Here is a 144,179-nt window from a genome sequence, read left to right as displayed (position 1 = left end):
AAATCCTCAATGTATTTCACTGGAGGCCTCAGAATTTAGACGTTCTGCCAAATGAGGACATGGGCCTCTTTTCTGCATTTGTTGGAGACTTAGAAAATATGGCAAAATGTGCTCTGACCTCACAATCTGAATTGACTTATGGAATAGACGTGTGTCTTGGGCCCTTATTCAGAATGACTGTTAGTGTCTTCAGATTTGATCTCTTGGCACAAAGCAACTAGTTCTTGGATGGTCCAAAGGGGAGAAATAAACTAGAGTTTCTCCATCCAATATAGCAGCTGGCAGCCACACATGGGTATGAGCATTTGAACAGGGGTAGTTCCAGTTGTCATGTGCTATGAGTATAAAATACACACTGATTTTTAAAATTTACTATAAAAATAGTTAAATATCTCAACACTTTTTATAATATTGGTCACTTGTTGAGATGGCATTTTAAACACAGTGGACTAAATAAAACATATTATCAAAGTTAATTTCACATGTTATTTGTTTTAATGTGGCTATTAGTCAATTTAAAATTATATATATGTAAGTATATATCACGGTATATTTCTGTTGGACAGCACTACTCTAGATAATTGAGGTTCCTCAACATTCATGTTGCAAGTGAAACTTTCAACGTCTAGGTAATTTTTATTTTATGTAAATTTATTGCTTTGAGTAGAAGGGTTTAAGATGGCGGTATAGGAAGACCCTGAACTCAACTCCTCCCATGGACACAACAAACGTACAGCTACATATGGATAATTTTCCTCTGAAAAGGACCTGAGAACTAGATAAACAGTGCCTTGACAACAAAAGATAAAAAAGATGCATTGAGACAGAGAAACAGAGTCACGGTCTCACCCAGGTCCCCACCCCAGAAGCAGTGACCCACAGCTGGGAGGGATCCCAAAGATATAGAATTTTCCCTCAAGGAGTGAAGGGATTGAGCCCCATGTGAGGCACCCTGACCTTTGGGTCCAGCACTGAAAAGAGGAGCCCCACAAATCAGTGGGGATTGAGTCCATGAGAACCATAAAACTATAGGGAACAGAGAACCCACTCTTAAAGGGCTTACATGCAGACCCATTTGCAGTGAGATCCAGGGCAAAAGCAGCAGAAAGGGCAAAAATGGCAAAGAGCACCTAGACCATAAGTGAGGGAGACCCACTTACTGATTTTACAGTGGCTGCCAGAGAGGTAGGAACCTGCTGGGACTTCCTTGGGGATGGAAGTGCTGGTGGGCACATTTTTTACAATCTCATCCTAACTTGCTGGTGAAGAGCTGGTGAATGCCATTTTTGGCACCCTCCTTCTAGCCTGATAGCACCAGAGGGCATGCTCTACCCACTCCACAATACAACCCAGCTGGTTGAGGGCCTTGCCCACCCTGCGCAGCAGCTGCACCACAACCAGGCTGGGCGAATGCACTGTGTCCTGCCTTCCCCATGCAGTGGCCATGCTGCAACCAAGTCAGGTGAGCACCCCAGGCCCCTGCCTTTTCCACACAGCAGCTGAGACCCCAACACAGCTGGTGTGTGCATGCAGCCCACACAAGGGCCTCCCCTTGAGCATCTGGCTCTGGTGTTCAGGGAAGACTGTGCTTCTGGGCCCCAAGGGTCATCTCCTACACAAGAACACTCCTTCAAGACCGTGAGAAGTAGGTGTTTTGCCTGATACATATAGACAAACATAGGTAGTCAGACAAAATGAGGAGACAGAGGAATATGTTCCAAACCAAAGAACAAGACAAATCCCCAGCAAAAGACATTAATGAAATGAAGATTAGCAACCTACCTGATAAATAGTTCAAAGTAATGATCATAAAAATGCCCACCAAACTTGGAACAATAATGAATGAACACAGCAAGAACTTCAACAAAGCAATAGAAAATATAAGAAAGTACCAAACAGAAGTTATAACTGAACTGAAAACTATACTTGAGGGGTTCAACAGTAGACCAGATGAAGTAGAGGATGAATCAATGAGCTGGAAGACAAAGCAATGAAAATCACCCAGACAGAGCAGCAAAATGAAAAAGAATTTTAGAAAGTGAAGATACTTAAGTAACATCTGGTCCAGCATCAGGTGGAATAACACTTGCGTTAGAGTGACCTCAGAAAGAGCAGACAGAGAGTAAGGGCCAGAAAAATAATTTGAAGAAATAATGGTTGAAAACTTCCCTAATCTGGGGAAGGGAGTAGATAGCCAGGTCCAGGAAGCCCAGGGAGTTCCAAGTAAGATGAGCCCAAAGAGAGCCACACCAAGACACATTATAGTTAAAATGGTAAAAATTAAAGATAAAGAGAGAATCTTAAAGGCAGCAAGAGAAAAACAACTTATAATGTATAAGGAAAACCCCATAAAGCTGTTAGTAGAATTTTCAACAGAAATTTTACGGGCCAGAAGGGAGTGGCATGATGTAATCAAGGTGCTGAAAAGAAAAAATTTCCAGCCAAGAATTCTCAACCTGACAAGGTTATCATTCAGAATTGAAGAAGAGATTAAGAGTTTTCCAGATAAGCAAATGCTAAAGGTGTTCATCACCACTAAACTGGCCCTACAAGAAATGTTAAAGGAAATTCTCTAAGCTGGAAAGAAAAGGCACTGATTAATAATATGAAAACATGCAAAAGTAAAAGTCTCACTAGAAAGGTAAATATACACGAAAGGTAGTAGACCAACCACTTATAAAACAGGTATGAAGGTTGAAAGACAAAAGTAGTAAAATTAACTAAAATTATAATAGTTAAGGGAAGCATAAAATAAAAAGATGTAAAAGATATCATTAAAAAAACATGGAGGGGGGAGTAAAAATATAAAGCTTTGGAATGTGTTCAAAATTAACTTGCTATCAACTTACATCGCTGTATACATAGGATGTTGTATATGAACCTCACAGTAACCACAAGGAAAAAACTTAAACACACAAAAGAAAATGAGAAAGGAATCTAAACATAACACTGAAGAAAGCCAAAAGACCACAAGGAAGGAGAGAAAGAGAAGAAAGGAACAGAGAAGAAGAAGAACAACAAAAAAGCCAGAGAACGATTAACCAAAAGGCAATAAGTACATACCTATTAGTAATTGCTTTAAGTGTAAATGGACTAAACTCACCAATCAAAAGACATAGAGTGGCTGAATGGATGAAAAAACGGGACCCATCTATATGCTACCTACAAGAGACTCACTTTAGAAGTAAGGACTGAATGTGAAGGGGTGGAAAAAGATAGTCCATGCAAATGGAAACAAAAAGGAAGCTTGTGTAGCTATACTCATCAGACAAAAGAGACTTTAAAACAAAATCTGTAATAAAAGACAAAGAAGGGCATGGAATAATAATAAAAGAGTCAATCCAGCAAGAAGGTGTAACATTTATAAATGTATGCACCCAACATATGAGCACCAAAGTATATAAAGCCAATATTAACATACCTAAAGAGAGCAATTGAAAGCAATACAATAATAGTAGGAGATTTTAACACTCCACTTACAGCAATGGGTAGATCATCCAGACGGAAAATCAATAAGGAAACATCAGCCTTAAATGACACATTAGATCAGATGGCCTTAATAGATGCCTACAGAACACTCCATCCAAAAGCAGTAGAATGCACATTCTTCTCCATGGAACATTCTACAGGATGGATCATATATTAGGCCACAATATAAGTCTCAATAAAATCAAGAAGAATGAAATCATATCAAGCATTTTTTCTGACCACAATGACCACTATGAAACTAGAAATCAATTACAAGAAGAAAACTGGAAAAAACACAAAAATGTAGAGATTAAACAACCAGTGAGTCATTGAAAAAATCAAAGGAGAAATTGAAAAATACCTGGAGATGAATGAAAACAGAGATACAATGTACAAAATCTATGGAATGCTGCAAAAGCAGTTTGAAGAGAGAAGTACATAGCATTACAGACCTACCTCAAGAAACAAACAAACAAACCAAAAAACCTCTCAAATAAACAATCTAACTTCACAACTAAAGGAACTGGAAAAGGAAGAACAAATGAAGGCCAAAGTTAGTAGAAGGAAGGAGCAGATCAGAGCAGAAATAAATGAAATAAATACTAAAGAGAAAAGAAAAGAGATCAGTGAACTTAAGATCTGGTTCTTTGAGAAGATTAAAAAAAATAGAGAATAGAAGATAAAAGATATTGAAAAGCCTTTTGTTAAACTAACCAAGAAAAAAGAGAAAGGGCTCAAATAAATAAAACCAGAAATGAAAGAGGAGAAATTACAGTTGCTACTGCAGAAATACAAAGGATCATAAGAGAATACTATGAACAATTATACACCAAAATATTGGACAGCATAGAAAAAAAGGGACCAATTCCTAGAAACATGCAATCTACCAAGATTGAATCATGAAGAAATATAAAACCTGAAGACTGATTACAGTAGTCAAAAACCTCCCAACAAACAAAATTCCAGGACCAGACAGCTTCACTGGTGAAATTTTCCAAACATTCAAAGAAGATTTAATACCTATCCTTCTCAAACTCTTCCAAAAAAAAAAGATCAAAGAGGAGGGAATGCTTCCACACTCACTTTATAAGGCCAGCATTACCTTGATACAAAAACTAGTAAGGACATCACACACACACAAAAAAATTACAGGCCAATATCCTTGTTAAGTATAGATGGAAAAATCCTCAACAAAATATTAAGAAACCAAATTCAATAATACATTAAAAGGATCATACACCCCATGATCAAATGGGATTTCTTCCAGAGATACAAGGATGATTAACATCTGCAAATCAATCAACATGATACACCACATTAATAAGATGAAAGATAAAAATTATATGATCATCTCAATAGATGCAGAAAAAAGTATTTGATAAAATAAAAAAATGATAAATGATAAATGATGAAAACTCTCAACAAAATGTGTATGGAGGGAACGCACCTCAACAAAAAAAAGCCATATATGACAAACACAGAGATAACATCATATTCAATGATGAAAAAGCTGAAAGCTTTTCCTCTAAGATCAGGAACAAGACAAGGATGTCCACTCTACCAATTTTATTCAACATAGTGTTGGAAGTCCTAGCCACAGCAATTAGTCAAGAAGAATAAATAAAAGTCATCCAAATCAGAAAGGAAGAAACAAAACTATCACTATTTGCAGATGATATGATGCTATACGTAGAAAACCCTAAAGATTCTACCAAAAAACTCTTTGAACTAATAAATGAATTCAGCTAAGTTTTAGGATACAAAATCAATATATAGAAATCTGTGGCATTTCTATCAGAAAGATAATTTAAGAAAACCCCATTTAAAATTGTAGCAATAAGGATAAAATACCTAGGGAAAAATTTAACCAAGGAGGTGAAATACCTGTACACTGAAAACTATGAGACACTGATGAAACAAATTTAAGAAGACACAAATGAATGGAAAGATACACTGTGCTCATGGATTGGAAGAATTAATATTGTTAAAATGTCCATACTACCCAGAGCAATCTATAGATTCAATGCAATCCTTATCAAAATTCCAATGGCATATTTCACAAAACTAGAACAAATAATTCTAAAGTTTGTGCAGAAACAGAAAAGATCCTGAATGGCCAAAACAATCTTGAGAAAGAAGAACAAAGCTGGAGGTATTATGCTCCCTGATTTTGAGCTATACTACAAAGCTATAGAAATCAAAACAGTATGATACTAGCACAAAAACAGACACATTGATGAGTGGAACAGAATTGATAGCCCAGAAATAAACCCACACATATAAGAACAATTAATTTATGACAGAGTCACAAAGAACATACAATGGAGAAAAAGGACAGTCTCTTTGATAAGTGGTGTTAAGAAAACTGGATTGCCACATGTAAAAGAATGAAACTAGACTACTATTTCACACCAAACACAAAAATCAACTCAAATTGAATTAAAGACTTAAATGTAAGGTCTGAAACAGTAAAATTCCTAGTAGGAAACATAGGCAGTAACCTCATTGTCATCCGTCTTAACAATGTTTTTGTGGACCTGACTCCAAAGGCAAGAGAAACAACAGTAAAAATAAACAAATGGGACTACATCAAACTAAAAAACTTCTGCACAGTAAAGGAAACAATCATCAAAACAAAAAGACAACCTACTAAATGGGAGAAAATATTTGCAAGTCATGTATCTGATAAGGGGCTAATATCCAAAATGTATAAAGAACTCATAAAACTCAACAACAACAAAACAACCCAATTAAAAAATGGGCAGAGACACTGAATAGACACATTTCCAAAGAAGACATACAGATGGCCAATAAGCACATGAAAAGATGTTCATCAGTACAAATTATAATGGAGATGCAAATCAAAACCACAATGAGATGTTGCCTCACACCAGTTAGAATGGTTAGTATCAAAAAGACAAGAAATAGCAAGTGTTGGAGAGGATGTGTTGATGGGAATGTAAATTGGTGCAGCCACGATGGAAAACATTATAGAGATTCTTCAAAAAATGAAGAAAACTACCATACAATCCAGCAATTCCACTTTGGGGATTTATTCAAAGAAAATGAAAACAATAATTCAAAAACATATACGCACTCCTATGTTCATTGCAGCATTATTAACAATAGTCAAGATATGAAAGCAACGTAAGTGTCCATCCATGGATGAATGGTTAAAGAAAATGTGGTATGTGTACCCAATGGACTACTACTCAGCCATGAAAAGGAATGAAATCTTGCCATTTGTGACAACATGGATGGACCTGGAGAGTATTATGCTAAGTGAAATAAGTCAGAAGGGAAAAGACAAATACCATATGATTTCACTCATCTGTGGTATGCAAAACAAAGCAAAACAAAACAAACGAACAAACTCAGAGATACAGAGAACAGATCAGTGGTTACCAGAGGGGAAGGGGGTTAGGGGGTGGGCAAAAGTGGTCAATTTTATGGTGACGGATGTGATCACTTTGTAGTGTATACAGATTTCGAATTATGATGCTGTACACCTGACACTAGATAATTAAAAAATGTATTGCTTTGAAATTACCTTTTCTAAAAAGATAATAATTGGGTCAAAAGGTTTTTTCCCTCAATGGCTGGATGATAGGTTAAGTTTCAGATTTTAGCTTTGCAGTACAATTTCACAGGAATTCAGTTATTTCATGCCCACCCCCACTTTTTCCTTACTATACAAGAATATGGATGCCCCAAAGCAACAGTAACTAAGAATACAGAATAGACAACTCTCTACATGTGCCTATGAGATATGAACTCATTAAAAATACCAGACCCACAAAACAGTGAAAACAAATTTTTTATGGGAACACCCACGGCAGTAAATGAAAAACTTATGTTAATGCTGTTCTAAGAATGAAACTTGTAGCTTATAAACTTCTTTTAAAAAAAAAAGAAGAAGAAGAAGAAGAAGAAGAAGATAGTGGGATAAGGACTTGGAAATATGAAAGTTAAGTTCCCATGGAAACAACCATTTATCCACCATGCAAATATTCCATGTGTATGAGAGTAGATACGTGTGGAAACGAGGGCTGACCCATATTAAGTTGGAGCGTTGGAGTGTTGTTGTAAGTGCTTTATGTGTAAACCCTACCACAGTGAAGTGAAGTAGGGACTGTTCTTTCTTGGGGCACAGAGAGAGAATCAGAAGATCAGGAAGCTAGCTAGCAGTGGAGCCAGAATCAGAACCCTGGCCCTCACCCTAACCTCTACAATGTACGCCCTTCTGAGCAAGTGCAACATAATTATAGCCAGAGAGAATCACGTGTGGACCAGAGAGCAGGACAGGATTTTTAACATTTCTAGTTTTGCTTCATCTTAGCATTCTGATGTTTTTCACATTTGTAACCTTAATGCAGTTAAAAGCAGGAGATGGTAATCAACCAATTCTAATGAAGGAAGGAAGGACTTAAAATAAGTACTTTGAAAGCCGAAAGGGAGTTCACTTCCACTGTGTGATAACGGGATGCAGTTACTGGATCACTCAGCAGTGACACAGGAACACAAAACTGCGCCATAACGTTATTTATTTTTGAAATTTTATCACAAATAATTTGTAAACTTAAACATAGGAAGAGGCTTTCCCAAAGGAAATTTGGAAAAATAGTAACACTTAATAACTTACCCAATTTGGAACTTCTTCATCCTCAACATAATATAGATATTATATTAAATCTTTAAAAAAGAATGTGCTTTGTTGAAACTTTAAAAATTGTGTGGGTTTTTAAAAGTTTTATCTTTTTCTGTTTTGCTAAAATTGAGCCTGGCATTTTTAACTTCAAAGGAAATTTGTTTTTCCGAGAGGTCTAAGTGAGGGGAGATAGCTCTACAGTACAAGTCTGGTGATGGATGGTTTTCTGTGAGTGCTGACTCTGCATGTATTGTATCAGTAATAATGCCGTGCATTGACTTCTTTTTTTTTAAATTAATTAATCAAGTAATTATTTTTTTATTTTTGGCCGCGTTGGGTCTTCACTGCTGCACGCGGGCTTTCTCTAGTTGCAGCGAGCGGGGGCTACTCTTCGTTGCGGTGCGCAGGCTTCTCATTGTGGTATCTTCCCTCGTTGTGGAGCACAGGCTCTAGGCGCATGGGCTTCAGTAGTTGTGGTACACAGGCTCAGCAGTTGTGGCTCGCGAGCTCTAGAGTGCAGGCTCAGTAGTTGTGGCGCACAGGCTTAGTTGCTTTGCGGCATGTGGGATCTTCCCAGACCAGGGCTCGAACCCATGTCCCCTGCCTTGGCAGGCAGATTCTTAACCACTGTGCCACCAGGGAAGCCCTGTGCATTGACTTCTTTACTGATGTTATCAGCAGGGTAGGAACCCTCAGCCCACGAAAATTCCAGCCGCCACATCCGGCAGGCTTATCCTACTGTGGATATCATACGGTGTCTTTTCACTCAAAGCCACCCACACACAGGGCTGGAGTAGAATCTCGACCACCATGGGCGGCTTTGTCTGTGTGCTCAGCAAACACTTCTATCCGCAGGAACCTTACAAAGGTGCCTTTGTCTGCCTGCCTGCGTCTCTGCATGGTCCCGGTTCAGGGCAAAGTTGTGAGCCGTTCTCCCTTCTGTATGGATTGGTGCTCCTTCTTCAAGTCTTGGTTTGAGGCAAGCCTTCCCTGACCTTCCTGACCAGATGAAATCCCCTGCCATGCCCTCTCATAGCCATTTTAGAGCGCCAGCCCCTCTCCTTGGTGGTATGTGTCCATTGCAGGGCTACACTTGGCAGCTCTGTGATTAACAAAGACCTCCACCAGTAAGTTCCATGAGAGAATGGGCTTGCCTGTTTTTGTCACTATCATTCACTAATGTTTCTCCAGTGCCTGGCATGTTGTAGGCACTTGGCAAGTATTTGTTGAATGAATGAAATAAATGGTTGGCTGCCTCTAAAATTCAGTATCTAACCACAGCTGAGCCCCCATGGGTGAGCATCAATCATTCTCTTTGTGTATATGCACCTCCTGCAGCGATGATTTCCAATCTTTCTTACTTGACTCAATGCCCAAACTTGGCCCACTCACTCTTTGTTCCTGTTCTCAGCCCCTACATTTTAGACAAAATCAAGTGTTATCAAAGCAAGCTTTGTCCCCTTCCCCTTCCTCTGGACCTTCACCCATTTTCCTCTTCCTTTCTGACCCAGAGCAGAAATTGTCCCCATCCCTTGGCAAAGCCATCTTTCCCCGTACTCTGATCCTGCCCGTCCATCCTCCCCCAGGCCACTGCTCCATCTTGCATCCCCCATCTTGACTCTTCTCTCTTTTTTCCAACTCCTTCCTCTCACCTTACAGCCATGCTCAGGTGACGCCCATCTTCCAAATACGTTGGCCCTTGGTGGTTTAGCTCTCGAGCATCGCTGTCCAACAGAACTTTCTGCAATGGGGGACGTACTCTGTATCTCTGCTGTCACATATGGAGGCTACTACCACATGTGGCTGTTGAGTACTTGAAATATGGCTAGTGTGACTGAGACATGAAACTTTAATTTTATTTAGTTTTAATTAAATTTAACATTGAAGTACACACATGTGGCCAGCGGCCTCCATATTGGATCCCACAGCTCTAAAGTGTAAGTTCCAAAGTCATATTGTTTAGGTTAAAATAAATTACACTTGTACCACCTCCTAACCATATGGCCTTGGGAAAGCTACTTACGTACTAAACTTTTTCATCTAAAATTATGATAATGGTACTATAGTATAGAGTTGTTATGAATAAGATAATTCATGGTATTACATTTAGTGCAAAGTGTGTATACTCAAAATGTATTTGTTGTCATAACCATCATCTTCACTGTTACCCAATCCTATTGAGACTGCTTTTTCAAGCTTCAGGTCAGATGCTTTAATGACCAACAAAGTCAGTTTAGTGGGTCTTGACTAGCATTTTTTTTAGAGAAATAGACCAGACTAGGATACGAAATATGAGTGCTTCTCATGCAGTAGAAATAGGTATTAACTCATGAAACATTTGTTTCTATATACAAGTGCCTTGTGTACCAGGCAATGAAGTAAAACATATTTCTCACCATGAGTTGCATAAAAAGAGTTGTGTTTCTCTAGAAGTGCTGCTTCCGAGTTGAGAAGGTCAAGACTGATATACCAGAGGCCAGATCCACTGGCCTCTTCTCAACCTTATCTTGATTTCTCAGTCCTATTTGGCACTGAGGTCCACCTTCTGTTTGAGTTTCTTTCCTCTGTTGACCTTTACTCTTTCCCATCCAGTATTTCTTTGAGGGCTACTTGCATCAAAATAACTCCAGGAGGGTAGGGACATATGAGAGTCAGGATCCAAGCTGCCCCTCCACCCTGATTTTGTCTCCCGTCACTTCTGTGAACTCTCCTCTCACAGTAAATTGGACTCATCTATGTAACCAATAGGATTTTGCAGAAATGACAAATGTGACTTCTGAGCCTGGGTCATGAAAGATACTGTGGTCTCTGCCTTGCTCTCTTGGATCACCTGCGCTAGGGGAAGCTGGCTGCCACTTGATGAGGACACTCATCTTGGAATCAGAGCTTCAGGCCCAGATAAGTCTTCAGATATCTGGCTTACAACTTGATGGCAGCCGTGCGAAAGGCCTCGAGCCACCCAGCTGAGCTGCTCACAGATTTTTGATTTCCGGAAACCATGAGATCAAAAATGTTGCTGTGTTAAGATGTGAAATTCTGGGGTTATCTCTCATGCATCAGTAGATAATGAAGGGAGTGTTCTCTTTAGATTGTATGTTCCTGCTGAATCTGGTTTTCTGGGGAGGGGTCTAGGAATCTGCATGAATGTCTCTGGGTGATTCTTTGACCCTCTAGAGTTTGAGAACCACTGCTCTTTTTTTCACTGACTGCTCTCCCTCTTCCTTCCCTCTCTCCATTCCTTCCTTCCCCTACAGTACAGTTCCCAAAAGCTCTGACCAGGGCCTCTTCTCTTTTCATTGTGCACTCCCCAAGCAAGTACATCTATTCTGTGGCTTTAACAGACAGACTTGGAGCAACCCGTGGACCTACTTCTTCCACACTGAGCCCTCTTCAAAGCTCCTAAGCCCTATTTTCCAACTGCCTGCCTGATATCTGTGTGTGTATTTCCCTCCAGCAAGTCAAACTCAGTATGTCCAACTTTGAATTCATAACCATTCTCATGAAAGCTTTTCATTTGTGTTCCCTATTTTTGACAGTAATTTATAGCTTAGTCTCCTAGGCTTGATATCAAGCCTTGATATCATCCTTGCATCCTCTTTTTCCTTACCCTCAACACATCTGAAGATCTGACAGTCCTCCTCTTCAGTCCTCCATTCTCCCATGGCCACTGCCACCACTCTGGTTCACACGTCATTACCCCTTACCTGGCCTGTTGTGATGACTGCTCCATTGTTTTCTCACTCTTCTCTTTCCCCACAACCTCTTCCATTCCAACCTTCAATCCACAACCTCTCCACTGTCTTTTGAATAAAGTTTAAACTCCTTGGTATGGCATGTAAGGTCCCTAACAGTGAGGCCCTAACAGGTTGTTCTACGTTTATTATTAATAGCCATCTCCTAACTCACCCCTAAACACACATACTCTCTCGGCACAAGACGTTATCCATAATTTCCCAAACATGCCTTGAAGGGGTCTATATCTTTTTTCATACTATTATGGCCCCTAGAGAATTAAAATTCTCCTTTGAGAATAAAAAAAAATCATACTGTAAAGCCCATTGCAAAATTTATTTGTGACGCAGTTGCAATGGTAGATGTAGTTCATGTCCACACCCTCTCATCCCAGTCCCCAAACCAGGTCAGGAGAAGGCAGGGGGAGAGCGTGGGTGCAAACCCCGTTGAGCTTGCAGCTACTTTGTTGCCTTCGGACATGAAAAAGGCATTTTCAGCTTCCTGTGGGTCTCCACCTGCTTTAGCTACACAGGTTGTACTTTTGTGAAAAGACGCACTCATTATTCATTTATTGAGCTGATAAGCATTTATTAACCCTGTCCTAGCATCATGGTGGATATCAAAGTTAAGACCTAGTTCCTGCTTTTTGTCAACTCTGGTAGAGAGTAGCAATTGCCAGAAGATACTAAAATATCAGGGGACTTCACAGGTAAAGGAAATCACCTCTAGGTTGGAAGGGTGGGGAGTGGGGATAAGTAATTGCCTACCTTCCTTTCCTTGAATGTAAGCTCCAGAAGGGCAGGCCTCTTTGTTTGGTTCAAGTCTGTATTTCCAGTAGCTAGATCAGCAACCTACACAGAGTAGGACCCAAGGTATATCTGTTGAATGAACGGGTGACTGAATAAAAACTTTTATGTAGAAGAAGTGTAGGTTCGGGTTCATAACTGTGAGCTTCTTAAAGGCTGAGATGATAGCCATTTGCATTTTTATGGATTTGCATTGTGTTCAGCATACCTTAGGCACTCAATAAGTGCTGGATGAATGTCGAGTGATTCCATAGTGAGGTTTGTTTTCTCCCACCCCTTCCCTGGTGTCATTAAGTGTTAGCCTTCCTGAAGAAAATATTTATGCTAAATTGACGGTGGTTTTAAAGGTAAGAGTCTTGGGGCTTCCCTGGTGGCGCAGTGGTTGAGAGTCCGCCTGCCGATGAAGGGGACGCGGGTTCCTGCCCCGGTCTGGGAGGATCCCACACGCCGCGGAGCGGCTGGGCCTGTGAGCCATGGCCGCTGAGCCTGCGCGTCCGGAGCCTGTGCTCCGCAATGCGAGAGGCCACAGCGGTGAGAGGCCCAAATGGTAAGAGTCTTTAAGAAACCAAGAAAAAAGGGCAAGGTGAAAGAAGATGAGACAAGATAAAAAGGTCAGGAAAATAACATTTTTAATGTAATTAACTACTGAAAGTGTTCCTGAAAGCACTGGTTTACCTTTACCCAAGAGTCAACCGAAATGGAAAATCTGACTATATGTGACATTGTTAAACTATCTCATTAGCAACACTTGTTTGATTTAATCCAAGAACCAAATATTACTATATAGAGGTCAAAGCTTAAAGTTATTGAAGACTTACCCAATTCAGAATTAAATAAAAAGGCCAAAGGCCCAGAGAATATTTATGCTGCTGTTCTTTTTTCCCCCCCGTGATCTAAATTTAACTAACTGAAATTATATTCTAAGTATCAGATATTTATGCCAGGCTCTGAAGTGGCAGCTAATTTGCATACTGAAATTACTCGAGACTTGTTTTAGTGAGAAGCCCATTGGGTGCAGAAATAATTGCCGGGGAAGAATCAAAAGCGGGAGAACATGATGGTCTTTGCCCTGAAGCAGCTCACCATGTAAGCAGGTGAAACAGATATTAAGAAAGCAGGGGCTGGGGGCTGGGGGGGGTGGGGGGGTGGGGGGGAAGAAGTAAAGAAATATTTGAGTTCAGATTCATTTACAGCCTTTTGGCACAGCCTGCTAGTTGGCCATTGAAATCAGAGCTTTCCTTCTTCAGAAACGGTTGTCCCTGGGACTACATTTCCCAGCGCCCTTTGCATCTATGTGAGACTATGTGACTAGTTGGCCATGTGACCTCATTCTGGCCAATGGAATGTGGACAGAAAAGATGTGGACCACTTTTAGGCCTGGACCCTATGCCTTACCCTCCTTCTTCTATGGGCTGATATAACTTTTTTTTTTTTTTTTTTAATTGTACTGTCTTGTCCCAGTTTTGAAGCCCTGAATAGAGGCTGGTCAGTCAGTTTCCCTTCTTAAACAGCCTATTAAGTCCACATCCCAAACCACTTCACTTGCTGGGCCCTAACACTCTGGGGCCAGGAAACATATACCCTAATTGCCCCAGAGTCAGGTACCGGACAACTAGGGGTAACCCCTATGCCCAGAGCCCCACCCCCAAATTATTCAACTTAGCCAATCCACAGGAAGACCATGAAACCTAGCTAACCCCACCCCACTTGCCATAAATCAGCTGCCCCCTAGACCCCCAGCCTGCTGTTACTCTGTTCCTGGGTACAATCCCCTGTGTGGCCCTGCCTAGCAATCTTCTCTTGTTCAGAGCTCTAAGAATCAGAGAATTTTGCCTTTCATTTATCCACGTGTCATTGTGTTGGGTCTCACCATCTTTAAATCTTGTAAAACAGCTGAAATGGCAGTGATCACAGATTCTTGGAAACTATGTTGATGATGACAAAGTTGCCTTCTGTCTGCTCCTGAATGTCTTCCTCTAATTCTCCCATCCCTGCCCCACCGTCAGTGCCCTGCACGGTCCTATGAAGAGAAAGGAGCTTCTATTATGTTGTTACTTGTTTTGGCTTATCGGTTATGTCAGTCTAGCCTACTATAATTATTATAGGAAAACAACCAACCCATTGCTAGGGATATAGTATGAAATGAGGAAGGCTCCAGAGAGAGACAAGGGAAGCCAGTATCTCAATAATCTCTATGAGGAGGGGAGCTCAGGGTTTACAAAATGGCAAACTAGTTTTGCAGTTAGTCCTTACTGGCTATCCCTCCACTCCTGTCCAAGGAAATGCTTCAGTCAAAAGATGCCTTATGCAGATAGATCTCCATTATCTCTAGTTTCAAAAAATATACCATCAGTGCATGGTATTCTCAAAGTTAACTTCATGTCCTTAGGCCCCAGGTTCATTCTGACCTTCTCCTCTTCTATGTTTATCTTTTTCCCCTCCTATCTTTTCCTTTGCATTGCAAATTAACTTCTAACTATCTAAGCATTACATAATAGTATTCTCAACAAAATTATATACAAATAAATAAATTAAATAATGAAAGTAAAATATAAATTATAGAAATAAAACTATTCTTTGATTAATCCTCCCCAACAATTCCATCTGCTCTCACCAACCCAGATGCAACCCCACTGTCTTCTGTGCATGGTTTCAGACATTTTTCCTTTTTATTCACATTAGTTGATAGAAAATCTATGGTACTGTTTTTCCGTAAATCATGTCTTACTGTCCATTTTGTCCCACAATTTGCTTCTTTCACCCAACAATGTTTTGGAGAGTTCTCCATGGTCCTACATGGAGATCTAGTTTATACCTAATGACTACATACTGTTCCTTAGTGTGACTGTACCACAATTCCTTTAGTCATTCCATGATTCAGGGTGTCTCCAATTTTCCACCATTACATAAATAGCTGCAGTGAACATCCTGGGACATGCTTGCCTGAGTACTTGGTCCTGGGTGCTCATCAGGTGCTTTCTAGGGGATCCCATCTAAGCCTCTCAGCAGCTGTATGAAGTAAGTACTGACATCATCTTTGCTTAGTGGGTGAAGTGTTTGAGGTGAACTTGCCAGGGCTTCTTTAGGGGTAATAATGAGTGGTGCGTTTGCAGGGCAGTTTACCCTCCTCTAAGCGTAGCATGTTTTAAGGACACCAAAGGCTTTGTTTTAATCAGGTACAGTAAGACATGTAGACATGGAAATGACTGTCAGGAAAGAGGTGTTTTTCTTTATACTCACAATTCCCCAGAAGCAGGAGGCATGGCAAATCATGCAGGGCCACTTGGGGAAGCACCAGGACTGGCCAGGAGGCAGAGGGAGTGAGGGGTGCAGTGGGGAATGTGTGGTTTTCATGGAAAGGAATGGTGAGGTGGGTAAACAAGTTTATAATAGGCTAGTTTGAATAATTTCAGTGGGCTCTGAGGCATAGGGGCTGTCCCTAGTTGTCTGGTACCTGGCCCTGTGGTGATTATGTCAGGGGGATAGTAACTCTAAGTGTGAGAGACCATAAAGGAGGTACTGGAGTGTGTGGGCTCTAGTTTACTATCTCTAGGAATTGCTTAGCCCTGGGAAGGGCAGTCTCTCCAGGGTCAGCAAGGCCCCAGGTGTCAAAGCATCAGAATACAGAAAATAAAAGACCCGGTTAATACATAGCAATTTACACTCGTACCAGCAGAATATGGGAATTCCCTTTTCCCTGCATCATCACCAAACACTTGATGTTATTAGACTTATATTTGTAGTCCATCTGATAGGGGAAAATAGTGCCTGTTGTTTTAATTGGCATGTTCTCGTTAATTAGTGATGTTGAGTACCTTTCACGTATCTTTGGTCCAATGGTGAATAGTCCATTCCTGGCTCCTGGCTCCAATTTATTTCCACTCCTCCACAGTCTTCTCTCTTTTTCTTCAGACACAAACCAAACTTCCCTCCATGACTTTCCAAGCCTTTCTCCGTATGGCACAGGTGCTTTCTGGAAGTTTTACTTCTTGGCATTTCCCAACTTGTCTTCTAAATTCTACACTTGGTCTCTTTCCCCACCCCCTCCTTCCTGGTCTTTACACAAGCTGTTTCCTCTGCCTGGAAACTCACTGCACCTTCTCTTCCTTTTCTTCCCTTTACACACACACACACACACACACACACTTCTATTCATACAACGTATGAAGTCACTCCCAGGATCCTTTTCCAGCACACTCCATCCTATCTGCTTTACGATCTTAGCACTTAGCCCGTGACCCTGTAATTGCAGATTTACTTTTCTACTCTCTCCATAGGTTATAAACTGGTTGAAGACAAAGATTGTGTCTTTTATGTTTTTGCATCCTCCACACCTAGTACAATGACTGAAACATGTCAAGTACCCGAGAATACATCTTGAATGGAGGAAGAATGGGTGAGACGTGACTGAATGAGCACTTCTTAAAATTTAAGTATAGTTGATTTACAATGTTTCAGGTGTACAGCAAAGTGATTCAGTTATACATATACACATATATATGTTCTTTTTCAGATTATTTCCCATTATAGATTATTACAAGATATGGACTATAGTTCCCTGTGCTATACAGTAGGTCCTTGTTGTTCATCTGCTTTACATATAGTAGTGTGTATCTGATAATTCCAAATTCCTATTTTGTCCCTCCCTCCTTTGGTAATCATAAGTTTGTTTTCTACGTCTGTGAGCCTATTTCTCTTTTGTAAATAAGTTCATTTGTATCATTTTTTTAGATTCCACATATAAGAGATATCATATATTTGTCTTTGTCTTCTCTGACTGACTTCACTTAATATGATAATCTCTAGATGGACCTATGGCAGGGGGACAGTGCTGGCATGGTACCAGCATGTTGCTGCAAATGGCATTATTTCACTCTTTTTTATGGCTGTGTAATATTCCATTATATGTATGTATGTATATATATAAAACACTTCTTTATCCATTCATTTGTGGATCAACATTTAGGTTGCTTCCATGTCTTGCCTATTGTAAATAGTGCTGCTATGAACGTTGGGGTACATTGTATCCTTTTTGAATTAGAGTTTTTGTCTTTTCCAGATATATGCCCAGGAGTGGGATTGCTGGATCATATAGTAACTCTATTTCCAAATGAGCACTTTTATCCTGTTCCACACTCCAGCCTTGGAAGGGTGTCTCCTCACTGAGTGTGTTATCCATCCAGGACAGAGGTGGTGGGTGGGTCATATGCTTTGACAATTTTAGATCTGTACTCAAAACCAGCATCTAGTGCAATGCTACGCTATGTTCTAGAATGTCCTGAGCTCATTAAATGGGTTGTGTTTGATTCTGTGTTTTCCTGGATGGGCAGGATTGAGGAAACTCAGAGAGAATATCAACTGACTTCAGTCTGGTTTTCAATGCCAGGGCAAGATTGGTGGGGAAAGTCTCCTTTCCTTCTGCTGTTAATCAGTTAATTCAGAAAATAATTCTTGATTGCTCTACTGTGTTCCAGGCTCTGTGTTTAGCAATAGGTGGACCAAGTAGAGAAAAACTTGCTCCCAGAGAACTCACAGTCTACTCAGGCACGGTACCAGTCTGCTAAGTGCAAGCACATTGGGATGAATGAAAAGGTGTGGGCTGTGGGAGGTGCTTCGTGGAGATAATGTTTAGACACTGAGGGTTGATAGGACTGTGAAGCAGTGTGTCTTCAAAGCTGGCATTCTGGGGTTCAGGGGCGCAGGAGCTGAGAGGTGCTCAGGAGGGAGGATGGAAGGGCCACAGAGCAGAGTGGTAGAGTGTGGTTGATGCCATGCTGGACATAAATCCTTTCAGACACTTCCTGTTCAAGTGCCATCGTGTCCTTTCTCCGCTCACAAACCTCCAATGGCTTCTCTTCTCACTCTGAGTAAAACCCAGATCCCTGCCAGTGCCTCTAAGGTTCACCTCAGTAGGAGACCTCTCCGACCTCAGCCCCCCTAGTTGTCTGCATCACTCACTCACTCCAGCCTCATTGACATCCTTCCTGTTTCCTGTCCACAACAGGCATGCTCCTGCCTCAGGGACATTGCATCTGCTCTCCCCTTGCCTGGAAATGCTTTTCTCTCAGAAAACTGCATAGCTCACTCCTTCAGGTTTTTACTTAAATGCTACCTTCCCAGTAAGGGCTTCCCTGCCTACTTTATGAAAAATTTAAGCCTCGATCTTTGCACACCACATGTGATAGACTGCCAGTTTCCCGTGACCCCTTCAGTCCACTCTCTTCTTGCTTCTGGTCATCTGTTTGCCCCATAAAGACTACATTTCCCAGCTTCCCTTGTAGCTAGATATGATCATGTGACTAGGTTCTCACTAATGATAGGTGAGAGAGTTAATTTTTGTGTAACTCCTGCCTCCCTTGCCTGAAAGGAAATTGTTTGCCTTAGATTCCCTTTTCTTATCACTCTCCCTCAGACTGGACCCCAGACAGATCAGTGACCCAGCTTCAGTCCCACACATGAGGACAGTATCTTAGAGGATGGCAGAATAATGAGGTAGAAGGAATCTGGGTCCCTGAATGACCCTATGGAGCAGAGATGCCCCATCCACCTAGAAGAGTAAGACATTCACATAAGGGAGAGAAACTTCTATTTAAGTTACTGAATATTTGGATCACTTTGTTGTAACGACTCTGCCTATGCTCTAACCTACACATCTCCTGTATAAATTCCCTGATTTTATTATTCTGCCTAGTACTTCACACCATCTAACACTCCCAATATTGTCTTCTTTTGTTTATCGTGTGTTCCTTAAGTAGACTGTGAGTTCTTCCAGGGCAGGGGGTTTAGCATCTTTGTTCACTACTGCATCTCCAGCACCTAGTACAGTGCCCAGTTCATAGTAGGTGCTCAATGAATATATTTGGAATGAAATGTTATTGTCCACTGAAAATGAAATCAAAGGCTATGCCGTGAATACAGAGCTTCAGTAAGTTTTGAAAAAAAATCCTAGGGCAAGGTGGGGGGCAGTAAGAGGATGGGAGAGGGGAGGGGAAAATGAGTGAAAACAGTAAGGAACGTCATTCATGGAGGATTGAGAGAAGCGTGGCGTCCGAGGAGGGGTGGAGTTTTTAATCAGGTCAGAAAAGCCCCTCTCTCTCTCTGTGTTTGGGAGGGAGGCTCTGGGGGCTTTGCTTCAGCATGTCTCCCCACTGGTATTGGTTTTGGCACTGACTTTTATATGAAAGAGGAAGAAAGATTAAGTTTTTCCCCATTTAGCAGGAAGGAAGTCATGCTCTCTCCTGCATTCCATCTACGTTTATTCTCATCCTCTTGAGAAAAATCTATATCCTAATATTCAGGATAACTTGCCTAGAATCCTTGAGGTGGAAGGTATTCACAGCAATAGCTGTGACGTATTGGGAAAACCATTAGGATGGAACTGAACTGCTTTAGATTTAACCTGACGCCTTCCTAGGCTGGGTGGTCGTGAGTAAATGGATTGAACTCCTTTGTCTTTAGCATCCTCGCCTGTAAAATGAGTGTAACACTGGACACTGAATAGTGTCCCCCCAACCTCCTGTACCTCAGAATGTGACTGTATTTCAAGACAGGGCCTTTAAAGAGGGAATAAAGTTAAAATGGGGTTGTTAGAGTGGTCTCTAATCCGATATAACTGGTGTCCTTATAAAAAAGATTAGGACACACACACACACGCACACAGAGGGAGACACCAGACACTTGCACACACAGAGGGGTGACCATGTGAGCACACGGCAAGATGGTGGCCATCTGCAAGCCAAGGAGAGCAGCTTCAGAAGAAACCAAACCTGCTGACACCTTAATCTCAGACTTTTGGCCTCCAGAACTGTGAGAAAATAAATTTTTGTTGTTTTATGACACCTAGTGTGTGATATTTTGTTATGACAGTCCTAGAAACTAATACATGAGATAATGTGGAAAGCTAACAAAAGGGTGTGCTGTACCCGCACTCAAATACTTGTCTTCTAAAGTTGCATTAATAGAAGCAAATATTTAAAATACAGGATGTGCCAGTCCTGTCGTATGCTGGTCAGAACCCATAGAGTGAATGTGGAATCCCCTTCTGGAAACAAACTCTGATTGCTTGGGGGTGGGTGGCCATTGTGAAACTGGGTCCCATCCAGAGAAAGGCTACAAGGCTGACGAGGAGTCTAGGCACTGTTACACTGTGCGAAGTAGCTAAGTTTAACCCAGAGAAAGGAAGAGTTAAGGGGACATAAAGCCATCTCCAAATGGGTAAAGCACTGTCTTAAGGAAGAGGAATTCCATCTAGCTGTGTGGGCCCAGATGGGAGAGCCGGAACCAGTGTGTAAAAGTTTCAGGGAGGTAGGTTTCAGTTCAGTACAAAGAGGGCTTTTCTAAGAGAGCTGTGGGCAAACATTACAGGCTTCCTCAAGTATTCCATGAGGCTGCATGACCACTTAGCAGAAATGTCAGAGGGGGGACTCAGGCACAGGTCCTGTGTTTGCACCAGATAAACTTGGATGTTTATTTCAATCCTGATATTCTCTGTACGACTGGATTGTACTTATCAGCTGGAGAACAGGTCTCAATAGTGCTTAGACATATCTCTTATGATTATAAAGACATACACATGGTCAACAAATGTTTCTGAGTTTGTTGATTTGACGGCTTATTAGAAAGCTTTAGAAAATTTACTGAGAAAAACAATTACATAAGTATTCAAACTCTAGAGATCAGTCATAGGACCCTGGAAGCATGGGTACCCAACTAAGATTCTGGAGCCCCAAAGCACAAGCTTCAGCAGAAACGAACTTGTGCAAGTGAAAAATCTTAAACTTATTCTATACAAAGCTGCCATCTCAGTTTTACAAAGCAAAAATAAATAAATAGAAAAAATGCTGAATTAGATTTATTTACTAAAAGTTAATCTATCCTGAAAGAATTTGTTAAAATTACTCCCAGTAAGAGTCGACAGAGTAAAAGCTGTAATTTCCTGACTACCATCAGTATGTGAGATTTGGGGAAAGCCGACGGAAGCAGAGGATGATTTGGTGGCGGTATCGGAAACATGGTTTTCATATCCACAAATTGCTACAGAATAATGGGGTGCCGCTGGTTCTAAAGTGCTGCCTACCTGCACCACCTCATCAGCTCACACCCCTTAACTACCGTGGCTGGGACGGAGGCCCTCGGAGCCAGGCAGGCCGAGGAAGACCAGTTTTGCGCAGGGCCAGCGGGCGGCCAGAACCAGTGGGGAGTGAGTTGCACCCTTCTGCGGGCTGGGCTCGGGCACCAAAAGCCGCAGAGAGACAACACCGACAAGGCGAACTCTCTCCAGATAAACTTGGATGGTTCCGAGGCAAACACCTTCGAACCCCTTGGGTTCCGATCCACAGCCCCAGAAGCACCCCCCCCCCCCGCCGCCCCCTCCTCCGTACTCCACCTTCTGCAGCGGCACCGAGGACCCTCCCTCTCCTCGCAAGGAGAGCGCGCGCCGGGCGGAGGTTCGGAGGGGCCAGCGCATCTCCCAGACAGGCTCAGAGTCCTCCTGCACAAGCCTGCCGCTCGCAAAAGGGCAAATATCAAGGGAGCGGGGGAGGGGGAAGAGTGTCATTCGGGCTCTGAGCGGACACGCAGAGCCTTGGTGGGACCTGGTGAGGTGCGGAGAGCTAAACGCAGGAAAGGAAGAGACTTTGGCAATTGGCCGTCCCCCGCCCCGCCCACGTGAACCCCGTCGGTGGTGAGGGTCTCGGGGTGGGGACCGGCCGGGCTGTGCACTCTTGTCCCACGGGTTGGAGCCACCACCGCGGCAGCAGCCTAAAGCGGAGCCCTCTCCCGCGCCGTGCCGCGCTCTGGGGGCACGGGAGGACGCGCGGAGGCCGCGGCGGCCACCCGGGCTCGCGCGCAGCCCAGGCGGAGACCGCCGTTCTGCGCCAGTAAAGGGGCGACCCGGCCCTAGGCCTGTGCCGACAGGTGCAGGCGCGCGGGCTTCCGATTGGTTGCGGCGGCGGCGGGTCCCTTCCCCCTCCCCGCGCTGGCGGGGCCCCTTCCCCAGCCGCGGCGCCGGCTGGGTCTGCGGAGGCGCGTGCCCGCCGCGTGCGTGTCCGGGCTGCGCGCCTCCGCCCCGCCCCCGCCCCGTCCCTCTCTCCGCGCCGCCGCCGCGCGCTCGGGAGCTCAGGTAGCGGGCGCGCGGGTGACTCCTCGGGGGCGCGCGGCCGGACTACCGTCCTCCCCCGCGCAACTCCCGCACCCGTCCGCTCCCGGAGCCTGGGGAGGGAGAGCGCGGGCGGGGGGAGCTGGAGCCGGGCGCCGCCGCCGCCGCCGCCGCCGCCGCCGCCGCCGCCGCCGCCGCCGCCGCCGCCGCCGCCGCCGCCGCCGCCGCGGCTTCCGTCTCGCTCTCTCGCGCAGCGGCGGCAGCAGAGGTCGCGCACAGATGCGGGTTAGACTGGCGGGGGGAGGAGGCGGAGGAGGGAAGGAAGCTGCATGCATGAGACCCACAGGTAAGACCGAGAGCCCCGGAAGGGGCTTTCCATCCCGGGGAGGCGCTCGCAGGCCGAGGAGGGGGAGTTGGTGCCTGGTTCTGCTCCCCGAGGGAGGAATTTTTTGACAGCGCGGAGAAATCTCACTGGGGACTGGGCAGTAGGACCCATCCCGATCCTGGGGAAAACCAGAGAAGTAGCTGGGGGGATCCGGTGCCACCTCGTGAGATTGCTAGGAGTGAAATGTGTAGGCCCGGGGAAAAGTGTTTTTTCAGCCCCGAGAGGCTGGAAGGCTTTAGACTTTCCTGTCGTGGTCACAGCCGCTGAATCCGGGGGACCGGCACGGAGCCAATGTGCGCTAACCCCTGCCCTCCCACCCCTCCTCCATCCCTCCCGCACGCGCAGCATCCCGCGGCGGCAGTTACTCAGTGTACCCCGCTCTGGGGAGAACAGGGGGGAGCTCGCAGTGGGAAAGGGGGCGGGGGCCGCGCGGGTGAGGAATGGGAAAGGAGCAGGGGAAGCCGAGGGTCCCGGTCCCAGGGCGGAGGAGGGGGAGCGTGGCCCCCGGCGCCCTGGCAGCCTGGGGTATCGTCGTGTTCGCTCTTGGTTGCAGACTCTTGCAAGCCGGATGCCCTCTGTGGATGAAAGATGTATCATGGAATGAACCCGAGCAATGGAGATGGATTTCTAGAGCAGCAGCAGCCTCAGTCCCCCCAGAGACTCTTGGCCGTGATCCTGTGGTTTCAGCTGGCGCTGTGCTTCGGCCCTGCACAGCTCACGGGCGGTGAGTGACCCCGCCGTGGTGCGGAGGGCCTGGGACGGCAGGGAAGGGGAGCCTGGCTGGCAGGATAGCCTTGCCACTACGCCCCTCCTACACCCCACACTTCTGGGGTACCCGAGAATCCGAGGAGCCCCTGTGTCCCAGCCTGAGACCACCCTTCTTCAAAACCCCTGGAGTTCCCAGAAAATTCCTCTGTGGAGCCTGCATAGATTCACACACCCACATTCTGTCTGGAGCTTCCCACCAGCCGCCCATCCTGGCTTCTCTGAAGGAAAGACAATAAGCCTGGCCCATTATTCTCACTTTGGCCAAGAGAGAGAGAGAGAAAGAAAGTGGTGTATTTGTGGCGAACGTGTGTTTGTGGACCTTTGACCCTGGTCTGTGCCCTCAGCAGGGAGAGGTCAGTTTTCAGCTTCTGGATTTAGGCCAGAGTTGCAAGAACCACCTTTGTGAATGTAAAGGGTCTGGAAATGTGACCAGACTGGCTGCAGGACAGCTTTATTTGAAAGTTAACTTTCTCTTTGCCTTGGGAGGTGGTGTGTTCAGGCATGCCCGTGCATGTTTACGGTGGGGAGGGGATGCACAGTTGTTCCTTCAGATGTGTTTCTGGAGAACTGCTTGGCTTATCCAGGTCTGAGTTACAGGGGGAATAAAGTCGAGTGCTTTTCTATGAAGTGGAAGTTAGCTGAAATGAAATTCAGAGCCTCAGTCCTCAGAGGCGGCTGATATCTGACACATTCGGTTCTGGCGGGGAGGGCTGTCTTTTGGTTGTGGTAGAGGAAGATGGATGGCATTCCTGTCTGAATTTCAGAGCCTAAGGGTCTTTCTGCCACCACTGCTCTTTGCCATCCGTTCCAGATTTCCTGTGAGAGCTTGCTGATGTGGGCATATTAAAAGGACAGAATCATGTTTCTGGAGCTGAAAAACTGTTAATCTACAAAGAAATTATAATTGGTGGAAAAGCAGGTATTGATTGATAACAAGTAAACCATTTTAGTGTTTTAAAATATTGCCGTTTTAGAGAATTCAAAGGTGAAGATGGAAATAATGAGTGAAAAATTAGTAGAAGTGGGGGAGGGCACTACCAAGTTGGGCTTTAACACAGAGGAATCAATAACACAGGCGTTGCACTTAGAGGTCTGAAAGATGCCAGGAGTCTAAAGGAGCTTCCTGTGATGTGCATGTTTATCGGAATCAGTGAGAAAACACTCACTTTGGCTGGGGGACCCGGTTTTGGTTTTTCAACAAGGGGTAACTTTTTTGGTGCTCCCTTTTTTTTATAAAAATGTCTCTGAGGCAGGTGTCCTCTTCATAGAGACCAAGGTCAAGTGGGATGGCAGGCCAGCACCTGTGTGGCCTGCCAGGGCTCTGGTCACAGCCTCTGTCCGCCCGTGAGCTTTAGCTCCACTTGGAGGGTGACTGAGACCAGGTGGGCAAGACAGCCTCGAGCAGGGCCTGGTCATCACCTCCCCTCTTCCCTTTTCTTTCTTCCAGTTCTAGCTGTCATTTCCTTAAACCAGGTGCACGTGATTCTCCATCCTCTCTGTTCCTTTCTCCAGTGTAGGTGACAGGTTAGTCAGGGTTCATCTGTGTGTGTCTTGACTGTTGTTATTGGAAGTGTGAGGTGTGAGCACAGCCTGGACTTGGCTGGCTCTTGGTTCTGCCATTTGTGTTTACAGAGCGTCCCCCCACTGAAGGATCTCAGAGCTCAGTACACAGCACAGCCCCCTCAGTCTCACATTAGTCACCCGTGCGGTTGTACAACACGTCTTTTACTCCCCTCTTCCGAGAGGCAAAGATATCAACAGAAAGATCCAGGGCCTTAAAGAAGGCGGGACGAGGGTTGCCTGTTACCTATCCCTTCTTTTTTTTTTTTTTTTTTTTTTTTTGCGGTACGCAGGCCTCGCACTGTTGTGGCCTCTCCCGTTGCAGAGCACAGGCTCCGGACACGCAGGCTCAGCGGCCATGGCTCACGGGCCCAGCCGCTCTGCAGCATGTGGGATCTTCCCGGACCGGGGCACAAACCCGTGTCTCCTGCATCTGCAGGTGGACTCTCAACCACTGCGCCACCAGGGAAGCCCTACTTCTCCCTTCTTAGTTCCCACACGCTGTAGAAAGGCTGGCCATCAGCTTTGTGTCATCTGGAACTCCCTCAGGCTGAGTGTGATTTCTGGAAGCTGATTTATCATTTCAAAATTCTTCCATGAATAAACAGTTTGGGTGGAAAAGCGTGGTGGAGGATGTTCTATGGAGTTTACTGTACAGAGATTTCTTTCTTAGGAAAGAAGTCCACGTGGAGGCTACAGGGTGGTTTCATTAAAGCAAATTCATTTTAATTCTAGACCAGTGCTTCTAAAATTTTAATGTACTTATGAATCACTTGGGATCTTGCAAAACAGCAGATTCTGGTTCAGCTGGTCTGGGGTGAGCCTGAGAGTCTCCGTTCCCAACAAGCTCACAAGTGATGCAGTCGCTGCTGGTCTCAGGACCACACTTTGATTAGCAATGCTTTTGACAAAGAATTCCTTAAAACAAATTGGTTCTGGCTTGAGACTTTCTGCCGTCTCTCTCAAATACCCAAATACAAATGGCCTGTGAAGAGGCAAAAGTCTCACCCAAGCGTCTAATCTTTAGGTGATACACAGAACTGAAAGTCAGCCCTCAGAGAGTGCTGTCTTTTTTTTTTTTCCAACCATGAAAAGGTGCCTATTTAATAGACACCGTTCTGAAATGTGGATTTTCATTTTTGATTGCTTTCAATGGAAAAGGAACATGACAATAGCAAGATATAATAGTCTCAGCTAGGAGGGGGAAAAAAAAGAGCATATGCCCAATACAGGAGTTACAGAAAAAGCCTGAACTAGAAAGGGAAAAATTGAGCAAGTGATCAGATGAAGAAAAGGAGGGAAGAGAACTCTGTCAAAAATGAAGTGCTTTCTCCTAGAAAGCCAGAGGTTCAGTTCAGTTCTCAGAGCCCTAAGGGAGCTTTAATGAGCCTGAGTTGGCCTGAGGTGACTTTTGGACGGCTCTTTCCAGGTTGCCGTTTATATATTAGGAAAGAGGACCCACATTTGGGGCCACTAAAACCATATACTGTGAGAGGAGTAACATCAGGTTTATAGGGAGACACAGGGCCTCGCTGTTCCCAGAATCTGGACGCAGCACAGCTTCGGCTGCTTCTCTCTTCTTCCCTCGCAGTATGTTTTCCCTGAGATGGTTTTTGGGTATTTGAGGTCTGCCCGGAGTGGTCCACCCAGGCTTAGAGGAAGAGAGCTAAGAGTTTGCTTTATGTTTAGGTCCTTGAAGGCGAACTCATTAGTACAGCCTTATAGTATCAGGAACACTGGCCACGCTCTGCTACTTGATAGCTTTGGGGTTTTGGGCATTGGAAGCCTCAGTTTTCTCATCCATAAAATGAGGATGATGCTGCCTAACTTTCGGGGTTGCTGTGAGGGATGGGAGTCATGAACACACTCAGTAAATGTAGACAGTAGTGAGCAGGGGGCTAACCAATCTGGAACCTTCCCGGCCTTTGTTTTATTCATTCGGTAAAACCTGTGACAAGCACTGCTGTATATAATGTTCTTTTCCCCTAGAAGAACCCTTCCTTCCTCTCTATTTTTTGCCCAGTGAACACATTTCTCTTTAAGACCCAACTTATAATGCCATCATCTCTTTCATTTCCCCCCCTGCACTAGGTATAACCCTTTGTCCTAGTATCATCTCATCCACTAGAGCATAAGCCCATTGAAGGCAAGAACCTTGACTTTATTTATTTTCATGTCCCAGGCACCCAGCACAGCATCTGACACACAGAAGATGCTCAGCTAATGCTGACTGACAGCAAGAAAAGACATTCCCAAATTGCTGACACACCGTTTAGAAAATAATTACCATGGGCAGTTACAAAAGTACTACAAGAGTGTCATGGCGATTGAGGCCACTTCCACTTGGAGGAGGCCTGGGAGGTTGGAGGAGAACTCAGGAAAGGTTCTAGAGAAGAGGTGGCACTTAGGATGAGATCTGAGGGAGGCAGTGGTTGGAGCATCTCAGGGGAGAGACACCTTGTGCAGAGGTGTGGAGGTGGTGACGTCATTGAACTGTTCAGGGAGACAGAACAGTCTGGATCATCTAGAACATGGTAGACCTGCAGGGAACCAGTAGGTAAGGAGGAGGAATAAATAGTTTGGGACCCAATCATAAGCCCCCGTGAGGATTCCGAGTGTCGCACGGCAGGCAGTGGGAACCACTGAAGGGTTTAGAGCAGGAACGTAATATCATCTGAGCTATGCTCCGTTTCCTTTCTCTGCTTCCGAGTCTCTGACCCAGGGCACTCCCCATTGGGCTGCCCTGTCTGCACATCAGAGTTGTGGCACTAGTACCGCTGGCTTAAGCTCCTGGAGGTCTTGTTTGGGCCATGTGGCCGTAGCATTGAGCTGTGTGCCAGCAGGCAGGAACAAATGCTGTCTGCCCAGCTCACTGAGTTGGAGGTGCCAGTCTCTTGGAGTTTGAGAAAGATTTCTTACGTGGTAGAGCGTAAGCTTCTCCTGCAATGTTATGTCTAAAAGCCTCAGTTTCAACCTGTACTTAATTCAGTCTATAAACAAAAGTCCCAGCGCCTCAAATTATAAAGCATGTTTCTTCAACAAAAGGCCACTCTAATATAAGCAGCATGGAAACGCTTTTGATTTATCCCCGAGGTGAAATCGGAAAGCTCTGGGAGACAGGAGAAGGATTTCATACCACAAATAGCGAATCTCTCATCTCAGAGGCCTGAAGTGGCAAGTTGGAGAGAGTCAGTGGTTCTTTAATTCCTGAGAGTAACAAAGAGTGTAGGTGAAGATTGCTCTCCAGTAAATATTGATTAAATACGGGAAGAAAAGCACCCATGTGGCGCTCTTCCTGGTGTCAGAGGCATATTTCAAAAGCTTCCAAAAGGCCACGGAGACTTGCCCTTAGCTGGGAAGCTCTGGTACAGCTTGAGAGCCCAGTGTTCTTTACAGGGGTGATAGATCAAGTTCAGTCTCTGCTGTTAAATAGCCACGTGGCTTTGGGCAAGTTGTGTAACTTCTCCTGAGCTCAATTCCTTCCATATCACGAACATTCTTTAATTCTGTGATTATAGGAATTTGATGGGTTCTGAACACTGTGGGTAAAAGCCAGCTCTGTTTTCTCCCGTCTATTCATCTATCTTTTGTGAGTGTCTGTTGCATGCCCTGGGGATACGAAGATAAGGGAATTGAACGTAGTCCTTGATCCTTAGGAAAGCAACAAGTAAGGGCTGGTTTCTTCTAGAAAGTTTGAATGCAGAAGGTTGCCTCAAACTGTTTTCTTCACGTACATTTTTAATTCACTGGAAAATTTAGTGTTATTTATTGATACTGAAGAGGAAGGTGATTTTTCCAGACTTCTTTTATCCTTGTCTTATTTTGCAAGCTCATTTGGTGTTTGATAATTGAAATAACCACACTTAGTAACAATATGTCTAAAGAGGTCACTGGGATCATCGTCTCTGAATTGAGGGAAAGAAAGGGGCAGAAAAATAGGTTTTCTGATTTGTTTAGAAGCACAGTTGCATTTCGCCAAAACCAACCGCAGCACTTAGGACAGATGCCTCAGACGTAGATTCTCATGGATCAGATGCAACATTTTGTTGATTTATTGGTCCATTCTCACAAGAACAAACTGTCAACCGTTGCTAACCATGGAAGATTGGAAAAAGAGGGGACAAGTTTTATTTATTTTATTTTATTTTTGGGGGGGACAGGTTTTAAATTGGCCAACACCTGAGTGATGGATAAAAATTTGTCAATTGTTGTAATAATACTAATGGCAAACCTTTAGACAGTGCTTACTCTGTGCCAATGCTGTTCTCCTCATTTACATATATTAACTCATTTAATCCTCATGCCAGCTCTACGAAGTAGGAACTATTATTGCTCAGGGTCACCCCGATAGTAAGGCATGGTGACCCATATTATCCTTTTAATTGTAAACTTTCTCCGTAGGCATGGAAATGCTAATCTCTAAATGCATTTTTTTGCTTTTTGTGTTTCAACCCAAGTATTTCTCTTTAAGCCACAGTTATCAGATATTTTGGAACCGTGGCCTGCCCCACCTTGGAGTAAGAGAACTCTTTTTTCAATTAAAGTATAGTTGATATACAATGTTACATTAGTTTCAGGTGTATAACATAGTGATTTGATAGTTTTTAAGATTATACTTCATTTAAATTTATTATAAAATATTGGCTATATTCCCTGTGCTGTACATTACATCCTTGTATCTTATTTATTTTATTTTTAAATTATTTATTTATTTTATTATTTATTTTTGGCTACATCAGGTCTTAGTTGCAGCACGCGGGATCTTTGTTGAGGCATGCGGGATCTTTCCTTGCGGCGCGCGGGCTTCTCTCTAGTTGCGGCACACAGGCTCCAGGGCACGTGGGTTCTGTAGTTTGCAGCACGCAGGCTCTCTAGTTGAGACACGTGAGCTCAGTAGTTTTGGTGCAAGGGTCTAGTTGCCCCGAGGCGTGTGGGATCTTAGTTCCCTGACCAGGGATCAAACCTGTGTCCCCTGCCGTGTAAGGGGGATTCTTTACCACTGGACAAAGGAAGTCCGTCTTATTTATTTTATACATAGTAGTTTGTACCTCTTAATCCCCTTCCCCTATTGTGCCCCTCCCCTCACTGGTAACCACTTGTTTGTTCTCTGTATCTGTTTCTGTTTTGTTATACTCATTTGTTTTATTTTTAAAATTCCACATGTAAGTGAAAACATGCAGTGTTTGTCTCTCTCCGTCTGACTTACTTCACTAAGCACAATATCCTCTAGGCTTATCCATGTTGTTCCAAATGGCAAAATTTCATTCTTTTTTATGGCTGAGCAATAGTCCATTGTATATGTATACCACATCTTCTTTATCCATTCATCTGTTGATGGACATTAAGGTTGCTTCCATATCTTGGCTGTTGTAAATAATGCTGCTATGAACATGGGGCCGCATATATCTTTTCAAATTAGTGTTTTCATTTTCTTTGGATATATGCCCAGGAATGGAATAGCTGGATCATATGGTAATTCTATTTTTAATTTTTTGAGGAACCTCTGTGCTGTTTCCCATGGTGGCTACACCAGTTTACATTCCCACCAACAGTGTGCAAGGGTTCCCTTTTCTCTACATCTTCACCAATGCTTATTATTTGTTGTCCTTTTTTAAAAAATTGTTTATTGGATTATAGTTGAATAAAAATGTTGTATTAGTTTCTGCTGTACAGCAAAGTGAATCAGTTATACATATACACATAGCCACTCTTTATTAGATTCTTTTCCCATGTGGGTCATTACAGAGTATAGAGAAGAGTTCTCTGTGCTATACTATTAATATATTAATATTGATATCTTTTTGACGATAGCCATTCTGACAGGTGTAAGGTGGTTTTTCATTGTGGTTTTGATTTGCATTTCAGGGGCGCTCTTTTGTGTTGTGACTCAAAAGCAGAAAATATATAAGCAAATCAACAACAGCAACTGCATCTCTCAACTCGAGAAAAAGTGAGAGCCACAGTGCCTAAATCTTGAGCTCCGAATGGAGAGAGGGAAGGGGCTAGAAACTCGTGAACTTATCAGGATGTGTTTTATTTCAATTCCAGTCTCTTTGTGACTGTCTGAGGAAGGGGGTCAGAATGAATGAGATATGCTCTGAGTCTCACCTGCCCTGAGGAGGAAAGGGTGTGAAAACAAATGGCTGGTCTCTGGGGCCTTCCCTTAGTAACTGTCAGACCATCACCGTCCCCTCCTGTTTATTGTCCCCAATGAGATAGCCTTAGTGACTGTCAGACAATCACCATCCCCTCCTGTTTATTGTCCCCAATGAGATGGCCTTAGTGACTGTCAGGCCATCACCATCCCCTCCTATTTATCGTTCCCAATGGGGTAGCCTTCCTTGGAGGGGTCCTTTTCCATGCCATGTTGTCAAGCACTAATAATAACTTTAGCTAGTATGTGCTTAGAATGTTATGGTTTGCAAGGTGTTTTTACATGTATCACCACCTTTAATTTTCTTAACAACCCAGTGAAATGAAGAGATTTTGATTTTTTTCTCTCTCTCTCTCTTTTTTTTTTTTCTTTTTAATTTGAAGAGACATTCTCTGGGAGGTTGATCTCCTAAGGTCCCACAAATAGACAAAGACGGATAAGCGGCCAGGCCTATTGGTCGAGACTTATCTCTTCGGGGCCAGCCTTTAAACCTGTCTTTTCATTTATACGATGTAGATGATAATCTAATTAGTACATATCAAAAGATAAAAAGAAAAATTATAGCTGAGGATCATGGGCACCACGAAAAGTTCCTTCAACAGCTTTGAATTAAGAATAAGGTTTGATATTTGATGAGATCTGAGCGCTGTTTACTCTACTGTCCAGGAAGATGTTTGTGTTTGATGGTATGAGCTGAAGACACTAAGTTTTAAGGAAGCATTTGGCCCAGTATTTCTTCTTTAAGAAAAAGATTGCTCTACTATTCTAAGACAGAAGAAATTATCCACCCAGGAAGAAAAACAAATAGAAATAAGTAACTTGCTCACAAACTGGAATTGAAAGTGCATTGGAATATAGCTTCTTCATTGAGAGTATTGTAATTGCTTCATTCATCTGAAACAGGGTGAACTGGGAACATCAGAGAAGTAAAACAAAATAATTCTTGACATTGTCTGGCAATGCCAGTAAACTTGGGAGCACTATGGTGGGGTGAGAGGACTTGCAGAGCCCAGTAGGTTTGGTTAATAATCATTTCATCACTATCCCAATAAACTGACCTTTTCAAGGGAGAGGATGAGTAAGGTTTTCTGGAAATGACAGTTCGACCTGGTTATCTCACGTTTCTGTTTGCAATTGGTGACTTTTATGGCCTGGAATTACCAGTGAGGGAGCAGAGCCGAGCAAGGAGGGTCACTCGTGTTCGAGATGCCTTTTTTCTCCGAGTCACAAAATACAAAAAGCCCTTATTTCTTTGGTTTGATTGCATTTATAAAAGGGATATGTGATTGAATTGGGTGAACCAGCGAGAGGTTCTTCTAAGAAAGAAAGAAAATCCATTCATACAGTGGATTCTTTAAAATCTGGTTGTTGTACAACATTGCGGCTCATCTAGCTGGTTTCCAAATTCAGAGCCTCAGTAGGTAGAAGAATCCTTTAACACTTAAAGTCAGAAGATTCCGATTCTCTCCAGGCAGAAATAACAGGATCTGCTTGTTTTGTAGAAACTTGATAGGTTTAGAGGCTTAATCCTGGGAGAGGCTCGCAATTGTTCTATTACACTGCCTCTGTTAACTAACTCTGAGTCTCCCTGTCAGAATCTAACCCAAGGATGCATTTTCAGTTTCTTCTGGGAGTCGCATCTGCAGCTTTAAGTGGTAGTATGACAGCATGTACTCGATGGCTCATTGGGGCCACTCTATGTTGAGATTTTTCTATGCCCAGATTTTTTCTCTTGGATTGTAAATGGTGGACCGGGTTTTTTCATCACACCAAACTGTTTCCACCATTGTTTTACGGATGGGAGGTGCTTTTTTGCTGGTAATAATGACTTGGTGGTTATGTCTTCATTTCTTGAGGCAAAGAGCTGGAGAGGTATAGGGCCCAGTAGAAAGTACATGGAGTCCGTTTTCCTTGCTATTGTCACCATCTGGCTAAGTGATGGTAACCTGTTTGCTGCCTCAGTTTCATTATTGGTGACATACTTGGACCATCTGGCTCCCATGATTGTTGTGAGAATCAAATGCATGACTGGGGGAAGTATCATAACTGTCTGAGGTGTCAGCGTCATCACTAACAAACTGATGATGAATAACGAATGTTTGCTACATTCACCGTGCTGGGATTAGCCTACCAAGAGCTTCGTTTGTTTTGAAGGAATATAGCGTAACAAATACATAATAACACCCGATGGCACAGACTGAGACAGGTGTGTGGTACTGAAATCGCTAGGAGGTCACCGGGCCTTGGCCCCGGTATAGAACTCACTGTCCTAATTCCTATAGCAGGTCCCATAGTGGAGATGTATCTTGGAGACTCTGGGGAAGAAGGAGGGGTGGGGGGAGGCTTACCAAAGAAGAGGACACTTGAGCTAAGTCTTGAACAATAAAATAATTTTCCAGGCAGAGAAGGTGTTGGTTGAGAGATGCTTTTTTTTTTTTTTTCCCCCTCCAGGAGAGAGGATACAGATACTAAGATTGAAAAGAATATGTACCAAAGACAAGGACTAGCCCAGGGCAGCCTTAGTAAAGGGCAGATAGATTGAGAAGACACAAGGGAGGGGGCTGGACAGGCAGGTTGGAGCTACATGCCCAGCTCATTACGACGTGTAGGAATTTGAACACTGGGGTCAATTGGTGACCTACAGAATATGTCTTTGGGGACTTGACGTGATTGGATCTTTGCTTCAGGGAAGAATTTTTTAGCAATGTGAAGGTGGAGGAGAGATAGAGAGACCTTTGCTCATGAAGGGTTTCCTGTGACTTGGTGGAGGATCCAGTGGGGAGCAAAACAGCTCTGACCTCGGGGAACTTGTATTCCAGCGGGGGCCGGTTAGAAGAATCTTGAACTGGCCCCGGAGGGACATGATTAGGGCTTTAACTACAGAGAAATGAATGCATGTAACGTAGGTGAAGAAGGAGGGGGAACTGGGGCCGGACAGCTGGCTGGATGTGGGGCCAGAGGAAGGGCCGTTCGCAGAGCCCCAGCAGCGGTCATTTGGAGGGAAGCTAATGAGTTCAGTTTGGACTAGGAGATTTGCATTGCCTGCAGGACACCCATTTGGGCACCATCCGTCCATCAGGCAGTTGAAAACTCGCTTAGGTGCTCAGGAGAGAGGTTAGAGCCGGAGACGCAGATTTATGCATCAGAATCCCCTGGCGGTCCTGTGGTTAGGACTCCCCGCTTCCATTGCAGGGCCACGGGTTGGATCCCTGGTCGGAGAACTAAGATCCCACATGCTGCGTGGTGTGGCCAAAAGAAAAGTGGCAGGAGCTGCAGGAGGGGCATGACTTTCCCGGGAGGAGAGTGTAGAAGAGGGTTTGAGGGGGAAGCCCGGGAAGCACCCACATTCAAATGTCAAGAGGAGAAGCCAGTAAGGGGGGTGAAGAGTTGTGCTGCTAAGCAGTATTGGTAGTAATAATAACAGAACAGTGACAACGACCACAGAACTTGATTCTGACTGTTGATGGCCCGTTCTGTTTGGGGACAGGAGGTTTAATCTCATGTTATTATCAGGAGGATGTTTAAGTACTTTGAATTCTGGGTGCCTACACCCACTGGACAGAAAGGAACGCAGGGCAGGAGGGAGGGAGGAAGGCTCTGTTTGGGAGGATGGAGGATGTGCACAGAGATGTTTGACGCCTGACTGCAGAAGCGTCACAGTCTCTTCCCACCTTCACGGGGAGGACGGAGCTAACCCGAGAACTAGAGCTGGACGTGGTCACTAGGTGGTGTTTGTGTGTTCCCCTTCCTGGGGATTCTGAGCAGAGGGGATGATGTGCGTGAGTGCGGTGAGGGTGCCCGGGGGACCTCCTCCCCGCAGTTGCCCCTTCCTCCGAACTCCTGGGGGGCTGGGATGTTTTATGAGCTCCGTGCTTCAGCTGCACGTCCTTCTTACACAAATCCTTTGGCAGCCCTGTGCTCCGGTCCTTCAAAGATTCAGTCTTCTCAGGCTGTCAGTGAATCTTCAAAGGTGCGGGTTGTCAGAGAGAGAACCCTCTGTCACCCCCACCCCCTGTGACCAGCTCTGTCACCTCTGAAGCAAGTCACTTAACCTCTCCATGCTTTGGTTTCTTCATCTGTAAATCAGGGGCAACAAGGCTCGGTCCTTTACACTCCGCAGGGGGCCGGATGTGCAGGTATGGAAGAGGCAGGGTCAGAAGACAAGGGGTTTTATAAATACAAGACAGAGTTAGGATTGCCGGTCTGGAAGGAGACTTCTCCACTGCCCCTAGGGCCATTTTTGCCTTTTGCTTTCCTAAATCCAAAAGGAAGACGCTTTGCACAGCACGGAAACACCTCCCCACGTGCGGGTCCTGACCCCCTGAAAGCTCATTTTATGCAAACACGATGTCAAGGCAGCTGGAGGAGCTCTTTTGCTGCAAAGGGGAATGTGCCAATCTGTGCTCCAGCCCTGCCGCCGGCGCCTTCAGTGAATGGTCGCGTCTGGAGATTGAGAAGGTCCTTGTACCGCGGAGAGGAACCTCTCAATAGCTGTTGGCCCAAGCCCAGTCAGCCCCTTTTGTGTGCTCACAGATGCCCCAGGAAAAAGCAATTCAACATGTGAGGCAGGCAGGGGATGGATTAAAGGTGCTTCAGAGGTCCAGGAGCGAGGTGGGGGCTCTGCGTGTCCCTCTCCGCCTCCGCCTCCTCCTGCGTGGTATTTCTCAGCCGGAAGCATCCCGGCACAGCAGCTGGGCCAGCAGCTCCGGGCTCAGGTAGGACGGTAGCATGAATTGGGAGCCGCGTCTGGATCCAGAGACTCACTAAGTGCTTGATCTCCGTCGAACTCTAGCTGCATACTGGCTCTAATCCTCCAGACGACTCTCTTTATAGCTTTGCGGATGGGATGCTGCTTTTGGGTGTCTGTGGGCTGGAGATCTTGGGACTCCTAGTCCTCAGAGGGAATGCCTGGAAATCCCATTTGCGATCCATCCTCAGAGCCCTTCGGGAAAAAGCCTGTTAGCCGCCAGGGGCGCCTTGCTCCAACCGCCTCTCGGGTCCCCAGCTGTCCTCAACCCTGGAATGCCGGGTCTCATTTGGGGAAGCAGCCCTTTAAAGGACAGCCCGGTCAACGGGCTTTGAATTAATAGGAGAGGGTCCTGCATGGTTGAATGAGGTAGCAGGGCATTTAACGCCTGAGAGCGGCTTTGCGGAAAATCTGCCTTGTAGTTTTCATTTACATGGTAATGAGCCCAGAGCTTTTGCCCTTTGTCACCTCCAGATGAAGGAAGACCCAGTTCTTTGGGGGCTCCCCAAACACAGAGGATCTAAAACTGGGAGTGAACCTGCCCTGTCTCTGTGTGGATCGCCTTTGCGCCCTGGGCAGAGGACCGCAGCCATACTCAAGGGCGGATTCCTGAGAGTCTGTTGTTGCTGCTACTGTTAACATTGTTCTCTCTCGGTTTCCTCCAGCCGTGTGGCTACCAGAGGCTCTAATCAAAAGCAAAGCCGGGGACTGGTCTCTACCTCCACTTTGTGGCATCTCACCTCCCATGGGCCTTGGTCTTCTAATACTTGGCCTTTTCCCTAGTCCCTGCTGTGTCGATGTTGCTAAACTGGGTCATGTTCTCAGTGATGGAGCATCAGCTAACTTCCACGGAAATGCAAGAGGCTGCAGCAGGCCCGTTTCTCCTGGACCTTCCATTTACATGCAAACTCTATTTCTTCAGTATCGTTCCTGGATGAAGGTACACATGTAAAGTTGCTCTCACCAAGTTGAAGAGCCAGATGACCACATATTCGTTAAAAGTTCCAGAAGAAAGATGATGCACTAAAGATGGCCCATGGACCTGGAGAAACAAGGGTGGGACAAAATTCAAATTGGATCTGCTGAACCTGTTCATTTGCTCTGCCCTAAGTGAGGGTTAGGGTTAGGGTTCATCGCCCTCCAGCTGGCCTTTACCCGGGCCTGGAACATTACCCCATCCTCTTTCTACCTTCACCGAGCCTTCCCGTGTCCGAGGAGACAGCTTACATCTCCCTTCCACACCTTCTGAGACTCTTGGATGATCTCTGGCTTCCTTAGCTCTGCAAATCTTCTCTGTTGTCAGAAGTCTCACAGCACTGGAATCGTAGACTGTTGAGCTGGGGAGGACCATGGAGATGGTTGGTCCAGGGGGTTTGCGCAGAGCCCCTTGGCTTCCCCTACAGGGTTTGCCTGGACAGAGTGGGCACTGGGTGGGGACCTGGCTGAGCAAGCCACCCCAGGGCCCCCACCTGCTTCCACCTGGGTGTGTACCTGCTTTACATGGCTGTGCCTCCTCTTATTCTGTCTTCACCCTATGAAAACACTGCACACTGTCCAGCCCCGTCATTCTAAGGAGGCGGGAAAAGAAGGTCTCTGTCACCTATGTGGCACTTTTAGTCACTAAGGACAAGGGGTCTGGAGACAGATCCCTGGGATTGAATCCCAGCTCTACTCCTTGGTTGCTTTATATGTGAGGCAAACTACTTAATCTGTCTCTGCCTCAGTCTCCTCATCTGTGAAATGGGGATAATAAAACCCACGTCATAGAACTGTTGTGAGGAATAGATAGGTTAATATATGGAATGCATGGAAACCAGTGCCTGGCTCATAATGAGATTTCATTAAGTGTTGACTGCTACTCTTCTCATTATCCTCATCATTATTATTTGTTTTGTTTTTACTTATAAAAGCTCCTGAAAGCTAGGGTCCATAGCTGATTAATCTGTTTTTACCTGACCATGTTCTGCGGGTTCTAGATACTCAGTAAACACGAGTCTACTGACTAATGAAGGTACCAAGGACCCAGAGAATATTTCCTAACTCAGACCTCACAACTAGATTACAGGTTCTTTCAGGGCAGGCAACAGGCTTTCTCCTTGGTGATCTCACAAAGCACCGCCGACATAGCTAATGGTCCCTTACTGGTGGCTTGGTCAACGGGTTAAAGGACTCTGCAGCCAGGACCTGCTCCCATATGAATAAAAGATGTTGTTGAATTGAGCATTTTATTATTTCTAAACTGTCTCTTCCCTCTTGCATTTGACATCTGGGCAGGTGGCCCAAACAGCTGCAAGTAACTGGCAGGAAGGACACTGAGAGGGTTGACGTCTGGCTTTGCCTTGAGCTGAATTATGCCCCCAAATTCATATCATGGACCCTTAAACCCCAACATGATTATATTTGGACATAGGGCCTATAAGGAGGTTAAATTAAACCTATTAAGGTTAAATGAAGTCAGAAGGATGGGGCCCTAATCCAATAGGACTGGTGTCCTTATAAGAGACACCAGAGTGCTCGCTCTCCTTCCCCTCTCTGTGTCCATGCACACAAACCAAGGAAGGGCCATGTGAGGACACACCTAGAAGGCAGCCACCTTGCCTCTCCCTCAGTGAGTGACAGCACCTGGAGGGTCTGAGTTTTTTACCTACTCTGACCTGAGGGGGTTTAAACATAGCTCTGAGATTCTAAGGGTGAGAAAGGGAGGAGGTCTTTACAGCCTCTTACCTCCATCCACTCTTATATTTACTCAACAGGAATTTGTTAATCACTTACTGTGTGCAAGGACCACGTTAGGTACTAAGACTAGAAACAGGACGATGATAGTCTCAGCCCTCAAGGAGCTCGTGTGTCTGCATTGGTACTGTTGTCAGTCTGCTTGAGCTGCCATAACAAAATACCACAGACTGGGTGGCTTAAACAACAGAAATTTATATTCTCACGGTTCTGGAGGCTGGAAGTCCAAGGTCAAGGTGCCAGCAGGGTTGGTTTCCGGTGAGGGCTCTCTTCCTGGCTTGCAGATGGCCGCCTTCTAGCTGTGTCCTCACATGGCCCTTCCTTGGTTTGTGTGCATGGACAGAGAGGGGGAAAGAAAGGGAGCACTCTGGTGTCTCTTCTTATAAGGACACCAGTCCTATTAGATTAGGGCCCCACCCTTCTGACTTTATTTAACCTTACTAGGTTTAATTTAACCTCCTTATAGGCCCTGTGTCCAAATATAGTCATGTTGGGGTTTAGGACTTCAAGATATGAATTTGGAGGGGGGGCACAATTCAGTCCTTAGCAGATATCAAAGGAAGACAAATGTTAATTCTAATAGAAAGATACTATGAGGATCCAGAGCTCTTATCCCAGCCAGGGGAGATCAGGGAAGGCTTCCAGGAGGAGATGATAGCAGAGATGAGTGCTGAAGGAATAGTGGCAGTTAGGTGCACAAGGGGAGGAAGAAGCCATATGAGCCAAGGCTACAGCCATGTGAACCTACGTGTGTGTGTGTGTTTGTGTGTGTATGTGTGTGTGTATGTATGTATTTAAGGGGGCTGGCTTACAAGCCATTCACTTACTTATGCATGCATCTCGTGAAGTCATTCTCCAAACATTTCTTAAGATTTGCTGTACACAGACAAACCACATACAGAGTCTGACAGTGGGGTCCAGAGATGATCTGGAAGCTCAGATTTGCAGAGCTTCCCAAATTAAAGGGCCATCATATTCGCTCTAACCGAATCGATCTACGGCTAGACACTCCCATTATTCCATTACGGCGGCAAGTGTAAATGGTCACTAAAAAATCTATTGCAGATGGCTCCCCAGGCCACCCGGTGGGCCCACCCCTGGTTCAGGTCGGGTAAATATTATGATGTGGAGTTAGCCTGCGGGGAAGTGACGGGTTAACATGCACAGTAACAGGAAGTTATCTTTTTTTTTTTTTTTTTTTTGCACTATGCAGGCCTCTCACTGTTGTGGCCTCTCCCGTTGCGGAGCACAGGCTCCGGCCGCGCAGGCCCAGCGGCCGTGGCTCACGGGGCCAGCCGCTCCGCGGCATGTGGGATCTTCCTAGACCGGGGCACAAACCCGTGTCCCCTGCATCGGCAGGCGGGCTCTCAACCACTGCGCCACCAGGGAAGCCCAAGAAGTTATCTTTGATTGTGTTTTTGAGTCATTTCGAAAGTATCTTTTTTTTTTCTTTTTTTTTTTGCGGTATGTGGGCCTCTCACTGTTGTGGCCCCTCCCGCTGCGGAGCACAGGCCCTGGACACGCAGGCTCAGCGGCCATGGCTCACGGGCCCAGTCGCTCTGCGGCATGTGGGATTCTCCCGGACCGGGGCACGAACTCGCATCCCCTGCATCGGCAGGCGGGCTCTCAACCACTGCGCCACCAGGGAAGCCCTGAAAGTATCTTTTATAGAGCAATTTTTTCTCTCCTAGTCAAAACGTTTCCTTTGTTCTTTTCTTTTTCCCTTCTTCTTCTGATATTTTAAGTTGAAACAAACAGAAGAGCTGAATGATTTGTCAGTTCAGACGGGGTTGTGGTGCTGCTTTGAGGGGCCTGCGTTAAGAGACCCTAATCTCTTTTCGTTAAAGAAGAGGTGTCGCCCAGACCCACCGAGAAGGCAGTGCCAGGTCAACTGAGGCCTAGCTCCCCCTCCCCTCTCTGATCCCCACAGCCTAGGAGTTGCAGCCTTGTGCCTGTGGACCTGTGAACCGGCTTATGGAGGTCTGGGAACCGTCCCTCCCCAGGCCGTGCATGTGTTTGAAGACTTGTGTGTGCGTTTCTCTGAAGAGGGTGTGTTGCTGTTCACAGATCCTCAGATGGGTTCATGACCCGAAAGGGTTTAAAAAAATCACAGGCTCAGAACAGAGTGCTGGGGAGTGAGTCTCTAGCAAGCTCCGGATGGAAGTGGTGCAGAGAAGGAAGCCGTTTTCAAGGGCTTGGCAAATTATTTTTCCTCCTTATGAGTGCCTTTCTCTGGAAGTTTTGGTCTTAAACCCCTATGGGCTGAGGTTCAAGGCGTGCTAGGGAAACAGGGTGTAAAGAGGAACAGCAGACAGGGAGGCTGACAACTTCATCTGGACTGGCTGAGCTGCCCCTTTAACTTAACCCTTCCTCCTCCCTGGCAGTGCCAAACAAACGCTGTGCGGTTTAGAAGAACTCTCCGCTATAAAGTGGTTTCTCTATAAATATCAAAAGAATAAATAGAGAAGAGGTGGGGTGATCCTTTACTCAACTAGCATCTATGGCGCCTTTATTATGTGCGAGGCCCTGGGCCAGGCAGGGTGGGAGAGGCAGAGGTGAATGACAGGCGGGACACAGAAGCCTGTGGGGTCATAGGACATGATGTGTGAGAAATATTCATCTTTATTTTTTCTCCCTGAAAATGTGGGCAGGAACGAGAACTATTCCAATAAACAGGCAAAAGCAATGCTTTTGTCTCGCTTATCTCTAAGTCAGCACGGCGTTGTGACAGACTGAAGCGTCAAGTGCGCCGCTGCTACTGCTTCCAGTGTTATACGCAGATGGTTTAGTTGCTCATGAAAAAAGTTGTTTGGGTTATGTTTCTGCCATAAGGAATATTCGGAGCGTGATCGCCGTTCCTGTTGTTCAGGTGTGTGGTCCCCCCAGGCGGGGCTTTGGGTTAGCAGCGGTAGAACTGGAGAGCCCTACGGGTTTTCTAAATTGCTGGTGTGGAGGTGAAGGCCCAGGGTGAGGGTGTGTTGTGGGTTTCACAGCTGGTTATTGGCACAGCCAGGCCTAGGGCCCAGTCTCTTCTCTGCTGGGGATTTTCTGTGACATCACTTACCGTCCTTCAGACACTTGAGGGATTATAACAACAGGGCCCATCTTTGGGGGTTATTTGGATTAAATGAGAAAAGCATTTAACGGGAAAGCACTTGTAACTAGTTCTGGCCAGGAACAGAAGCTCAGTGAATGCTAGCCACGATTGCTTCTGCCATTCCTTCCTTCCCTCCCTCGCCTGGACCTTGTTCTCCATGAATTCCCTTAAAACCCTTCTTCCACAGGTTCTCTGTCCCCTGTGTCTTGGGTAATGTATTTCATATGCTTATGAACTGCTAAGTACTTCTTTTTAATTTCCCTCCAATACATTTAGAGTTATAGGGGACACTCAGATCAGCCTGGCACGTTTTTTTGTGGAATTTAAATATGCTATTGTTCTTCACACTTCACCTCCCTGGGAAGATGAGTGAGTCTGTTTGCCCCCCTCTGTCTCCTCTGTCCGTGTGCCTGAGTCTCCTGGGCTGGGGCCCGGGGATCCAGTCCCCTTGAGGCCTGACCGCAGGGCCGTGGTGCTCAGCTGCCCAGGCATGTGGGCTGGCCCAAGGCTGGTGGGACAGGTTCCTTTCTGATGATGGCTCTGTTTTGGTTTCCAGCAGCACACGAGGTGATATTTTCTCCAGGGAACAGAGACCCAAACTCTCAGGCCCTTTTGTGCCGTCCACTGATGGCCGGCAGCCCATTGTTTCATGAATGCTGTATAGTGTGAATTGTTTTCTCTGAGCCTGATTCGCTCACACAAAGACTCAGGAGCAGTGTAACGGGAAACGCTTCCCTTCATGCTGAGATCTTCAGGCTCCTGAGCAGGAACTGTGAGGTGTGACTGTGTTTTAGTCCAGGGAAACTATCAAAGCCAGCACAGAAGCAAAACTATGAGGAAGCAATTGATGATTTATGTAAGAATATTAATTCAGCACTTAACATACTAAAAAAAATAGTGGAGAAATGGTATGCTTACGACTTTAAGAACTGAAAGTTTGAACACTTTTCTGTTACAAATATATATTAGCAAGGATATCCAGCTCAGTGCAGTGAAGTTTGAGTATAGTCAGTCTTCCATATCCGAGGGTTCTGCATCTGCAGATTCGACTCACCACAGATCGAAAATATTTGGGAAAAAAAACTTCCACAAAGTTCCCCAAAGCAAAACTTGAATTAGCTGGGCACTGACAATTACTTATATAACATTTACATTGTATTTATAACTATTAACATAGCATTTACTTAGGTACTATAAGTAATCTAGAGATGATTTAAAGTGTACAGGAGGATGTACATAAATTATATATATATATTATGTATATATTATATGCAAATACTATGCCTTTTTTTGCGGTACACGGGCCTCTCACTGTTGTGGCCTCTCACGTCACGGAGCACAGGCTCCGGATGCGCAGGCCCAGCGGCCATGGCTCACGGGCCCAGCCGCTCCGCCGCATGTGGGATCTTCCCAGACCGGGGCACAAACCCGTGTCCCCTGCATCGGCAGGCGGACTCTCAACCACTGCACCACCAGGGAAGCCCTACTATGCCATTTTATATAAGGGACTTGAGCATCTGTGGATTTTGGTATCCCTGGGGGTGCTAGAATGAATCCTCCAAGGGTACCAGGGGGCAACTGTATTTGTATGCCTTATAATGCTTCTCTCAGACAAGAAATCATAGTATTATAAAATAGTATCTTAGATTAATTATTTCCTTTATGCATTCAAGTTAGAATTACTAACTATGTGAAAGACAATATTCCAGGTTCTGTAGAGTGACCCCTAAGATAGGGGTTGAGATGTATTTAGTTGGAATAATTCTATCCCCTATACTTGTAACAGAAGAAAGTATGTGTTGAGTACATAATCATAGCGTCGTGAGGTCCAGGAACGGGAAAGATGGTTTTTGGCTTGTTCGAAGAGGGAAGGATTTGTAACAGAGATGACATTCGAGGTAGGCCTTGAAAGGCATGTACAATTTCTGTAGGAGGACATGGAAACCAGAGGATTTGAGAAGAAGGAGCATGAACATAGGCATTCGCCATGGGCAAGCATAAGGTGTGTTCACTGCCGTGTAAGGACTCACTGTGGCCTGAACTGAGAGCATGTTTTGGAAACATACAGTCAATAAGGCTGGGAATGTAGTAGCCGTATTATTAACAATGGTAATAGTGATGGCTAATGTTTGTCAATTACTTGCTTCATGCCCGGCACTTTTCAAGTGCTTTATTCATATTGACTCATGCAACCTTATGAATTAGGTACTGTTTTCATCCCCGTTTTCAGACAAGCACACCACAGCAGAGAGAGACGAAAGGACAGGCCCAAGGTCCTAGAATTAAGAAGGGGTGGGTCTGGGGTCCAGTCCACGCTATCTGGCCCTGGAGCCCTGCGTGTCTACCCCTCCTTGCCTCACTGTCTCCAGGCAGGGGTACCCTCAGCCGTGAAGCCTCAGCTGTCAGACCAAAGATGTATCTGTCAGCTGCCCTCTCTGCTTTGCCTCTTTACCCCTCTTCCCCAGTACACCTTGAACCCCAGCCCAAAGGTGGTGGAGCCCAAAAATCTCCAGAGAAAGGAGATCATAAGTAGGAAACATAATTCCCTAATCTCTTGAAGACTGTTTCCTTCCTGAGAACTAGTTGGGAGGACATTGGCGAGCCACTGAGAGTTTCTGAAAAGAGCAGCATGTTTGAGTCATGCTTTAGGGCCATGGTTCTCAACGGGGGCGATTTTTCCCCTCCAGGGGACATTTACAAATGTCTGGAGACATTTGGGGGTCATGACTGGAATGGGTGGAAGGTGGAGGCCAGGAATGCTGCCGAACATCTTACAACACACAGGATACCCGCCGGCCGCAAAGAGTACACAGCCCACGGTGTCCATGGGGCCAAGGTTGAGAAGCCCTGCTCTGGGGTGATGAGTCTGGCTGTGGTTGGGACAGGGTAGGCTGGAGGGGTCATGGAAGCAGGTAACCAGGAGGAGGTATTCCAGGGGAGGGGTGCTAAAGGCCCAGAGGAGGCCCACTGGTAGCAGGGCTGAGAGGGGAGAGAAAGGCGGGAAGACCTTTCAGAGGATGGATTCAAGAGAATGGAAGGGAAGACATTGTAGCCAGAGGTTTCTAATGTGGGTGTCAGAGAGAAGAGTGGAATCATTAACTGTAATGCAGATGTCAGGGAGAAAAGCTTACTTTGGAAAGATGATGAGTTTGGTCTTAAGATAGTTAAATTTTGACACGCAGGTGGGATTGCCCAGCAGGCATTGGAGAATGAGGATGGAAAAGAGAAGTTGGGGGTATAAATGCGGATGTAGGAGTATTCTTACGGGAAGCAGTTCAGTGGTCTAGAGAGGAGACGGAGGGGCCCGGGGGCCTGGGGGTGACTCCCCTGAGGGCTGGTGGAGAGAGAGAGAGAGTTCGGAGGCCTGCATTTGAGTTCCAGCCCATGTCTTAATATGCCCATGATCTGGAACATGTCCTGGAACCTCTCTGTGCCTCAGTTTCCCCACAGGAGACCAAGGGAAGGTTCAGAGAGACAGATAGGGGACCAGGATAGGGCAGTGTTACCAAACTCTGGGATAACATGGTTTAGGGAGGGGGTGGTCGGCAGCGTGAAACTCTGCAGAGGGGGAGGGGATGCATGAGAACAAGTAGCAGCCCCCGTGTTGGGAGCTCATTTGTGGCTTTGGGGCGGCATTTCTGTGACTGGTTTGTGAGCACCCTTCAATATAGGTTAGCCTCACTGGTATTAGTATTATTACTATTTTACAGTGGGTGACAGAAGTTGTGCATATGTGGACTTAATAGTGAATTACTGGCATTATCTTTTCCCCCCTTAAAGTAAGAGAGAGAAGCTGTAGGGGAAGAGAGAGAAAGAGGAGGCCCAGATGAGCTAGGAATGGGAGGGAAGAGAAAACAGAGGGGACTTTGGGAGTACTTCTGCAGAATCTGTTTTTCTTCTCACCCCCAAACTCCAAGGCTTGAACGTAAGAAATAGTGCTAAATGTTCTAACTCAGGAAAGCGGTCCAGATGGACACGAGCGAGCAAGCTGCCGGCCTTCCCCGAGTGCATGGCAAACAGACTTCTCCTGGATGGACCACAAGACAGGCCTGCTTGGTTTGAGAGCTCAGCGGAAGGGGAGTGTGCGCCGGCCGCAAATGGGAAAGGTCCATCCCCATTAAGCGGGGCCGTGGGGTCTGGGGACCATGGAGCGTGACTGGGAGTTTATCTGGGCTTGAAGTCTGCATCTTGCTGGGACTGAAACATGCCCAGCCCACACCGATAAGGAGAGCGGACTTTGTCCGTGGCGGCCCTTCAAGGGGAGGTTTTTTCTCAGGGATGGACAATTCTTGAGCAGTTCCACCAGTGTATGAAGTGCAGGCTGGCTCCATCCTTACCTACAAATAAGCAGGCCAATTTCACTCTCAAGAAAGGAAGCCCCAGGAAAGTGCCGTGTCAGCACAGGCTTACTGTGTCAAGAGCGCCAGACCAGTGGGGGTACTTGAACTCTCATGAAATGTGTCTTTTCGTTGTATGAGACCCTCACCTGAGAAGCTGGGTCCCCTTTCCACCCCTCCCCTGACCTTTGGCAGCAACGCTTTTCCTTCCCGGGGTCTTGCTTGTGGCAGACATCATGCATGCCCGTAACATACAAAACACGCCCACCTCTTTGCGCTAGTGTAAGCATGATCTTTGCTGTTCAGTATTAAAACTTGCAGTTGCCCCTTTGTCCATTTCATTAGGTGGTCAGTCTGTCCACATATATTCATTGAGTAGACGTAGTTCTCAAGGCTAAGCACAGATTTCGCGTTTTAACTGTTCTTGGGAGTTGGGCTGTTTAGTTTTCTTAAAGTGCGGTATGCTCTTCCGTTTAGTTTTTATTTTCTGAAGACGAGTAATCTGGGGCTTGAAGGGGGCTAAACAGAGTCCTGTACGGTGCCTTGGAGCTAGGCTCTTTCTTTCTGTTGGTGGAAATGAAGGTAGAGAGGTGGTGGAGGGTCGGGGGAAACTTGTGGGAAGGGACACCCACTGGGCTCCTGTAGGAATCACTGGACTCTGGGGGTTGGAGAGGAAAACCATAGCTCGTTTCAATCTTTCCCTCTTATTAAAAAAGCTATATATGTATGTGTGCGTGTGTATTCACTGTTGAAACATTAAACAAAAATTTGGATAAGCAAAATTAAGAAAACAGACATCACACCAACCTCCTGTTAAAAATGTGATGTATGTCTATTTTCTGTATGTACACGTTTTCCCCCCAAATGGTACCGTATACGTGATTTTATAACCTGCTTTTTTTCTTAACAATATATCATGATATCTTTTATACTCTTAAAATTAATCTTCTATAACACTTTAACTCACTGTGTAGAATTCCATTTTATGTGTATCATGTAATTTATTTAACCGTTGTGCTGCACATAAAATGATCAGCAAAAGACAGGCAGTTTATCCAGAGCGGGAGAAAACAGTCTGATAATTACAAAAATAAATGTATAATTACCAGCTGTAAAAAGTGCCAGGAGGAAAACTACTTGGTGTTGAAAGACTTGGAAGGGAGGAGAGAGGGGAATCTCATTTAGTCTGGGTTGGGGGAGTGTTTAAAGAGGGCTTTCCTGGGGAAATTAGCTTTGCCCAGAGAGTTGAGGGATTTAACTAGGTGAAGATGGAGGGAGAGGGTTCCTGGTGGAGGGAAGAGCTTGTGCAAAGACCCCGTGGCAGGAGGTGGCACAGAATGTTCCAGAACCTGAAAGAAGGCCAGTGTGGCTGGAGTGAAGAAGGCCTCATATCTTTAAAGGCCATTTGTATTTATTGGTTTGAGTTGTTGGTTCATGTACTTTGTCAATTTTTCTATTGATGTTTTTATCTTCTTCTTATTCATTTGTAAAATCTTTTCAGATATTCACCCTTTCACGTGTACTACAGTGATTGTCCCTGAAGTTTCTGTTTGCCTTTAATTGCATTTATTATAAATGTATCAACCTTTTTTCTCTACAGTTTCTGCTATCTGGTGTCATGCTTAGAAATTTCTTTGCCAACACAAGCTTATTTAGATATCCACTTATATTTCCTATATTTTATTTGTTACATTTAAACTTTTAGTCAATCTGGAAATTCATTTGTGTGTATTCAGAGAAGTGGGGATATAGTTTATTTTCATCCAAGTGGTTAGCCAGTTGTACCGACACTGTTGATTGAATAGTCCGTCCGTTTCCCACTGTTTTGAAATACTAGCTTCATAATATACTAACATTGTTTAGATATTTGGGTCTGTTTCTCGACCTTCTGTTATATTCCATTGATTTGATGTCTCTTCCTATGCCGTTACCACACTGTTTTACTACTTGTGCCTTTTAAAATCTGATAGAGCAAATCCCCACTCACTACTTTTCTTTTTCAAAATGTTCTCAGCTAGTACCATGAAATTATTCTTCCAGATATATTTTAGAATCATTTTGTTAATTTCGTAGATTAATTTGGGGACAAGTGACATCTATTCAATACTAGTATTCTCAGAAAAAGGGCAAGTCTCTCCATTATTGTAAATCTCCGTTTGGGCTATTGGGTAGAACATGTCTAAAGACAACAGCAGCCCTGAAGATATTGCCTTTTCATCTAGAAAATAGCATCTAGAAAATATGACTGAAATGAAAACTCGACCAATAGCAGGACACCAAGGACCTGCCGGTGGTTTTCCCTGCCCTGTATGCCCCAGGCCGCCACCTGTCCTCCTGACCATGGTTCCACTGTGACTGTGGTCCCCCAGGGCAGACCTCAGTCACTGCTATGAAGAAAGTGTGGATTTATCACGGCTCATTTACGCTGCCCATCCTTCTCACCGCCTTGTATGTTGCCTCATTTACTCTTTCTTTTTTTTTTTTTTAAATTAAGACTTCAGTTTTAATATGAGTATTTCACGAGCAATAACAAGAAAAAGTTTAACTTTTCAGGACATTTCAAATAAAGGCAAACATTTCAATAAAGCCTCATTTACCCTTAACATGACCAGAAAATTAGTGATCATGGACTCTGTTTTACACCAGAGTCTGAGACCCTAAGAAGGGACAGAATTTGTCCTAAACAGGGACGAGTAGTGATGGGCGACCAGGAAGCTGGTGGTGTCTGCTGGCAGATGGTTGGAACGGGTTTGGAAGCCAGGCCTCTCTGAAGACGAAATCCCACCTCCTTTCGCTAGACCGAGATGTTTGCTTCCCTCCCTCAGGCTGAGAGCAGACCCTCGCTGGTCATTAACTGGGGAGGGGGAGTCGGGGGCGCCCCTATGGGTGTGGCCGCACACGCAGTTGTGTGGTGCTCTGGACTTTGGGAAACAGTGTTGGATGTGTCCCTCGGTGCCTTGTGTATTTCAAATGAGACCTGGACCTGTGAATCCTCGGGCGCCCGCCCCATGGCGGGACCGGGGACCACCGGCGCTTCTGCGTTGGGCGTTGTTCCTGGGAAGCTTGATGGGAGCCGCCCCTTCCGCTTCCCACGCCGTCACAGCTGGAAGGCGGACACTCCGCAGGCTCTGCCGGTGGCAGCTGACCTTCCTCGCGTGGAGCCTGGGGTGGCGAGATGCAGCTGCAGCTCCGCTATTTTTAAGCTGTCCGCTATGCTCCGGTGGAGGCTGCCCGCGTCTGATGCTGAATCATGATCCAGCTTGCTAATTGCAGCTGCGCCTGTAGCCTGCCAAGTACCCAGACAGGCATCTGGCCCTGCATTTTGGGTTCTGGTGATCTAGTGGAGGACAGGTAGGGTGACAAACGACCCCCTTGACAGGGGTGACCGGCAGGCCCAGTACTGCCATGGCTCTTGTAAATACCTTTGGATTTTATAAATTTACAGCAAGAACCACCTTTCTCCAAAGAACAGCAGTTCATGACCATATCTCCTTCAGGCTGAGGACTTTGCACGTCAAACATGTGTATTTTAGCCATCAAAGCTACTTTTATTCCCTCCCTAGAACAGATAGCACCTACATGCACACCAGATTAAAAGACCACGTGTAACACACAGGAGGTTAGCTCTATGAGGTCACGTATGTCTTTTTCGGGAAGACAGTTTTGGCTAGGTGATGATTATGTTTCTGAAACAATGGACTTTGAAGAAATGCTCCTACAGAGAGTCCGGCAGCCTTTGACGTCCTCTCTCCCGCCACAGGCCTGATTGCATGGGTTCTCTCTCTCCCTAACTGCCTTGCTAGTTCACAGGACTGAGACGGACCACATTTCACCTCCTGTGGGAAGAGGTCACTCTCTGATCTTTGGCTAGAACCTCTCTGACCCAGCCAGCGTCCTAGAGGTCAAAGCAGGTTGAATCCCGTGGCCTCTGGACTGAAGCCGCTTTGGATTAGCGAAGATATAAAGGACTAAGTGTTGACAGCCCTTCCTCACCCTTACTCTCAAAGCCTTCTCTGGAAGGCTGGATGCCCTTCCTGCCTCTTCGCTGACACGAAGCTGACTGCGTTCTTCCTTCATGGCTTGCAGCACTGCGTGCTCGCCCAGCTCCATACCCCAGGTGAGGCCTCACAGGGTCAGGCCATTCCTGTGTGTCTGCCGAGGTGCCCAGCTCCTCCCATTGCCCCCTCGGAAGGACTGACAAGCCTGCGGTTCTTCTAAACTTCCAGAGCCTGAATTCTTGACCGTTCCGGGGGATAGGACCAATTTCCCGAGAGCCGAGCTGAGTCTTGGAGTGATGGGCACATGTGTTGCTCCCCTGGTTCCCAGACGAATAGGGTGTCTCACGTCTGGGCAGTGTTCATTCTTTCTTAGGGTCGTGGGCCTGACACTCAAGCTCGTGTCCCAGCCAGAACGTTCTTCCAGGATTGGGCTGTATGTATTCATCCTCAGGGAATGTGATTCAAGCAAGAGGATCGCGGGGCTCTATTACCTGCGGTTCTTCCCAGCCCTGTTGGGTAAAGAAGGACAATTTCAAGGATAAAGGATTTCTGTCATCGCTCTGTCAGGGGAGGGCCGGCGCATGAGCTCCCAGTCCCTTCAGCTTTGCAGATTAGCCTCGGTTTCTCTCAAGACTGTTGGAAACTGCCCTGAACTGTGTGAGGACAGGAGCTGTGGGTAGGCCTCATGACCAGCCAGTCCTGGGTGAGGGGCGGACCAGGCCCTGCTTCCTGTGGACCCTTAAGTGTACGATTCACAAGTCTTGTTAGTTAAGTTAGTGGTGCCCCAGCGCATCAGAAACCACTGGGGAATTTCTACCAAGACAGAGTTCTTGACCTCGCCTCCAGAGACTCTGAGAAGGCAGATCTGGGAGCTTCGGGATTTATATGTTTAACCACGAGATTCTGATGCGTAGCTAGCTAGGTTTGGTAACCCTTCTCTAGTGACCCCCTCAGTCCCACACCAGATCTGAGAGGACTTGACGTCCCTGAGGGAAGGTGGCCAGAGCTGCACTGCATCCCAAGACAAACTGGACAGCGGGAGATGCCACCTTCTGAGCTATGGTAGGCAGGATGGGGGCCAGCGAGGTGGGGAGTATGGGGTCCCTTTGTTCCATCCCACCACTGCCCCTCCTGACTCCTTCTTAGTCGACAAAGAGACCTAATAGCTCCCCTTTCAAATGGAGACCCTTCCTCGATCCTGGCCCTGCCCTAGTGTTCTCTTTCTGCAGCCGACCTCCTTGAAAATAGTCCATATTTAGTCTCTCTGCTCACTTCCATCTCACTCTTCAACGCACAACAATATGGTTTCCACCCGCACCGCCCCACTGAAATTCCCCTGGTAAATGTCACCACCAGGAGACACGGACCACTAAGTCCATGCCCACCATGGGGTCTTGTCTGTTCTCCTCTTTCTTGAAATCCTCTCCTCCTGTGACGGTGAGGACATCACTTTATCACTGGAGTTTCTCGGCCCTCTTCTCCTCTCGCGACACACAGTCTGTCCCGTGCAAGCTTACCTCCCCTTGTGGCTTGAATTACCACCTAGAACTGCACGTATTTCCCCACTCAGAATTTTTTCCTGGACCTGATGGGGATGTGCAGCTGCCTACCGGACATTTCTACTGAGGTGTCCCCCGCATCAGACCTCATCTTGTCTAAAACTGAATTATAGTCTTCTCTCAAAGTGCTTCTGTCTCCAACTTCCCCGTCTCGGTGACTGGCGTTCTCATCTGTCCGGGCCTCTGATCCAGATGGGAGGCCTGGACCCGCCGAGTCTCCGTATCCAGCCCGCCCTGGCAGTTCTGCACCATAGGCGCCTTGAGTACTGCCCCTCGTCCCCAGCCCCACTGCCCCCATTCCCGCTCTCTTCCTGTTGCTCCTGGGCCATTGGAGAAGCCCAGCTGGTGGGTTCTGTGCCTCCAGTCTGTCAGCCCTGCTGCTAACAGAGCTGTTGTTCCAAAACACATCTTTGCTTGTATCATTTTCCTGCGCGGGTCCTTCACTGGTCCCCCCTTGCAGGTGGAGTGTAACCAAAGCGCCAGACACAGAGCGCTCTGCAGGCTGTACCTGCCTCTCTCCCCTGCCTCAGTCTGGCCACCTCCCCTCTTTTTTCGGCTGTACTAAATGCCTCCAGGGTTCCTGGATACTCTCTGCAGCTCTGATCGGTCTGATTACAAAGCCGAGGGCCCAGATATGTCTCTGAGAACAGTGGCTCCCAGGCTTCACCCCTCTGGATCCCTTTTATTATTTCAACCCACTGACTTTGTGTCCTAAAAGAGAGGGACTACCTTTATTCAGCAATAGTTGGTTCATTTCTCTCCTTTTTGATTAAAGAGGTATGTGGATGTGAATATCAGCTTTTTCACCACCTTGTATTCCCAATCAAACAAAGAAACCTGGAATTTTATGTTGGTCTATGTGGATTTGTCCTGAATAAATGTACTATTTCCATTCATCTTTCTAAAGAAATGAAAAAGTGTTCAAGCATCCCCTCAGAGTCCGGGGACCTTGGGTGGAACGGTTCTAGTCCTGCTTGAGAAGGAAGCTCTGCGCAGAGGGCTGGGTGGCCTCGGCCGGGCAGGCTGTCTGAGAGGCTCCTGGGATCTTTCTTCAGGGATTTGGTGTGCTTTGGCCCCATTTTTTCACTCTAAGCCTCCTTTGTTTTCTCCTCTGTTGATGCCAAAAACAATAGCCCTGCCTCTTGAGCACAAAAGCAACCCTGAGTGATGACTCTGTAAACAGATCATGTAGCAGGTAACCACACAGCAGACACAGGCGAGGGAGGGGACGTGCGACCTGCCACTTGTGTACACAGCTCACAGCCGCGAGCATGTGGTGCTGGGCTTTCGGACTGCAGTGTCCTAATTGCCGTCTTCTGAGCAGATGGCTGACTCCGGTGGTGTGCAGGTTGCAGAAGAGCTCCTGCGATTCACACCCGGTTGTAGCGAGAGCTCCCATTTCCTCCCACCCCGGTCATCAGGAACTCATTATTGGATCCTTCTATATGTCCCTCACACCTGATGCTAAAATTAGCCATTTAAGGTCTCATCCACTCGTCACAGTCCGTGGGGAGGCTCTAGGAAGTGTCATTCATGCATTCACACATTCAACTGATACTTGAACGCTGAGGGTGCTGTGCAGATAGACACAGCCTTCCCTCATGGAGTGCGCAGTCGAGATGAAGATGGACAGGAAAACATTAACAATAAAGTGTGAAGGGTGCAGAGAATATGGCAGGAGCATGACTGGAGGAGCGAGACCAATTTGGGGGCCAGTGGCAGTAGCCTGTCCTACCTTCTCTGTGACTCCCTCACCAGGTTTCAGGCTCTCCGGGGTGTTTCTGGGCCATGCGAGGTGGGCTGGAGTCACGAGCTGGGGGCGCAATAAATCACACCTTCACCAAATACTCTTTGAACACCTCCTATGAGCCAGGTACTGTGCTAGGTGCTGGTGAATTAGCACTGAATTTAGAGTCAGAAGAGCTGGGGTCCCAGCCCGCCTAGAATATTAGCTGTGTGGATTTTGTTAAGTCCTTACGGAAAAATATGTGTATAGCTGTAAAAAGAGGATAATGCGATAACACAAGTGAAAGTATTGAGCAAAATGTTATGCAAGTATAAATATGGTAGTAGTGGCTGTTATCATTATTATGTTAATTTCCAACCTGGCCCATCAGACAGTGTTCTTCTGGGTGAGATAGTCATAGCTGAACCCCAATAAGAATTAAGGCCAGCTCATTTTTTTTTTTTTTAATAGAACCACTTTGGCAGTATCATTTCTGTTCAGGCACCACTGTGCTTTTCCTGATGATTCTAATCGAATGCTAATGCTTTGAGCAGATTTCAACTTTTCCTTTCTTGGAAACAGGTTTGCATTTAGTAGTTGAAAGTATCTTTCTTACAAAACAGTTTCTAACAGAACATTTTACTAAGTCAGACTAAAGCTCTCCGTTACAATCACCAAGAAGCTATTGCATAAGCGATGCAGACTCATACAAGTCCATAGAGCCATTGACTGAAATTCTCACCTGCTAGGTAATAGCCAAGGGTTTTAGGAAGCACAGAAACTGTGACCTCTGGGTAGAGGTTTAACCCGGGAGAGAGCGGTGCCCTGCGTCACCCCTCCCTGGCCTGAGTTCTGCCCCTCTGAGGCAGCCACTGTCAACACTTGTCACTGTTCACGAGGCTACCTTCACTTTTCTAAATCATTTGCTTACACTGATACCTCTTGATTTCTAAAACTTAAAGGTGTTAAAATTTTTAGATATTACCTATTGACTTCATATGGGAAGTTCCCTCCCCCAGTTCCCATTCTTTCTGTTCTCAAGACAGTTGTCTCCTAATTTTTGTTTAAATCCAGTCATTGTTTACATTCCATTGACTAGGTGAGTATTGTTCACTATACTAAGCACAAAAGTATACTCAGATAACATTTCCTTTTTTTTTTTTGCCAATAACATTTTATTTTTCCAGGAGTTAACCATCACTCTGTTGGTATTTTGTTTTGTTCTGAAGTGTTTTCTGTGTCCCTGTAATTAATTCTTCCCTAAATCTCCAAAAGAACTCTAAATCTTTCTTAATACTATTTTCTGTATGGTTAAATGCAATCAGTAATCTATCGATTGCATTTTTCCCTGGAGATATCCTTCCTGGAGTCCTCCCCCCACCATCCCAATTTGGACTGCCTGTTCTCCAGGTCTGCTGCCCAGTTATCTGGAGGGTCTGTCTGCCCTCCAGCGTTGGATTCCCTGTTTTCCAAATCTGTGTCTTCCCGTTTCTTGGATTACCCCCTGATTTTGATGGGGCAGATCCTTTAGTAGCTTCCTGAGTAAGGGGTTTGAGAGGTAAATATTTTGAGATTTGACTGTTTGAAAATGTCTTTTTTTCCTACTCTCACATTTGACTGATAACTTGTTGTGAAGCATAGAATTTTGAAGGAATCAATTCGTAGTCTTCTGGCTTCTGATATTTCTGATGAGAAGTGTGATGTCATTCTGATTCTCAGTCTTTTATACATGACCTGTCCTCCCTACACCAGAAGCTTAGGATCTCTTTCTATCTCTTAGTTTCCTGAAATGCCCAATAATGTACACAGTATGGGGTCTGTTCCTTTATTGTGGTCTTGTCCATTTGGAGACTTGTGCCTTTCATTTCCGGGAATTTTTCTTATATTACTGCTTTATTTTCTCCTCTTCGTTTTCTTTCTTCTTTCCGGCTTTCCTATAACTCCTAGATTGGTCCTTAAATGTTATCTTTTATTTTCAATTTTCCATCTCTTTGCCCTTTTGTTCTCTTTTCTGAAAGATTTCCATGACTTCTCTTCCAGATTTTTGTCACATTTTTTTCAGCTGCATATTTAAATTACCAAGAACTCTTTCTCTAGTTGATTCTTTTTTAAACAGCATTCTGTTCATGTATCTTGGATACCTATCTTCTGTTATTTATTTGAGGATATTAACTGCAGTATTTTTCTTTCTGCATTGTTTCCTATTTCTTCATAGATTTCCTTTTAAATTGGAAGCTTCCTTGACCATTCGTAATTAATACCAAGACACATAGGGACGCTCTGTGTGCACAGGTGGGGTTTGTCAGTTCCTGGGCGGCACTGAAAATCGATTGGGCTGGAATTTCAGCCATTTCCCTGAGGGTGGGGGGAGGTGGCCCCCAGCTACCCACATCTGTACCATCCATAAGTGTTTTCTCTGCGGCTGTTCATTTCTCCGGAGGAGAATCCTCTTGATTTCTCGCCTGGGGTAGGGATGAGGAGATTTCACCTGGATACCACCTTTCCTGGAGAGGGTAGAAGGGCAGTGAGGAGGGGTGTTTGGTCTAGGTTTACACTTTTACTGAAGCCCCTGTTTTGTGTATGGTGGCTTTTCCCTGATCTCTGCTGTGCCTGATATCCCCGAGTCTCCGAGTCTGGGGCTGCCATAAAATGAACCTCTCGTCTCCTGCTGTGGTAGGGGAAGGGTGATAACCTGGGGGCCCAGCCAGGAGAGGGGACCTGGGTCTCACTGTTCCTTAATACGTTTCAGCCCCACTTGCTGCAGATCAGTGCTGCCGGTCTCCCAGCCCTTCTGAGGTTTCATGGCTCAGAAAGGGTGCCCCTGACTTTACTCTTCACAGCTCTGCTAACTTCTCTCTCCACTTTCCAGTTCCGTAAAAAATTAGAGACGTTTTTTGCATTGTTGCTTCTCCTGTTCTCTGTGTCATTGGGGGTTTACACCTCTTCATAATCCTTTATTTTCATTTCAGTAAAGTTTGGGGAAGGAGAAAAATTTTCCATGTGTTAAGTGTGCCAAGGTCAGCAGGAAGCTCTGACTTCATTTCAACGTCTTTCAGAATTTTTTTTTTTTTTAACTGAGTGCATACTAGTACCAGACGCTGTTCTAAGTGGTTGTGCGTATCATCTCACTGAATCCTCCTGCTTGCTCTATAAGGAGGTACTGATATCCCCGGGCTACAGCTGTGGACACTGAGGCAGAGAGAGGTTTAGGAATTGCCCTGGTAGTGAGTGGTAGCGTCTGGTTTGAAGCACCAGTGGGGTCTAAGCTTTGACCGCTGCATCTTAGGAAGGGGAGTGTGTGCCCGAGTGTCCCAGGACAGTGATCTAGGCGAGGTGGACAGTTGGGGCAGTGTCCACCCAGAGTGCTAGGAGCACGAGGCCAGGGGCAGTCATTGGAGTGGGAACGTGGCAGAAGATGGGCAGATGAGGCACCGCTAGAATGGTCACCATCCTCCCCAGTGCCCCATTAGCCAGAGGGATCTATAAAGGACAAGGGCAGGAGGGGGAGGGGTCCAGCTTCGGCCCACCAAGCCGCGGGAGGAAGTTTTAACCCCTGGTTCTGTTTCCCTGTGGCCTGAAGGAGAGGCTTGTCTGTGGAGACTCCCATCTTCCCACAATTACTTTCAGTCACTGAGAATTGCAGAATAACTCACTCCAGTGAGGTCAGGCCATGTTTCAGTGCCCAGGATGCTTATTTTAAAGTCTTGAATCCAAATGACAGCCTTTAAAAATAACAAACGACCTCTAGTTGAAATGGGCAGATCCTAAGAAACTTTATATATCTCAGTGCAATGAACTAGGAAGGTTGGTGTGAAGTAATGCAGAGTGCCTGAAAATTGTTATAGATACCAGCAGCAGTAAGTATCCAATTTTTGCAGAACTCACCGAAGTAATTTAATCCCTTTGATACTCAGTGGAGTTCACGTACCATGTCTGAATATAGATATGCCATTTATACACATACTATAGTATTTTCTGGAGATATGTGTGTATATGGTCACGTAGAAAACAAGTTGCTTTGAGGTAGCCTAGCCATGCTTCCTAATAACACCCTCCGAATATTTTATGAACGGCATCTTATGTATTTTACGGCTGCCTAGAGCATCCCTGACATACCGCCCTGACCGCTGCTGCGCTTGGTACTTGGCCTTTGACCGAGAAGACTGGAACTCAGAAGCTAGAGAATAGGGGGGCTCGTACCGGTGCCACACGGGTCCTCTGTCCCCGTGACTCAGCCCTCTCTTTGGGGGTTCCAGGTAGCAGTCTAGAGCCGCCAAGCTGGGATTTTATGAAGCTGAGTGTAGGTGGGAGGTCAGCAAGGTGGGGGCATGGGAAACTGGAATTCCCAAGTGTCCCTTTAGGCTTTATGAAGGACCCACTTGCTGCCTCATCCACTAGGAGCTGTGTCTTCTTCTCACTTTTACTCTTGTTTTCAGTACAACGTGGACATTTCGTCATTGCCCTTCGGGGGTTTGGGGGTGGTTTTATGGCAAGGACGGGGAGAGCCCACATCCTCTCTCGCCTCTGTGGGGCGCCAGCTCCTGCCCGCAGCGGCAGATGGCTTGGACGGATTCTTTTCAGCCCGGTGGAAAAAAGCCCACAAAGTCCTGCAAATCGAGACCTTGCACAGTGTGTGAGTTAGTCAGGGAGGTTGCTGTTGAAAAGTCTCAGGCCCCAAGAGTACCAGTTCTGCCTCATATAGCCTGTATCAAAGGCTTGGAAATAAACCCAGGGCCTTCCTAGAAGCAGTGTGAGACGACTATGGTTTCCAGGCCAGACTTGCATTTGCTTTTCCGAGGCCCTTTCAGTGGTGCTCAACCTGGACCACGTGGGGACACGGGTTCAGCTGTGGTTTTGCTGGAAATGACAGCACTTTGTTGGCACACGAGATTTCCCAGCTGGCTTGGAACGAGAAGAATAAATGTTCAGAAAAAGCTTGCATGTGGGACTCGGTAGCTCAGAGCGTTGGTTCCGTGCTAAGGAATGGGTCTGTCTTGGATGCTGGAATTGGAACTCTAAAGGGCCACCCAGTCTAAGCCACTGTCATTATTACTCTTGATTATGGGCAGTGGTCGCCACTCCGAGCAGTTATAATTGCCAGCGCCATCAGGGAATATAGTACGAAGCTGATGTCGAAGTGCAGGTATAGAAATGTAAGGGGTGACATTGAGTGGATCCATTAAAGGGCTGGTTGGGCCTTTCACTGCCTCGCAGCAGGACAGCCACACGGGTGGCGATCCTCCAGCAGTGATCTGACAGTGCGGGGGAGGGAGACTCAGCACACCTAGCATGTGGGTTCAGGCATTTTTATTGGAACAAAGATCCCAAATCACCGTTTGGCAGCCCTCCTCCTTCTGTTCCCCTCTCTCTGCCATCCTTATATCTTTTATGTCCAGTGGGTAAATACTTCTGTGAGGAGGAGACCCTAGCTGGCTACATGGGGCTCTTCTCCCATAGGAGTCCCCTGTTTTTGCATGAAACCCACCAGCTCCGGTGGCTAGCACCATGAGACTAAATGCTGCAATCAATTGTGTCTACAATCTGTTTACTTGAATTTGTCTCTACTGTACTTGAACTTTGCGGCTCCTGTTGCCTGGGGTGCTAACTGTATATGCATGAGGCTGGAGACACGCAGTTTTATTTCTCTTCACGCCAGGAGAGAGAGAAAGTTAAAAGCAGTAACTAAGACAAATGGCGTTGCTATTGGCAGATATTCCTTTGGCTGTCAACTAACCTGTTTTATTTTTCTTAGTGTGGACTTTGTTTTCTCCTTTGTTGTTTTCTGACTCTCCTTGCTTAAAACTTAAAATTTGATGAAAATAGGCAATGAGAGTCTTAGGAAAGAATAAAGATATTTCAAGAGAACTGGGAAGGCTGTTAAGCAGGTGAGAGAAGGAAGGCCTGGGGAATTTTCCAAACAGAAAACTTTTACTTCTTAAATATGAAGTGAGAACAGTGATATGTGGGTTGTGGTTTAGTCAGATATCTAGCCCTTTAAGTTCTGGACCTTTTATGGCTTTCCCTTGCTACAGCTTGCCGGTGTACTTTTAATTTAGTGGTGGCAGCAGAGAAACTGCAAAACCTCCCCAAACTGAGAACGTGCCTAGGAATCAAATGAGTGTGATAATGAGGATGAATGTGAGTTGCTTTTCCAAAGAAATACGAAAAGAGAGTAAGTTGTAGTGGTATACCCAAAAGAAGAGTCTCCCGTCTCTCCTCCTCCCTGCTACCCATCTGTCATCCATCCATCTATCTACCCATCTGTCCATCCACCCATCTATCCATTGAATCCGTCCCATCCATCCATCCATCTGTCCATCCACCCATCTATCCATTGAATCCGTCCCATCCATCCATCCATCCATCCATCACCCCTTGGTCCATTCACTAAACCAACTTTTTCTGAGCTCCACCCATGTGAAAGGCCGGCATTAAGAACCTTAGGGATGCAAAATTGAATCAGGAGTGTGTGCCTTCCAGGAGCTTAGAGTAAGAGGTGAGCACAGAACAGTATAAATATAAATGACTATAAAATAGCGAAAGCCGAAAAGGAACGTGTGGATGAAGTGCTGGGGAAGGTTAGAGGAGGGCAAGCTACAACCTTGGGAAAAAGGACTTGACTTGGAGTGTGAACGCATGGGAAAAGCAGGGCAATTTCAGGCAAAGGTGTTTTCAAGTTTTTTGGAAGAAGATTATAAGTTATTGTCAGAACAGACAACCCACAGTCATTTTCGTTCATGTATTGATCAAGAATAGGATAATTTGGGGAAATAAATGCCATCAATAATCCTTATGTTTTGTTTGCATGTGTTTAAGTCTTCTTCCTGATTATAAATAGAAAACTGGACTTAAAAACCCCTGTTTCTCACTCTTCTCTATACCTGTTCTTAAGGCTGCTGAACTGAAGTAAAAATCACCCCTGGGGAGTTCAGTGATCTGAAGAAGAAGAGGTGTTAGCAGAGGAAGGCACACAAGTGGTAGGACAGGATCCTCAACTTCAGGCAACTGAAAGTCAGGCCTAAGCACAGCAGCTGGTTTTTGCTCTCTTGGCACGAGCCAGTGACAGATGGGTTTGGAAGCCTAGTGGGTAGAGCATGGCGCTAATAATGGTTGTCAACTCTAGGCCAAAATAAAAGTTTGTGGAGTGGTGGTAGGGACAGGACTCACCTCCATCGGGAGCCATATTTGACCCTGAATGGCAGAATCCCTTACGGATTCTGAGCAGCCAACTGGTCCACCAGCCGAGGTGGCAGGGACTGCCCCTGAGGCCTGGCTGCTGACACAAGGGCCTGATGGTACTGGCTAAGTAAGGCTTATACCCAGCAAGCCTTGCAGATGTTCCTGATGTCAGGGCATGGGGAAGCAATGAGACTTGGGACACGGTTGATGAACAGCAAAGGCAGCAGCATCCTTGGTCTCCCTTTCCCTGGATAGGTGCACTGACTCTGAATGGTGTGGGCAGTCAGGTGGAAAAAGCAAACACAGAGATACTTTTTGACCAGAGAGGGTTTCCTGATAGGTTTCACCAGAGGAATCAGGAACTTTTGAAGAACAGAAAGGTGGATTCTCTATTCAAGGCAATTCAGACAACCCTGCCTGAGTATCGGATAGAGTAGGAAGGGGGCTGGTGTAGGTTTTAGTCCTGGCTCTGCCGCTTACGCTAAGACCGTAAGCAAGTCACTTAACGTCTCAGAGTCCCGTTTCTTCATCCCTGAAATAAAGGATGTAAGGGCCCGGTAGGAAGGACTAATAAGTGGGAGTTCTTAGAAAACATGAGAAGTCAAATAAATGTGAGATATTTCAATAATAATCATACTTGCACATTTGGACACCGTGATCATCATTTCCATAGCAGAGATGAAAAATGCCAATTTTCTTAAAAAAATTTTTTTACACAGCACTAATGATTTTACTCATGACAGATGACATTACCCCTGTAGTGTTCTGTCTCTGTCCAACCTTGGGTGCAGAGGAAAAGATTGCCTTTGTGGATAAAGAGATTGGAGGCTGCTGTTGAGAACTCTCTGCTCTCTGCTGCACGCTTCCCTCTGAACCAGAGCCAAAAAAGAAACTACCCCTCAAAAAAAAAAAAGAAAGAAAAGAAAAGAAACTACCCCTTAGAAGATAGATTTTCAGCAAAATGGTGCTTTCTAAATGACTACAGATTTTTTAAAATTGAAGTATAGTTGATTTACAATGTTGTGTTAGTTTCTGGTGTACAGCAAAGTGATTCAGTTATATGTGTGTATATATATTCTTTTTCAGATTTTTTTCCGTTATAGGTTGTTACAAGATATCGAATATAGTTCCCTGTGCTATACAGTAGGATCTTGTTTACCCATTTTATATATAGTAGTTTGTATCTGCTAATCCTAAACTCCTAATTTACCACTCCTCCCCTCCCCTTTGGTAACTGTAAGTCTGTTTTCTATGTCTGTGAGTCTTTCTGTTTTGTAAATAAGTTCATTTGTATCATATTTTAGATATGATATTTGTCTTTCTCTTTCTGACTTCACTTAGTATGATAATCTCTAGGTCCATCCATGTTGCTGCAAATGGCATTATTGCATTCTTTTTCATGGCTGAGTAGTATTCCACTGTATATATATATATATATATATATATATATATATATATATATATATATACCACATCTTCTTTATCCCTAAATGATTACAGATTTGACCAAGGAGACTTTTTGTGTAAATGCCATGTCTTATTGAATGTGCCCACCTGTGATTATACAGGTGGCCCCCAGTTTTACTCACCCTGGCTGGGCTCTGGCCTGCAATTTTCATATCTGCCTTTTTCTAAGTGCACAGAGGATCCCTGTTGGCGAGTAGTGGCTCTGTGCCCCTCTCTGAGTTAGAGTAACAGGGAGGAAGTAGGGTCTGGGAGCCGCTCTCCAGGAGCTCAGCAGCTCGTGGCCCCAAGCACGGTGGGGTCACAGTCACGTTTTAATCATATAATAGAAAAGCCTCTTTCTCTTACTCTGTCTGGCAAATGGGTGAATTCATAGGATGAGTTACACGTGTTCACAGGAGACTGTGCACATTGTCGAAGCTTGGTGTGAATTACGAATGATCTCTCCTTCGAATTCTGTAGAACTTCCATACCTTCCAAAGTTAATCTCCCCTGCCACTCTCAATATATTTCTGTTAGAGTCATGTTCTTTTCTGAATTTTTTCTTATGGCTAGATTCAATCAAATGATGGTATTAGTTGGGAATTCTTTTCTTTTTTAATTTGCTTGTTGATTTTTTTAAAAAATAAAGATCTCAGCGTAGAGGAGGGATACTGATGCCAAACCATGTAATGAGAGCTGGCTTTAATTCCAGTCCTGGTTAGGGGTGACCAAAGCACGTCATTCAGATTACCAGGTGCCTTGGTTGCTTTCCCCCCTTGGCGAAATGAAGGCCGGGGACCCCTGGGCCTGTCTCAACTGCGTTGTGGCAGTGGGTGTCACAGAGACACACAAGAGAGAACTCCAGCCTGGAGTGGCAGTACATTGATCTTGGGGTGGGGTGGAGAGAGTACGTGTTTACAGATAAAAGCCCTTCTGCCGAGAAAAGCAGATGCAATTACAGTAAACCATGTAGACGGCTCTTCCACGAGTGTCCATCACCTCCCTGTCACTCGTTCCTACAGAGATGGGCTCAGTCCTTGCCCTCCTAAGGGCTGACATGGCCTCTCGGTGCAGGGGCAGCCGGGATGTCCTCATGGCACTGGGAAGGGGCAGGCTGGCCTTGAGCTCTCCTCCTCTGAGTCCTCGCCCTGGGCACCTGCTGGCATCCAGGACGGAGTCCACAGCTGGCGTAACCTCTGGGGCTGAGGTCCCTCGGCGTGGCCATCTGCTTGACTGCTCTGCGCGCTGAGTCTCCCCTTGTTCTCCATCCTGTCCCCGGCCTGTGTGGTTCACCTTGCAGTTTAGGTATGAAGCCCCCTCCCTTCTCCCTGCAGCAGCCTCATGGCACACCTGCTGCCTCTCAAGTTTCAGCTACCTTCCAGGTCCCCACTGGGTCCCTTCATGCCACCTGGAAGCCCAGGGGCCCCTGTGGGTGCTCTCCTGGCCCCTGCCTTTCAGGACCCTGTACACACCACTGCGTTTCCTTTCTGCTACGGTTGTCTTCTGTCGATGCCAAGGCACCTGCAAGGTGGTCCTTACCCAGCGTCTTGAAAGGATGCAGGAAATAAGTGCCCTCAGCTTTTATCTTCTTCTCTTAACCTCGCTCCCTCCTCCTTCCCTCCTCCCTCCCTTTTCCCCTTTGCCCTCCCCGTGTTGAGAGTCAGCCCCAAGGGGAGGAGGTGCTGCCCTTACCCCTCCCTAGTCTCTTCTTCCAGCCCCGCCCAAAGGTAGCAGGGCTGTCTGTCTACCAGGGCTGTCTGTCCACCATCTCCGTCTGTCGGGTGGCAGGTGGCAGCCTTTCTCTCCATGCCTGCCTCCTTCCCTCCCTGGCCTTCCTTGCTGCTCTGCTCCCCTCCTTTGGGGAAAAGACTTAGCTGTAATTGTGTGAGGGCTGCAGGGAACATGATTATAAGGGAATGAAAAATACATCTGTTTAACATTTTCAATATACCATTCCTGTTGCACAAACATAAATAAAGCATGGTCTGTGTCCGTGAAAAGCTCACTTTAGTCAAGGAGATGATAGATTGATAACTTACAATTTCAAAATAATTTGATAGATGCACGACTGTCATCCAGTCCTCTACTGCGCGCGCGCGCACACATACACACACACACACACACACACACACACACACACACACACACCCACCAGAGGCCCCCTACCCTTCTAATCACTTACGTTATGGCTTTTTTCAGCTTTTATCTTGTGTCACAGTTACTTGCATACAGATTCTAGCTTCTAGAGGGCAGGAGCCTCAGCATCTGTTTGTAGCACTTGGCACAATGTCCTAAGTTTATTAAGTTTAAAAAACAATGTGTTAAGTCCTTCCTGCATACCAAGCTCTGTATTTGAGGCTGAGGTTACAAAGATAAACAGAACAAAGAGCTCTTAGAGACTCACAGCCCAGATCAAGGTTCTCAGTAGAATTCAAAGGGTCTATGAGTTTAGGTTAGAAAAAAAATCGCCTTTTGATTTTCACTAATCTCTAACTGAAGTGTAGCGTTTCCTTTACTTATAAAGGCAGGGGATTGACCAGGGGGATTGACCAGAGTGCTGTCAGTAATCCCTGTGACTTCATCACCAATAGAATTGACAGATATTTCATATTACTTATGGTTGTTGTAAATATCTCAAAATATCATTTATGTTCATCACTCCTTTAAAATCAGGGTAATTATGAGACCCAGCAGTACATCTTGTTATTCAAAGTGTTAATAAAGAGAAACATAGATTACCATATCACAGATCTGTTTTTGAGAAATATTTTGATAACTGTATTTCAGTATGATTGGTTTCCTTTAGAATCCTATGCATTTTATTTTATGCATTTAAAACATTGCATTGAGAAGAGGTCCCTGGCCTTCACCGGGTTGTCAGAGGAACAAATACGTGATCTAGTTGGATCGAAAAACACATGGCTAAATAATTATAGCAACATAGTAAGTGCTGGGCTGGTGATGTGAGCACGACATTGGGGAGATACAGAGCAAGAAACACACGTACTGCCGGGAGAAGTCAAACATCTTCCCAGAAGAGATGAAGACCACTCAATAATGATGATAATAATAGTCAACATGTATCGATTGCTTACCGGGCACCAGGCAGAGCTCTGAGTGCTTTAGATATCATATCTCCTTTAGACCTCCTCACTGCCCTAAGAGGTAAGGACTTCACTGTCCCCATTTCACAGATGAGGTAACTGAGACCCAGAGAGGTTGATTGATTTGTCCCAAGTTACACAGCTAGAGATGGGCTGATTCCGGGTTGAAGGCAGGTTGTCAGATGCTAGCGTCTGTGTTTTTCTCTGCGTGTGTGCTGCCTCCTGACGTGTTGCAGGAAGGAACACTCGGGGCCAGAGCCTCAGCCTGGAGCAGGCACTGTGCTCCTTCCTGAGTTGGCAGGTCGGCCAGCATCTTACTGACGTTGCTCTGGCATCACCATCCGTCTCAGCACAAGGGCCCCGTCTCCTTTCTCACTGGCTGGCTGTGTGCTGTCAGTGCTTCCGTCAGAGGCAGGGCGAGTCCAGTGCACCTGGGCAGTGGCCTGATCAGAGGGGCAGGGCTGCTGATGGAGAGGTGTCTGCAAGGACCCGGACTCACGTCTGGAAAGGTGCATCGGGAGAGCCGTCCGGATAGAAATCCGAAACATTGTAAACCGTGTGGCTTCATAGACTGTCAGAGTCAGGGGCAACCTTCCAAACTTGGAGGAAGTCAGCTTAGGAAAACCTTGAAGGAAATGCCGTCTCCCACAGAAGCCGGGGCACCGTCAAAATGGTTCCAAGGAGAATTAGGGCAGGTTTGTGAACGGCAGGGCTGTCAGTGAGGCGGGATCCAGTGACACGGGGGCACAGTCCTGTGGAGGTGAGACCCTGTCCCAGGACAGCAGTTCCTGAGCCCAGGGCCATCGAGGGAGGAAAGAGACTTTTATAGTAGCAGACTTGTCACCACTCTCGGGGGCTGTGGGGACTCGCAGAGGGCGTTTGATAGTGTGGCCTGGCTGGGGAGGGGCGCCACGCGCCCTGAGACCCTCAGACTGAACCAGCTGTTTGCCTCTCCCTGGGCAAGTGGCCGGGTGCCAAAGGCTAGAGTCAGCCACTTCCCGCTTTTAAGGACTCCGCCCCATTGGGGACTCTGTCCCCCCCAAAGGAAATGTGGATGTCAGCGGGCAAACCCATTGTCCATGGGGGCTTCCTTGTGCGGCACCCCAGGAAGCAGAGGGACAGGCCATCCTGGGCCCCGCCTGGGTGGGGAAAAGCGGCAGCCCCAGCCCCTGGGGGCTCCCGGCCTCCTGATCTCGTTCCGAGAGCTGAGCCCACCTCAGCTCACTGGCACCGCACGTGGGTGGTGGAGCCCTGTTCTCCTTTCCGCCTTCCTTAATCCCTTGACCAGAGTTCTTAAGGATGGTCCCATTCCCAGCCACCCTCCCCCGTGTCAACGACATTAAAAGCGAAGCAGGGCGGAGACCACGCGGGGCACTGCCTTGCGCTAGGCGCACGGTTTCTTGATGTGGCAGGGACACAGAAAGAGGAGATGAAGGTAACTGTTCCTACTTTCACTTACATTTTTTTTTTTGGTGGTGCGCGGGCCTCTCACTGCTGTGGCCTCTCCTGTTGCGGAGCACAGGCACCGGACGTGCAGGCTCAGCGGCCATGGCTCACGGGCCGGCATGTGGGATCTTCCCGGACCGGGGCACGAACCCGTGTCCCCCGCATCAGCAGGCGGACTCTCAACCACTGCGCCACCAGGGAAGCCCTCACTTACATTTTTAAAGGCCAAATTATCAAACGCGTAGAAGAAACCGTTAAAGAAAAAAAACAAACAAACCTCTCCCAGATGAGGAAGGGCGGAAGGAAGCTTACTGAGGGCGTCAGGCCCTTACTCGGCATGACGCCTCATTGACTCCTCACCATGACTCAGCCTGTGTTAAACTGGTTTTGCTGATGAGAAGATGGAGTGACAGAGGGAAAAGCAGCCCGTCCAGCCAAGACCTCCCGGCTGACCAGTAGCAGAGCTGGACCCGAACCCATTTCTCTCCACTTCAAGCTCTGGCCTTCCCCGCCGTCCGGCCCATTCCCCAGCACTTCTCCCTAGCAAGGAAAGGGGTGCCTCTGAGCACACTTACACCTTTATTTTCTTTGCTGATTGGAAATGTCAGGAGGGAGCTTTTGACTTTATTGAAAAACATAAAGAACTGTGGATTAAGATTCAGCAAGAAGAAGCTGCCCTTAGAAAAGAAGTCGGTGCTGCTGTAAGCGCAGCTTTGCTCCTCCTGCCCGTGAAGACCAGACCATCTGGTGCTCTCCGTCGCAGCTTGCGATTTTCAGTGTGTGTTTCGGGTGCAGGTGCCTGACCTGGCAGTGGAGTCGGAAGGTGTCTTCGTGGGGAGGTTGTTAGGTCAGCCTCGTGAGGGGCAGAGGTTGCTGGGCTCGTTAATCCCGCATTCAGAAGGCGAGTTAAAGAGCTTCCGCTCCGGTGCAGTCAGGGCCGCAGCGAAGCGGACCTGGAACAGATGGGCTTCCTGGCCTCATGAGAAACAGGGATTTGAGGTTTTGAAAAATAAACAGATGATGTCCTTCTGGGAGTAGGAGGAATATGAACTCTTGGCAAAGACCACGTACCCAAATTGCTTGAGGGCTAAGACTCAGAGGAATTTCAAAGCAAAGTTTTTGCAGAACCAGGTTGAGATCTGAGCGATTCACTACCCTGATGCTTCACGTGAAGGCCTTCCCCCGCCAGCCCACTCCCTTGTTTGTGGCCGCCCCCCATGAGATCCGGCTCCCAGGCCTTCTGACCTCCACAGGGGCACACCTCCCCCCCCCGCCCCCCCACCACCGGCTCAGAGGCCCTCCCTTGCCTTCTTAGACTCACCGGCCCCTACAGTTCACGGCCTCTCCAGGTGGGGTCGTGTCGGGAGAGAGAGTGGGCTAGACAGTCCTGGATTCAGATCCTGGCCCTGGGACCCACTAACTTGATGACCTTGGGCAAGTTGCTCAACCTCCTGGAGCCTCAGTTTCCTCAATTGTAAAAGGAGAGTGTGGCGGGGACCCCCGCCCCGCCTAACTTCTGCGCTCCACTGAGCCCGGTACTTGACCTAGCAGAAGTCTGTTTGAATGAGGGATGGATGAGGGAAAGAAAAAGGCAGATAACCAGTGGCAGTTATCAGGGCGAGGAGAGAGCCCAGTACTGCCTGGTGTCTCCCTCATCCCCCTTCCTGCAGGGTTCCTTCTGGCTGAGGGTATGGAAGATGTGGAAGAGGATAGAGAGAGAGGTCTAAGACTGAAGGAGCTGTTTTCAGTGAGAATTCTGTAAGCCACTGGGTGCAAGGCAGTACTATTTCGGCCTCCCCATCAGACTGATGTAAAAAAGGAGAGACAGTCTCCCTCATTTCTCCCCAGAAGCACTTGACCTCATGCCTGGTTACTGGATGCTGGGTAAATACACAAATAGTCACTGTCCGTCCCAACCCCCTACCAGTTTTTGGTCCTTAAGATTTTTGTAAGTCGTTTGAGGTTCTGTCCACCATACTTTCCTGTCACTCCCCTTGCAAGCCCACGCCACAGCTTTACATGCGTCCGTGGTTACCTTGGTGCCCTTCGTCCAGCCTTTGTATGCAGGTCTTAACATTTTTTTTTTTTTTTTTTTTTTTTTTTTTGGCCGTGCCGCACCATGCTGCGCTGCGTGGCTTGCAGGATCTCAGTTCCCTGACCAGGGACTGAACCCGGGCCCCAGCAGTGAAAGCCCAGAATCCTAACCCCTAGGCCACCAGAGAGCTCCCCAGATCTTAACATCTGAAGCCACTTTCCTTGAGGCTGAAGAAAGAAGAGCGTCTCAACACTTTTGAGTCACCTTTTCTTCTAGAGTCTTGCTACGAAATCAGCCCTGTTTTTTCTTTGATTTTTTTGAAAACTTGATATTGTAAGTACAGGCTTTTAAGACAGGCTGTGTCAATCTAGCATCCCCTTCCTTGCAATCGGAACTTCTAATCAGCAGTCTCTCCCTCCCAAAGGTTGGTCACTTTAATTTTGTTGTCTGAGTCTAGAAACTCAGGATAAGGTACTGGGGAGGAGCCATCCTAGCAATCAGAGTTATTCTCTAAAACAAACTCTTTTTTAAAATAGTGGCAGAAACGTTTTTCAGATGATTTTTTTTTTTACCTGTAGCCCTCATATAGGAAACATGAAAAGTGGGGGGGGGGGGCGACCCAGAGCCCCAATCCCTCAGCTTCTCCTTTTCCTTCAAGGCTGAACCTGGAACAGCCCCTGTTCTAGGAGAGAGCGTTCTCAGTGGGGATCACTTGTCAGACACTCTGCTCAAAGGAGGAGGTTTTCAGAGCATTTCTGGATCATCTTTCTACTCTCAAAACCTATCTGCCCCACTCATTTCCTGCCCCTGACCTGCAGGCCATGGCAACATCGTGCCCCCAGCCTCCCACCCTGAGGCTCAGGACCTGACTGAGTTGCTGTTTCACCCGCCTCTGGGCTTTACCCCACGGCTCTGCTCAGATCAAACCTCCACTCCTGGAATGTTCAGGACTTGGTGTGACATTTCGTTCAGTCCTTGTAACTCCACGTGGCAGGTATTATCTCCACCATTTTACCAACCAGTCAGCACACTAAGCCTGGGGGAAATTAACAGGTTTAGTAACCTGAATAAAGTCACAAAGCTAAGTTGACGATAAAGCGAGAATCCAGCCCCGGGTTTGCTGACTGAAATCCAGATCAACGTCACGCATCCCATCTTTCACTGCCTTCCTGCCACCTTGGACCCTAAAGGCCTGCAGTGCAATCCGGACACCAACTACCGGACTCAGCACAGACCCCGTAAGTTAAGGGTAGGGTCCCCAGTAAGACTGCCCCCACTTCAGACAAAAGCCACAAGCTCTGGGGGTTCCCAGGCCACCTACTGGCTGCAAATTTGGGGGTTTCTGCTCCCTCAGGTTTGATAATTCACTAGAGTGACTCACAGAACTGAGGAAAGTGCTATACTTATGATTATAGTTGTATTATAAAGGAATCAAATGAGGACCAGTCAAAAAAATAGATGCGGGTTGAGGTCTGGGAGGGTCCCCAAACAAAGTGCCCTTGTCCTCAGGACACATCACTCTCCTATGTCAATGTAAATCACCAGCCAGGGATGCTCACCTGAGCTCTGGTGTCTGTACTGGGGTTTCATTACCATAGGCGTGAGTGATTCAATCATTGGCCACATGGCTGAACTCAATCTCCGACACCCCACTCCTCCCCAGAGGTCGGAAAGTCGAGCTTGACATCACCTTCCCCAGCTCCACTGGGTCCACATGGTCTACAGACTTCTATCAGCAGGCTACCGTGACTTGTCACCAGGTAGCATCACCCTGTTTCTAAGTCGGAAATGACCTAGGAAACCTACTGACTTTCATCCTCCCTTTCTCCAACTGCCTCACTGGCCAAGGGGGTAACAACCATGAACAGAGAAAGAGAAACATGTAGGGATTTTCCTTGAGTCTCTGAATAAGGGAAGCCAGCCTCTGGGCTGCACCTCCATGATTCAGGTCAAATCTGCCACCCTTGGGCTTCAGGTTACCCATCAGGTCATTTCCAAATCGCATTCGAATAGCCTTCCAGAGTTTTCAAAGCACTCAGGGATCCTTACCTCTCCAGGTGCCCCGCAGCTCTGAGATGTGGACAGGGTCATTCCAAGACCCTCTTTTTTAGATAAGGGAAGGAAGGTCTGGAATCTTCTGTAATTTGCTGAAGGTCATGGGTCACTGCAGTGACGGAGCCAGCCTAGCAGCTGTGATTTACCGGCTCCTCTCCCCATCAGAGTGAGCGAGTGCTCTGCATCCCTTTTTTTCTCTCGTGCAGAGTTGAGGCCAGAGCAGCTTTAGTTCCCAGCCTATCCTATTTGCCAGCTAATGAGACAAATTGTAGGCACCATAAAAATTAAATAGCAGCTGGTTCATTTTCTTCCTGTCCCAACTTTGAAATTATGACAATCTCATCTACATGGTTGCTCAAGGTATGTGTGTCTGGGTCTGCACAATCCAAGAATCCTTAAATGCACCCAGAATCAGATTTTTGTGTTTTTTTCAGATTGGCTGGTATAAAAGATTTTGAGCACCACCTCTCATGAACCAAATGGAGTACATGATTCCTGCTCACCCTTGTTAGCTACTAATTAATAATACCTCACAGGTGGAGGCAATACCTGCGGCTTCTCGCTGAAATAATAGTGAAGAGATGAAATTAGAAAATGAATTGCGCGTAGAGAAAATTAGCAAACAGACAAATCCTAGAGCACAAAGTTCTCTGCTGTTCTTCCAGCCATAAGAAGCAGCAGAGATAGCGAGCAAGCCTCAGCTTTCCCTAAGTGCAGATTTTTCTATTTTGTTTTGTTTTTTGGCCAATAATGATGGTATAGGCTGCATGTGGACACTCAAGAAAGGACGATTTACTTGCTTCTATGTTATAGAAGTTTGGGATTTTATAAATTTTGCAAGAAAAATAAATAATCACAAAAAACCCAAACCTATTGCTAAATAAAAAAGTTATCTAATTGCATTTTTCTTTGCATTCATGTTATGCATTTATTCCTCTATTCAACTGCTCACAGACACCCTCTACCTCCTTCACAACTGTAAGACTGTAACATGACATTTAAAACCATAAATTAGGGTAGAAGTCTGCAGATAAAAAAGGGCCAACGTTTCGATACCCTTTAGTAACTATGATTTTTTTTCGAAGCAAAGCTGCTCGTCAGTAGCCCCAGGCTGCCTGGAGAATGTCTTACGTCATTGGTAGCGTTTCCCTCTATCCTCCAGGTAGCGTGTAGGCTAAGATCAGAGGGAAGGATATTTGTTTGGGGAGCCCGTGGTATTTTGTCAAACCATTTCTGATTCACCTCCTTTCCTCACAAACCCACTAGCTCCATTGACAGCATATTTATAATACAGTGTTTCAGAAATTAAGTAATTTCAGACAGGATGTAGCGGTTCATTTTCAGTCCTGACCAGACGGCTGTGTTATCCTGTTATATCCTCGGCATCCATCTGTTCTGCCTCTCTCCTAGTCTCCTGGTGCCTGCCCAGGGTGAGCACCATTTATTTTCAGGGTGCAGGCACCCCTCTTGGGGAGCAGAGCTATAAACCACGCCAGCACAATTCTAGATGTTAACAGCCCTTAGACGTTCACCGCAGACCTTCAGAGCCTTGGGCACTCAGAGTTAATGCCGCTCCTTGGGCAGGGAGATGATTTAGGGGGACCACTAAAGGGACATTCTGTTATTTGCAGGAGCCTCTGTGGAATTCATACCCACCAAGGCAGAGCTAGTCGTCAGTACCGCGTTCCTCTAGAATGTCACAGCTTTGTTCTGTCTTGAATCTTTGAGACTGTGTGTGTCTGTGGAGAGCCCCATGGGCCAGCTCTCACCCACCTCAAATTTAACCCACCCTTGCCATTAGTGTTCACTTTTAAAAAATAACATTTGTTTCTTGATGATAAATATTCATTGCAGAGAATTTGGAAAGTAGAGAAATGTATAAAAAAGAATATAAAGATCACCCATCAGCCTTCAATCCCAAGTAACAGTTAATATTTTGGAACATTTCATTTTTTTTTTTCTGCGCAAATGCATCCTTTTTGTATAGTTAAAAAAAATGTTCGTGCAGTATACACTTTTTGGTGTTTTGTTTTTTTTCATTAACTACATGTGGGGAATTGTCCCATAATCATTAACATTGAATGATCAGCACGTCCTCACAATGTAATTTTAATGGGTTCAGAGTGTTTTGTCGTATGAACAGATACTAGCAATTATTATGGTCCAGGTGCCGAATGTACAGGTGCTCCTGAGAAAATGCTATATGACCAACATGTTTGCAAACTGGGATGCTGTGAATTTTATACAAGGGTCCCCAGTCGAAGAATACAGGGAGTGCACATTCTTGCTGCAGCCCAAGGCCATAGCACCACTGCTGTGCTCAAGAAAACATCGTGGCATTAGGCATCACGACAGAGGTAGGCTCTGACACCAGGGCACCATCCGGATTCACTGCCCTCTCTGCCTGGTTAAAGGCACTGTGCCAGTGCCTGTCTAGCCTAAGGAGAGGGATGCCTTTGCAGGACCACAGGACCCAGTAAAAGATAAGATGTGCAGCCTTTTCAAGCTGAAGGTCCATCTCTAACTCGTCACCAGTGGGCCACAAGTGAGGCCACCCAGTCATCCCAGGCAAGCCCTGGTGCCGGAGTTCATGGGCACACCGGATGTTACAACTCAACCACAGAATGCTGAGTGATGTGACGCTTTGTAAAGCACCATAGGTCACGTGGGGAAACCAGATTAGCTGTGCTTTGTGAATGATACAGTAAGGTCAGAATACTCTGCCCATCAAAGACATGTCAGGGGGTTATCCCAAAAGACTAGTCCTTTTGGTGGAGCACATCTTATCCCCAGGGATGACTTTCACCCAGGCCCCGTGCATTCTGGGATAGCTGCGACCTGGGTGGCTTCTCCCTGTTCGAACCAAACTTACACCCCAGGAGCGAGGCTTCGCGTGGAAACCAAGAGGGAGGAAGTGGCACAAATTCCTGTATTTCTCTAGAGCAAATGTAGTTTGCTTTGAGCCCCTAACTGCCTGGGTGATGAGAAGTTCAGTCTCTGTGTGCGCGCGTGTGGGTAGCTCGTGGGGGACATGGGAGGCTCCTTCTCCACGTCCGCATCCGTTGCATCCCACAAGAGTCCTGGGCTTCTGCGGTGCCAGCCAAGGAGAGCACTTGACCGCTGCTGTGTTGCCATCCCTTTCTCAGCTGCCCGGGTTCCTCCAGCCAGGGTCTCCGGTCCTGCTCCTCTGGGAGGGCTCAGGCTGCCCCCAAAGCGCCCCTCAAAGCTGAGCAAGACCCCAGGTACCAGCGCTCTTGGCCCTGGCGTAGCACCTGTGCAGCCCCTGATCCCCTCCTATCCCTGGAGAAGCCCTCCAGAGCCTCTGTCTCCCCGACCCTGGCCCCTTCCTGCTTCCTCCAGCCTAAGCTTTCTTCTGTGACAAAAGTAACTGATCACGAGTAGGTAGACAGCACCGTGAAAGGCATAAATGGAATACTCGGCAGCCTTTCGGAAGAAGGAGGCTGATCTCCACGTGGTGGGCTGTGAGACGGCTGGGAACACGTGCGAACTAGGTTGCCTCTTTCGAGTTTCACTTTGAAGCCCTTTTGGCCTGTTGCGGGGAGGTTTTGGTAATGTCTTAGCCTGCTGTGCTCTGAGAGGGTCTGTTAGAAGAGGGAGAGGAAAACAACTCTCTATGCATCAGAAGAGCAATGTTCCCCCAATTTTTTATAGTCAGAGAAGAAGCACACACTCTACAAGTCTGTTCGAATGAATTCACACAGCTCTCCTAGTTAGAGGAAATCCTTTAGATTTAACAGTCTGATCCCCGTACGTTTTCCTGGAGGTACATTTTGGTAATGGTCCGAGGTAAAGGTGCCCTCATGGCAAGATGCCCGTTCCAGCAGGGGGCAATGTAGTGTAGTCCCTCTTTGAGGTTTGCCTTCTGCCCTCCAAGTAGGAAGAAGCCTGGATTAGGAATCTGGACCCTGTGTTCTAATCCCTCACTTAGGGATTCATTGTGTGAGTCTGCACAGTCATTTAAACTTTCTGTCACAAATTTCTCAGCTAGAAAATGAGGGGGAAATTATTTAGGTGACTTCTAAGATTGCTTCCTGCAATAACATTCTGTAATTTCTGTATTGCTGGAAAGTTCCAGCTTATATATACTTGCATACTGTTTTGTAGTTTTCAACATAATTTTATAAAGATCCCATTTGACTTAAATAGCCTTGTAAGGGAGATAGGTGATAAAACTGTATTTAAAATACCTTGCCATTTAGTAATCTAAAAAAAAAAAAAAGGTTCTGAAGAACCCAGGGCCAGGACAGGAATAAAGACACAGACGTAGAGAATGGACTTGAGGACGTAGGGAAGGGTAAGCTGGGACGACGTGAGAGAGTGGCATGGACATATATACACTACCAAATGTAAAATCGATAGCTAGTGGGAAGCAGCCGCATAGCACAGGGAGATCAGCTCAGTGCTTTGTGACCACCTAGAGGGGTGGGATAGGGAGGGTGGGAGGGAGACGCAAGAGGGAGGAGATATGGGGATATATGTATATGTATGGCTGATTCACTTTGTTATAAAGCAGAAACTAACACACCATTGTAGAGCAATTATACTCCAATAAAGATGTTAAAAAAAATAAATTTAAAAAATAAAATAAAATACCTTGCCATTTAAATACGTGATCCTGACACATTCAGATATAGGAGCTGCTGGCACAAATCCCAGCAAGGAGAAGAGTGTGGCTTTGACCGAAGATAGCTGAATCCGAGGAGGACAGAACAGAAATGGTGGTTCCTGGAACATATGGGCACGTTTTGTATGGTGACTTAATATAGGTGATGGAAACAGGATTTTCCTTGAGCTAAGAGCATCTTAAAAACAGAGAAAGAAACGAACAAAAAACCCAAAACAGAGCCCTAATCTCTTTGTTACTTGCATGTACCGAGGTTTACCTGTTAATAGGACTGAAGACTGTCTTGGTGATAAAAGAAGACAGTCTTCTTGCACGATCTGGTCCTCACTCAGCAGCTTCTTTTCCATCTTCTATTTTGTTTTGTATCTTGCTCTTCCTGGCTGTCCCCACATGATGAAAAAGTCCCAGTGGCACTTGAGAATGTAAATAAAGGTTAGAAACCTCACGATCTGGACTCTAGTTGGTGACTGAACCATTCAAGGGAGGGAATATACAGTGTTTTTGAAAAGATTGTGGGTACTGTTAGAAAAGTTAGTACTGTTAACAGTTGGATTTTTATACAGTGGCTGGGAAAGTGAATCCTATCAGACTGTTATCTTGATCTCACAGGGTTGGCGTGTGGGTGAAATGAGATTGTGTATGTAAAACACTTTGTAAACTGTAAAGTTCTCTCCATGTGGAAAACAGTTTTCAAATTGCTCTAAAGCTGTTGATTACAGAAAAGAAAGGGAATTTGATTTTTAATTACCTCTTTATTTAAACAAATTTTAATTGAAGTATAGTTGATTTACAGTGTTGTGTTAGTTTCTGGTGTACAGCAAAGTGATTCAGTTATACATATATATTCTTCTTCAGATGCTTTTCCATTATAGGCTATTACAAGATATTGAATATAGTTCCCTGTGCTATATAGTAGGACCTTGTTGTTTATCTATTTTATATATAGTAGTCTGTATCTGCTAATCCCACACTCCTAATTCATCCCTCCCCTACCATTTCTCCTTTGGTAACCTTAAGTCTGTTTTCTAAGTCTGTGAGTCTGTTTCTGTTTTGTAAATAAGTTCATTTGTATCATATTTTAGGTTCTACATATAAGTGATACCATATGATATTTGTCTTTCTCTGTCTGACTTCCTTTACTTAGTCTCTAGGTCTAAGCAATCTTAGAAGTCACCTAAATAATTTCCCCCTCATTTTCTAGCTGAGAAATTTGTGACAGAAAGTTTAAATGACTGTGCAGACTCACACAGTGAATCCCTAAGTGAGAGATTAGAACACGGGGTCCGGATTTCTAATCCAGGCTTCTTCCTACTTGGAGGGCAGAAGGCAACTTAATCTCTAGGTCCGTCCATGTTGCTGCAAATGGCATTATTTCATTCTTTTTTATGGCCGAGTACTATTCCATTGTGTATATATATAAACCACGTCTTCTTTATCCATTCACCTGTGAATGGACATTTAGCTTACCTCCACGCCTTGGCTATCGTAAATCGCGCTGCTATGAACATTGGGGTGCATATGTATCTTTTCGAACTATAGTTTTCTCCGGATATATGCCCAGGAGTGGGATTGCTGGATTATATGGTAGCTCTATTTTTAGTTTTTTTAAGGAACCTCCATACTGTTTTCCATAGTGGCTGCACCATTTTACATTCCCACCAACAGTGTAGGAGGGTTCCCTTTTCTCCACACCCTCTCCAGCATTTAGTGTTTGTAGATTTTTTGATGATGGCCATTCTGACCAGTATGAGGTGATACCTCATTGTAGTTTTGAGTTGCATTTCTCTAATAATTAGCGACGTTCCCTTTTCACGTGAAGGGAATTTGATTTTTAGGAAGTAACAAATAACCACAAGCATTCTGAAAGTGTGTTCTAGGATTTTTTTTTTTTTTTTAACCAACCACGCATTACCTTCTGGGCCTCTTCAGTCTGAGTGCTTGTGCTTGGGGAAGTTTCTACCAATTTTTATCAAAAAGTGACTAGAAATCATGGAATTTGGCAGTGGTAGAGATCTGATAAATCATCCAATTACCTCATTCAGTGATAAGATGTTAAAACCCAAGAAGATCGCGTTATTTATCCAGGGTCACAGAGCCAGCTAGACAGGTCACCTCATTATACTCAATAAGGATTGGCTTTCGAAAAGAGCCACACTTTCAGCTTCTCAGTCAGTTTTTCAATGTAGCCTTGGCTTCTTCAGATGTTTCGTCAACTGGTCATCCTAAAGTTTATATCAACTGTGAACCTTCCATGCCACCATGTTCCCTTCTTCTTCCCAGCTGGTGGAAGAAATCCTCAGATTTTTCTGCCGAATGGTTTATTTCAAACAGATGAAGGTTTATTCTGTTTTTCCCTGTTATGATATCACCATCTGGAATAAGTTTATTATGTTGCTGGACATGCTTTTAGGGAGCAGTATCATGAAGCTAGAGTGAAATCACATTAGGAGTTAGCATTGTTCTCAGTTTTGTTGGAGCCGAAACTGAGTGAAAGGACTTAGGAATAATTGAGTAATCAGAGCGAATTAAATCAAGAGGAGAAAAATACCAGTTCTGGCATCCAGTGGGGACTGCCATGACTGCCACATCTGTAGTCTCTATCCATTTTAATCAAGTCGAAATTATGCTATTAAGACTTATTTTTGCTACACTTACTTGCTCAGACGTAGCCGATGTTATATTCATCTCTGGATATTTCTTGAAACATTAAAACATTCTCCCTATTTCTTGGGAAATGTTACCTAACTTGATTCCCATACAAATATTCCAAGTTTCTATTATGTCTGTAACTGTGTATGCAGTATTCAGTGTAGATTCTGGGTAATGGAATCCAAAATACTGAGTTTTCAACCCACCTAGATAAATCCTGAACCCCCCAACACATTGTTGGTTCTTCGAAAAGCTAGGTTTAAGTGATATCCTGTTAGTATAAATTTGCTATCATAAGTAGTAGACGGTACACAGCTAGTAGTACACAGCTAGAAAATGGCAGAGTCAGGATTCAAAGTACACAGTCTCGCTGCAGAACCTGAGCCCTTAAGCACCCACTACGTTATTTGAAGTAAATGTATGTTATCCCGTGGAACGACAAGGTGGAGTATATTTAAAGCAGTGTTTTTCAAACCTTTTTGACTGTGAACCACTGAAAGAAATATATTTTCCATTGCAGACCAGCATGTGTGCACAAGCAGAACTAATAAAACCACACAAAACAGTACTCACGCTTACCGTGGAGGATGCACTCTGACTTCTCCTTTCTCTTTCATTTCTAAAAAGTGCTGGCTGTGACCCTTAAAATTGATTTCATGACCTACTGCAAGGCCACAGCTTGTAGATCAAAAATTCAAGGTCCTAGATGCAGGCTGGCTCTGCAGGAAGTCCCAGTTCATGCCACCTGCTGAGTGAGCGCCCTTAGCTCCTTCCCCCAGCGCCCAGCACTGTTTGTTGAGTGAGTGTATACACAGATTATATTTTCCTTTCCCCAACTCTGTTTTAGTAAGTGCCCTCTCCCCTTCTTTCTTTTTCTTTTTAAAAACAAAAAGCTGAAATTTTGCCAAACATGGAGATGATTTAGACTGGGACAGAGGAGGTCAAGAAACACTGACTAATGATCTTGTTAGGGAGATATGTGTTAATGAATCTTTATAAAGCAAATTACATTTTCACATTGATTTTAATTGTAATTTCCACAGTGTTAAATTGTTAACTTGCTGTTTCTACCGCATTCTGACTCTGGGGCCTCCTCTTATCCCAGCAAGGGTCTTCCGTGGCCCACTCTGGCTTCCCTCCTCCTGGTGGGTTCACTTGGGAGGGGCCTGCCAGCTCCTTGATCTCCATAAGAGTTGAGGCATTCCAGCAGCCTTGGGGCCCGGGTTACTCAGTCCTCCTAGCATTTCCTGGAAGATGTTTGGCAGCCCCTAAACTATCTAGCACTGGCGGGGTGCGGGGGATCCTCTAATTGTTTGAGCCTGACCTTGGCTCAGGACGGACCTCCAGAATATGTAGAACTTCTCTAGGATCTCAGGCTCAGAAGGAACATCCACTGATGTTCAACTCCAGTGTGGCAACACCTTGAAGGGATGTCAGGAGCCTCTGATGGGCTGACAGGCAGAGAATGGACCAGCCCCAAAGTGCAGTTGGCCGCCAGGTGGCCGGAAACTTCTGGCACATCAGGTAGTTCTATGTTATCAGGTCACCTATAGCCGACCTGATACACAGGAGCTCTGTGTTTGAAAATACTGATGTTAGAGAATTGATCTATTTGCTGAATAGATTTTGCCTAATACGATTTCTGTAGTATTGCCTCTATCTTCTTCTTCTTTTTGTTGCTGATGCCTTGTTACAGATACAGCACCAGCTCACACAGTTTCTGGAATAAGGCAGGCTATCAATACATGTGTTCGTTTAAAAAATGAATTAAAGTAGTTCTAAGAGCAAGGGATTCTTGAGACGGTGGGGGAGATCAAGGTGAGGTGTGTGTTGGCAGTAAAGAGACGGTCAGAGGGTCCCCTCATCAACAGATCCTCAGGACCTTCCCAATGCATTTTAGCTTGTAATTCAGCAAGCCCAGATAATTAAACTTTCAGAATCTTTAAGAATAGGTTTTTCTGAAGATTTTTCTCTAATGCGGCAGAAGCATTCCCTTCCTGGTATAAATGCTTTTTGAAGCCCAGTAATATTTTACTAGTTAGGTGGTTTAAAAGAAACTTGGTCTGTGTTGCCGGTGATGAGAAAAAGATAGATTTTAGCCCAAGGCAGCTGGAATTGGAATGTTCACATCTAATGGGGGAAAAACCCTTACGTGGCCAAGAGGGACTTCCTCAAGCTTACTACATCCTTCTCCATTTATTCTTTTGCTGTCGAGGGCAATAGGCTCTCCACTCACCAGGACTAATTCTGTTTCATGAAACTGATATCTGAGGTTAGATCGTGATCTCCTCAAGAGCATTTGTCATCACCAGAAATGCTCTTCAGATCCCTGTTGTGGTCAATAGCTGTCTGGTGGCTGACTGCCTGGATTCTTGAATGTTTTGGGGGACCATAAAGGTTCCCCAGCCTCTTCATTCTGAGACGGTGTGCTGGGAGGTGTCAGCTTTGGGGGGAACCACGAGGATTTACGTCCTATTGAATCATTAACTGTTTCACCGTTGCTATTGGCTCAGTCCTGTTTTAACTGATACAGGGACTCAAAAACATTTACGAATATTCTTGCCCTCACAGAGTTTAGGATTCATGAAGATTCGAGTCATTCACAAACGTGAAATACGACAAGAGAAGGACCTTCTCACTAAGTAAATGCATAAAAAATCAATTTCTGTGTCTCTATTCTGTTTCTTCCCCCAAAGACTCATATAGCAGTTTACAGGGAGACGGAAGCCCGGTCCTAGTTTGAATTGATTTGGCTACATTTGATACACTCTTCCTTTCTAGGATATGACTTTTCAGTTATAATAAGCCAAAAGATTGCTTTTCACACCTCTTTCATTTTTACGATACTTTTCAAAGACTTCCGTTGCTCACAGTAAAACTGTCCGGTAGGTTTCAGCAGACTCAGAAGTATCCGAATCAGAAGTGTCAAGACTTCGTAATGAGATTGAGGCCGGATGCGTTTCTTTGTGTGTGAAGACGGGGATTCTCTCAATCCCACCGAGAGCAAGTTCAAATTACAATCCTACCTGTGACTTGTTCCTGGGCTCACAAACAGTAAGCAGGAAAATCAGTGCCAGTAATGGAGACGCCAGGACTCAAGAGTGTGACACAGGCTGAGAAAGCACCGGAGGGGACCTCAGGCCGGGACTCTACAGCATGCCGTTCAGACCCCAGGCCCCAGGCGCTGCCCCCGCCCCTGCCACTGTGACCCGACTGCCTCAATGGGCTGCTTACCTGAACTCAGGGGTCCAGAGAGAAATATCATCCTCTGGAGTGTGGGGACAGTCAGCATCCGTGTTCCTCTTGTTTGTAAAGTGCACGAGTACCTTTAGGAAGACTGTCTTAGTCTGGGTTCTCCAGAGAAAACAGAGCCCATAGGAGATAGATCCCATGCATGCACTATAAGGACTTGGCTAATGCAGTTATAGAGGCTGGGAAGTCCAAGATCTGCAGTTGGCAACCTGGAGACTCAGGAGAGCCGAGGGTGTAAGTTCCGGTCTGAATCCGCAGGCCTGAGAACCGGGAGAGCCCATGGTGTAAGTTCCAGTCTCAGTCTGAGTCTGATGGCAGGAGAAGATTGATGCGCCAGCTTGAAGACAGTCAGGAGAGAGCAAGAATTCTTTCTACTCTCCCTTTTATCTTCAGACCATCAACTGATTGGGTGAGGCCCACCCACGTAAGGGAGGGCAATCTGCTTTACTCAGTCTACCCACTCAAAGCCAGTCTCATCCAGAAACACCCTCAGAGACACAGCCAGAATAAATGTTTGATGAACTATCTGGGCATCCCCTGGCCTAGTCAAGTGGACATATAAAATGAACCATCACAAAGACAGTCTCTTGTAGATAGGTGTTGCACTCTGAATTGAATTTAGAAGCAACTGCTAGGGGATGCTGCTTCCAGGCACGTATGAAAATGGAATATTCCCTTTTCCTCCCACTCCCCCACAAAGAAACATATTGGAAGTCATGCTGTGAACTTTTTTCTCCATGCTGTGGCTACTTAGCTCCAAAGCATACATAGAATTTGAAGAATGGGGTGAAAGTGATGGGGACCTTAGGAGTATGGTTCCTGGGATAAGATGATTTGAGTGGTTATTTTCCACTCCTCTTCCCTAATCCCTAAAGCAGCCCCCCCCCCCCCAATGGATGTGTGATCTGATGGGGCTGATCGTCAACATTTCAGAAAGGCATTAAGAGAACAGCTCTACAGAAGAATGACCTGGGCTGGGAACTGATCCGCTCAGGGGTGATTTGAAAAGTGGAGTCTGAAGACGTGGCAAGTCCTAGAAAATTACTATCTTGCTCCATGGGATTAGTTGTCCAAAATGAAGCATATTTCCTTCTTATACCATCCCATTTTCTGATTGCTCTCTTTTTACCACTTGTTCTTATTTCCCTCTTCCATGCCGAGGGCTGGATCCCACGGCCCACAGCACCCTGATCATCAGCGCTGTCCCAGGCATGGGAACAGAGCCGGAGGCTAGCAGTGGTGACATGGAAGCAGAGAAAGTGGATGGAAATGCTCTTTTTAAAAGGAAGGAATAAAGAAAGAAAGAGTACCGAGTCAGATTCATTGGGAAATTCTGCTGCTCTCCCGTCATCATTTCCACGACGCTCTCATCATTTATTTATTAGAGCAGGAGTCGTTTTTCTGGTGGATTCGGGGCTGCATCTTCAGCTCTCACTTGAATGATCTGTCCTTCTCTGAGAGAGAACAGCTCTGTGGCCCGGGGCACGGTGGTAGGGTGGTGGGACAAGTCGAGGGGTCAGTGCCTAGGACTTAGCAGTCCGCATGGCTCATTTGTGAGCAGGGGGTGACCAGCCCAAAGTGTGTGTGTGGTGGTGGGGGAGGCACAGATGTCTCAGGCAAATCCTTTGCGTAAACCTACCTTGGGCCCTACAGTGGAGACGGAGGAGGAAGGCTGAGGTGTCTGAGGATGTGGATTGGAGGAAGGGTATAAAAATCTAAGGAATGCAGTCTACTTAGGCTGGGAGATGAGAGGAAGGTGAGAGGGTGTTAGGAGAGAGTGTGTCTGTGCTGGGGGAGAGAAGACACACCTCCCTTGTCTATGGAATACATAAGCTTCTGGGACTATCAGAGTGATAGGTGTGACTGTTTGGTGGGATGGGGTGGGGATCTTTGCCTGATGAGTGCAGCAGAGCATGTGACTCCATCCATCCATCCACCCTCCATCCATCCATCCACCCTCCATCCATCCACCCACCCTCCATCCATCCACCCACCCACCCTCCATCCATTCATCTTCTATTCATCCATCCAGCCATCCAGCCATCCACCCACCTATCCTCATCATCTATCCATCCATCCATCCATTCATCTCCTGTCCACCCATCCATCTATCTACCCACCTATTTTCTATCCACCCACCTATCCTCTATCCATCACCCATCTATCCATCCATCTATCCACCCACCAATCCTTCACTAGCAGCACTTGTGGAATGCTCACACTCACTATAGGAGGAAGTGAAGTATAGGACCCCATCTCCCCCTCCAGGAGTTCACAGCCCAGTGGGAGAGACAGCTAAGCAGACCAGCAATGACAGGGTGAGGGGCTGGCTGAGAGAGGTCAGCCCAGGTGCCTGAAGGGAGGAAGAAGGCTCCCAGGGGGAGGCGCTGTTTAAGCTGAGTCCTGGAGGATGAGCACGTTATGGGGCACATGCTTCCCTCATGGAGGTTCTGGCGTAACTCCCCTTCCTGCCCCAGTGGAGGGCAATCCCTCCTCCAGGGTTTGGTCCCCTCCCTGCCCACATCCAGGTGCAGGGAACTTACCCCTCTTGCCTCCCCTTTGCTCCCCGTCATCTGCAATCTTTGTTTCTCCCTGCTGTGTAGAGACATATTCAAATCTCCTTCATCTTGTAATTTTATTACAACAATCAAACCCCTCCCTTGACCCTAATCCAGGGATAACTCCCAACCTGTGTTCTTTTGTTCACACTAAGCATCTGGAAAGAGAAGCCCATGCTTACTCTCACTGCCCCCCGCTAAACGTCAGCAGGCAGGCGTCCTCCCCCAGGGATAGTTCTTCCTTGTCCCTGAAGCTGCCTGGGCACTGGTCCCATCGCTCCCCGCCCCCAGCCACTGGGTGCTTCTCAGACTTGGCCTAGTGGATCTTAGCTGACACTGCCGCCCGCTCCTTCCTTCCTGAACCCCTTTCCCTTGCTCCCATGACACAGTCAGGTCTTCCTTCTCCGCGGCCCTGTGTTCCCAGTGTCCTTTGTGGGTGCCTTGGCTGTCTCTCCGCTCACGCTGTGCTCGTTCCCGGGACGGTGCACCCGCCCATGCCCGCACCAGCCCAGGGCACCATGGAGCTTCAGACTCGGCCTCCAGCTCATCACTAGACATCTCTGCCTGGGTGTCCCCCCTCCACCAAGAACTCAAACTGCCCGGCCCCCCACCAGACATATCATTGCTGTCTTCACCTTGTCCTTTCAGTCTGAGTGCACGGCCCCGCTGTCTATGCCGTCGTCGACATCAGAACGTGGGCGTTATCCTAGATGCCTCTCTTTTAATTCATTCCCCTAACCCCGTCCTCCATCCAGTTGGTCACAGGTTTTGTGATTCTGTGTCCTTAGTGTCTCATGTGGCCCTATTTCTGTTCCATTGCGCCCGCCTTGGTTCTGACTCCTCGTTTCCCACCCAGTTCTGGCACGAGCCCTGAGGTCCCACAGTTCTCAGATGCCGGTCCTCCCTTGGGCAGGTGCGGGCCTAGCTGCCTAAGAGTCATTGAGAGAACTTTCTAAAACTCAAGACTTCTGGGTCCCAGCCCAGCCAGAGAGAGCCTGGATCCGTGAACGTCCTTTTACAAAGCTGCCCCGCTGCTCCTTCGGTGCAGCTGGTGGCCTGGAGACACTTCCGCTGAGCTTCCTGCCTCCTGCTTGGTCTAGATGAGTCCGTCCCCCTTGCGAGTACAGGAAAGATCATTCAACAAAACGAATCTGATCCCAGTCGTGTCTTTGTTCGAAGCTCTCAGTACATGGCATGCCCCTACCCCATACCTCCTCATTAAGTCCAGACCCTTAGCGAACACATTCAGCCTTCGGGATCTGCTGTCGCCGTCTCCTGCCCTCCCTTCGCCACCCTCCACCCCAGGGCTCCACCTATGGCGGTCACCCTGCCCCCAGCCTGGCAGAACGACCTCTTCCCTGAAATGTGCTCAGCGGCTTCCCACCTCCATGCCTTGTGACCTGCACCCCCCCAGTGCCCTTCCTCCCTCTGGCTGGCGGGTGTCTGCCTAGCTGTGAGCAGTCAGCCCCAGACCTTCCAGAGGGCTGTCCCCTCCTCTTACCCTCGGCTTGCCCTTCTGTGGCCGCCCAGTAACTGACACGGCCTCTGTTTGACTTACGGCGTGTGTGTCAGAGTGACTTTCACTCACAGACTGCCAGAAAGCGTCCAGACCATTCATGTTTCTGTATGTTTATGCTTCTGGGCTTTCTGGGCTGGCATGGAATCACGAATTCCGTTGCTGCTAGTTGCCCCCTCAATACCATAATGGGTATACGTTTAAAGGACCCACCCTGAGATGGCCAGACTCAGAAGGAAATCATTGACCTTCATCACTTAGGAAGCACTTGACAATTTACAGTGCTTTCCTTTGAAACGAAGACATGAAGCCATCCTGCTAGTACTTTATTGCCCACCCCCAGATGGGTATTAATCACCCTCCAAGGGGCTGGAAAACAGCCTCCACTGTCAGGGTGCTCACAGCGGGGCAGAGCTGCGGCTGCGTGTCAGGGGGGCTGAGAGGCTAGATGGTGTCCTTTGTCAAAGCGTCTTCTGTTTGATAAAGTATCAGACCTGCTCCCACTTAAAGATGTAGTAGAGTCAGATGTGGACGCTCTCCACTTCCCTGCTTTCCTCCTTGACTTTTCACTTGGTCCACTGCCGCATGCCCTCGGCAGAGAGAGCACGTTATGACTGCTGGACCCGGTGCTGCCGCGGTGCCTACTGTGCTGTGTCTTGTGGCTTTCAGCACAGCGGTGCTGGCAGAATGTCCAGGGTCTTGAGGTCAGTTGGGGAGGACAGCAAGTGAGCCCTTCATGAGCCCATGGAAGTTGGGGTCAGGGAGTCACCTACCAGCTGAGGACGTTTTGCAAGCCCAGTGTGTTACAGAGGATCAGATGTCTCATGAGTCTGACATCTGGGCATCGCCTGGAAACCACGTAAGTCCTCCAAGAGCCCTGGTGATACTGCCTGTCGGTCTGGGCTGAGATTTTCTAAGACGGCCCAGGCTATTCCTGTCCCTCTGCCACGTCTTGACCTGGCACCAGCAGCTGCGCTGGGGGCGGGGTTGGACGGGCACACCAACCCGCATCTGGAAGGAATCATGCATAGTTATTCTGGGTACCTTCTCAGGAAGGATTTGTTGGTTGATTTTGTCAGAAAATGGAGTAGAAGGCCTTCGTAGTGCGCAGAAGTTTGGGGCTCTCTGTCACCTACATTGCTTTCCTTGGCGGGTACGTTGGAGCACTGTGCACATAGACGACCCATTCCTTATCCTTGGGGTCCCCCAATGAGCTCGTGACATCCATGAGCTCCGTGTGGCTACACAAAAGATCGTTCAAAAATGCAAATCTGGTCCCAGTCATGTCTTTGCCCGAAGCTCTCAGTGCGGGCCGTGACCCCAGCCCTCTCCTCCTCATTGAGGCCAGAGTCGGGCCTTCGTCCCAGCCGTCTGGCTGTCTCCCCCACCCCGACATCCAGTCAGTTGACAAGGGGCACCTGGAACCGGGATGTCTCCCACTCTGGGGCCCTCCCTGCTGCTTCCAGCACTTTCCTGTGCTCTCAGGCCCACCACGTCTGATTGCACCATTGTCTGGGTCTCCTAGCCACACCCTGGGCCCTTTCTCCTCCACTTAGTCCCTCAGGCTGCTGTCCTGTCGGCCTCCTCGTCCCCACTGCCCAGCTCCATGGCCCCACACTGGCCTCCTCGCTCAGCCTGGCTTTCTAGGGTCACCCCAGTATGTCTCCCTCTCCCTTTTCCAACTCTGTTTATTCACTCATCAAACATTTATGGAGCACTTTCTAGGCGGAGCTGTGATAGGTTTCACAAGAGTGAAGAAGTCTCAAAACCTGTCCTCGAGGGGCTCATAACCCAGAATGAGAGGCGATCATTCTCCAAATGATTCAGTACAGGGCGGTGTTCACGTTACAGTGGTGGAACGAATTGGGGGGGGCTGGGGGGACAGGGAGAGTGGGGTTAAGGAAGGCCTCCCGGAGGAGGAGATATGTAGACCAGGCCTGGCTGATGGGGGCGAGGGCAGGGGGCAGGGGAGGGTGGGCATCGCCAACCTGCCTCTTCTGCAAACCCTGTATCGCTCTCAGCCACCTGCTTGCTCTGCAGACACGCCCGCGGTCTCCCAGCCCGGCCATTGCGCAAGCCATTCCCCTGTGTCCCCCTTCACGAAGTTGGTTCTGTCCTTGAAGTCTTACCCGTCCTTCAAAGCCAGGCTCGGATTCCATCTCCCCCTTTCCTGACTACCTCTCCCTCCTCCGCTCCCTTCTGCATTTTGTACTTCAGTCTCGACATTACCATTTTGTATTCCTTTTGTTGTTTACTTTTCCTCATCTGCTACTCCTAGAAACTCTTTGAAGGGCTAACTTGCCGTGGAACTGAAATTACTAATGAGCGCTTTTCTAAGCAAAGAGCAAAGAGCAGTGTGAAATAAACACTAGAGTGTTTATTTTCTTGGCTTTTTTATTGGTGGAGTTGGGTGGCCCATAGCATCGGAAAGAATACAGTGTCTGCCATTTATCATGGGAAACCTTCAGCATCCGAAGAATATATTCAGAGGCACCTTTTCTTCTCTCTGTCCATGTAGGGTTCGATGACCTTCAGGTGTGTGCTGACCCAGGCGTCCCTGAGAATGGCTTCAGGACGCCCAGCGGAGGGGTTTTCTTTGAAAGCTCCGTCACCCGATTTCACTGCCAAGATGGATTCAAGCTGAAGGGCTCTACAAAGAGACTGTGTATGAAACATCTGAACGGAACCCTAGGCTGGATCCCAAGTGATAAACCCGTCTGTGTGCAGGAAGGTAAAGTGCTCTCCTCCACCCCCTACCCCCATCCCATGGAAGCCACTCACGTGGTCAAGCTTGTGGCTGCAGGGGTATGAGCCTGTGTGCCAGACGGGGCGGTACCCTGGGCTGCTTTCTGTTTCAGGGCTGATCTTGCAGGCTGATGGAGGAGCACGCGTGTTCAGCAAGGGCTGGGGCAGGGGATAAATGCATCTCAGCATCAGGAGTAATCGTCTTCCTTTTCTTTCTCAATTACAACCCAATTTATCACCATTTTTGTCAATGCAAGAGAGCAACTCAGATAACATGAGGGCCATTTATTATTGGGCTGCCAACTCAGCATTCATTTCCATGTTACTCAATAAAAAGTGCAGTGAATATATTGGGCCAAAACTGTATATAAGGATACAGAAGATGCATGTTACTCAGAGAATTAAATCAATTACTACTTATCAGTTCTGCGTTAGACATGATTCAATTAAGGAAAGAAAGAACTGTGGCAAACAATGGTAGATTGACAAGGTAGACATTTACTTCTAGCAAGTATCCCTAAATTTATTGGTCGTGACAAGATATTCACTTACTCCTAGCAATTATCCCTAAGTCTATTGGTTGCAACAACTTTATATATGTATATATATATATTTTTTTGCTTGTTTGTTTTCACGCTATAGAGATACTTTTAGAGTTTAAAAGAATGCATTGAGTTTAACTAATTGGAATGCCAGTTGTTGATTATATATCTCTGATGATCAGCAAGGTTGAAGTAGGAATAGGCATGAATTAAGAATTAATTCTAGCCCCAAATTTCCGTGAGGCACAGAACTGATATCTCATCAAGTTCATTAGAAGAGAGTTTCACTTTCTCTTAACACCATTATTGATTTTATTTGGGGTTGGAGCTTTTATAATAATGCTATGTAAACTCTTATTCTGATTTAGTGTGTATCTTCTTTATGAAACTTTTAAAGTAATTTAATTTGGCAGGCATTGATCAAACATCTATTATGCTCCTCCTTTTGGAAATTATCAAGGATGGGTAAGGTGGTGTCTTACCCTTAAAGTACTTGCTACCTTTGCTTTTATTTTCAAGGTATTTTTTAAAAAGCCAAAATTATATAAAGAATTAAGGTTTTTAAAAGTAAATTTAGTTTTCCTCTTACATGCAGTCCATGCAAGCTATGATTTCTGTAAGATTCTATTAATTAAAAGTTTATTTACTATATAAGATAGATAGACAACAAGGACCTGTATAGCACAGGGAACCATATTCAACATCTTATAATAACCTATAATGGAAAAGAATCTGAAAAAGAATATATATAACAATCACTTTGCTGTATACTGGAAACTAACGCAACACTGTAAATCAACTCTACTTCAATTTAAAAAAAAAGGTTATTTAATTTGCATGTAAAGACTTTCCTGCTAAAACCCGTGGCCTAGGATACCCAGTGCTTAAAACCCAGACAAGCTCAAAAACATCAGAGAACAAAGAAAACAACAGGCTTCCTGAATATTGCCCAGAGATGAAGGCCCTCTGTTACTTGGTCATCCTGGAAAAAAAAAAAAAGTTTATCCCTTTTTAGATGAGCTTCTTTCCAACCTTGTACATAACAATGTAATACATAGTAATTCCAAGAAAGGGAGTGAAAAATCACCTTGGACTAGAGGCTTCTATTATATAGGTCTGCGTGCATAATTCTGAACACTTAGCCCCAAATGTGCTGGGAGGGGCTGTGTACCTGGGGATGGCAGTGGAGTGTCAGTTCTTTTATTAGGCAACTTAAAATAAGACCAGGTGCTTCCAAAGAACGTACCGAGATTCCTCATTTCCAGTCACGATGTTGTGCTCTCATCGTCATTTTACAGAGTTTGGAAGAACAGGTATTGCCTTTCTAAGTACGACGGTATAATTAATTATTTTTAATATAAATGGTGATCTTTGTTGGTCTTTGAAAGATCTGTATAAGGAGATCACTTTCGTTGCCCTCACGGTGGAGAAAATCATCACTGTTAGCAGCCTAAGCCTTCTGTATGTGGCTTGCAGGGGCGAGGGGCACACAGAAGTCAACTCCATGGATGTCGTAAAGCAGGGAAGAAGCTAAACTATTTTTCCCTGGAGTTGCGAATGGCCTTTACTCCCTGGTTAGGACTTATGCTGGGCTAATAGTAAGGGCTGCTCAATTCATTTGTTTCTGTTGTTAGGTAATTCTTTTTTTAAAAAATTTATTTATTTATTCATTTATTTAATTTTTGGCTGCATTGGGTCTTCGCTGCTCCACACGGGTTTTCTCTAGTTGCTGAGAGCAGGGACTACTCTTTGTTGCGGTGCACGGGCTTCTCGTTGTGGTGGCTTCTCTTGTTGCAGAGCACGGGCTCTAGGTGCACGGGCTTCAGCAGTTGTGGCACGCAGGCTCAGTAGTTGTGGCATGCGGGCTCTAGAGCGCAGACTCAGTAGTTGTGGTGCACGGGCTTAGTTGCTCCGCGGCATGTGGGATCTTCCCGGACCAGGGCTTGAACCCGTGTCCCCTGCATTAGCAGGTGGATTCTTAACCACTGTGCCACCGGGGAAGCCCTGTTAGGTAATTCTTAGAGGGCTAATGGATTTTTCTGCATGCTGGTGATAGTGATAACAATAAATTATCACATTTTTTAGGTCATTAGAGTTTAAAAGTACATTCAGATTCACTATCTCATTTAACAAGTACAACTGCCCTACAAGACAAGTCTTATTGTCCTCATTTCCTGATTAGGAAACTGAGGCTCAGAGAAGTTACTCGCTTTGTCAAAGTCACACAACTGATGGGTAAGCAGCAGATCTGTAACTCATTCTAAGCCAGCATTTATCCTCTACAAGATTAAGTCTGACTTTCCTCTTGGTGTCACAAAAGCCCTACTGTAATCAGTTACGCAACAACACATTGTTATAACAAATGGCATCATCGACGTTCAGAGTCGAAGGGACTCTAGAAATTAGATAATCCAAGCCCTCGTTCTTATTTAGTTTTTGTTTGATCAGTAGGGAAACTGAGTCTCAGAGAAGTTAAGAGTCTTCCCAGACTTAAATGGTGATTTAGGGACACATCTGTTCTAGCCCAGGTCTTGTCACTGTTGCCTCGACTTCTTCCAGTCTTCCCTTGTCAGCCAGTTCTGCCTGAGATACAGATTTTAAAAAATAAGTTCATATGCATTAAAATGCTTTATAACAGTAAAGTGCTCTACAGAAGCAAGGTGGTATTAAAGCAAATATTTTCTTGTGCATTCACACAGATTCCCTCTCTTTTATTCTCCACTTCACCCTGCCACACATACCAGCCATCTCCCTTCTCTCCTTTTACTCCAATCTAAATGGTTTATTCCAGGCAAGCTCACGTACAGAAGTTTGGACTTACAGAACTGATAATATAGGCAAGGAATTATTTTCCTGGCACCCAAAGCCTCCAGCCTAAGAAACATCTGTGCTTGTCAAAGCTGCTTCTGTAAGACTAGAGAGCCTGCACATCCCTGAGCAGGGGTGAGGATACTTTATGGTCCAGGGAGCAGGGGAGGTGACCAGTATGCTGGAGAGGGTACCATGGAGTTGGCAAAGGACTGAAAATATGGCCTGGGGGCACAGGACTGCTGACATACTAAGTACAGTGACTAAAGGCCAGGGGGACAGCCACCATCGGGGCCTCTTCCTTTCCAAAATCACTCAACTAGTCTACTGGGGGGCACTTTCCCTGCTAATACATCCCTTTCCCACATTTCATAAGAAAAAGTATAGGTAAAGTCAGATTGACTTTGCATAAATTCATTTGAGGGGAGATCTTCAAGGTGGTGGAAGAGTAAGATGTGGAGATCACCTTCCTCCCCCCAGATACATCAGAAATACATCTACATGTGGAACAACTCCTACAGAACACCTACTGAACGCTGCAGAAGACCTCAGACCTCCCAAAAGGCAAGAACCTCCCCTCCTCACATACCTGGGTAGGGCAAAAGAGAAAAGAATAAACAGAGACAAAAGGATAGGGACGGGACCTGCACCACTGGGAGGGAGCTGTGGAGGAAAGGTTTCCACACACTAGAAGCCCCTTCGCGGGCGGAGACTGCAGGTAGCGAAGGGGGGAGCTTCGGGGGAGCTTCGGAGCCACGGAGGAGAGCGCAGCCACAGGGGTGCGGAGGGCAAAGCGGAGAGATTCCCGCACAGAGGATCGGTGCCGACCAGCGCTCACCAGCCCGAGAAGCTTGTCTGCGCATCCGCCGGTGTGGGCGGGGCTGGGAGCTGAGGCTCCGGCTACTAAGGAGGTCAGATCCCAGGGGGAGGACTGGGGTTGGCCGCGTGAACACAGCCTGAAGGGTGCTAGTGCACCACAGCTAGCCGGGAGGGAGTCCAGGAAAAAGTCTGGAGCTGCCTAAGAGGCAAGAGACCATTGTTCTGGGGGGCGCGAGGAGAGGGCATTCAGAACACCACCAAAACGAACTCCAGAGACAGGCACGAACCACGGCTATCAGTGTGGACCCCAGAGACGGGCAGGAGACGCTAAGGCTGCTGCTGCCACCACCAAGAAGCCTGTGTGCGAGCACAGGTCACTATCCACACCTCCCCTCCCTGGAGCCTGTGCAGCCCGCCACTGCCAGGGTCCCGGGATCCAGGGACAACTTCCCCGGGAGAACACACGGCGCGCCTCAGGCTGATGTGACGTCACGCCGGCCTCTGCCGCGGCAGACTCGCCCCGTATCCATATCCCTCCCTCCCCCCCGGCCTGAGTGAACCAGAGCCCCCGAAGCAGTGGCTCCTTTAACCCTGTCCTGTCTGAGCGAAGAACAGACACCCTCAGGCGACCTACACGCAGAGGTGGGGCCAAATCCAAAGCTGAACCCCAGGAGCTGTGCGAACACAGAAGAGAAAGGGAAATCTCTCCCAGCAGCCTCAGAAGCAGTGGATTAAATCTCCGCAATCAACTTGATGTACCCTGTTCTGTGGAATACACAGATTCCACAATAGAATCTGTGACAATAGAATATGTCTATTCATTGAATAGACAACGAATCATCCCAAAATAGAGGTGATGGACTTTTGGAACAACGATATATATATTTTTTTTTTTTTTCCTTTTTCTCTTTGTGAGTGTGTAAGTGTATGCTTCTTGGTATGATTTTGTCTGTATAACTTTGCTTTTACCATTTGTCCTAGGGTTCTGTCTGTTCGTTGTTTTCTTTTTTCGTTTTTTTTAGTATAGTTCGTAGTGCTTGTTATCCTTGGTGAATTTATTTTTTGGTTTGGTTGCACTCTTCCCTCTTTCTTTCTTTCTTTTTTTCTTTTTCTATTACTTTTTAACTTTTAATAATTATTTTTAAATTTAATTTAATTTAATTTTTCTTCCTTTCTTTCTTCCTTCCTTCCTTCCTTTCACTCTCTCTCTTTCTCTTTTCCCTTTTCTCTGAGCCATGTGGCTGACAGAGTCTTGGGGCTCGGACCAAGTGTCAGACCTGTGCCTCTGAGGTGGGGGAACTGAGTTCAGGACATTGGTCCACAAGAGAACTCCCAGCTCCACATAATATCAAATGGCAAAAGCTCTCCCAGAGATCTCCATCTCAATGCTAAGACCCAGCTCCATTCAATGACCAGCAAGCTACAGTGCTGGACACCCCCTGCCAAACAACTAGCAAGACAGGAACACAGCCCCACCCATTAGCAGAGAGGCTGCCTAAAATCATAATAAGTCCACAGACACCCCAAAACACACCAGTGGATGTGGACCTTCCCACCAGAAAGACAAGATCCAGCCTCATCCAACAGAACACAGGCACTAGTCCCCCCCACCAGGAAGCCTACACAACCCACTCAACCAACCTTAGCCACTGAGGCCAGACACCAAAAACAACAGGAACTACGAACCTGCAGCCTGTGAAAAGGAGACCCCAAACACAGTAAGTTAAGCAAAATGAGAAGACAGAGAAACACACAGCAGATGAAGGAGCAAGGCAAAACCCCACCAGACCTAACAAATGAAGAGGAAATAGGCAGTCTACCTGAAAAGGAATTCAGAGTAATGATAGTAAAGATGATCCAAAATCTTGGAAATAGAATAGAGAAAATACAAGAAACGTTTAACAAGGAACTAGAAGAACTAAAGAGCCAACAAACAATGATGAACAACACAATAAATGAAGTTAAAAGTTCTCTGGAAGGAATCAGTAGCAGAATAACTGAGGCAGAAGAATGGATAAGTGACCTGGAAGATAAAATAGTGGAAATAATTACTGCAGAGCAGAATAAAGAAAAAAGAATGAAAAGAACTGGGGACAGTCTCAGAGACCTCTGGGACAACATTAAACACAACAACATTCGAATTATAGGGGTCCCAGAAGAAGAAATACAGAAAGGGTCTGAGAAAATATTTGAAGAGATTATAGTTGAAAGCTTCCCTAATATGGGAAAGTAAATAGTTAATCAAGCCCAGGAAGCGCAGAGAGTCCCATACAGGAAAAATCCAAGGGGAAACACACCAAGACACATGTTAATCAAACTATCAAAAAATAAATACAAAGAAAAAATATTAAAAGCTGCAAGTGAAAAACAACAAATAACATACAAGGGAATCCCCATAAGGTTAACAGCTGATCTTTCAGCAGAAACTCTGCAAGCCAGAAGGGAGTGGCAGGATATCTTTAGAGTGATGAAAGGGAAAAACCTACAACCAAGATTACTCTACGCAACAAGGATCTCATTCAGATTTGACAGAGAAGTTAAAACCTTTACAGAAGCAAAAGCTAAGAGAATTCAGTACCACCAAACCAGCTTTACAACAAATGCTAAAGGAACTTCTCCAGGCAGGAAACACAGAGAAGGAAAAGACCTACAGTAACAAACCCAAAACAATTAAGAAAATGTATAGGAACATACGTATGGATAATTGCCTTAAATGTAAATGGAATGCTCCAACCAAAAGACTTAAACTTGGCTGAATGGTTACAAAACAAGACCCATATATTTGCTGTCTACAAGAGACCCACTTTAGACCCAGGGACACATACAGACAGAAAGTGAGGGGATGGAAAAAGATATTCCATGCAAATGGAAACCAAAAGAAAGCTGGAGTAGCAATTCTCATATCAGACAAAATAGACTTTAAAATAAAGACTATTACAAGAGACAAAGAAGCACACTACATAATGGTTAAGGGATCAATCCAAGAAGAAGATATAACAATTGTAAATATTTATGCACCCAACATAGGAGCTCCTCAATACATAAGGCAAATGCTAACGGCCATAAAAGGAGAAATCTGCACTAACACAATCATAGTAGGGGAATTAACACCCCATTTTCACCAATGGACAGATCATCAAAAATGAAAATAAATAAGGAAACACAAGCTTTAAATGATACATTAAACAAGATGGACCTAATTGATATTTACAGGACATTCCATCCCAAAACAAGAGAATACACTTTCTTCTCAAGTGCTCATGGAACATTCTCCAGGATAGATCATACCTTGGGTCACAAATCAAGCCTTGATAAATTTAAGAAAATTGAAATCGTATCAAGTATCTTTTCCAACCACAACGCTATGAGACTAGATATCAGTTACAGGGAAAAATCTGTAAAAAATACAAACACATGGAGGCTAAACAATACACTACTTAATAACCAAGAGATCACTGAAGAAATCAAAAAATACCTAGAGACCAATGACAACGAAAACATGATGATCCAAAACCTATGGGATGCAGCAAAAGCAGTTCTAAGAGGGAAGTTTATAGCAATCCAAGCCTACCTTAAGAAACAAGAAACATCTCAAATAAACAACCTAACCTTACACCTAAAGCAATTAGAGAAAGAAGAACAAAAAAACCCCAAAGTTAGCAGAAGGAAAGAAATCATAAAGATCATATCAGAAATAAATGAAAAAGAAATGAAGGCAACAATAGCAAAGATCAATAAAAGTAAAAGTTGGTTCTTTGAAAAGATAAACAAAATTGATAAACCATTAGCCAGACTCATCCACAAGAAAAGGGAGAAGACTCAAATCAATAGAATTAGAAATGAAAAAGGAGAAGTAAAAACTGACACTGCAGAAATACAAAGGATCATGAGAGATTACTACAAGCAACCATATGCCAATAAAATGGACAACCTGGAAGAAGTGGTCAAATTCTCAGAGAAGCACAACCTTCTGAGACTGAACCAGGAAGAACTAGAAAATAGAAACAGACCAATCACAAGCACTGAAATTGAGACTGTGATGAAAAATCTTCCAACAAACAAAAGCCCAGGACCAGATGGCTTCGTAGGCTAATTCTATCAAACATTTAGAGAAGAACTAACAGCTATCTTTCTCAAACTCTTCCAAAATGTAGCAGAGGGAATAACATTCTCAAACTCATTCTATGTGGCCACCCTGATGCCAAAACCGACAAAGATGTCACAAAGAAAGAAAACAGGGCCGCCCCTGTAAGGATAGCCCCCCTTGAGATGGCTTTCCTCGCCTTGAGGAGGACCAATGTAGCCCCTGGCAGGATGGTCTGGTTGGACCTGCAGTTCCAGGGGCCGAGTTGAGACCCATGAGCTTTGCCTGGCAACCCACAGAGCAACCTCATCCAGCCTCTTGGTGCTTCTCAGCAGGAAGGTCCCTCCGCCTAGGAGGGCGATGTGGGTACCAATGACACGCTAGCCACGGTGCACGTGACGACCGACTCCCCACACTAGATGTTACCATGTATATTACCTGCCAGTCTAAGCAGGCGGTTCTCATGCATGAGGTGGGCAAGGGAGGCCCCAGCGCACTGACAGCTGTTTCCTGTGGTGCTTCCTGGCCTGTCTTCTTTCATCACTTGGCTGTAGGCCTGGTGGAGCCCATCTGCCTGATGCCCGCTTTAGACAGGCGGTCTGGTTAAGACTTTTGCATCCCTCAGGTAGACCTTTGCCGGCAGATACTTACAATGAGCTCCTCCAGGAGTTGCTAATTTTTTTTTCTGGCCTCCCCTTTACTCCTTTTCCTGATATTTGAGTTCCAAGTGCAGTTGGCACCAGCCATTTTTCGTCACTCACACACAAGGAACGCACGTGGGCATTCTTTCCTTCCGTCCTTCTGATTAGCTTGGTACACATTTTATCATTGCTTTGCCCACAATTAGCGATGTTGTCAGAGCAATCGGGAATGAGTTTTCCATAGGACGTTGTGAATTGAGTTGCCTGTCCCGGGTCCTGCACTCTGGGGATGTTGACAAAGATGGATTCAGAGAGGCAGCAGTTGAAGGTGAAAGATCCCTAGAGAGCAATCCAGAACCTGCCCCGCCCCCATCATTATCGGCAAAGTCTACCTTGGGGTTGGGCACCCGGCCCGTCCAACACCCCCGTATACCTGTTCCTGGTCTTCACATTGCCTCTGTTTTCCCTTCTCAGCAAGACTGCCGTGTTTTAGGAGGCGTCTGTTATTTAATTAATTTATTTGTTTATTCATTTATTTAATGGCCGCACTGCACCGCATGGGGGATCTTAGTTCTCTGACTAGGGATCGAACCTATGTTCCCTGAAGTGGAAGCGTGGAGTCCTAACCACTGGACCGCCAGGGAATTCTCTAGGAGGCATCTGTTATATGTATTGGGTACCTATGCTTTATACGCATTATCTTCTTTACTATGGCAACCCTGTGGAGTAGGTTCACATGTCACCTTACAGACAGGAAACGTGGAGGCTCGGAGAGGCTGCATTTTCCACGGTCTCATAGGTAGCCCTGCATCCCAGTGGCAGAGCTAGTACCCAGATCCAGGTCTGTGCTTTCCAGTGTGTTCACCTCACCTGTCCAAAGCTGATTTTTCCCAGGGGAAGGGAGGGGGAGCAGGTGACACATAATCACAGTGGGCCCACACCCACACCTCATGGGGGTGGCATCTTGCTTAAACCGGTAAGAACCTATTCATGCGGGGCACCGGTTTCCCAAAGTGTGTGCCAAGGACTCCCTGCATATTCACACCTCCTGCATTAGCATGTTAGGAGTGAGGCCAGGGATCCTGCATATTTTTTTAAAAACTCTCAACAGATTCTTTTGCAAAAAAGTTTGAGGCTTACTCATGTGGGGATGTGGTCTGATATTGTTTGACAATGGGCAAGGGAACATGATTTTCTGTAGTGTAAAAGAGAGGTTCTGGGAGATCATTAATTCTTAGAATCAGAGAATGTCACTGCTGTCTTTTTTTTTTTTTTTTTCCAGTACGCCGGCCTGTCATTGTTGTGGCCTCTCCTGTTGCGGAGTACAGGCTCCGGACGCGCAGGCTCAGCGGCCATGGCTCACGGGCCCAGCCGCTCTGTGGCATGTGGGATCTTCCCGGACCGGGGCACGAACCCGTGTCCCCTGCATCGGCAGGCGGACTCTCAACCACTGCACCACCAGGGAAGCCCACTGCTGTCTTATAAACAAAGAAACTAAAGCCAAGAATGCCCTGGAGGTCCCGTGGTTATGCCGTGGGCCCCAGTTCAATCCCCGGTCGGGGAGCTAAGACCCCACATGACTTGTGGCCAAAACCAAAACATAAAAACAGAAGCAATATTGTAACAAATTCAATAAAGACTTTATAAAAATGGTCCACATTAAAAAAAATAAGAAGAAGAAAAGAAACTAAAGCCTGTAGAGTTTAAGTAACTTACACACATTACATGGCAAATAAACCAGGATTAGGACCCACACCCTGACTCCTAGTTCAGTGCTCTTTCTACCATCCTGCTGGTGTGCAACTCAGGCTGTGTGTCAGAAATCACCCAGGGAACTTTTAGAAATAACAGTGCTGGGAACTTTTAGAAATAACAGTGCCTGGAACTTTCTCCGAGAGATTCTATTTTGGTTGATCTGGGCGATGGGACCTCAGACTTCAGCCACAAGCAGACAATGAGGACACTTGAGACAAAAAAGTGCAGGTGGCAGCAGTAACTGGAATTACCCTGGGAACTTTTAGAAACTGAGCACAGGAGAGCTGTCCCTGTCCCTGTCCCAATCTGCTATGTCTCCATGCTGAACCCCTCTCTGCCCCAGTTCCTTGAAGAGTGCAACAAGGGAAAAAAATGAATTCACTCAGTAAGCGTTATTTTTAAGTACTTACTAAAATATTTTGACTCCCGTAGACCTGACCAGGATTGCTATAAAAGATGAGTAATTTGAAGTTAAGGAGGTTCTTTGAGTTTCCTGGGGAAAAGGTACAGTGTAAGTTTAAGTAGTAGTATTACATTATAAATTTTGAATTAAAAAATTCAACTTGACTCATGAGCTAAAGCTGGCGGTAAAGATGGCAGGTGACTCCTTTATTCAGTGAAACTGTGGGGTGCAGACACTTTTCAAAAGCAAGGTAGTCCTACTTCTTTTTACAGTTACTCCTATATGAAAGTGAGTTGTCTCCCAGTTCCAGAAACTTCCCCAAACAGATGGATGCTTTTACAACGTTTTATTTAGGGCCCTTTTCTTCTTGTGTGCATTTTCTACTTTGTAAAATTTCTGTCTTGTTGCCTTGGACATGGGTTATCAGAAACAGCAGCCCGTGCCCACAAGAGCAAGTATTTGCATGTCTTCCCCTAAGATAATCTCTTCTCATTTTCCATCTTCTAAGATGGGAGGGAGCAGAGCACTGCCTCTCCCTGTCTCCGGGACCACTGTCATGACTTATTTATGATTCTTGTAACAGAAGTCACTGCTTCCCTACTCTCCCTCCCTTGTGGCTTCAGCGTGAGTTTGGGTTTTTGTTCTTGAAAAGATTTCTTTAACTTAAATGTGGTCATGACTTGAAAGGAAAAACAAATCCAGAGGAAATAAGGTCAGGTCAGCTGGAGGCAGATGCAGCAAAGATAAATGACAGAAATGATCAGTTATCATTGTTGCAAGATGACGGCCGGACCGCCTCAGACAAGGGTTCACAAGCCTGCCCAGCTGAGCCCCCTGGAAGTGCAGAGGGAGAATCCAAATCCTAGCAGCCTTTACCAGCTGCTTCCCGTCATCTCCCATGTCACGTGAGCGCTGCCATTCGCCCTCTCGGTACGGGGGCCACGGAGGTATGGAGTCGCTTTGAGTCGCAGAATTATTCGAAAATGCAGAACATGTGCACGTGTACAGATCCTTGTCAGATCGTGTATAAAGGTCACAAAATGATGGTGAGCAACCTCGAACACCACGCCCATCATGGAGATTCCCTAGAAAGCCGTTCTTCACAAGCTTGCAACTGAAACTTGCCAGAATTACGTGGGCTGCTTGTGAAAACTACAGGGCAACCCATCCTTCCAAACCCATCCCAGAGGAAGTTCATTTTCCCTCATGCTATCTTGAGCAGTTTGGGGCTGACCGTGGCTCCCCAGTGTGCATCTTGAAGGTCCTGTTACAATGCAGGTCTCCTCAGAACCCCACGTCGGGCCAGCGGAGGGAGAGGCCTTGGGTGCCGAGCTGCCTCCCAGCTGCTCACATAAGATTCTGTTCTTTACTGCATTTGTCTGACTTAGCTGCTAAGGATGGACTGGGGCTTGTTAAATGTGAGCCTGCCTCTGCGTTTGGACCGCTGTCTTCAATCTAGTCAGTCACCTTGTGTATCCATCAAGCAGTGGTTCTCAACTTTGACGTCGTGGGAATTGCCCAAGGGGCATGTTAAAAATGCACATCTCCAGGCCTCCTCTTAGAGGTTTTATGCATTAGGAATCTGAATTTAGCAGGCCCCCCAAGACTATCACTTCTGATTCCAGCCACAAGTTTGGAAGTCCCCAAGGCCATCCTCAGGTTAAGTAATTCACCAGAAGGACTGATGATACTCATGATTATGGTTTATTACAGCAAAAGGACACAGGTTAAAATCATCCAAGGGGAGAGGCACACAGGGTCTAGGAGGCGCCAGGCATGTGCTTTCAGTTGCTCTCTCCCAGTGGAGCTGTACACACAGTGCCTGTTCTCCCAGCAACAACGTGTGTCAAAACACACGGAGTTGGGCTTCCCGGGTGGCGCAGTGGTTGAGAGTCCGCCTGCCGATGCAGGGGACGCGGGTTCGTGCCCCGCTCCGGGAAGATCCCACATGCCGCGGAGCGGCTGGACCCAGTGAGCCATGGCCGCTGGGCCTGCGCACACGGAGCCTGTGCTCCGCAACGGGAGAGGCCACAACAGTGAGAGGCCCGCGTACCGCAAAAAAAAAAAAAAAAACACACGGAGTATTGACAACCAGAGAAGCTCACCTGAGGCTTGGTGTCCAGCATCTTTACTGGGGCTTGGTCATGTGGACGTGGTTGGCCACTTATGTGTCTCCAGTTCTTCCAAAAGTAGAGCTGATAACTGTGGGGACCACCGTTCCCTGGCCTAAGTCACATTGTTAGCATAGACTATCTGGTCTATGCTAAGCTCCAGATAAACAAAGATATCATCTCAGGTAGAGCAATCCAAGGGCTTAGAGGTTAATTCCCAGGAGCTGAGGGCAAAGGCCAGAACTCCCTTTTGGCAAGGCCAGCCCTTTACTGCATGTACCCACGTGATACAGAGCATGTCATGGCCCACGCATTAGAAACTCCAGGAGCTCCCGCCACACTAAAATAAAACCAGATCCCCTGTCCTCATCTACAAGACCCTGGATGATCTGACTTTCTGTCTCCCTCTTGCTTCCTACAGGCACACCGATTTTCTTTTTTTTTTTTTTTAACATGAGATTAGCCTTTTTTTTGGCCATGCTGTGCAGCATGTGGGATCCTATTTCCCCGACCAGGGATCGAAACCGCACCCCCTGCATTGGAAGCATGGAGTCTTAACCACTGCACCGCCAGCGAAGTCCCTGATCTTCTTTTGTGTTTTTAAGGACACTGAGCTCTTTCCTGGCCTTTGTAGTAGCTGTTCCCTCTGACTGAAACTTCTTCCTGGTCCACACATGATTGGATTCTTCTTGTCATTAGGTCTTAGCTTAATAAAAGTCATTTCCTCAGAGGCGCCTTGCCTGTCTACACGAATTAAAGGAGTGCCCAAGTCAGTTCCTATCCTATTACCTCGTTATGTGTTCATCATAGCAGTGATCATTGCCTGTTATTTTCTAGCTCACTTACCTGATAATTTGCCTGTTAGCAGTCTCCCTCATCGCAAACGCCATAAGAGTAAGATACTTGACTTTCTCTGTATCCCCAGCACCTAGAATGTACTGGGCCTAGAGTAAGTACTCAATAACTCAATGAATGAGTGAACAGCTTTACAAGTGCTGGCTTAAACAAGGTCCAGTAGAATTCTTTACAGCAAGGCTTTCAGAGCCTTTAATATGCTAATATGAATTGTGAATCTGAGTGAGTATCATGTATTCATGTTCCTAGGAACACTTTGGGGGGCATATTGATGTTGAAACATAGCATTTTTAAGGAATCAGATTTGTTTTCATGTATAACTAATATTTTAAAGGGAAACAAATCTGGGATTTCCCTGGTGGTGCAGTGGTTAAGAATCCGCCTGCCGACGCAGGGGACGCGGGTTCGAGCCCTGGTCTGGGAAGATTCCACATGCTGCGGAGCAGCTAAGCCCGTGTGCCACAACTACTGAGCCTGCTCTCTAGAGCGTGTGCACCACAACTACTGAGTCCGTGTGCCACAACTACTGAAACCCACGTGCCTAGAGCCCGTGCTCCGCAACAAGAGAAGCCACTGCAATGAGAAGCCTGCACACCACAACAAAGAGTAGCCCCCGCTTGCCCAACTAGAGAAAGCCCGTGCCCAACAATGAAGACCCAGTGCAGCCAAAATTAAATAAATAAATTTATAAAAATAAATAAATTAATTAATTAAATAAAAGAGAAGTAAATCTAACACATGGCACATATTCTTTAAAATTCCTCTTTCTCTTTCCTGCTCCATCCTTTAGGACTCTGCTCTCTGCAACTAAATCTGATCAATTGATTTGTGCGTAGGTATACATGTGTAGTACAGCCTTAGGGCCTTTTATCCACTCTGTTATTTGTTTATCATATTAAAGCCTCATTGTTACTAGTAGCAAGATACAAAAATAATGATAGTGATAGGCTGGTGAAAAATGATTTCTGGAATGGAAGCTTTTGATATCCCTCAAATTTATCTCCAAAGTGCCCACTGATACCCTGTAGACAAAAGTTTTGACTGTTGACCTGATTCTACTTGATAGACCTTTTTTCATAGGTATATTTCTTTGGTAACAACATTTTTGAAGCAGTTTTTACAAATTCTTTGTGTCAGCTGGATGCGTTTGTGCTATAGAAAATCATGTTATTTCTATATGAAACTTTAGAATTGATGAAGGTTGCATGTTTCTTTTCAGAGCCTAAAGATCCTGGTTTGTTTCTTTCCAGAGAAATAAGGTCCAGAGTTGTTGACTGCCACCGATAACTGGTTAGGACATGTATTTACTCCAAAGCCTTCTTTCTACTTCACCCTCCTTCAGTTGGGGGGATTAGGTGTCAGACATTCTGGATAAAAAATAATTAGAAAGGCTCTGGATGGTATTTTCTCCTGTCAAGGTTTAGGTTAGGCTTTGTTAGAGATGGTCTGTTTGAGTTTTGTGCTTACGCGGAGGGCACGGCCGCTTCTGGCCTCTCTACCTTGGTGGAGTTTGAACTCCAACTGTTGACTCCCCGGTGGATATGGGGTTCCACTCACATAGTAAATTGGTCCTATATCACTCTCTCTGCTGACTCTTCTTTGAGTAGAGTACATAATGACTCGCATTTGGGAGGCTGTGAATTCCCTTTGAACCTCTATTCCCGGGCTCCTGCCTATGGAAACGTGACATTCTAATTAGAAGTTCAAAGCATTCTATACTATAGACCACTATGCAGAGAAACCACTCTTGAAAACAAGGCTGGGTGCTTCCGCTCCTGGTCAGCCGGTGTCCATATGTCACAGTGTCCAAATGGCCAGTTCTGTCCATTGAGTTTACTGCCACCGGTTGGCCACCTCCTGAGTATACTGGTTAATTCTTGAGTAAGTTTTAAGTCAACCATGAAAATAACTGTTAGTCATATAAGTTACTACCACAGGATCTATTTACAGCCCAGATTTTACAGACCGATGCCTTGACAAATGTGTTTTTATTTGCTGTGAATAATTTCTGCATAGCAATATTGAAAAAAAATGTAATTCACATTTTCCATTAAGAAGAAGGCAGCAGCAGTGTGCAGAGAACTGTCAATTATCTGTGACTCCCGTCATCATTATTCTGGGATTGATTTGGGAGGAATTCAGCTATTCTTGCAGAAAAACTATTGGTTAAACATGAACAGTTAGAAAACCTCTTTCTGTAGCCTGAGACACAAAAATGAGAAGTAAGATTGAAACCAGAACCCAGTTCTCCAGCCAAGACTCTCTCTGTTGAAATCCATAGGCAAAGGGAAGAGCTGATGATGGGTTTCCTCAGGGGAAGGCTTAGCTGCCAGGACTGCCCCGAAAGCCTGTTAATCAGCCTCTCGAGGGGGCTGCAGGCGCACAGCGTTCTCGGGCAAAGGTCCACATGGCTTCCCTCAGCCTTTCTTTGCCAGGTGTGTACAAAGGTCTGGAGGCACGGAGGGAACGTCAGGGGAAGTGGCGACACAGTCGCTGCTCTCAAGTTAATGGTGAGAACGAGGGCTGAGATCAAGGCAGAGCCGGGCTCGCAAGCGTTTGCCTCCGGAGAACTCATAGGAGATGGTGAATGGCCGCCACCCCTGCGCTCTCAGCTGCCAGGGCCCTGCTCTGCCTGGGAGGCCTCTTCTGCCCGAGGCTTTCCCGTCACTAACTTTCTGTTTTCTGGAGTCCGTTGTTGTCAGATTGCCCCCAGTAAACCCAGCTTCAACCGCACATCAAAGCTCCTGGGACATGCTCTTTTGAAAGCTACCCAAGTTCCCAGCTCGCAGAGGTATCCTCAGGCCAGCCACCTGCCTCAGGCTTCCCAGAGGCTCATCACCCTAGAGCTAACCGTTCAAAGCTTAGAGGAACTTGAAGGTCAGACTTCCTATTAATACTATTCCAACCTATTCTGGATTCAATAGGCTTTGGGGAGTGGCTGAGAAACCCACCGAGAAATTTCTGAAGGAAGCTTCTATGATCATCAAAGTGCTGTTTTTAAATTTTGCCTTGTTTCAAAAAACTAAGAAGCAGCAAACTGGAAACATAACTCATCTACCTGACTCTAAAAGTAGAAATAAATAAATAGCTCATGCTTACAAGCATATATGCGTGTAAAATCAGAGACTTTAAAACAGGAGATGAAGAGAGACACATGGTGAACAAAGTGACTTAAACCAGATGGGACTGACGTGTACACACTGCTATATTTAAAATGGATAACCAACAGAGACCTACTGTATAGCACAGGCAACTCGGTTCAACATTCTGCAATAATCTACACGGGAAAAGAATTTGAAAAGATACATATATATGTATCACTGGATCACCTTGCTGTACACCTGAAACGAACACAACAACATTGTTAATCAACTCTACTCCAATATATATTTTTAAAAAAAAAATTAGACAGGATTAGTTGGGCGGTGTTTAGAGGGGGAGGGGCCAGAGGGAGCAGGACCCCAACTTCCCAGCGCAGAGTGGACTGGCCCGCAGGGTAAACTGGAGGTAGCTAGAGTTAGAAGCGGATAGTTACAATTGATTAGGTTTTTTTTGCTTTTTTTTTTTTTGTTTTTTTGCGGTACGAGGGCCTCTCACTGTTGTGGCCTCTCCCGTTGCGGAGCACAAGCTCCGGACGCGCAGGCTCTGCGGCCATGGCTCACGGGCCCAGCCGCTCCGCGGCATGTGGGATCTTCCCAGACCAGGGCACGAACCCGCGTCCCCTGCATCGGCAGGCGGACTCTCAACCACTGCGCCACCAGGGAAGCCCTACGATTGATTAGTTTTATTTTCTCCTTTAATCATTTTGTTGCATGATTGTACCCCCCAACACCCTTCTCCTGACCCCGTGGCCTCTTCCCCTCCCAGCCACCTGCATTCTGCTCTGATTCCATTTTTCAAAGGCAACAGTTGCTTTCTCTGAGTCTTTTGTGATATTGGCAGTAGTATGTGCTGCTCTATTTATGATCTTTTTAAAAACAGATAAGGTGGATGAGAAATGCTAATAGCAAATGCAGCCCCAGCTCGGCCCCCTGCTGTTCTGCAAAGCACATTTTCTTATCAGGCCCAGGCCCTCGCCCCACAGGCAGAGGCGGGAGGACCAGGCGAGAGCAGCCAGCCAGGCTGTTTGGTGCAGTGCACGGTCCACAAACACAGCCAAGTGGGCAACCAGCTAGATAGTTCATGTGAATCCCCAGCTTTTGTCTTTCTTCACTCATTTCCAAAATTGCTTGTAAGCTCAACTGTAAAGTGTAAAGTGTCGCGGGCGGAAAACAAGGTTCCTTTTAGACCTGGACTTCGACCCCTCTTCCTATTTCTCTGTGAAGCAGGTTCTGCAGCTTCTGCTGCTTGCCCTTGGGACCTGAGTCTAGCGATAAATAAAGAACCATTTATCAGATTGCCGCGTAGGTTGAGACCAGGTGTGAAAATAAGAGCTTTCTTGTGAAGCTGTGAAACACAACTGTTTGAATTCCAAAAATAATGTGTCCTTTTTACGCAATTGCAGATTGCCGCATTCCACAAATTGAAGATGCCGAGATTCATAACAAGACATACAGACATGGAGATAAATTAATCATCACTTGTCACGAAGGATTCAAGATCCGGTACCCTGACCTGTACAACATGGCTTCATTATGTCGTGATGACGGAACGTGGGACCATCTGCCCATCTGTCAAGGTACGGGGCTGAGGCTGTGGTTCTCAGCTATTCTTTCAGACTTGATTGTGGAGCGCGTACACGTTTCTCTAATAGGATGACAGGGGGAAACACAAAGCCACGCACACCCCATGGTTCAGCTGTACTGCACTCTGATCACCACAGCTCTGTGTTTGGAATCTTCCCACAATTCCCTGTGCTTCTCTCCAGCTCTATACACCCAGCTTTAAAGTTTAAAGGGAGATACCTTATTCTTTAGTGTGTTGGATGTCTCCTTTATCCTAAGAAACCAAAAGTCGTTGCAGAATTAGGAGCCTTGTAACTGGGCTGTGAACACAATGATGAACTATTGTATATTTAATGGAAATAACAGCATTTATACTGATTCAGTTGTGGTGCGAATATATTTAAAGCCAGTCTTACAGAGGCTATTTTCTCTTAATAATGTTATCCTTTTTTATAATGCATGAGGAGCAGAAAAATAATCAAATTCAAATTTCATCCAAACCATACGATGAATATTTATCCTCCTGCGTTTTTTAAATTTGCTTGGGCCGACACAGAGGGCCCCCTGTTTGTGAAAATAAACCCTCGAGTTCCCATTAATTCTGATTTTATTTTTTGACATGTGACTTGGACCAAAGGACTAAGAAACCCATGCATAATTCATAATCCAAGGGAGAAGGCTAGCAATCTTATTTACACCAAAAGCACTGGCATGTTAAAGTTGAGACGGATGTCAACTTTCTGCTTGGAAATCATGACGGGCAGACTCTGATATTGCTTTGTGTACCCCATAGTTGGAAATAAATCATTTCCTTATGTGAGAGTTTAAGAGTCACGGCCCCTTGAAGAAACAAAGGCTTCAGGATTAGGAGGACAGAGGCAGCCCAGGTCCTCACCCTCCTGCATTTCTCCCCAGAAGCTTCTGGGTTGTTTAGCGTGTTATGGGTTACATTCTTAAAGGAGACACGTGATTTATTTCTACTCTCTTAGAGACTCTCCACAGAATCAGCAGCCGGCTTTTAGGTAGGGCTGTTTATCCAAATGAACTTTATTAACCATGGATTCGTTCCAGTCCTGCGGCGCCATCCGAGTAACGGCCAAGAAAATTATTTCAGACTCCAACCCCTTCTCGCTTTCATATTTTCCACTTGTCTTTCGGTTCTCCCACCCTTTCAATTTCCTTTTACATCCCTTAAATACAGTACGCTTCTTTAGGAGTTCTTTTTACCCCAATGATTTTTTTAAATGCCCTATGGGGATAGACATCTTGGGGTGTCATTGTCACGAGTTCAGGTGCAGGCTTGCCTCTTGCTCTGTCTGTGCCCTTTCGCCCCTCCCCTCTAGCACCCCTTACTAAATCTCAGTCATAACACAGCTTCGATGTTTTTTGCAGCAACAAAAGAGCTGGCCGGCCGCTCTTGAAAGGTGTGCGTCTTCAAACAGCAATACAGCCCACAGCCCACCTTCAGCCCTCCTCAGAGCCCTCGGTCCCCACAGAGGAGGTGCCCCTGGTCTGGGCCCTGATACCCCCCTCCAGCCCCTGCACCTTGCCGTCCACCCGCGTGGGCACAGCAGGGTTGCTTTAGACAGCCTGACACCTCTCGAGCCCCAAGGGGGTATATAATTGGCCCTTCGAGTGACATTTCATCCTGTAATTTTTATTTGTACCTATAGATCCAGGGGCTACAGCCTGAGGAACCATTTCTCTATTATCTCGAAGTGCAAATAGAAATCACATTCAACTATTGAGTCGAAGTCAGTTTTCTACTGTATTTTTACGACAGGCTGTCCTCCAACCAAGAGTGAGCATAGCTTTCCTTCTCTGATTGGCTGCACGTGTTCCAACCCCCTTCTGGGGTCGGAGGTGGGAACTATTCCAAGGCCGTTTTTTCCCCGGAACTTTGTGTTTTAGAGACCCATGTGCCGATGCTTCCTGCTCCCTGTGGGTCAGAGTTAGTTTTTGACTTAGGGGATGCAGTCTATCCACATGGGTAGCTTAGAACCACACTCCTTCCCAGAAGGAGGCAGGGGCACAGTCACGTGTGCCCACACATTGGAACCCTGCTCAGGGTTCTAACACATTCCCTTGTTGGTGTTGATTTGCTTATCTTTTTTTTTTTTTTTTCCCTCAGTTACTGATCCTGTTTATGCCTGATTGCCAAACTCCCTTCACACATTTCACTTTTGCCATGAACAGTGTTAATTTTCAGCTCCGGAAAAAAAAAAATCCTTTAAGACCGTCGGGACTGCCCAAAAGGATGGCTGGGCACCACGCGTGTCTGATCTGGTCCGTCCTGAGTGTGGCTTGTTCCGGGCAGGGATCTTTGGGGTCTGTGGGGTCTGCGGGGCTCCAGGACACCAGGATGCAGCAGTGCAGGTTGACCCTTGACGACCCCAGAGTGAATGCCTCCTACATTCTGCACCCCTCACTGCGTTGTCTGTGTCTGCTCTGATACAGACACAGACACCACTGTCTAAGGCGCCGACCCGAGCAGTTCGCTGAATACGCAGCTCTCGACGCTTGTATTGTAATGTGTCAGAGAGTCATCTTAAGAGAGGAGTTCCGTCATCTGCTGCAGTGCCTGCGTGATACAGTTTGTGCTTGGTGATTGGAAGGGAAAGTAGGTTTTTCCAGTATCTATTATTTACTTCACACACAATTAGTTCTCCCCGGGAAGAGCACAGCTCTGCAGGGTCATTGTTCCCTCCAGTGAAGCTGCTGAAGCCAATAAGAAATTCACTAATCACAGCAGATGCCACACCACGTGGGCTGCTGTGCCACTGGGAATGTTCCACTGGGCTGCACAGGCTTCAGGACAAAAGGCAGCTACTGTTTTACAGAAGTAGGGATCGAGGCCTCACGCTCACTCGGATGGCACACAGTATTCTGTGCATGGTGCACAAACTCGCTACAGCACGTCTGCTCAAAGCCTGGTGCCACGGCAACAGCGCCCGGAAACCTGTAGCAGTGCAAATCCTTGAGCTCCACACGGACCCACTGAACCAGAAGCTCTGGGTGTGTGGGCCAGCAGTCTGTCCTACAAGCCCTCTCTGGGTTATTCTCAAGTTTGAGAACCACTGCGTTACATGTTACTTTCCTATTTCACCTAAAACACAATGGGATTTTGAAAACTTTCATTGCACTGCGTCAGGCAGGTGTCTGTTCCGTTCTCTGCTGCCGTGGAACCCAGTCTGCATCCTAACCTTCTCGAGCTGCCCACCACCGCTGCTGAAACAGGAAATAGTCTCTCTTCCCTCTGTGGCACCTCAGTGGTTCTCAGCCCTGATAGCACTTTAAGATTATGTGGGGAGCTTTAAAAAAGGTAGGGGTGTCCAGGCTGGATACCTACCCGGGCACAGGTCTGGGCATTAGTGTTTTTAAAAATTTCCTCAGGTGAAAAGGGAACCCTCCTCCACTGTTGGTGGGAAGGCAAGTAGGTGGGGCCACTGTGGAAAACAGTATGGAGGTTCCTCAAAAAACTAAAAATAGAATTAACATATGACCTAGCAATCCCCCCCCCCCATGCATCTATCCGGACAAAACTTTAATTCAAAAAGATCCATGCACCCCAATGTTCATAGCAGCACTGTTTACAATAGCCAAGACATAGAAACAACCTAAATGTCCATCAACAGATGAGTGGAGAAAGAAGATGTGGTACATATACACGATGGAATATTACTCAGCTATAAAAAAGAACGAAATAATGCCATTTGCAGCAACATGGATGCAACTAGAGATTATCATACTAAATGAAGTAAGTCAGACAGAGAAAGACAAATACCATATTATATCACTTATATGTGAAATCTAAAATGTGACACAAATGAACCTATCTATGAAACAGAAACGGACATAGAGAACAGACTTGTGGTTGCCAAGGGGGAGGGGGTTGGGGGGAGGGATGGAGTGGGAGGTTGGGATTAGCAGATGTAAGCGATTATATACAGAATGGAGAAACAACAAGGTCCTACTGTATCACACTGGGAACTATATTCAGTATCCTGTGATAAACCATAATGGAAAAGAATATAAAAAAGAATGCATGTATATATATGTATAACTGAATCACTTTGCTGTACAGCAGAAATTAGCACAACATTGTAAATCAACTCTACTTCAATGAAAAATAAATTAATTAAAAACTTTCCTCAGGTGATTCTAACATGCAGTCAGGGCTGGAACCACCGGCTAGGGGGTGTCCCGATCCACAGCTCCACCTCTCGTTACTACTTCCCTACTCGTCTGACCCTCTCGATGCCACTTGCAACTATACAAGCAAATGCCTGCTTTAGAAATAGAATAGGTACACAGATAAGGAGGTCTGAGCATTTAAGACCAAGGTGTGCAGTCCTCAGAGGCCATGCCGCGTTTTCAGCGGGGGAAACCGAAAGACATATAGTGCTTTGTCTTTGAGGTGTACAAAGATGACCACGTGAGACACTTCCCTTTTTCTTTCCCACGTCGCAGGCTGCCTGAGACCGCTTGCCTCTTCTAATGGCTATGTGAACATCTCCGAGTTCCAGACCTCCTTCCCAGTGGGAACTGTGATCTCCTATCACTGCTTTCCTGGATTCAAACTCGAGGGGTCGGAGTATCTCGAGTGCTTACACAACCTTATCTGGTCGTCCAGCCCACCCCGGTGCCTTGCTCTGGAAGGTATCACATCTTATTCTTTTGGAAGTTGAATTTTGGCTTATTAAAGTGGATGTTTCAATAGGAGGTAAAGAGCTGAGATTAGGGTCAGCAATAACTTCTGTTCCCTGAGTACACATTGCTTGCAGAGGCAGCAAGCCTGATCATCTGCCATGAAGCAATACTTACAACCAGACATAAAACTGGGGCTTTCCCCATTCTCAGGCTTAAAGGGGATGAAAGAGAAAAGTTTCAAGCATCAAAGGTTACACTGCAAAATATTGCAAAGTTAAATGAAGTGTCTTCAAAAATTAATTTTCTCTGCACCAAATGAAAACAGATTGTATTACGGCATCATTAATCTCACCCCTCGTTTTATTGTTGTGTCAGTGTTTCCTCCTATTTCCATTCATTTTATGGCTGGGCTCTAAATGTTTTGCTGCAAGCACACACTTGGAAGCCTGAAACCAAGAGATCTTTCCTCCTTGATTTTGTTAAATATATGTGATTATTTTTGAGTGCGGTTCACTAAGGACCACTAATCAGTAGTATGGAATGGTCGGGGTGGGAGGTGGTCAGAGCGTCCACTGCTGGAATCAGGCCAGCGTCTATAAGGGTCTATAGAAACTTCTCCTGGGTAAGCTGGGCATACTGGCTCAGCCCTCGCTTTAATTCAGGTCTTGAAATTATGATTATGCAGGGAACAAACACCGATTTACTTCTTGGCATCTGAATACAGTGGGCAGGAGGGGGGTCTATACGGGGAAAGAAAAAAATGAAAGGAAATCTCTAATCAAGAGCCCCTGCAAAGCCCATCTGCAGCTTTTCTCGGGAAACAAATCAAGACACAGTAGAACGTAGAAACAAACAAGTTCTCACAAGCACCGTCTGCCTCCACGCATGCACCTCAGTGTGGGACGAGGTCAGGTTAGGAGGTGTGTTATGGGGGGTGACAGCCAGAGGGATCAGAGGTGTCTCCTAAGGAAAACCATGGATTGGCCGGAGCCGTGGAGCCTCCTTAGAGAGAAAGGAGGAAGGGGTGGAAGGGAGGGGAGCCTGCTGCTTGGAGGTGAGAGAATGCCAGCCGGGGCCATCAGTGGTGCTCTTCTCCTAGGCTGGTAAGCGGAACCCCCGCTCGCCCCTACTTCCCACCCATCCTAAATCTCCTAGGGGGTCAGAGCCCACAGTAGAGAGAGGTAAAATACAGGACACCCAGTTAAATCTGAATCTCAGATAAATAGCAAATAATTTTTTAATGTGAACATGTCCTAAATATCGGATGGGACTTACTCATGGTCAACAAGTATTCTTTGCTTATCCGAACTTCAACTATAACTCAGTGTCCTGTATTTTCATTCGCCGCATCTGGCAACCCTAACCTAGAGGAATAAGGGTATCTCCTGTTTCCACTGGGAACAGCTTTTCTGCCGTCTGGACACCGCTGGCCAGCGTGGTGAGTGTGGGCTGCTGGTGAATGGGGGCTTTTCTGGTTCCTGGAGGTTTCTCCCTGCTCAGATAAGCAGAACTAGAGGACCTGTTAAAGGTATCATGTTACAATTATATCAATTTTAAATGCTATTTTCAAATCTTTTCAAATTCGGTTCAAACACCTTTCAAGCCATCATGTTCTAAGCTTCATTTTGAGACTTTGAAAGCAGTTTTTCTGGAGCTTAGGGAATATAATGTGAATAGGCATAAAACAAAATCTCACTTGAAGGGGCCAGTGAGCTAAGGTTATGAACAGGAAGCCATGAGTGGCTTCTGATTGGAAATGGGTCTCGTGATTTAACACAAGTCCCTTTTTCTCTGCCAGCCTGGCCTGTGCCCGAAGGGGACGCTAAAAGTCCAGGTGACAGCTGCCTGTGACAAGAAGGCCACCTAATACCTTTTTGTCCTCCATTTAAAAAAAATGGAGGACATAATTATAAATATTAATTTACATCCTTATTTTCAATACATGTTCCTTTCAATTACCTGATGCAATTAGTTTGTGAGACGCTTAAATGCTACCCTGGCTAAAGGCACCAAAGACATGATTCTAAACTGAGAGAGGCAGAGAGGACTAAAGGGTTTTTTGTCTCAAGACTGCATAGAAGCTGGGTTAAAATAAAAGGTAAGGATCCACGAACAAAAAGTATCCAGATGACACCCCGGTGCTGGTATTTCCTTAACTCTTACTTGAATAGTGTATCATCTTTTTCAAAGGCGGTGCCTTATTTATGCAAATTGTCAAATGGTATTCAACGCAGATGCGCTGTCCCGAGGGAATCTACCCACCCCTTTAATATATCACCCACGGTCCCCCATCCCCTCATTTTTTTTCTGTCTTCCTGGGCACACAATTTGATTTTTCTTGATGGCAGAGTGAAAATTATCGCACTGTGCTGTGGAATCATGACACCCTCGGGGGCTTTGAATAATATATTAGGGCGCTCTGACCCCTGATACGACTGGGTCTGGACAGCTGTGCCTTGGAAGCCTTTCTCTGTGAGCTTTTTATCCCCTTCCCTTTCCTGTCTCCCTGTTAATCCGTCAATCCCTCACGTGTCACGGTACCTGTCGCTTCAGTTCCCTCCACCCCTCGAGCTCTTTTTCCTAACCTGCCACAAGCCTGGAGACGGAATCACCAGGATGGGCATGGAGGCGCTGTAGGGCATTGATTAGAGTGTGGGTTGGCATCAGACTGGCTGAGTTCACATCCTGAGTTTCCTACTTAATCAGTTTGACCTGGGGCAAGTCGCTTAGCTTCTATCATCCTCTACTTCCTCATCTGTAGAATGCGGGAGATGACCGTACCTGTGGGACTGTGAGGGTCCAGTGTGATGACAAATGTAACACATTTAGCGAAGTGCTGGGTGCACAGTAGGTGGTCGATCAAGTGTCCATCATTATTAGTGCTATTAGACTTGTGTACAGAGTCACACTAAATGAGAATCTGGGCATGGCTGTGTGAACAAAATACCCGGGCTTTTATGCATGTACACTGCAACATCGTGGTGGTCGTTCAGAGGAGATTTTGGTTACTTGCATACTTTTTTTTTTTTTTTTTTTTTTTTGCGGTACGCGGGCCTCTCACTGTCGTGGCCTCTCCCGTTGTGGAGCACAGGCTCCGGACGCGCAGGCTCAGCGGCCATGGCTCACGGGCCCAGCCGCTCCACGGCATGTGGGATCTTCCCGGACTGGGGCACGAACCCACATCCCCTGCATCGGCAGGTGGACCCTCAACCACTGCGCCACCAGGGAAGCCCCGGTTACTTGCATACTTTTAACTGTGTTTGTATAAGGTGAATCGCAGATAATGGGAGGAAGTACTGAACAAGAATAATGATTGCCAGTTATCTTGAGAGCTTACTGTGTATCAGAATGTTTGACAAAGTATCTCATTTAGTCCTCCTATTGCCTTTGTGAGACAAGTACTACTTTTTTTATATATATTTATTTGGCTGCGCCGGGTCTTAGTTGCGGCACATGGGATCTTTTTTGTTTAGTTGTGGCATGCGAACTCTTAGTTGCGGCATGTGGGATCTAGTTCCCTGACCAGGGATCAAACCCGGGCCCCCTGCATTGGGAGTGCGGCATCTCAGCCACTGGACCACCAGGGAAGTCCCAGACAGGTACTGTTTTTTAATCCCATGTTACTGCTGAGCAAGCCTGGGTTTCTAGAGATTCAGTAACTCAGCCAAGGTCACACAGTTAGTAAGTGGGGGCGTGGGGCCTCGAACAAGGGTCTTTGCCACTTGAAAGCTCATGCTCGTCATCACTAAGGTGCATTATGTAATCATGCGTGATCTGATTGGTTCTGATTTCTTTACAATTTGATATTTTTATAGCCATTTTTTTAAAGCGTCAAAAAATTTAAAACAGTTATCACACAGGAAGGGATTTGTGCTTCTAGTCCAATTCTCCTCCCTGTAGAAATCCCAGCTGCAGGGGGCCGTGAGTCCGGGTGGCAGACGGCGCTCCCCGCTGCCCCGCACGTGCCCATGAGCCACCCCGTTACAGCAGAGCCGCACTTCAGCCCCTGGGCTGCGCAGGGATCGTGTCTCCTCTCGCAGACCGGACGACTGACGCCTTGGAGGGTGGCGTGACTTGCCCACACTGCCCAGCCCTCGGCGTGGCTTCTTCCACTGCGTGCTGTCTCCTCTCCCTAGCGGCATGGAGCAGGCTTTGCTGGTGCCAGTGTGGCGTGGCAGCTGTCACACTCAGTGTCAACCATCCCGTAACTGAGGCCTGGCTTCATGAAGGACTTTATAATTTGGAAGGAAAAACTCTGGCAGCCTCACCAAAGGTGGCAAGAATTCCCAGGCCCGGTAGGAAGGTGTGGGTGACGTGTTTCAAAGGCCTGGGGCCGTGGCACCTGGCTTATTGAGTGGTATGACACCCGTCTTCTGTCTGTTTTCCCACAGCCGGGTTGTCTGGGGTAGAACACCTGAAATCACAAAATCTTGGACCACAGTGTTGGCTACGTCATTTTAAAATACATGAATATATAAATTTGAGCCTGGAAGGAGCCCCATGGGTTTCTATGTGCTGCTCTTTCGCGCTGTGGGTCTGCATGCTTTTCTTTATCTCTGTGTGTCTTCATGTTTTCCATTCTCAGGTCGTCTTCATCTCTGAGACTTTCATTACTCTCTCTTTCATACACACACACACACACACACACACACACACACACACACATGCACTGAATCCAAGAAATCTTTTAAAAAAAAAACAACCTTTGACAGTGAATGTGGGCATTTTCTCATTTGTAAGTGCTAAGAACTCTGTTTACATTGTCAGCAGTGTTTATTGGACACCTGGTAGACACAGAGCGACACCGAATTGGGCTCTGGGGAAGTATAGAGAAAGAAAAGGACATCATTCTTTACTTCGAAGACCTTACAGTCTAATGGGGAGAACAAGATGACAAATCCCGTTACGTAGAGACTAGCGTCATCACAGACCGCACCGCGTATGCCCACAGCTACCTTAACCAAAGGGCACGTGCGTGCTTCTGCATTTGGAAAGAGGGAAAGGAAAGTTCTGGTAGGTGGTATCGCAGTTGTAAAATGAAAATTTCTGTCTGGGGATCTATGAGTTTTTGCGTCTTTTCCCTGAAGGCCAAACAGAAGTGTGTTTTTTGTCTCTGCTTGGGCTTTGAGAAAAGAGAACGAGTCGAAACATCTTACTCATTTGGAAGGACTGCATTTTGAAGCTCCGTAGAGCTCAGTAGCCAAGGCAGCATGCCTTAGTGTGTGTGAGGAGTGCCGGCCCAATGGTTTGAAGGTGGAATATAGGAGAATATTGAGGGGCATAAAAATAAGTAAACGAACCAAGCATGCAACAGACGGTTACAGGCAAGGCTGCAGACACATGTCTAGGAAGTGGTACTAACTCCCCAGAATCCCATAGACACTGTGATGTTAGGGCTGCAAGGGATGCTGGCTACAGGTGGCTGAAGAAAAGGGCGCTTTGTCTGCATGGGGAAGAACCATGCAAAAGCCTTACGTATCAGAACACTCCATTCACATTCAAGTTTTCAAATGTCCTGGAAGTAGTAACACGGGTGCTGGGTATCTGTTGACAGGAATTCCTGGGAGCCGGTTAACGACAGCAGAGTTCACATGACTGCATCTTTGAGGCAGGTAGCAAGGGCTGGGAGGACAGATGGTTGACGCCCAAAGTTGGGAGTTTTTAGTCCCTGCTTGTGACCTCCCCACTTAAAGATTCCTCTGTTTCGCAACCATTAAATTAGAGGGCTGGATCCTTTAACCAAAAGTCCTTCTTTCAATAGCCTCTGGGGAAAAAGATGGGATCAGATCTAGAAAGGACCAGTCAAACATTTAGTGAGATTAGAGTTTGAAAAGAAAGAAACCCAGATCAGTGGTATATGCTATTTTAAATAAATGCCTGTGAGATTCATGTATGCGTTTAGTAAAAATTTTTATGTTCGTATGCCAAGTATTTTGCAAGGCACGGAGGATACAGAGGCAAACTAGTGACATGAGGTCTCTGCCCGCTGGGCTCACCCATCCCATGTGCAGTTCCTGAAAGTTCACTCTACACAGCTGGGGCTCAGCTCAGAATATTCCATTTCTAAGTTTTCAGGGCCTTTGGTGGTAGAGAAGATTGTTCCCTACTCTGAGGCCGCCTGGAAGGGGTTCCCACGGGGGTCTCTATGGTTTTGAAGGACCTGGGGAGGGTGAGCCACTTTTTGCTGTGTCGGATTGTCTGCCACGTGGTGTCTGGGCTCCACGCCGAAGGCAGTGGGAACACGGGCTTCACAGGAGGACCACGCGCGTGGACCCCGGGGCCCAGGAGAGTTTGTTGTGCCTGTGTGTTTGCTTTTCCCAAACAGAAATAAATCGCTCCAGGAACCGTAGGGGCCTATGGTTTCATTTGCCACGACTGAGGTGGGGGCTTCCCCAATGCTGACCTTTCAACAGACTTTCTCAGCTTCATGGCTGGCATTTCTCCCAGAAACAAGCAAACCTGACCTCATTAGAAGCTGAATATCCAAGACGTTTTGTTTTTAAGTCCAACCAGTCCCCAAACTCAGAATGCCCAAAGTAATTCCCAGCCCCCTGCCCCTTCCCATCCATTTCACTGCTCACACGTCAGAGATGGAAGCTTAATCAGTTTCAGATGCAATTACAAGGAAAGGCAGCAGTGAGATTTCCTAAGAACCTACGAGTGCCCAGGGGTCCTTTTAGGTCTGCATCCTTATATAAGAAAAGAAGGAAAAATAAGAAACTGAAAAACCCTGTTTGGTCAAATGTGAAATTACTTGAAAGGTTCCAATTTGGGATCAAAACTCAAAGCCAGTTTGGACGGGGTGGGTTCCCAGCTCCTGAGTGGCCTTTTCATTGTGCTTTGTTGCCTAGTCAAAACTCGTTTCTGGTACAAGAAGCGCCCGGAGGCAAAGGTACCGGCAGGGATCTCTCTCCAGGAGCCCTGCCTTCGCGCAGAAGCGCCTCGGGACTTTAAATGAATCCTGTGTAGGAACAAGAAAGAGAGAGGAAGAACCCGGGCGTCCTCAGAAAAGACCTGCCCTGCGTCTTATCCTCGGCAGATAACACTCAAAGGGATAATCACAGCCCACCCTGTGCCAAGGTGGTTCCCATTTTACAAAAGGAAAATACGAAGCACAGAAAGGAGTCCAGGCCTGGTCCGAGGAAGGTTGCCGTAAATTATTGTCCGTGGTGAGGTCACGTGTCGCTGTGTCATCCCCTAAACCAGAGTCAGACGTGCTCCCATGGAGCTGTGTCCCTCCTGCTGCCACGTCTCACCAGACAAGCGAGGTCTCTCGCGCCTTCCTGCCCAGCCATCCTCGACCACAAAGTGGCCAACTGGACCTCTTAATTAGCTGGAAACTTCTGTATTGAATCTTAAGTCAGTCAAGGGAAATGACAGAACCGAGTCACAGCGGGATTTATGGGTGCTGATTTGGGACCATTGATCATAGAATTCAGAGCTTAGAAAGCCTTAGCCATCACCGGTTTACCTTTCCCCCACCCTACGCACTGCACCCTGGCACTCCCTTTGCAGAAATGAATCAGCAGTGCTGGAGATGAGTGGCTTTGTGCGAGGTCTCGGGGCCTGGGCTTGCCAGCGAGGTTCCCACCCCTGTAACCCGGCTCTGGCGCCACCGGACTGCCTCTACGGGGGGCAGGGCGGGGGGGGTGCTTCCTCACTTAACATTCTTGAACAGGGAGAAGCAGATCAGAAGTTTATCTTCTTAGGAGCAACTCCAAGGTAGAGAGCACCGTGTTCCTCCCTGCATTCCCCTGGCACGTGGTATATGTACTCATCGACGTGTAGCTATTGTAACTAAAGCCTCCTTTGACTCCTTTGACTGTTGGTGGATGTCTGCTCCATGCCAGGCCCTGTGGAGGCACCTTTAGCCCATGATCTCTCATCCTAATAAGCGTCATGAGAACTAAGTATGGTGCCAACGGCAGATGAGGAAACTGAGGCTCGGAGAGTCTCCCCGCTTTCCCAAGGTCACCCTGCTCACAAGCGGTGCAGCAGGGGGCCCCCTGAGCCCACGCTTTCTACCCACACTGCTCTTCCAGGCGCTCCTAGGACCCAGGGTACCTGCTGGAGCGTAGGGCCTGGGCTCTAATCCTATCTCTGGTGCTTGCAGAGAGTCCATTTCGTTGGATGGGAAGGGAGTGAGTGGCAAGAGCTGATTTCTGAGGCTCTTCCGTAGCCGCCACGTTCCCTGACTCTGCTCCGAACCAGAGCACACCGATGCGGAGAGGCCATCCTGTCCTCCGCTGGCTCTGGGAGCGAAGCAAAGGGAGAGTTTCTCCCCTGGACGACTCCTGACAGTTCCCCGGAGGCGCGTATTCAGTCAACCCATGAGCCTTCACCACCAGCAGGCAACTGGCAGGGAGAGGAAATAGATGCTTGTTGGGGGTCATCTTGGCACCGGGCACTTCACTTGCCTTTTATTAGCTTTAAAACAACTCCAGGGATTATTCTGCCCCTCTTCACTGACAGTCAGCAGGCTGGTAACATGGCCTCGGGGAGTAAATTGCAGAGCCAGGATTCAAAAGATTCAAAAGACCCAGCCCTGACCTGACTCCCCAGCTGTGCTTCTTCTCCTGCCCCTGCTGGCTCCTGCGAGAGAGGCCAGGTCCCTGCCTTCTGAATCATCTCTCAGCTGCCGGTGGGCCACTTTTTTCTCTTCTGATGTTCCCTATAACCTGGATTTTTATCATGGAAGAGATTTTAGAGGGAAGAGGAGGATACACTATATGATTTGGCCCAAGCTGCCCTGCATATAATGTTGGACAACATGGGAACTTTCCCTTCCTCCCCCCCCCCCACTTCCTTCCTTCCTTCCTTCCTCCCCCCCCTCTTTCCCTCTCTCCCTCCCTCCTTCCCAGTTAGGACTCTGGTACCAACCAGAGATGTACTAGATGCTGTGGGGCTATTGCTATTAGGAATTCAAGTCCTGCTCACCAAAAGTGGAGTGATGATAGCAGCGACCCACTGGTCACCCACAGCCACCCAGGCCTCCCAGCATTCAGAGGAGACCAGCTGGCCAGGACCAGGGTCTCCATCAGTCTCTCCTGGGCTCTCAAGCTTCCTGCAGACTCACCCGTGATCCTGCCAGCCGCTGAATCCAAATGAAATGGAGTCAGCAGACAGTGAAGAAAGGAACAGTGAATGTTCTTTTTTCTCTCTTGTTTACTCAGTGTAGCAGTGGGGCCTCTATATGGGAAGAGGGAGAGAGGGCTTCTTTATCTGCTTATCTGACCCTATACCCTTCCCTTTCTTTCTCTTCCAAATGTGAGAGGATTATACAAGGCTAGGAAATACTTGGCCAGGTGATTTTGTCCTGTCCTCAAGGCTCTGAGACCCCGGGGGTCCCTAGGAAGCCAGCAGGTCCAAGGTAGCTTTGTTCCAGCTGCCCCCGCCCCGCCCCGCCCACCCCCGCCCCCCGCCCCGCCCCCCCCGCCCCCCCCATGGGACTGTTTTACATGCTTGCATCTCACGTTCCCACTTAAGATTTATTTGAAGAAAGAGCTTCCCAGTGTAAAGTATGAAAATCATTCATTTAATTCCGCCTCCTTAGAAACTTGAGACCAGAGAAATGAAGTGATTTGCCAGGTCACAGCAGAATTCTTCCATCTCCTCAGACTCCCAGCCTTCAAGTATGTGAGTCGATGGCTAATTTCGAACCCTCATTAGGCACCCAACTTCCATCAGTCAAAGTCTTACAGGATTTCCCCATCTTATTCTCAAAAACAAAAGACTCTTCAGTTCCCTGAAGACAGATGTGTTCCCTGGGCCTGGAAAAGAGGAAATCTCAGGTCGTCCCCCTGTCATGTGTCAGTGGCGTTGGCTAGGGAGAAGCCCTGTCTGAAGCAACGTGGAGGTCGCTTTGTGAACTGAAAATGTCTTCTGCCATCGTGGCACACGTGTTAGGGCATCACATCCTCTCCTGTTGTGTTTCCTGGCAATGAACATTCCTGTATCCGGCACTGTTTGTGTCACAGCTACCTTGCCTGTGACCCTCGTGGGGTTTTTTCTTAGAAGAAAATGCAAACTAGCAAGCAGCCTGGTTAATTTATTGTTCACAAGCAATAGTAAATTATTCTAATACTATTTCCATGTACTGTTCATACATTACAGCAGAGTGATTACCAGAACATAGCCACCTGCGTGTCATCGCAGCATTTCTGAGGGATCACTGTGCTTAATTTTCCTGTCTTTTCTTTATACAATACGTAATTGCCGCTGTAGCACTTCCTCTTCTCGGGCACACGTCTCTCTTGTATTCAAGAGTAGATTGTGCCGTGGCATCAAGAAGCTTCATGATTCTTTTCTTTTCTTTTTTTTTCTTTTTCTGTATTGAATCCAGAAACACTAAGAAATCCTAAGAAAACCAAGAGACCTAGTTCCTATTTTTCAAGTGGAACCAAGTCCTCAGGCTTCCCAGCTACTACCCTACAGGCTCTTATTCTCTTGAGTTGTATGACTCCTGATCTGATAGATGGCCCTGAACTCACCCTCAGCCTCTCTCTCCAGGCCTGCTCTTTGCCAGCCGTAGCCCCTCGGCAAGCTCTGCCCACCACCTTGCTTTCCTTTTAACCTCCTTGGAAACATGTAGCCATCAACCCTCCAACTCTCCTAGGATCATCTTTTTTTTTTTTTTTTTTTTTTGCGGTACGCAGGCCTCTCACTGCTGTGGCCTCTCCCGTTGCGGAGCACAGGCTCCGGACGCGCAGGCCCAGCAGCCATGGCTCACGGGCCCAGCCGCTCCGCCGCATGTGGGATCCTCCTGGACCGGGGCACGAACCTGCGTCCCCCGCATCAGCAGGCAGACTCCCAACCACTGCGCCACCAGGGAAGCCCATTTTTTTTTTTTTTTAACCTCATTCAATTGCAGAGATTTTACACTGACATCAAAGAAGAGAACTGATTCCTTTTCCCACCAAAGGTGAGCAAAGGTGGCAGAGTTCTGGACTGGTTTCTCTCACCAAATCAAGGAAAGAAGAGAACACCAACAGGGGACTTGGCTAACCGCCACCCCCCGCCCCAATGTACTGTCACGTTCAGAGATGAGATCCCACCAGATGGGCTCGGACCCAACTTCTCCCAAGGCCCCCACCCCTCAGCTCTCACCGGGCAGGCAGCCTGTCCTGGAGCGGATTCAGGCCCCAGGGGGACACAGTGGATCTGAAGCCAGGCACCATCACTCATGTTTTTATGGAAACGTCTCCTGGTTGCAAGGCACAGGGGTGGGGTTGAATCTGCGGAAACGGAATAAATCGGAAGCCCCCTCATGCTGGCTCTGTCGAAACCCTGTGTCAGATTGTGTCCGTAGGGATGCTGCAAATTTTCTGCAGTGGAAGCCACTGGTATAAAATGAGACTCCTACATGCAAGCTTCTCCTGGGGTCAGTGTTCTGAATTAGTCTGAATTCCAAACCTTCCATGGCAGAGAGATCTGAGGTCTTTCAGCCCTTTTTTGCGGGCCAGGCTGGATTCGAGGGGACAAGGGCATGGGGACCAATCCCTTTCAGCCACCGCGTTCATGGTTCTCACCAAAACGTATTTCTGCTTTGCCTTGTAGTCTCCTCATATTTTTGCAAAGCTCACAGGCGTGCAAGCAGAGGTCTTTATTTTGTGAGGTTTAAATGTCAGGTCAGTGAAAGGAACGCACAACTAAGCAACTGCAAAGCTGCGGCCAGTGGTTTGAGCCACTGGCTATGCCGAGAGGGTGACTTTGTCACGCTCAGAAAATAGATGGCTTGTACAAAAGGGAAAAGCTTCGTGTTTTTCCTTAAACTCTAGACTATCTTCTCCATCCCTGCTCCAGGCAGGATTTATTTCCTTCTTTCCTCTCTGGAAAGTTAGATGACTTGTATTTCATGGTAATAAAATCTTGCGATCAGGTCAACCCAGAAGGTAATAAACCCCTTCAGTCACTCCCTGCCTTTTACAGACCCAGAGTCACCAGGAAGGATTCGGCAGGGCGGTTTGGGGGTCATTCCTCCCCAGTTCCCACCCCCAGCCCCACTTTTCTTTTTCCTTCTTTCTTTTTTTTTTTTTTTTTTTTTTTTTGGCCGAGCTGCTCGGCTTTCGGGATCTTAGTTCCCTGACCCAGGGATTGAACCCGCACCCTCAGCGGTGAAAGCACCAAGTCCTAACCACTGGACCGCCAGGGGATTCCTGCAACCCCACTTTTCTTCACAAGCAGTTACCAGAGTTCCCTTTTTTTTTTTTTTTTTTTTTTTTTTTTTTGCGGTACACCGACCTCTCACTGCTGTGGCCTCTCCTGTCACGGAGCACAGGCTCCAGACACGCAGGCTCAGCGGCCATGGCTCACGGGCCCAGCCGCTCCGCGGCATGTGGGATCTTCCCAGACCGGGGCACGAACCCGCGTCCCCTGCATCGGCAGGCGGACTCCCAACCACTGCGCCACCAGGAAAGCCCCCAGAGTTCCCTTTTTGCCCTAAAGTGATTAGAAGTCTGGGATGATAGGCAGATAAAATACTCACACCTGTCTGTGTCCATCTTGGCGTCTTGCATCATTCTTTTTTTTTGTTAGAACCTATAACATAATATCTGTGTTCACAATCATTTTCTCTTTCTGTACAGGAGGATTTTTTTGTTGTTTGGGGTTTTATTTTTGCAAAAAGATGGTGCCCGACTCTAAATTGTGCCCAGATTTCTGTAAAGTCAAAGCGCTTAGCGGAGGTGGCCCTTCACCTGATCGTTCCTCTTCCTCCCAGTACCTGGGGCTCCTGCCGAAAAGTCTAGGACTTTGTTCACATGCTGGCCAGTTTGTTCTTCAATGGATGAGAACCTAATGCGTTTTCTAACGCCATCTCTTCCACTCATGGGAAGGGAGGTAACAGGTCCAGGCATTAAGGTGGTGGAAACAGCTGGAATTTTAAAGAAGCCAGTTACACTGGATTTCAGATTTTAAAACTAGTCCTTAGCTCAGGAGATCACAGGCAAACAACTGTGCCGACATCAATCTGTATTTTCATGCCATAAATATCTTATTCCAAGGGAAATTTTTTTGAATTGGGAAGAAAAGTAAATTTATAGGAAGCTAGGAAGTTAAGAGTTCTAGAGACAACCATGACTAAAATTGCATGTAAGAGGACCCTTATTCTCCCATACTACTTGACCTTTTCAAAGATCCTGTGGTCCTTGGAGTTAACTGTGAGTGACTCTCTACTGTCCCCAAAGCACAAGGCTCCCCAACGTAGTTTCTGCCGTCACTACCCAAAGAGAAGAATGGTGTCTCCCCAAGGAGCTCTTAAGGTTCCAGCCCTGGGATGCTGTCCTCCTGCATTGCTTTTATTCCACTCCATCCGCTAAAGCATAGCTCATGAAATAACCACTTTCATGTAAAACGATTCTTTTTTTTTACTTCACTTTGAGGAAATCTTGGTGTCTAGTTGTTTCAGTGAGACATTCTGACATTAGCCGGGAAACCCTCCTGTTCTAGCTGATTGCTTCCCTGTGGACCTGGCCCAAGCGCTTGGCCACTTCCTCCCAGGCCAAGGATAGACTCATGCTGTACTAGTTTCCCAGCACTGCTGGAACAAAGTACCACAGGCTGGTGACTTAAAATATAATTAATGTCTTCTCTCATGGTTCTGGGGGCTAGAAGTCCAAAATCCAAGTGTTGACAGGACCATGTTCCTTCGGAGACTCACCTTCCTTCTAGAGGCGGCCTTGGCATTCCTTGGCTTATAGCTACACCATTCCAGTCTCTGCCTCTGTCATCACGTGGTGTTTTCCCTATGAGTCTGTGTCTTCGCATGGCTCTCTTCCTTCTGTGTGTCTCTTCTCCTATTATAAGGATACCTATCATATTGGATCAAGGGCCCACCCTACTATAATATGACCTCATCTTAACTTTTACATCTGCAATACACCCAGTTTCCAAGTGAAGTCATATTCACGGGTAACCTGGGGTTAGGACTTCGACAGAACTTTTGGGGGAACACAACACAACCCACACCATGTGCTCCCCTTGCCTTGGCTTGAGAAGAAGCAGATGCTTCTTGTGTCTTCCTTGTACCTCTTGTGTCAGGTTTAAAGGACCGTCTTCAAAGCTTCCCAAACCTCAGCTGGCCAGCATCCTTGGACTCCACCCACAGCCCTGTCCTAAGCTCGCCTCTCCTCTGGCCCTGTCCACAGCATCCTGCTGATGCCCACAAGTGGAACAGGAATGCTCTGTGTTCATCAGGGTTCCCCCATCTTGCCTTTCTTCTCTCTCGAGAGGCTCCAAACTTTTCCAAACTCTAACCCCACTGTGCACAGCCCTCATCTTAGCAGATTAAGAAACCCATTCTGTCACATCTGGTCCCTGGGTGGCCTACACTCCCTTGTGCCTGTGCACACGTAAAACCCTACAGCAAGGCTCAGTGAGAGAGCATAGCTTCGGGGAGTAAGCCTCACTTAAGGTCAAATCCTAGGTCTTCTATTTATTTGACCTTGGACAAGTAACTTCACTTTCCTGAGCCTCGATTCCCTTCTCTGTATACATGAGGCCATAACAACATCGGCTCTGCAAAATTGTGGTTAGGATGAAGTGGAACAGTGTGTGGCGTGTATGCTACTCTTATGATAGGGGCTTGTTCAAAGTTGTCATTGGCCTTTCTGCTTGCATTTTCTCTCATTGGCTCATAATATAGCTACTACATACATAATATAGTTACTAATAATAGTAGCTATCTGTTTATCGGGCATCTATTTTTATGTCAGACACTGCTTGATTTACAGCTCTTGTTTCTAATTTTTATAAGATCTCTGCAGTGTGGGTGTTGCTACTCTTTTGCAGGTGATGGAAACTAAAACTACCTCAGAAAGAGGTTAAATGAAGTGCCCAAGGTCACATAGCTCCAAAGTATTTGAGCCAAGATTTGAACCCAAGAAAATGCTCTTTGCACTATGTAAAGTTGCCTGTAGGCAACTTCCATTAATCCACTGATGTTATGTCTTCCTGGCTTTTCTCCCACTCTCTCCTTTCCTGCTCCTCTAGCTGACTTTTCCCCTTTTTCCTTTTTTCATTGTCCATGACTTCTAAGCCAGTAGTTTTCAGATACATTCAGATGTCAGAAAAGCATGGTACTTTTCACAGAATAGCGAGTTTTTGCTTTCCTTATTTTTTATTTTTTTGCAGAACACTAAGGAATACTGTGTAAGCCTTAGAAGCACTTTTGCTAGCAGAAAACATAGCTATGTATTTTCTATGTACAGTATGGGACCATACACATAAGTGTACACATGCACATACACGCATGCACTCGCACTCAGCTAGGAATAAAGCGTAACCACTTGCTTTCCATTATCGTGAACTTAGTACTCAATTATTTATTCCCTCATTTGCTAGGATTTGCTAACAGATAAGATTGAGAAGGCACAAGAAATTTAAGAAAACATTTATGGGAGAAAAGTTTGAAGTTCGGAACATCAATGCGTTATGTATTAATATCAGTGTAGTACCTTGGTCCAGTTTGTGCAGAAGGAACTTAAGAATTGCTGGAATACACCGGCAACATTTTCTATTCAGCATGCTCTCATGGGGAAGCGTTTGCTGATTGCAGGGAAAGGCAGGAGACACCTGCTCTAAATGCTCCCTTCCCTGTGGGCTTTCTGTGTTAACTTGGGGGACACACACCTTTTTCATCTTGAGCCCCCGATTTCTCTCCCTTTCAAAAACTTAAGATGCCCCAGTTACCATCAGGCATTCCATCTGTGGGAATCCTATTTGAGAAGATGTTCACAGGCATCCGAACCCTTTGACACCACAGATGTCTTGTGATTTATTTTCACATCGTGGTGAGTGAGGCTGTACCGGGCTTAGCCCCTGGTGCTTGAGTCACTACAAAGAAGGAAGGACACCTCACTGGTACCCAGAAACGCGTGTCAGAGTAAATCACGGTTTTACACCTGCTCCCTCACCTGTGTGCTCCTCTGCGGCTTCACTGTGTCTCCAAAACTAGGCACACTTTGGATTTCTTATGTGAAGCCGTATTTTTTTTTTTTGCACTGAAGTTTCACAGTCGTCATCAGATGCATCGTGTGTTCCTTCAGGAACACCCTAATGTGGTGACTCCAAGACAGAAAGCAGATCAGAGCCCCTCCCTCGGGGCTGCTGGGTAATATTGATCTTAACTTTGATCTGTCAGCACATCTCCAAGCAAGTCAACACCGTGCTCCATCAGGCCTGGAAATAAGCAAAAGCCCAGCCTTGTCATCATTTGCTTCCATGGGTGGACACATTTACTGGCCTTCCGTGTTGTTACAGCAAAACAAAAGTGGAAAATGTTACGTGCTGTACAATGTTTATTGATTTTCCCTGAGCCGAAAGCAAGGTTTTGGACGTAGCCTTGAAACAGCTATGATTTGGGCATGGAGGGTGCCAGACAGCTTCCTGGCATCATCACCCAAACTTAGATCAGCCTGGGGACAGCCGGGGGGGGCAGCGGCAGTTTAATGATTAGAAGCCGGCAGAACTCCTGAAGGCAGAGTTTTGGCTGGTTCCGTACGTGTGCAGAGCAGCGCCCGTGCTCTTGGTTCCTGAGAGGTGCTCGGATATCACGCTGCTGGTATTGAGATGATGCCTTTGGACTTGAGACCCAGACTTGCTGGCTTTCCCACCACCTCCCCGTGCTCTGCCAGGCCAGCTGAGGGCCAGATTCTGGCATGAAGAGCGAGTTTTCTCTCCTTGTCACCGCTGAGCTCAGCTACAGAGCTTCATCGTGGTCTTGGGGCAGCGCTTCTCAGACTGGACCGTGTGTGTGAGTCACCTGGGAATCTTGCTAAAATGAAGTTCCTGATGCAGTAGGACTTGCATGTGGCTTGAGATTATGCATTTCTAACAAGCTGCCGGCTGATCCCAAAGCTGATGGTCCATGGACAGCAGCGAAGGGCCTCGTGGAAGGGAAAGACTCTGACCAGAAACCGTGGCAACTTAATTCTCACGCTCGCTCCACTGGAGATTGTAAGCCCTCCATCCCAGCAGGTGGAGAATGAAGGGAGATTCATCTCCCCAGCTCTCAAGTCTGACCACCTAGGAGAATCACCTGGGGAGCTTCAGAAACCTGGCCACACCCAGGACCCCACCCAAGACCAGGTAGGCAAAGCTCCCCAGGCGATGCTGATGTGCAGGGTTGAAGGACCACTGACTTAAATCACCAAGATGCTCCTCAGATGTTAAGATGTTAACATGGTAGGGAGGGTGGGTGCCTGTCCTGGTAGCAGTGAACTGCAGGAAAGCGAGTGCTTTGCTGATCCACACTGTAGAGCATAGACCCACTCCTGGGAGGAGGGTCCCAAAAAGGTACAGTGGCTCAAGCTAAACCGAAGTTTATTTTCACGTGTGGAATTAGTGAGTGTGGGTCTGCCAGTGCCTCCTCTCCACCCAGTCATTCAGGGGCCAGTGGAGCCTCTGCTGTTTTCAAGGTGCAGCTTCTAAGGTCCTCGTGTGAGGTGGTCTCATTCTAGAAGCTTGGAAGAATTCCGCGCATCGGGCCTGGAGGAGTAGTTATCACGTCTACTCACATTTCATTGACCAGAACTTAGAGGAACAAGGGACACTGGGCAATGCAGACAGCTCTGTGCCCAGAAAGAAGAGGGGAACGGGATCGTGGGAGCAGCCAGCAACCTCCAGCACCAGCCCTGTGGGGTGGATCTGGACACACAGACTCAAGAGCCAGCTCCTTCCTACAAGAGGACCACCCAGGGGGCCGCATGAAGCTTTGGAAGACTAAGAATGGAAACACGCAATCCGAATACCTAGGCTCGTGGCTCAGAAGGATTAAAAAAATAATTAGAGGTGGTAATGTCTTACATTCTTCTGTTCCCCCCAAAATAATTTCTGTGAATGTTCACGAAGCACACAGACTATTTTTAGACCTTGTTTTCCTCTTCTGGACATAATGAAATATATAAATGGGTGAAGGGCTGTGGTAAGTGATGTATAATTCTCAGCTCTAAGCTCCTTCTCTCTGAGCAATGGCCTCGCCTCATACTGCCTTCAGAGAGTGCGAACCTACAGATGGCAAGTCCCCCATGTCTCCATCACCCTGGCTTCGATCCACTCGTCCCTGGTTCCAGCTCTAGTTCCTCCCTCCGGCCTCCTGCTGCTCCTGTCAAAGGCCAGTCTGTCCACTGATGTGCATATAGGATCACAGCTCCTTTCACCTTCATAATGACCTTGCATTCCTTCTCCCACCCAGCATCACCAGCCTTGTCCTCCATGTTGGTCTGCTCCCGTAGAGGACATATAAACAAGGTCCAGGGCTCCTGGGGGGCGGGGGCTGGGCAGGATCCCCCGGGCCTCCAGCTGCCCCATTGGCTGCTTTCCTTTAGCAACCCTCTCTGAGTCTACATGTCCTACCCCGCCCACTCCTCACTCACACTGCCCCTCTTCCACCGGCCACTCACCACTCTTCTGAAATTGCTTGCCTCAAGGTCACCGGTGATTTCCAATCATTCTCAGCTTGCTGGGAACTACTGCCCCCTGCTCGGAACAGTTTCCTGTCTCAGCTTCCTTGGTCCGTCCCAGTCTGCTCGGCCAGTCTCTTTCACTCTTGCAACTGATTTCTCAGCCTCTGGATGGGGACCCCTCCTCTTTTCTCTCTATCCTCTCTCCCTAGGTGAGTTCACCCGGTCTCATGGTTTTCAGTCTTATCTCTAGGCTTATGATGCCTGAGTTCTTTTTCTTTCTTTCTCTATTTTTTTTTTTTTTTTTTTTTTGCTGCACCGCGTGGCTTGCAGGACCTCAGTTCCCCGACCAGGGATTGAACCCGGGCTATGGCAGTGAAAGCCCAGAATCCTGACCGCTAGGCAACCGGGGAGCTCCCTGATGCCTGAGTTCTTTACTGACCCCAGGCGCTTTCTCCTGCTGCCTGATGAATACTTGGATGACTGTCTCACTGGCAGCCCAGACTCTCCCTACCTCTCCCTTCCCACCAAACAAACAAACAAAAACCTGATGTGGTGAATGGCATCACCATCTGCCTGGGTGCTAATGGCAGAAATCTGGGGGTCATCCTTGATTCTTCCCATGGCCCCCAAATTCCATCTCTCAGCAAATCCTATTGTAGAAACAGATAGTTCTAAATAGGTCCCATCGCTCTCCTGCTCACCATGTCACTGCCACTGTCCTGGTCCAAGCCACCATCCTCTCTCACCTGGTTGTGGCAGCAGAGACCTGACAGCCTCCCCACCTCCATCTCTGCTTCCTAGCCTCCACAGAGCAGCTAGAGCTTCCTTGTGAAAACAGGTCTATACCGGCTCTTTACAGCGTCCCTGACACCGTGGGTAAAATCTCAGCTTCCGGCCACGGGGCCCACGGAGCTGCCTACACACTGCCCTGGCTGCCTCTGCACCCTCCCGTGTGCAGCCCCGCCCCTGTCTGGTCACACACGGCCACCACCCCCTCCTCCCTTCATGCCTCCAGCTTGCCCTCACGTGCGTCATCCCCTCTGCCCGGGATGTTCCTCCCCACATGTCCCTCGACCACCTGTCCTAGATCAGGGCCCTTGCCCTTGCTGCTCTGGCGTCTGGGGTATCCTCGGTTTCTCCGGCTTGGGGTGCACACAGCCACTGTCCTCTGACCCGTCTCCATCACAGGGGGAGTGATGTGGTCTGGCCTTTTTAAAGCTTTTGCATCCCTGGTTCTCTAATCCCCTGCCAGGACCAGCTTACATTTTGGATCTTCTTGTGCCTAAAAGAACATCTGGCTCCCTTTGGTCCCAGTCACCTTCCAGGCCTCTCGGAAGGTGGGGGCAGGTCGCCCAGGCCACCTCCTGTGTGTGAGAGTTGATGGTGTTTTTCAACAGAGAGAGAGGAAAGGCCTCACCCAGACACATCAATATTCATTTGTTTACTTATCATCTGTCTTTAGTAAGCCCCAGGAGGGTGGGATCAATGCATTATCTAGTTTCAGTGGTTGTCCAAAAACTGTGTGTTAAGTACATGAATTAAGAAATGAGCAGGGCTTCCTTGGTGGCGCAGTGGTTGGGAATCCGCCTGCCAATGCAGGGGACACGGGTTCGAGCCCTGGTCCGGGAAGATCCCACATGTTGTGGGGCAACTAAGCCCGTGCGCCACAACTACTGAACCTGCGCTCTAGAGTCCGCAAGCCACAGCTACTGAAGCCCACGCGCCTAGAGCCCGTGCTCCACAACAAGAGAAGCCACTGCAATGAGAAGCCCGTGCACCACAATGAAGAGTAGCCCCCACTCGCCACAACTAGAGAAAGCCCATGTGCAGCAACGAAGACCCAACACAGCCATAAATAAGTACATAATTTTAAAAAAAAGAGAGTTATTAAAAAATAAAATAAGCTTCCCAAATTTATAATTAACACTTTGATTGGCCGTTCCTTCCAAGTTTAAAGAACACTCCCGACCCTCTACCCCTACCAGGATGCACGGGTGAGGGGGGGGTTTCCTTGCAGCAAAGCTAATGGCCGGCCAGGTGCAATCACTAGAAACACTGCACAGTGTGAAGATAAATGTTTCCACTTAGGGGACAAATGCATCTCTATTAGCAACCGATTATGACAGTCTCAGAATCAAAGCCTCTACCGTGGGTGGTTTTTATCTGGCCTCTGAGAAAACCTGCCAGTGAGATGCTTCCAGATTCCCTCCAGGAACGTCTGGGGCCGGCCTGGTGCAATCCACGTATCCTGATTGTACAGCACGGGCACTCAGCAAGTTCAGGCACCAGTAATACTAAGCGCTGTTATTTATTAAGTGCCTACTGCGTTTCAGGCTTTCTAATCCTCGCGACAACCCGAGGAGTTAGGAATTGTTGCCCTGACTACACGGACGGGGAAGCTAAACCCCCCAGAAGTTAAACAAGCTGCCTAACACCCTGCCCCCAACTCAGCGGTATAGAGCTGGGATTTGAACATGAATTGGGGGCCCTCCATGCCCGTGCCAGGCTTCACACGCTGTACCACCCCCCTCCCTTGTCACATGCAGGGTCCGGTCAGCCCAGGCCTTCCTTAGCACATCAGGGACCACCTGCCTCAGTTAAGGCAATGATTTGAACAGTCCTTTATCCTCCAAGTGAGGAAAAATGCTGCTGAAAACTGTCAGGTGGAAAAAATTGCACAACATGAGAGCTGTGAGTTGTTTTATGTGGGGCCAGATGAAGACTATAGCCTGGGAGACAGGCTCTCAGATGGCTCTGAGGAACTGCTCCGAAGAGGTGGGAGGAGGATGGCACACATGTGATTTTGGTGACGGGGGATACATACAGTCAAGCTCACATCTTGGCAGAAGGCTGCAGCTAGTCACAAGGAGACGTCTCCATGAATGGTTTTAGTGCTTTTCTAGATGTGAGAAGGTGCAAGAAATTGGGCTCATAAAATCTCCTGAAAATATCTAACTGTCTGAAGGCCTGTTCTGCCAGTTTTTCTCAGAGCACAGAGCGCCTCATTCCTGATCTCCACCCTGAACTCCTTTCACGGGGTGTTGAAGGTCAGCGACTCCAGTGGCTTAGTGACTTCATTCTTGTAGAACCAGGTGGAGAATGCCGATTTTTAGTCGCCGTAACAAACTTGCATGTATATATTTACAGGGCTTCTTCCGACCTCTCATGACGTTCTCTGGGCCTTGAAAATGCTCTGGCGATTTTCTCACCCTGTGGGGACTCCCGGGCATTTGTCTGGAGGGCAGCTAGGAGGAGGGTCCTGCCGCTCTTGACCGTGGAAAGGACCTACTCTCCCAGCAAAGGTCCAGCCTCCCGTGAGCCGCTGCAGTGCTGGGGGGCAATATGGGAGGTGCAGAGGAGGGGTGGACCCCCTGTGGCCACATGAGCCCAGAAGCCCTGGAGGCCTCCAGAGTGGCAGATATTCCTCTCAGGCTGGCCGCACAGCGGACATCGAACCTCCCCTTCACTCTGGAAGGCAGGGCCTCCTTCAGCCCAGGAAGGTGGCTGTGAGAGCCCAGTGGCCTCCCTCACTGGGCAGGGAGCCGGACACTTCCTTCCCTGTGCTCTGCACAGAGGGGCCTTTGGGGAAGGAGGGGCCCTTGCTGCAAACCCCTGCTGGCATCCCAGGACCAGCTCAATGCTGCTGGTACCTTTTCTCTCTCCCTCCTTCTCGTCCTTCCCTTCCCTTTCCTCTCCTGCTGTCTTGATCACCTACTGGGGATGCTCATGGAACATCCTGGAGGGAGTGGATTTGGCAGGAGCCCCCGTTTGTGGAACTAGAAATGCACTGGGTGATGGGACTCCGTGGCCCTGGGCAACTCTGTGGAGGGCATGCATCTGCTGGGACGGGAGATGCCCTGGGCTGGCGGAAAGCCAGAGCTCCGGTCCCGACTCTACCAGTGTCTACCTGTGGGACCCGAGGCGCAGTCACCTGCCAGCCGCCATTCATGGAGAACGCTCTGGGCCTGTGGCCCTCAGACCCAGTCCTGGCCCTTCCCCTGCACCACCACCCCCCTGTCCGCTGGCTCCTCGCCAGCTTTGTCCAGAGGGAGTGAGGGCAGGTGCCTCGCTGCCCCGGGGCATCTCCAGCAGTGCCTGAGTTTCCGCGGCCTCCATCTCCTACAGGATCACCTCCGTGGCTCCAACTTACACGGGGGCCCGGCCACTAGCACACCTCCGTCCCACCCGCCCAGGGGCAGTAGTGGCTTCCCTGCTGCTGCTCATCTCAGGGGCCTCATCATCCACGTAGGTTTTTCCATCACCTGCGGAAGCAATTGCCTCGTTACGACCCCTCTCTGTAGATGCCCGGTTCCTGGTTCCTGCCCTTATCCCTGACCGCCCACTTACATCACGTCAGCTCGGAACTGAGGCCTGGCCAGCCTTCCCCAGAATAACCCTCAGATGCTCCCATTTTACAGATGAGGCCACTGAAGCTCGGAGATGAGAAGCCACTTGTTCAGGGTCATCCGGCTGGTGAGGAGCTGAGCCAGAACTCAGCCCGAGCTCCTACCCACTCCTCCAGCTGCTCCTGGAGACCGTGACCTCTCTTAATTTTAATTTTTTTTTTTTTGCGGTACGCGGGCCTCTCACTGCTGTGGCTTCTCCCGTTGCGGAGCACAGGCTCCGGACGCGCAGGCTCAGCGGCCATGGCTCACGGGCCCAGCCGCTCCGCGGCATGTGGGATCTTCCCGGACCGGGGCACGAACCCACGTCCCCTGCATCGGCAGGCGGACTCCCAACCACTGCGCCACCAGGGAAGCCCGACCTTGACCTCTCTGAGTTTCTGTTTCCCTGACTCTGAAAAGAGCCATTAAGATCTGCCTCGTGGCATCGTTTGCAGGATGAGAGAGAGTGTCTGCAAAGAGCCTCTTGGCCCCAAGCCGTGGGACACCCCCACTGGGTGGGCCCACCTTGCTGACCAGCCCCAGTGCCCGGCTTGCTGCCAGATAAGAGCTCCCGACACACATTCCCACGGCCCGTGTGGGGCGGGCAGCTCCCTGCAGATGCGACTGCGTGGGGAGAGCTCTGAGGCCTGCCTGTGAGTCTCCACTGCCCAGGACTTGGGTACCCCTGGGAAGAGGCTCAAAAGTTAACTCTCTCCCTTTTTTGGTCAAAGCTCGTAGCGGTTTCCGTAGGTGTGGGTTTGAAGCTGGCCTCGGTAGTCGGGGCTTTGATTGTTTCTTGAGGAGTGTTTAAGGGCGGTTCTGAGGCATCGTCCAGGAAAGAGGGCTCTTTGTGGGAATCAGGGAACAAGCACTAAACTCCACGAAAACCATCTTTCTGGACCCAAAGATAGAACCGTTCTTACCTGACAACCCAGAGTTTGGGTTCAAGAGAGGCAACTGAAAACAACTTTTTCTTCCCCTAAAATCATAGAATATGAGGGTTAGAAAAACCATAAAACACGATCAAGGGTAGAATAAGCTTCCATTTTACAGAGGAGAAAATCAAGGCTTACATTTGGTTAAGTGACCTCTGTAAGGTCACGTAGCATATTGGTGGCAAACCAGGCCCAGGCCCCGAGGCTCCTCCGTGCTGGCCAGGGGGCCTATGACTGGGAGGCTGTGGCCTGGGCCTGCACGGAGCCAGCATTGGCCAAACCCCAGGAGGGCATCTGAGGATCAGGTTAGGCACACCCAGGGATTTGGATGGTCCCAAATTTCTCCCATAGCCAGAGGAACAGGCTCAGGATAGCTGTTCCTTTCAGCGAAGATTTTGTCCATAAATATCTCAGTTGTATTTACTAGGTTGTCTGGCACATAATAGCATGCATTATTAATAGAACAGCTTAACACTGTCTAGTAAGTAGGCATACTCTTTGCGGTGTAAAACAAACCTCTCTTTTACGGTGTACTTTATAATGCCACGTGACAGCGGCAATGCTCAGAATCTTACTGCAGGCTTCCGTCTGACCTCACGTGAAGGGACAGACGAAGGGACTGTCTCGGGGACAGCTAATCATCACTAGTCCGATGGTTCACGTATCAGTGCATCTCTGAGGGATGTGTTCTCCGAGCTCAGTCTCTGTTTTGAGGGTCCAGACGGGATAAGCATGTGGTTCTGAAACTCTTATTCTCCCCCACTGCCCAAGTCTGTCCGCTACCTCCCATGGTGAGTCACGGAGATTTCATCTGCCACCCGCGGCCATGTGAGCGCTACAACCACGGAACCGTGGTGGAGTTCTACTGCGATCCCGGCTACAGCCTCACCAGCGATTACAAGTACATCACCTGCCAGTACGGGGAGTGGTTTCCTTCCTATCAAGTCTACTGCATCAAGTCAGGTGAGCACGTCGAGGGCGTCCCTGGATGGTCCAGGTTCCAACTACTCGCGGTGGCGGGTGGCTGTGTCCTGAGCCCTGTCCCTCCTCCCACACACCCTCCCCTGTCACACGCGGTGTTAGGGACTGGATATAGAAACTCATCTTTGTGGATACATGCGGCTGATACTTCCAAACCCTGTTCAGAGGGTCAGGAGTATTAACCCGCCCATGCCCATGTTACAATGCTGACCCTCTGAACGGGTCCCTAGACCCCTAGCAACCATGGAAGGACCTGGCCTCTGTGCACTCTGTCTTCTCCCAGCCTTGCCCCCTTCCACTGACAAGGACACAGGCCCATGGGTGTGACCCAAGCGGAGCATGACTCAGCCTTTCTCTTCCACTCCAAGATGCATATCAGAACACAGATGATACGATGGTGGGTAAAGCCTGCTCTCACTTCTAAAAACGTAAGCCACGTGCAAGTGTCAGTGCTTCCTACTTAATAACACATTACTAGCAAACCGTCCTCACCCCTGGTCTCAGAGCACCCGGGTACTTACCACCCGTGCACATCCGCCCAGCATCTCCTGCCCACCCCAGTCCAGCCCGCTTGCCCCGGCTTTTTCCAGGTGTGGCCACGGCCACCTGCCCCAAGCAGGGGTGATGGCTGCCCTGGAGGCAGCAAAGGGGGGCGGGGAAAGCATTTGTTAACACAGCGCATCTGGGGGCCCACGAATGGTAACGTGAACCGGTGCGGGTGGAGTGCGGAGAAGTAGAGAAGGCAAATCCCTCAGACGAGCACACAGGAACCCCAGCGCCCGTCATGGCCTGGGAGCGTCACAGCTGCTTTGTCCTCTCTCACGGCAGAGCAAACGTGGCCCAGCACCCACGAGACCCTCCTGACCACGTGGAAGATCGTGGCGTTCACGGCGACCAGCGTGCTGCTACTGCTGTTGCTTGTCATCCTGGCCAGGATGTTCCAGACCAAGTTCAAGGCCCACTTTCCCCCCAGGTCAGTGCAGCCCATGGCCGCCTTGGGTCAGGCTCAGTGCAGCCACCTTAGGCAGCAAGGAGAAAGGATGGTCAGCCTTGATGAGTGCAGAGTTGAGTTTCTAAGGTGGAATAGGGGAGAAAGCAAAAACATTCGCCTGGGAGGTTTTGGGGTGTCTGGGGTCAGAACACCAAGCTGGAGACAGACTCATTTCCCTCTTTCTGCCCCGCCACCCGTAAGCCCCTATCTCCCTCCTTCCCGGGATAAACATTCTTGAGGCAGGCATTGTAGGGGGTGCAGAGAAGGGGAGCACAGTCAGGGCTGCACACCCTGCACCTCCCACCCCCAGGGGTCCCCCCATTGCCCACTATGTGCCTGCAGCTCTAGAGTTACGTACCTTGGAGCTTCCAGGCCACAGGGAGGGTAAGAAATACACAGAAGTAATTAGGGACAAGGTCCAAAGTGCGTGACCCAACAGAGGTTCAAAACCGGTGTGCAAAACCGTGGCAAGTCTCAGGAAGGAGAAGAGGCTCTGGATGGGAAGCCAGGACAGGGCTGGTGGGCTGCTGCCTCCAAGTAGGGTCTGAGCTTTTGGAGTGGGACCTGTGGGAGGGCGGGGGCGGGGCGGGGGGCAGTCTCCATCCTCCTGGGCTGCACAGGGGAGCTTGGGTCAGTGTCTTCATCCTCCCTGTCGTCATCACCAGAGAGGAGCTTGTCAAAGTCCCTCAGAGGCGGTCTGGTCCTCTCAGTGCCCAGGGCAGCCTGTGGCCCTGCCCCTCCGACGCTGGCCCCTTGCCCAGAACCGAGCACACCAGCGCCTTCGGAACCAAGAGCCACCCAGCACTGCTGCTGGCAGGTCACTGTTCCTGGAAGGAGAAGTCATTTAGAAAGCACAGGGATGGGCTTCCCTGGTGGCACAGTGGCTGGGAATCCGCCTGCCGATTCAGGGAATGCGGGTTCGAACCCCGGTCCGGGAGGATCCCGCATGCTGCGGAGTGACTAAACCCATGCGCCCTAGAGCCCGTGCTCAGCAACGGGAGGGGCCACCGCAATGAAGAGCCGGCGCGCCACAACGGAGAGTAGCCCCGGCTCGCCGCAACTAGAGAAAGCCCGCACGCAGCAGCGGAGACCCGACGCAGCCAAAAATAAATAAATAAATAAATTTATTTTTAAAAAAAGAAAGAAAGCACAGGGATAAGTTTGTGAACGTGAAAAGGAAGTCAGGGCACCGAACATCATAGGATGCTAGCAGCCAGGGCTCCCAAGGGAATCAGGTACGTCCTTGGATTCCTGTGCCCATGTCAGAGTCTTCTCATTTGGGGACCTCATGCTTCAGAAAAGAGCATTTGTTTCTGACACAGGGACAAACTGGCCCCCGGGGTCGTGTGTACCACGCCTCTGGCAAAGAGCGTGTTGCTTAGTGGAGGAGGCGTCTGCCGGGGACTCACCGCTTCCCACTCCGCCCTCCAGGAAACTCACTCGTGCCTCTCGCACTCCCAGCCAGGCGCGGGGCTGGGAAGCAGGCGGGGCTGCTGAAGAAAGCACCACGCACCTTTTCCCCTCAACCTCCCGCCCCCAGGACAGCCTCATCCCACGTAGCAATGCCCCCACCTGGCGGCAGGAGCCCCCCAACCTGCAAGCACCCCACTCTCCCAGCCGGGAAAGTGTGCTAGGTCGGGGGTGGGTGTGCGCCTGCATCCACGCCAGGCCCAGAGTGTGCGGACACCATCCTGGGGCCACAGCCAAGCTCCAGCTGAGGTGACAGAATCTTCTTTCCTCTCCAACCTGCCATCCGCTGTCTCTATCTTCCCCGTTATTATTTACGGGTCAAGGGACCATGTCCTGTCATTGAGCAATTAGACTATCGAAAGAAGACCTAAGGGTTATAAGGAGAAAGCTGAACCACATGTTGTGATTTATAGTACACTGGAGCACTTGAACGTGGCCTGTGGAGCTATTTTTCTACATAGGCTTGGGAACAAAGTTTCCAGGATAGAGACTAAATATTAAGATGTTTTAAAAATGGTCCCTAGGGAATTCCCTGGCGGCCCAGTGGTTAGGACCTGGAGCTCCCACTGCCAGGTTCGATCCCTGGTTGGGGAACTAAGATCCTGCAAGCCGCGTGTGTAAGGGAACCCCCCGTCAGCGTAAGGGAACCCTCGCTCTGGGCAGCACAGGCGGAGCTTAGGTTCAGGTGGCTGCTGGGTCGGGGGGCGGCTGTGAGCCCACAGACCCGGAACAGGTAGTGAGATGGTGTTCAGAGTTCCTTTTTTTTTCTGTTGTTGTTGTTTTTCTGTCTTGACTAAAAGTGAGTGATTTTTATACCGTAGCAGAAAACAAACACGAAGCATGTGAAGCACAGGGGTAAATGAAAGGGGCGTCAGGGTCCACGGTGTCCCAAGCTTTTAATGGTACTGTTCCGTTTCCAACAGGCTTCCTCAAGGACACTGCAGGGGCACATTGGGGTGCTCGGTTGGAATGGGCCACAGAGTCCCCTGTTCTCAGGTTTATGAGGCCAAGGCCAGAGGTCCAATGGGGGGAAGAAGGAAGGATGAGGAGATACTGGAGCCCAGAGGCGGCAAGAGGCCAGGAGGGAAGCAGGAGGAGAAAACCTCTCCTGTCCAGAGTGTGGCCCTGGTGGACGCAGCGTCTGCCGGAGGGGACCGGGCAGGGAGGCTGGGTCTCCTGCACCACCTCCTCCCAGGGCTCCGCAGCCCCCAGGACCCCAGCTGCAGTGGGGGGCACTGTGGCCTCGTTCCCGGGGTGACCTGTCACCTGACAGATTAGCACCACTTTCCTCTCCACAGGGGGCCTCCCAGGAGTTCCAGCAGCGACCCCGACTTCGTGGTGGTAGACGGCGTGCCCGTCATGCTCCCGTCCTATGACGAGGCTGTGAGTGGCGGCTTGAGTGCCTTAGCCCCAGGGTACCTGTCCTCCGTGGGCCAGGGCTGCCCCTTACCCGTGGACGACCAGAGCCCCCCAGCATACCCCGGCTCAGGGGACACGGACACGGGCCCGGGGGAGTCAGGAACCCGTGACAGCGTCTCAGGCTCTTCGGAGCTGCTCCAGAGTTTGTATTCACCTCCCACGTGCCAAGGGGGCACCCGCCCCGCTTCCGACAACCCTGACACAGCTCCCAGCACGGCGGGGGAGGTGGCATCCACCAGCCCAGGCATTGACATTGCAGATGGTAAGCATTTGCCCCGAGGCCCGGGCCACCCTTGCACAGCCCCACCCTGCTCCCAGCTCAGGGCCAAATCAGTGCTACCGGCTCACTCGGCTTAAATTGCATCTTGATCTCTCTGCATGTAGAGGCCGTGGGCAAGGCTGGTTATGGGAAGAAATGATCATCACCTCACAAGTGATGAGCCCATTAACTGAAATTTCTGGAGGCATAAAAGAGCACCAAGCCATCCAAAGTAGAAAGGCCACAGTGGGCGGAACTTGGTTTTCACAGCATCCGTACGATCCAGGATGTTTTCTTCTTTCTCCCTTAATTAGGCAGGACTTCTGAAAGTGGTGCTTGGGATCCAGGTAACACACACGTGCTAAAAGGGAAGACCCAGATGCGGACACGAGGGCCCGGCCCTGGAGAAGCTCTGGGTACATACAGGTTATGTGTATCAGGGGTGAAGTAAAAGGTGTGTATGTGCCTACTGCAAGGAAAGGCAGGTTGCAGCTCATGGCAAGATAGTAAAACTGCATCAGACTAATTAGGGCTGTGTTTCCCGGGGCAAGGGGACACCAGCACCACTTTACCAATGAGAGCACTCATTCCAGCTTATATTGACAGTAAGTAGCAGTAAGCACATGGAAACGGGGGTCTCCTGGTTCCTCATAGAGTTCCTTTTCTCCAGTACCACCCTGCCTCTCTGTACTTGAACTTGTAACCTTTCGGTTGGTATGACCATTAGGGTGCATGGTTGAAGCCTAACCGTTTATTTTTTATGAGCTGAGTATGAGATTTTCCAGCAAATCATGTTGTACAGAGGAGTTGGTTTATTTGCTTGTTAACTGATACGTGGAACTTAGCATTTTCTTCTTCTCGCTGATGTGTAGGAACTGTAGACATTTTGCTAAAGCTCACGATTCCAGATCTTTGCGGTGTTTTCCGGTGTATTAGTATAATAACCATCTCTTCTTTTACAGAGATCCCTCTAATGGAAGAAGATCCATAACTGGAAAAAGTCCCGATGATTCTGCTGCCCCTTTGGGGATGGGCACCTTGTACTTTGGAGTGAGGCCTCTGGAGGACAGAGCTTGGGGGGGATGGAGGAAGTTTTTTAATTTATCAACATGGGGACAGTGACACATCGTACATCTCGGACTCAACAGTGGCAGTGGCAGTGCTTTTAAATGAAACTTGAGGATTTGCCAAGACCGGTGAGGAACAAAAAGGATGGGGGGAGACCCTGTGTGGTCCTGGATGAAGGTGTTAAGTGCATCTTGTGCTGCGGAACATGGGACAGACGGTTCCAAGCGTATCCCACCAAATCCCACATCCCGCTGACTTACGAGTACTACCCGCCTCCTCTGAAAGCATGCCACATTATGTAAATCGCTTCTAAAATCTGCTTCCAACTGTCTCTGGACGCCAAATGAGGATGGAACAGCCTCTGCAGGAAGTCTGTGTTGAGCTGCTGGAAGAGTAGCAGAGCGCCCCTGCAGGCTCCCCAAGGAAGATTCTGGGGTGTCCTTTGGACAGTCTTCCTTGGGCTGGACAACTCTGCTCAAGGCAAGACTAAAGCGGGATGTGGCGGTTCCACTGAGAAAGGAAAAGAAAGACTCAGACAGACTCGGCTTTCTGGAACTTTCTTCAGAAAGTAGAGCTCCTGTCCTCCGTGCTGTCCTTTGGTGAAATATCAGTATTTGTATTCATGGTCTAGCGCACGGATCCATGGCATTGGCTAAATCTTGTGACTTTACACATGGTCAGAGTGTGTTCAAATAGCATCTCATGGTGGAGAAGTAACCAAGGTAATGTTTTGGCTTTTTTTTTTTTTTTTTTTTTTTTTTTGCGTACGCGGGCCTCTCACCGTTGTGGCCTCTCCCGTTGCGGAGCACAGGCTCTGGACGCGCAGGCTCAGCGGCCATGGCTCACGGGCTCAGCCGCTCCGCGGCATGTGGGATCTTCGCGGACCGGGGCACGAACCCGTGTCCCCTGCATCGGCGGGCGGACTCTCAACCACTGCGCCACCAGGGAAGCCCTGTTTCGGCATTTTTAAAAGATCCCACTTGACAATTTATCTGAGTCGTGAGCCCATCTCCAGTTAACTATTAGGGTTGTTGCCCCCCCTGCCAAACTCAGACAGATTTAATTTTCCAAAACAGAAATCGTATCTGAAAACATATTCCTCCCCCTCCAAATAAAATGTGAGGTTGGATTTCTCCCCCCTTTTATTTTGTCCTGCGAAGTCCGCAGCCTCCAAAGACAGACAACCCTTCGCTCCTGCTTCCCAGGCCTCCGGCTGTCTCACCCACCTGTCCATCCATCACTTGCACCGCCCCCTCCCGGGGCCCACTGGGTGTCGTTCCTAAGAAAATGATTGATAAAAACATTTCCCAAGTCTTGAAGTGTCTCTTCGAATACATGTTGATCTGTGGAGCTGATTCCATCTCTCCTCTGGGTTTTAGACAAATACAATCAAAACTCTGATCCACAAAATTGCTATGCTGATAGAGCGGTGAGGGCTGGAAGCTTGATCAAATCCTGTTTTTTCTCGACACAGACTGATTAAAAATTAAAAAGAAAATGACAGTTTGAAGCGTGGCTGCAATAGTGGAATGGGTTTGGGTGGGCAGGGAGGGGCAGTGGCAGTGATCCCAGGGGATGGAGACAGCGGAGGACCAGAAGCAGAGGCTGAAGGAGGGAGGGAACAGGAAAGGGCATGCCCGGCCCGATGCCCTGGGCAGCGGGGCCACCAGCAGCAACAGCTGAGCGAGTGGGTAAAGGTGTTTGGTAATTGTAACATTGTTTAGTGCCGGAAGCTGGTTTTCATGGATGCTTAAACTCCATCTGGCCAGCTGAAAGACAGACGGCATAAGTGGCTGGGTGGGACCGGGGTCCACAGTTCACTGTGGGCAGCCCACACCCTCCTGCCTCCTGCCCCCTGCCGCCAGCAGCCTTCCCGGGGTGCCTGTCGGGCAGGTCTCAGCTCTTCTCCATGCCACACCTGTCCTCCCCTCCTTCCCTCTAAATGGAGGGTGTGTCTCAGAGACCACCAGGTAAGTGCCTCGTTTCCCACCAAAGAAGCCTGCAAGGCTGTCTCTGGGGGCTGGCCTCGCCTCCTTCCAGAAAATGCTCTCCCAAAGCAGAGAGCAGCAGCATGTGAGCCGAGCACAGGGCTGCCTCTTCAGCCCCCCACACCTGGGAGACAGGTAGCACAGGTGCAACATACATCCAGGTGTTAGTGTCAACGTTGTTCTAAGCACAGAGGCTGGTAGGAAGGAAATGCCTGCTCAGTGACAGAGTCAGACGAGGTCCAACCGAATTACCTGGATCCTTCCCTCAGTCCCTTTAGTGTCTGGCCACATCAGAGTCTCAGTCACAAATACTCTTTGCCATGATTTTTTTTTTCATTATCGTGAGCTTCTGTGGCAGGAAAACCTCCTCATGCTACCCAAGCATGTCATGCTTCCGGCTCTTTTCGTGTAACAGTCCTGGAGGCCCTCTGGGTATAAAGAGAATCATTCTCACCCTGCCCCAGGAATTAGTAGGGATGAGAACACACCGGGCTGTATTGTGAATT

General features: G+C 47.3%; 1 protein-coding gene across 3 annotated transcripts; it reads left to right on the top strand.

Moving 5' to 3' along the window:
* The first annotated feature begins 22,759 nt into the window (after positions 1-22,759).
* SUSD4 (sushi domain containing 4) lies at positions 22,760-142,402 on the top strand. 3 transcript variants are annotated; one of them, XM_073800689.1, is made up of 10 exons: positions 22,760-23,096; positions 23,689-23,859; positions 88,218-88,430; positions 106,967-107,140; positions 111,597-111,785; positions 136,269-136,460; positions 137,307-137,451; positions 140,238-140,620; positions 140,932-141,033; positions 141,580-142,402. In XM_073800689.1, the coding sequence occupies exons 2-10, from the start codon at positions 23,724-23,726 to the stop codon at positions 141,606-141,608; spliced, it is 1,563 nt and encodes a 520-aa protein (XP_073656790.1). In that variant the 5' UTR covers positions 22,760-23,096; positions 23,689-23,723; the 3' UTR covers positions 141,609-142,402. The 3 variants fall into 3 exon arrangements, with proteins under 3 accessions (XP_073656790.1, XP_033706966.1, XP_033706969.1); XM_033851075.2 differs by lacking the exon at positions 140,932-141,033 and having other exon boundaries at positions 22,764-23,096; XM_033851078.2 differs by lacking the exons at positions 140,238-140,620; positions 140,932-141,033 and having other exon boundaries at positions 22,764-23,096.
* The last annotated feature ends 1,777 nt before the right edge of the window (positions 142,403-144,179 follow it).

The sequence above is a fragment of the Tursiops truncatus genome, chromosome 1, assembly GCF_011762595.2.
Source record: "Tursiops truncatus isolate mTurTru1 chromosome 1, mTurTru1.mat.Y, whole genome shotgun sequence".
In the NCBI taxonomy this organism is placed as follows: Eukaryota; Metazoa; Chordata; class Mammalia; order Artiodactyla; family Delphinidae; genus Tursiops; species Tursiops truncatus.
The sequence above is the reverse complement of the archived record's forward strand: the minus strand, read 5'-3'. Positions and strand labels throughout refer to the sequence as shown.

Bases quoted from the DNA above. Each gene is read 5' to 3' on its own strand.
- SUSD4 (XM_073800689.1), top strand. From the start codon at position 23,724: ATGTATCATGGAATGAACCCGAGCAATGGAGATGGATTTCTAGAGCAG. The intron at 23,860-88,217 runs GTGAGTGACCCC...CTGTCCATGTAG, and splicing joins CCCTGCACAGCTCACGGGCG to GGTTCGATGACCTTCAGGTG. The intron at 140,621-140,931 runs GTAAGCATTTGC...TCCCTTAATTAG, and splicing joins AGGCATTGACATTGCAGATG to GCAGGACTTCTGAAAGTGGT.